Source organism: Equus caballus, chromosome 1 (genome assembly GCF_041296265.1).
Source record: "Equus caballus isolate H_3958 breed thoroughbred chromosome 1, TB-T2T, whole genome shotgun sequence".
In the NCBI taxonomy this organism is placed as follows: Eukaryota; Metazoa; Chordata; class Mammalia; order Perissodactyla; family Equidae; genus Equus; species Equus caballus.
This window is the reverse complement of record NC_091684.1, coordinates 188,645,890-188,790,068: the sequence shown is the minus strand read 5'-3', so window position 1 is coordinate 188,790,068 and position 144,179 is coordinate 188,645,890. Positions and strand designations below refer to the sequence as shown.

At 39.1% G+C, this 144,179-nt stretch overlaps 3 protein-coding genes and 1 long non-coding RNA gene across 9 annotated transcripts in view; 3 read left to right on the top strand and 1 right to left on the bottom strand.

Moving 5' to 3' along the window:
- TRAPPC6B (trafficking protein particle complex subunit 6B) overlaps positions 1-4,238 on the top strand; it is a 15,296-nt gene extending 11,058 nt beyond the window's left edge. Inside the window, exons 4-6 of the mRNA XM_001492574.5 lie at positions 282-365; positions 2,001-2,094; positions 3,091-4,238. Of these exons, the coding sequence (XP_001492624.1) occupies positions 282-365; positions 2,001-2,094; positions 3,091-3,122 (210 nt within the window). The 3' untranslated portion in view covers positions 3,123-4,238. The remainder of the gene's footprint in view (positions 1-281; positions 366-2,000; positions 2,095-3,090) is intronic.
- An 8,161-nt stretch (positions 4,239-12,399) lies between these two features.
- On the bottom strand, positions 12,400-28,722 carry GEMIN2 (gem nuclear organelle associated protein 2). 3 transcript variants are annotated; one of them, XM_005603448.4, is made up of 11 exons: positions 28,534-28,722; positions 28,048-28,132; positions 26,040-26,129; positions 25,731-25,790; positions 25,187-25,300; positions 23,433-23,477; positions 22,151-22,219; positions 18,202-18,312; positions 17,036-17,136; positions 16,374-16,432; positions 12,400-12,815 (listed from the first exon to the last, which is right to left on the bottom strand). In XM_005603448.4, exons 1-10 carry the CDS (start codon positions 28,701-28,703, stop codon positions 16,399-16,401), a joined length of 879 nt encoding a protein of 292 aa, XP_005603505.1. In that variant the 5' UTR covers positions 28,704-28,722; the 3' UTR covers positions 12,400-12,815; positions 16,374-16,398. The 3 variants fall into 3 exon arrangements, with proteins under 3 accessions (XP_005603505.1, XP_014589675.1, XP_001493023.1); XM_014734189.3 differs by having other exon boundaries at positions 17,041-17,136; XM_001492973.7 differs by lacking the exon at positions 17,036-17,136 and having other exon boundaries at positions 28,534-28,721.
- A 16,147-nt stretch (positions 28,723-44,869) lies between these two features.
- Positions 44,870-98,619, top strand: SEC23A (SEC23 homolog A, COPII coat complex component). 4 transcript variants are annotated; one of them, XM_023624320.2, is made up of 20 exons: positions 44,870-45,460; positions 48,508-48,749; positions 50,199-50,256; positions 50,475-50,561; positions 51,375-51,611; positions 54,363-54,442; positions 55,447-55,591; positions 61,942-62,100; positions 63,417-63,532; positions 66,431-66,554; positions 68,077-68,157; positions 69,475-69,564; positions 70,742-70,848; positions 75,429-75,582; positions 80,860-80,937; positions 83,174-83,335; positions 85,519-85,605; positions 87,457-87,612; positions 89,323-89,388; positions 97,193-98,619. In XM_023624320.2, exons 2-20 carry the CDS (start codon positions 48,529-48,531, stop codon positions 97,280-97,282), a joined length of 2,298 nt encoding a protein of 765 aa, XP_023480088.1. In that variant the 5' UTR covers positions 44,870-45,460; positions 48,508-48,528; the 3' UTR covers positions 97,283-98,619. The 4 variants fall into 4 exon arrangements, with proteins under 4 accessions (XP_023480088.1, XP_023480089.1, XP_001492394.1 ...); XM_023624321.2 differs by having other exon boundaries at positions 45,120-45,435; XM_001492344.6 differs by lacking the exon at positions 44,870-45,460 and adding an exon at positions 45,538-46,053.
- Positions 98,620-133,380: 34,761 nt separating this feature from the next.
- On the top strand, positions 133,381-135,930 carry LOC138925186 (uncharacterized). Its single transcript, XR_011441068.1, has 2 exons — positions 133,381-133,816; positions 135,224-135,930. It is a non-coding gene; the product is annotated as an uncharacterized lncRNA (long non-coding RNA).
- Positions 135,931-144,179: the final 8,249 nt, after the last annotated feature.

Here is a 144,179-nt window from a genome sequence, read left to right as displayed (position 1 = left end):
AGCATGGCCTGACGAGCAGTGCCGTGTCCACGCCCAGGATCTGAACGGACAAAACCCTGGGCCACTGAAGTGGAGTGCGCGAACCCAACCACTCAGCCACAGGGTTGGCCCCCGCTTCAGCTTTAACATTGCAAAATTCTTTCATTTAAAGAAAATTTGACCAATGGAAAGGAGAGTTTTAATAACTTTAAAAAACTCTTAAATCGTTTTGAAGGGAAGAGATCATTTTTAAGGATTACAGACTACACTGACTTTGGATGTTTTTTGTCTTTTTGGAACAGGGCATCTATGTACTTCAGGACAACAAATTTCGTCTGCTCACTCAGATGTCTGCAGGAAAACAGTATTTAGAACATGCTTCTAAGGTATTTAATGGAATAGAAGATTGAGGTTTTCTGTTATGAAAAAGGTAGAACCATATGGAAAAGTACAATGCCACTCACAACAGACTTTTATTTTAAAATAGGTTTTAAAGTATTTTTTTATTTGTTTAAACACTTTTGTATTAAATAGGAAAAAGATGTTCACTATAGTAAAATAACTTATATTAACCTGTAGCTAAATTGGCTTATGATAGTCCAGTAAAGAAACACTGTCACTAAATGGCATGGAAGTGTAGATTAATGGTAGATTCTTGGACATAGCATAGGTACATCAGAAAAGCTACTCAAGCTTATAAAACTAGTATTAGCTGTGCAGATTTTCACCTCAGAGTTTATGTTTACAATCTCCTTTAGCAAATTAAAAAAGTTTTTTAATATAGTTAACATTTATTTCTCAGAATACATGTTTTATGTTAAGTATATCTTTGTTTCTGGGTTTTATATAGTTTTTGTTTTTTGGTCTCAGGTAGGAATCAGTAGGTAAATCAGATGTATTAAAGAAAGCTGACAAGTTTTAATATAAGGGTTCCTTTGAAGTGATTAATATCTGGGGCAGTATATCTGTATATCTGGGCTATTTGTCTGTAAAAATTTGTCCATACCTAAATTATGTAATACAAAGGCAGTATAGGTATAGTGGAAAGAGCATGGACTTGGGACCAAATAAATCTAGATTTTAAGCTAACTCCACAACTATAGGTTGGTAACATAGGGTAAGTTATATAACCTCTCTGGATCTTAGTTTCCTCTTTAATAAAATTGGTTATAATAATACCTATATTATAAACAATCTCTTCTAGCTCAGACTTTCATGACTCCAGATATAATTACATGTCACTACCCGTTTATGTATATTAATTATAAAATAATATTCTATATTACTCATAAATGTGTAGTGTTGTTGAATATCATGCAGTACAAAAAAATGTAGATAATCAAGCATTCCTTGGATTATTCATTTTTAGTTCCATTCTTATCCTGGCTTACTCTGCTATAACTCAGTCCCATTCCCTTTCCTTGTTTCGGTATGACAGCGTTTTTCAGTATTGGCGCTACTGGTATTTTGAATTGGATAATTCTTTGTTGTGGCAGGCTATAAGTCTTGAACAAATCAAGACTCTTGGTTGTAGAAAGCAGAAACCAATGCTGATTGAATGGAATAATATTAGTTGGCTTACAGCATTGATGGGAAGGCTCAGAAAATAGGCAGGAACCATGGGAGGTTAGGGCAGCCAGAAAGACAGCCCAGATCACTCCACAGGGACGGTCTGGTTAGAATCCTTCGGGCAGCACTGACGTTAGACGCAGGCCGCCTTTGCTGCTTCTAGAGCCAGTTCTAACCTGCTTCCAGCTTGTTTTGTCACTCACTCTAGATTCAGGAGTCCTGAACTGGAGCACCCAATTGGCCAAGCTTAAATCATGTGGCCATATTTTATTTGTCAAGGAGGTGGGAAATCTAGCAATCTGAATTTTCAGTAATTTGAAAAATTCTTCCACAACCCTTTTTTTAAACAGCAATGACTTATTCATAGTCAGGCTTAACAAATGTCATGTTTATCAATAGCTTTACTATCTTAGTAAATCCTTAATATTTTTTACATTTTTTGTTCCTTTTAGTATTTAGCATTTACATGTGGCTTAATCAGAGGTGGCTTATCAAATTTGGGGATAAAGAGTATTGTGACAGCTGAAGTGTCTTCAATGCCTGCCTGTAAGTTGAATTCACATTTCTTGCAAATGTTTTTAGTGATTTTTTTTTCAGGTCTAGTGTTTTTTTGTTTGTTTTTTGTTTTTGTTAACTTAGAGGAAATTGAAAATGCTAAACCCATTTTACTTTTATCAATTTTAACATTTGGTGTAGTAATATGTAGCATACTTATATTCATATTCAATTATTTTTTAACTCATAATGGACAATGATTTAAGAAATGTGCTAAAGAAATTCAAATTTATGAGAATTTGAAGGATGATTCTTAACTTTTAAAGGAAATTTTTCTGCACTATTGTTTTTTTTCTGGGGAAGATTTGCCCTGAGCTAACATCTGTTGCCACTCTTCCTCTCTCTCTGTTTTTTTTTTTCTCCCCTAAGTCCCAGTACATGGTTGTGTATTCTAGTTGTAGGTCCTTCTGGTTCTTCTGTGTGAGCCACTGCCATAGCATTACTACTGATAGACAGGCGGTGTGGTTCTGCGTCTGGAAACCAAACCCAGGCCACTGAAGCAGAGAGCGCTCAACTTAACCACTAGGGGCTGGCTCTGCAGTATTCTTTTAAGATAGCAGATTTTTCTATCGCATTGAAAATGTTTTAACAGTTTTCTAGGATATATATGTATTATATAAAGCTAGATAAAACCAAGTAGACTTTTACTGCTATACCCTTTTCAAAGATCTTTTCACCAGAGCTACCAACCAAGAATAAATTTGACTTGAACATCATTCTATTTCCTTTCTTTTCACAATGATGTCTAGCAATGAAATACCCCAAAGGCAGGAATCACAAAAAGAAACAAAGGCACCTATTCACAAATCAGATAATCATCTCATAAAAATGGAATTGACTTGATTGAATATTGTGAAGAGTGTGAAAAATTGACATCACAAGTTTCTTGATTGAAGCAACTTCCCAAATAGAGCAGAAAATTGATGTTTAGGCTTGTTATCCTTGTACCTAAAATCAAAGAATGAGTTTTCATGTTTCCTTTTTTAGGTAAATTTCAGGTGATGATACAGAAGCTGTAGAACATACTGAAGTGCAAGGCTTCAACAGTGTAAAGGATACATTATTCATGGATAAAGTATTCCACGTAGCAATGATTTAACTACATGGTTGGACGTTTGTATTGATATAATCTATGTGCTATCTCATATAATGAAAGATGCACTCTTAAGTGGGAATAAGGTTGTATTTTATCATTTTAATACAGACCAAGTTAAAGCAGATAGAGACATTCTATAACATACACTTTACTAAAACTCTTCAGAATGAAACCTGATTTCAAATAACTACACACCAAGATGGAGGACCCTTATTTTCAACATTCTGATTTGCTTAGAGTGATGTGTATTTAACACACATGGAGAAGCAAAACTCAGGGGTTGATAAATTAGCATAAAGAAAAGTATGCACCATTCAGAATCATTTGTGTAATAATGAACAAATTTTGGTTTTGTTTTAGTTATTTAAGAAAGCAAACAGTACACTAAATTAAACTTAATTTTTATTTTATTGCTTATAATTTATTTCTATTAAAAATTTTTATGCCTGTATATAGATTTGTGTGTGTTGTGTATGTTGTGATATATATATCATATCTGACTGCCTAAATTGCTTAAAAACTTAATTTTACTTTAATAGAATTCAGTCCTTGAGAGCTTGATTAATGTAATAAAAGTGAAATATAGATTAGTTTAAATGTGAATTCATTGACTCCAGGGCCAAAGAATATTAGGTATTTTAGGAAGGAATTTTTATACTTAGTCCTGTTACAGTCTTGACTTTCAACTTCTCTCCCCATGTGTGGAAGTGCTGGTGAAGCGTCTAACATCTTTATCTTTATCCCCTTCTTTACTCTTCCCCAGGGGCAGAGGGTTGGTAATTGGATTAGTCCCGCCAACATTCATTGAACCTGTCTTCTCAGTGGGTTGGGGTCAGTGCTCGTCTAGTAGGTCTCTCACCTCCTCTTCCATCTGTTGACATGAAAGGACAAGCATGAAGATGAAAGCCATCACACTGAGAGCAGGATGCACAGAGAGAAAGCACGTGAATTGTGCTCCTGAATTAACCAATCCTGGAACTGCTTTACCTTTGGACTTTTTGTTATGTAAGATAATAAATTCCTTATATTGTTCAATCTACTTTTGGTTGTGTATTTTATTACTTGCACCCAAAAAGAGGTCTCTCTTAGCAGAGACAAGGGGAGAATTAGGTTATATAAGAAATAGTATGAGAGAACTGAATTTCCTTTTATCTGGGGCAGGGGAGGAGGAGACACTTAAAGGTTTACATGTAAAACAGTAGAACCATCAAGTACTAAAGAATATATGAGATTAGTTTTATGATCTTGTAGTAGAGAAGGCCTTTTCAAAATGTGGAAAATCATAAAGGAAAACTAAAAAAATAATTAATATCATATCTTCAACAAATGCTATTGGGAAAACTGGATATCCACATGCAAAAGAATGAAATTGGACCCTTACACCATACACAAAAATCAAAGTGGATTAAAGACTTAGACTTAAGACCTGAAACTATAAAACTCCTAGAAGAAAACAGGAAAAGCTTCGTAAGGGTCTTGGCAATGATTTCTTGGATTTGACACCAAAAGTGCAGTCAACAAAAGCAAAAATAGACAAGTGGGACTATATCAAACTAAAAAGTTTCTGCACAGCAAAGGAAACAATCAACAGAGAGAAAAGATAGCTATGGAATGGGGAAAATACTTGCAAAGCCTATATCTGATTAAGGGATTAATACCCAAAATATATAAGAACTCCTGCAACTAAATGGCAAAAAAAGAACCCAATTTAAAAATGGACAAAGGACCTACATACTTCTCCAAAGAAGATGTACAATATGGCCAATAGGTATATGAAAAGATGCTCAATATCACAAATCAGGGAAATGCAAATCAAAACCGCAATATCACCTTACACATATTAGAATGGCCATTATATAAAAACAAACAAAAAACCAGAAAGCAACAAATGTTTGCAGGAATGTGGAGAAACTGGAACCCTTGTGCACTGTTCGTGGGAATGTTAAATGATATAGCTGCTATGGAAAATAGTATACAGGTTCCATAAAAAATTGGAACTGGGACTGGCCCTGTGGCTGAGTGCTTAAGTTCACACACTGCTTCAGTGGCCCAGGGTTTCACTGGTTCAGATCCGGGGCGTGGACATGGCATCGCTCATCAGGCCATGCTGAGGTGGCATCCCACACAGCACAACCAGAAGGACCTACGACTAAAATCTACAACTATGTAATGGGGAGGCTTTGGGGAGAAGAAGAAAAAAAAATGGAACTACCGTATGATTTAGCAACCCCACTTGTGAGTATTTATTCAAAAGAATTGAAATCAGGATCTTTAAGAGATATTTGTGCTCCCATGTCCGTTGTAGCGTTATTCACAATAGCCAAGAGGTGGAAACCACCTAAATGTTCCTTGACAGATGAATAGATAAAATATGTCTATACATTGGCTGGAATATTATTCAGCCTTAAAAAAGAAGGAAGTCCTGTCATACACGACAGCATGGATGAAACTTGGGGACATTACACTAAGTGAAATAAGCCAGTCACAGAAGGACAAACAGCAGGACCTCACTTGTATGAGGCATCTAAAGGAGTCAAATTCACAGCAGCAGAAAGTTGTCACCAGCGGCAGGGGGAGAAGGAAATGCAGAGTTGTTGGGTCAGTAGAGAGTTTCACTTACGCAAGATGAAAAGTTCTAGAGATCTGCTGTGCAACAATGTGCATATGGTTAACGATACTGTACTGTACACTTAAACATTTAAGAGGGCAGATAGCATATTAAGGGTTTTTTACCACACAAAAAAAACTAAGGACAAAAATTTTTAAAACTGCATGGCAGAAAACACTATAAAAATGTTAAATAGGGAAAAATATTTGTATTGCACACCACAGAGAGAAGTGAATAGCTGAGCTTAAAAGAGCACTATCAATTTAAAAAACAGATCTCCTTTAACTCTGCAATTCCACTGACAAATTTAACCTAGGAAAATAAAGGAGGGGGAAGGTGGTCAAAAGGCACAAACTTCTAGGGGCTGGCCCCGTGGCCGAGTGGTTAAGTTCGCGCGCTCCGCTGCAAGCGGCCCAGTGTTTCGTTGGTTCGAATCCTGGGCGCGGACATGGCACTGCTCATCAAGCCACGCTGAGGCGGCGTCCCACATGCCACAACTAGAGGGACCCACAACGAAGAATATACAACTATGTACTGGGGGGCTTTGGGGAGAAAAAGGAAAAAATAAAAAAAAATCTTTAAAAAAAAAAAAGGCACAAACTTCTAGTTATAAAATGAGTCAGTGTAGGGATGCGATGTACAGCATGGTGACTAGAGGTAACAATAGTGTATTGCGTATTTTAAAGTTGCTAAGAGAGTTGGATCTTAAAATTTCTTACCACACGCACAACACTGTAACTATGTGGGGTGGTGGATGTATTCACTAATCTTATTGTGGTAATTATTTCACAATATATATGTACATCAAATCATCACGTTGTACACAAACTTACACAACATAGCATGTCAATTACATCTCAGGCTGGGAAAAAAATGAGTAGACGAACTTGCATATTTAAGGATTTTCACTATTTGGTTAAGTGTTCATTGATGGCACTTGATTTAATTATGGTGCTGGCATTAAAGGAAATACTGTGCAGCTGGTAAAAGATGAAATAGATCTATACGTATTTACTTACATGGAATGATATTAGTTGGTATTAAGAGGAAAAAGTTTGTTACAGGATACTGCAGATGGAATATAGAAATATACATTATGAATGTAATTATACATGATTTTATCAAGGAGATTGGAAAGTTACAAGTAAATTGTACAGGCAATCTGAGATTTTTTACTTTTAGCTGTATATTATTTGGGTTTTAAAATAATCATCCCCACAATAAAGATATTTCCTTTTGGGGTGAGAGCATATGATAAACCAGTGATTTTTTTAATTATTATTATTTTTGAGCTAACATCTGTGCCAATCTTCCTCTATTTGGGGGGAGGATGCCTCCACAATGTGGCGGGGGCCAATCTTCCTCACACACACACACACATACACGAGACATGTATGCTTTAATACATTAAAAAGGCAATATATTAAAATATAGGTAAGTTAAAGTTAAAATTTGTTCTTTATAAAGACGTCAGAATGACAGCTGTTGTTACTTAGCTTGGCTAAGAACGCTGAACTGTGGGCGGTCTGGTGACTCAGCTCCCTCCACGTATAGATCCCGCACGCGGAGGGAAGGCTGGAAAGGAATGCAGATGGACGCCGGGTCCCCACTGTGAGAACACACAACTGTGACGTTTGGAGTTGGCTTCCGGCCCTGTTACTTGGCCTCCCACATGCCACCAGAAGCTATAGACGGGAAGTCTGCATCTCACATGACCTACAGGTAGGTTTAATTTAATAACTACCATATTTTGAAGTATAGTGTGAATATTTTGAAATATCTGCAACTATAAGTTGATATGAAAACATTTGTGACTTCTGATGCTAGCAAAGCCACAGGTATTGATGAATACTATGGTTTGTTGCCTATATTCATAATTGAAGGAAATGCTAAGTCACAAGAAGATAGTAAAAAGAGAGAGGTAATTTTTTTCCCCAAATTCATGGACTCCAGGTTAAAAACCCCTGTGAAAAGGGATAATCAGGGGCTGGCCTGGTGGCGCAGCACTTAAGTGCACACGTTCCACTTTGGTGCCCTGGGGTTCGCCGGTTTGGATCCGGGTGCGGACATGGCACTGCTTGGCAAGCCATGCTGTGGTAGGCATCCCATATATAAAGTAGAGGAAGATGGGCATGGATGTTAGCTCAGGGCCAGTCTTCCTCAGCAAAAAGAGGAGGATTGGCAGATGTTAGCTCAAGGCTAATCTTCCTCAAAAAAAAAAAAGGATAATCACAGGATCGGTGTAAATATCGAGATAATCTATGTAAACAGCACAGTGTATGTTGCGTGTATACATGAAAATAAAGAACAAAAATATCACACGGAATGTTTTGGTTTATACTTCTTTTGCAGTTAGAAAGCAGCCTAGATTTCAGTATCCTTTTGCATGACTTTATCTTAATCATAGTCATCAAGGGCCCTAAATGAATAGACTGGTTTTAAAGAGCAGATGTATGTTTCAAAAGTAGAAAACTACGCTGTCTGATTGACAGGCTGTGAGGACAGCATACTTGCACTGTTTAGTCAGCAGTTTATGCCAACCATAATGACACGGCTCAGCCCCTCTGTCTAGCAGTCAAACCTCATTAAGGGGATTTAGGACTGGAGATGTCATCAGAACCGTCTTAGTCCATTTGGGCTGCTGTAACAGAATACATTAGACTAGGAGGCTTATACAAAACAAGGTATTTATTTCTCACAGTTCTGGAGGCTGGAAGTCTAAGATCAGGGCACCAGCAGATTTGGTATCTGGTAAGGGCCTGCTTTCTGGTTCACAGATGGACAGATGCTTTTTGACTGTGTCCTCATTTGGTGGAAGGGGACGAGCTAACTCTGGGAGGTGTCTTTTATAAGGCACTAATTCCATTCATGAGGGCTCTGCCCTTATGACCTAATAATCACTTCCAAAGGTCCTGCCTCCTAACACTATCACCTTGAGAATTAGGATTTGAACATATGCATTTTGGGAGAACAGAAAGATTCAGTCCGTAGCAGAACCCAACATACAGTGACTAAAGGGAAGCAGAATCCCAGAGCCAAGGCCACCTAGGGAACTGTTTCCAGGTCCCACCAGAATGCAGCTGTAGGATGGGAGCTCGACTCAGGCCTGGGAAGGCAACAAACTGACTGCAGGAACGGACTGGCACAAATTTTGGAGTCATCACAGTTAAGAAACTGGACAGAACCTATAAGTTTTCTAAAGTGCTCTTTGAAACATGAGTACTGTGATCAAATACAGTTTAGAAATCCAGCCTCTTTTGTAGATTTTTAAGGCACATTAATGGTATGCTACAGGTTCTGAAAAATCAAACAATAATCAACTTTTTTGTTTAACCTAGTATTTGATCACAATACCATTTTTTCAAGGAACACTAGAGCCAGCCCAGTGGGATAAGTGGTTAAGTTCCTGGACTCCACTTCAGCGGCCCAGGGTTCACAGATTCGGATTCTGGGTGCAGACCTACACACTGCTCATCAAGCCATGCTGTGGCTGTGTCCCACATACAAAATAGAGGAGGACTGGCACAGATGTTAGCTCAGGGCCAATCTTCCTCAAGCAAAAACAAAACAAAGCAATGACACTAACAACTCACATAAATCAATACTCTAGGGCACAGTATTTGGGAAACATTCTTTTTTGGAGATTTGGTGGGAATTTGGTAAAATGAATAGCAAAATATAATCTTGGTATGGACACAGGTCAACTCGATCTTTCTCAATAATTTCTAAAACATTTTTCTTTGTCCCAGATGGTAGAACAGATAACCTGAACCACTTTTAATCTAATTCAGCCTCTAATTGTCTTACTTTAAGAGAGACAGATGAAATAATCTTATTTTTAAAAATTAGCAGAAATGAATACAATTTTAGTAACAGCATTATCACAATTCAATAAATGTATAATGTTCTCCTGGCCAAAAGTAGTAATGAAACTTTTATGTGGGAAAAAAAAAGTAGTCTAATTTACTTTGTCACCATTCCCACAGACCTGAATAAACTACCATTTGGTAACTATTAATTTTCAAAATAACTACCCCTAAATTCTATATTTAAAATGTATAATTTCTCAATGAATTTAAGGCTTTTTACTTGTGTTAAGAGTTGGGGAAATTTTTCTCTTCAATTTCTCATTACAATTAGAAGCTATTTTTAATTGTGAAAGGCTTGAAAAGCCCTAAGGCTGCACTGGTAGTCTGCATACTTTCTTACATTAGCGGTTTAAAATGTCTGTTACTTCTATTTGTCTCTACATTCCTGAAATGTATCCTTATGCCAAGTTGTCACTATAAATATGAGTTCTCAGTTAACTATTAGAGATCTTACAGCTTGCTGGAAAGCAGAGGTGCAACTGCATTAAAATGATTTCTTATACCGCTTGTCTTCTGCACATGCAAAATGGCCTTCCTTTTTGTTATCTAGTCCTTAGGAATTTTATTCTTCCGTGTGAGTAGAGTGCATAACTACATATTCAGCCACTAGTCACGGAGGAAACGTAAATTAAACCAGTAACAGACACTTTACCCTTATTAAGTCAGCCCTGCCCCTCCCCGTCCAAGCATCACATCAGCAAAGAGACGGGAGGCTGTGACCCAGTTAGTCGTGGGAGAGGCTGGAAATCTGAACTCTCTATGGTGGACACTGCTGGCTGCCTACCCAATATCCACTCTCCCCTCTTTTCTAACAGAACACTATTTTTGATAGGAGTGGCAATGTGTCCAGCTTCCTTTATAATTACAAAATGTCACAACTCTGGCAAATGACATATAAGTTGAGGGTTTCTTGTAACGCTTCGCTCCCCTATATCAGGGGAGCCTTTAACAAGAAGGGGTGGTGCGTTATAGTCCTTCCTAGAATGGTGATATGAGGCAAGAGATAAAACGACCATATCATGACTAAAAAGGTGAAAGCTACCACACTGGAACTGCCGAGAAAGAAATGTGGCAGAAGCCCAGGACATTTAAGATACTGTAGAGCTGCTGCACCAGCCCTGATCTTCTTACACCAGAATCATTCCATGAGAAACAGAAATAAATCCCTAAGTTTAAAACCTCAGTTAAGCCAAGTTTTCAAATGCAGTATTAACTGACAGACTCGTAGGACTTGCAACCCTTCTCTTGGGAATTCTGGTCAATGAAAGGAAAGTCATGTACACAAAGGTACTCACAGCAGCATTTCCTAGGTTTAACATTAGAAATATTATGGATTAGATATCCAACAGTGAGAGGATGTTTAAATTATAGTAAAACACAGCTTGAACTATTAGGCTACCAGTGGCGTAGTGGTTAAGTTCTTGCACCCTGCTTTGGTGGCCCAGGGTTTGCCAGTTGGGATCCCAGGCTTAGACCTAGCACCACTTATCAAGTCATGCTGTGGCAGGCATCCCACATATAAAATAGAGGAAGATGAGCACAGATGTTAGCTCAGGGCTGATCTTCCTCAGCAAAGGAAAAAAAAAAAAAAGAGGAGGATTGGCGGCAGATGTTAACTCAGGGGCTAATCTTCCTCAAAAAAAAAAAGATTAGCTTCACGATGACATAGCAACCAAAAAGATTCAAATATAAAATTACATCTGCTCCATTTATAACTAGCAGCAAAACTACTGGTTGCCTGATCCCCAGTTACTCCCAATCCTCTTTTCCTTTTCCATCTTCCACTAGAAAGATTAGAAAGACTTACAACTGCATTTCTCCATCTTTCTTAGAGCTGGAGGTGATCATCTTATACACCTGTGGCCAACAGATGAACACAAGTCTACTGGGGATTTCTGGGGAAGGTTTTGCTTTTATGAGAAAGGATCAGAGGTGGAGTGCTCTGCCTTCTTCCCCCCTTTTCCTGTCTTGAATACAGACACGTTGCCTCGAACTGCAATGGCCATCTTGTTACCAGGAGGGAAAGGCCAAAAGACTCTCAGAGATCTTGGTGCCATGAAGTCACTGAACCGATGCCAGTAGCCAGTCTTCCAGACTTCTTGTTATGTGAGAAAAACAAACCCCTATTTGAAAAATCATTGCTACTTAGATCTTCTGTTACTTAAAGCAGAAAACATTCCTACCTGATATAGAAATAAACTATAAGTGATATGAACAAAAGATATGTCAGAAAAATTAAAACAGTTGACCTGTTAGGGTATTATTAAAAATGATTTGTAGGGCCAGCCCAGTGTTGTAGCGGTTAAGTTTGCATGCTCCACTTTGGTGGCCTGGGGTTTGCAGGTTCGGATCCCGGGTGTGGACCTATGTACCACTTAGGCCATGCTGTGGCAGGCGTCCCACATATAAAGCAGAGGAAGATGGGCACGGATGTTAGCTCAGGGCCAGTCTTCGTCAGCAAAACAGAGGAGGACTGGCGGTGGATGTTAGCTCAGGGCTAACCTCCCTCAAAAAAAAAGATTTGTAAAGAAAAAATTTTGCTTGTACAATAAAGCATTTAAAAATAAAACTATTGAGCTTAAACGGAAAACATCTGATTAATTTTGTTGCTGACTATGAACACATTTGCCATTTAATCTAGATTATCTTAATTCTAATACTAAGGACATTTATCCATTGTTTTTTGTTCAAGAGTGAAACAAAATTTTAGTGAGCAAACCATATTTTCAATAAAATTTTTTATGTATATATGTAAATAACAATGACACAGCACCAAGGGCCTCTGTAAAACGTCATCATAGAGTTTCTGTGAAGGATGCTTCACCAATAAATGACACAAAATTTGTTTTAAAAGCATGTGATTACAGAAAACTGTTTAAACTGTTCATCAAAAACTGGGTGGGATTTTCCAAAGATACTTCAGATACTGAAATCAATACCATCTATCTTCTGGATATCAACCGGAGGCGCACAGGTTAAGAGGAGCCCGGGGCGCAGCGCTGAAGCCGAGATGCAATCTGCACTTGAAGAGGCGCTGCGCTCCCTCACACCAGGCTGCCTTCATCACGAGTCCCTTCCAGCCCCGAGGGATCAGCGACATCAAGATGGCTCATCAGCTAAATCACGCTGGTCAAAATACCTGGTAAAAAAAATAGCAATTGCAGCACTACTTGTAATAGCAAAAGACCACAAACAACCCAAACGTCCATCAATATGTGGACTGGCTGGAGAAACCACAGCACATCTACCCAGTGGAGGACTAAGAGGCTTTCCTAAAGAAGGAATGAGGAAAATATCGACACTGCTCCCGTGCGATTTCCTGGATTTATGGAGTGAAAAGAACAAGGTAGAAGACCGCAAGTTTAAGACGCTGCCTTTCGTGAGCACGTGTTGGGATGCAGATATATTTACATATATTTGCTTACACTTTTAAAAAGAAATAATGACTGCAAGGAAAATCAAAAATTAATAATAAAATGGATAACTACAGAAGGGAGGAAAGAGGCTAGAGGATAAAGATGGATTCTAAAATTATAATAACTTTGGAACAATGTAAATATTTTATGTATTTATAAAACGAGAATAAGTAAAAGAGAAAATCACTAATCGAACTCCACCAAATGAATCTTCTCATATATCAGGTTGGTAGCATAACCACACAGAGGAGAATAATTTCAAGTGATCTTAAACACGAATTCTGATATATGTCCCCAGTGAGATATACCAGAGACAAAAAGAACTGCAAAGAATTCTTAAACTGATTTCAATGGCTTTCTATCAGTAACACCGTTAGTATTGCTATTCTGAAACAATTATGTGCACATTGTAGGAGACAGCCAATAATTATGTTAATGTTGTTAGAAACCAGAATGTTCATCACAGGAGAAAAGAAACATATCATTAGAGAAAATCACGTAATCTTAAATTAGAACTGAAATATCAGTTTGAACATACAAATTTATTTTTCTCTTTCTAAAAAATACATACTGCCTAGCTATGTTCCCTGAAAAGGCCTAGGTGCAGTGACCAACCCAATACAAACCGGCTTCCCTAATGCCCACACTGTGGAGTCTAAATACCATTTTCTACTTTAAAAGAGGAACCAGCACTCCTGGGAGAAAAGACTGATTCCAGATCCGGAGCCAGGAAGGTCCCAGATACCTTTGATTCATCCTGGTAGCCCAGCAAGTAGGAAAGCTAGATAAGACCACCAGGGTTATGTAACGGAAAGCACAGGACTTCACCCGCAGGGCTCCAACCGGCCGGAGATGCAACAATTCAACCAGCAGAAAGAACCCTGCGTGCAACCGCCCTTCACCTGACGCGGTGATCAGCTTCGTCACCACTGACAGTGGGACAGCTGGACGCTGTGTGCCTCCTGATGCGACACAACAGCACCCACGGAATCTCGTCAAACAAACAAGAAATGCTATATATAACCAAGCTTTCAGACCTACCTACCAGTTCACAGAAAATACGGGGGACACATAAACATGTTAAATACCACTATGAAGATACAGTTGTCAAAACCACAATGTGGGAAATCTTACAAGTCAAAGGACCCAGTTTCTTCAACAAATAAATGGCAAAGAAAAAACCTCGGGGGTTGATGGAGAGACTTAAGAGACTTCAAACAAACGCAGTGAGCGCATCTTACTCTGATCCCCACTGGAGCAATTCAAATGTAAAAAGAGATTTTTGCGACAATTAGGGAATATGAAACATGGACTGGACATCAGATGATAATGTGGAGTTATTAAATTTGTTAGGTGTGATACAGTATCGCAGTCATGTTTTTTAAAAAAGTCCTTATCACTTAGATATACTGAGACAGGAGAAATGATAAGTCTGAGATTTGTTCAAAATATACTGACAAAAAAGATGGGATAAATGAAATATCCTGGTGAAGAGCTAACAATTGTTGAGCCTGGGGGATGGATTGGTCTAGGGGGTTTATCCTACTACATTTCTATGTGTTTGAAAATCTCCATAAGAAGCAGCTTAAAAAAATTATCAATGGTAAAAATAATGAAGGTGGCTGACATATAACTATTGGATCCAGTGTGAATGGGTTTCCACTCATTTGAGTAGGTATTTCTATCAATTAGCAGTTATGCCTTAAAGCTACCAAAATAAGCAAAACCAACAATAAAAAACACGAGACTTAAAACAACACCTGATACTTACATTGAAGCTGCTGCAAGAGAGAGTCAAGGCCTATGTTATCTTTACTTTAAACTTACTATAATCTTCTGTAAGTTTTCCCAAGCGAAGCCTATAGTCTCAGAAACTTTTCTAGCCTAGAATTTTTACCATTTTTATTTAACTTTCAGGAAAAATAAATGACCAATACATTTGGATATTTCTTCTCTCACAACTGCATAATATTATAAACTATCAGAGGACTACCAGTCAGATGATATGTTTAAGTCTCTGGTTCTATTAAGTACTAGCTTACTGAACCTGTGTCTTCATCTATAAAAGGAAGTAAGAAGCGCCTGCGTTGTTGTAAGGAGTAGAGATCCAGTACAACACAGTGCTCAGGGCCACGCTGCACCCTCTCATTTAATCCTACTACCAGCAGATGAGGCAGGTACTAACTTTGCGACAGTTAAGAGCTTAGCTCTGGAGTACAGCTGTCTGGGTTTGGATCCCAGCTCTGCCATTTACTAGCTTTGTGATGGTAGCAAAGCTCTTTAACCTCTCTCTGCCATGGTTTCCTCGTCTGTAAACTGATTATAGTACCCACCTTCTAAGGATTCGATGAGTTCCTAGTACAAAGCACTAAGAAAATGCTTGGCATGAATGCCCACTAAGTGTTAATTGTCATCAGCAGCATAATTATTGTAGATCAAGAAACTCCGTGTTGAATGTGGATGTATTCTCAAAAAGTATCTTGTTTGGGGGAAGGACAAATGGACACAGGATTATTTGCCTTCCCAATATTTAAATATATCATAAAGCTTTAAAAAGGTATTGGCATTGGAATAACAACACTGACCAATGAACAAAAGTATCAACTCCAGAAAGAGACCTAAAATAAATATATGTCCTAAAATAAACAGGTGTGTGTATATGTATAAGTATGTATATACACACACTCACGCACAAGCATTCAGAATATGAAAAAGTTTTCAACTAACTTCCAGGTGGAATTTCAAGAAATGAAATCGAACACATCCTAAATAAAAATAAGCCCATACTGAAAATGAACAAAAGACACAGGAAATTTAAAAAAAAAATACAATTCAATAAAATGAAACATGTTCTACCCTTGCTGGTAACCAAATAAGTGCAAATAAAAATAATTTGTATCTTTTATTATTAGAATGGAAATATTTATATCAACTGCAAGTGCCCCGTGTTGAACAGGAGATGGGCACTCTTGCTGACACGTTAGAGGGAACACAGAATGGTATGAGCTTTCTGGAAGGCACACTGGCAATAAATATCTGTTTTAAAGCGCATGCATGCCCTTTAACTTGCTTCTAGGAATTGACCCTTAGGAAATAATAGAGCTGTAGGTATAAGGATCTTCAATGCTGCACTATTTATAGAGAAAAACTAGAAACAAAGGGAACTGTGACACATACTACTGTTTCCTCACACCTCAATTTCCTCTGCTGTAAAGTGGAAACAGTACTCTGCACCATCACTAATAACCCTATTATAAAGCCAGGAGCCAAAGCTTACTGACCTGCTCACCAAGCAGATTAATAAATTCAAAGCAGGAACCCTCTCATCATCTTTGCTGTCCTAAAAAAAAGAAAGAAAGAAACTTTAAAATGTAGTCTCTTCTCCCCTAATATTTTTGAAACAAATTTCCTTTTAAGATGCAAAACATGAAAATTTTATCAGATGATAGTAATAATCACAGGGAAACAGATAACCTCAAAGCAAAAAGGGGAAAAGTGTAGAGTTAATGGTCCTTTGAGCAACACCTGAGAGCATCTTTTAAAGCAAGGTCCTGAACAGGGAACAGATGAGTTGAGGGTTCTAAGGAGGACGACTTGGGAGGGAGATACTGCCTGGTTCCAAGCAGAGGAGCGAAAAAAGCCCAGGTCCTAACTGGACAGTAACAAAAAACATTATAGAGAAATATTTTAAAGAACTTATTTGAGACGGACTGAAATCCTGGCTTCCAGCATAGACAGACCAGAAAATATTCCACATTAGGGTTCTGAATTATGACGGAGGCTGTTCCTGAACTAGACATTTTATAAAGTTCACTTTAAATATTTGTTAAAATAACAGCTCTAAGACACATAGAAAGTAGTCTTACAGAGTATGAAATTTATTTTTATGCGTTGTGAGGAATAGAATAATCTATTGAGGAATGTTATAACAGATATGTCATACATTACTTCAAACTCGGGACAGGCTTCCATGATGTTAGTGTATTCAATCCTTCTACATGCCCAGCACGGTAGGGAACAAAGTTGAACAAAACACATCACCGGCTAACAGTAGAGAAGATGAAATATCCATATTAGGTTTAATGAGAGGAAAAATGTGTCAAGTCCCACAGAAAAGATACAAAGTATACTGGGAAAACTGAGGATGGAGAGGTTCTTTTCAGTTTTTAGGACAAGGGAAAGTATCCTTGAAAGTGGCAGAATATGAGTCAGATTGTGAAAAGTAAATGGTATTTAGATGCAGATGGGAAGGGAGTGAAAAGGCACTTCCGGAGAGGGAAGACAGTCGAGGAACAAAGGTTGGGGAATATTTAGTGAGCAGCAAGTACATCTTGCTTGAGGTACAGGCCAGATAAGTTTCGGCCATATCATGGATGTTTAATGAAAATATTCTGGAGTAGTCAATGGAGAGCAAATATACATTTTATGGAGGAGAAAGGAGGGATGAAAGAAAAAAACTCAGAAGTGGCTTAACCTGGCATCAAATTAATTTATATCGTGATGCTGCAGGCATGAGGCAGAGGAAGGGTCTGACTGGATAAGTTCAAAACAATCATTGTGCCGGCATGTTAGCTGCCCACTTGAGCTTCTCATCTCCCCTTACTATTTAGCAAATGAAGCTCAGTCTTAGCTAGGCACACTGCCACCCAGCTAAAAGTAAACATTTCCTATAGCTCCTTATGGCCATGCAACTAACTTCTGGCCAATGAGCCACAAAGATGTGCTTGTGGAACCTCTGGGAAGGCTCCTTAGAGGGGATGACCTTTTTCTCGTCTTCTTTTCAGCTTCCTGTAGTGAGACATAATGGCCAAAGCTCCAGCAGCCATCTTGGATCACGGGGTGAGCTGGAGCACGGAAGCCACGTGTGGCAGAGCTCAAGGCCTGGACACTGCCACCTGAGATCTGATCTGCCTACGTCAGACTTCCTTTATAAGACAAAAACATTTCCATTTTATTTAAACTATTGTTATTTTGGGCTTTTCTATTATGTGGCTAAATCGAATCCCAGCTAATAAAATATTACACGTTGTCCCATTTCATTGGAATCCTTCTTTATCACCACATAAACTGGTGAGTGCTTTTAACTTGAAACAGTAAGCTGTAACTTACCACCAAGAGCCTCACTTCAGAGCACCTTCTTGCAAGCTGCCGAATCAGTGAATGAGCCTCAGGTAATAAAGGTTTTTCAAGACAAGCCAATAAAGCATAAAGCCATCTTCCCTAAATAGAATTTTAAAAAGTAGTAAGTAGGCAAATACTGCACCATAAGTTTAACTTATTTTAAAAAATGTCCAATGTTGTGTCTGGTTATTTGCTATGAACAAACTCATGGAACATTTAACTGTATTGTTTGGACATGGACAGCAAAGGGTCATCTAGCCAGCCAGGTGACAGCTTTTGTATCTTCTAACTATAGACACATAATATTAGACCCTTCAAAATATCCTTACCCCCAAAGAGACTGTTTCAGAGATTCGTACTACAGCTGAAATCCTAATTCATAGGTAGAAAACTACATTAAGCTGGGTAAAAATCCTATCAAAAGTTAAGAAACATTTTCTTCTTTGCCCTTTATAGACAGATAGACAAGTCATTTTATAATTTTATAACTTTGTCCCGAGTCTATATGTAGGAACTATGCTCTAGATGAAATAATGTTTTGATACTTCTATAAATATCATGGCAAGCTAAATTTATCCCCATTCCCTTTCAAAATTGGTTTTTCTTTTTAATTACAAAAGGAATACATATTCAACGCAGAAAAACCGAAGAATACAAAACGTGCAAAGGAAAAAAGAAACCTAAAATCTCACCACCCGGATAAAATTTCTGCTAAGTTTTAAAATGTTTATCTTTTTCCTATGTATAGGTACCCCTTTTAAAAACACAGTTCCATCATTGCAATAATGTTAATAATGTAGTAATACCATTTGGTAGCCACCTTTTTTACTTGCAATACAAAATAAACATTTCCCGTGTTTTTCAATGGGATTAACAAGGAGCTGTTATTAGTCTCAACAAGGCACTTATATAAATACTTTTAAACCAAGCACTTAACACACTTTCCTGTCACTGCTAGTTTATTCTTTCATTCCCCAAACGCTGAGAGTGTAAAGATAGATAATACACCCTTAGAACTCAGTCTAGAGTTGGGACACAATAGCTTAATTAAAATATTTGTGGAATGAATGTTCCATGGATGCACCATAATTTACTTAACCAATTTCCTATTGTTAAGCACTTAGGATGTTTAATTTGCTGCTGTTATATAAAAAATACTGTGATAAATATCTTTGAAAATAAGTTGTAGAGCACTCTGATTTCTTGTGTTAAATTCCTAGAAATGAAATGGTAGTATCAAAAGGTATATATGCTCATAAAAATTTCTGAGATATAATCGCTAATTGTACCCCAGAAAGGTTATATCAAATTATATTTCCACCAGCAGTGTATATGACTGAGTTTATCTGAGCAACATATCACTTTAGGGAATCCTGAAGAATATAAAATCAATATGACTTTTTCTTAAAAAGATTCACATCCAGATTTCTTTTACAACCAGTGAGCAGAATTCTCTTCTACATTAAGAAAGCTATTATAAATCTAAACTTGACTCAAATTTTGAGGGATACATTTCCTATATAAAGCTGGCATTTAGGCATGCAAATAGCCCCTACACTTAGAAGGAGCTGAAACCTTTACTGATTAAAGGTTCCGTTTCACAAACTCAACAAGTACAATGTGACAATACTAAAAATAAAAAGAAAACCCAAACAGCTGAAAACCTTCCTTAACAGTGTCACACTTGGATGACAAAATAAAGCTGTATTTCTCAAAAAAATATTAGATAAGTAATCTCAAGTAAAGAAATAAGAAAAAACAGGGACCCTTTCTCCTTTTGCTGGTTTATGACAAACTTACTTCCTGTGACACAGGTTTTTACTTTAAACACCGATATTCTCAGTACTAAGTTCTGATAGTACAGTTATTTGGTTAGAGGAATTAAATACTGTTGATTTAAGACACAGAATACTCAAAATAAGACTCAAAGGATTAATCAGGTTAAAATGGAGCGCATCAGTTGTCAGTGAAACACTTTAATGGTTCCTCTAGCAAATACAGCTACTTTTTGGTAATATGCTTCCACTAATTAACAGGAAAAGTCAAACTTATCACCTCCTTGAGTAAGTAATCTTTAGAAGTTAAAAAAAAAAATCCAAAAAAATCTTACAAGGAAGAAAAAATGAAGATTAAAAAAAGAGAAGGAAAACAGGTAAGATAAATAATACTGATAAAAGGTCACTATCAGACAGAAAGAACTGATACAGAATTTAAAGTTCAACATCTAGATTCCTATGAACAAGCAGCCTAAGAATATGAATAAAGTTATCTATTGAAGGTGTAGTGAATATGCTAATGCATGGAAAAAATACTGTTTTACTGACACCAAAAGAAATGCAAATTACATTTACTTTGAAGTACTGCTATAAATTCACTAAATTTGAAAAACAAAAACAAAAACAAATTATGAAATATTAGATTGAACCATATGGAACTGCTGATAATCAAATGTTTTTACCCTACAAAAATGGCAATTCCATATGATTCAACTTAAAGTAGGGTTGTAGGAAAGAGAAATTAAGAATCCATTGCTGACAGCATTATAAGCTGGTTAATTTCTTCTGGAAAGCAATCTGGCAGAATGTAACAAAGGCTTATAAAACCTTGATCCAATAATTCTATTCTAGAAATATCCTAGGAAATTAATAAAAAAGAAATTAGCATAAATGTTTATAATTTAGTCGTGACTGTAAAACATAAGGAAGAACCCAAACGGTCAATAATGAGAGAATCAAAGTGAACCATGAGACATTAAGACAATGGCAATTATGTAAATTACATTATCATATAGGAATATATATACGAAATGTGAGCTTAAAAAGTCAGAATATATACATTAATTACAACTATGTAAAAGACAGGTATGACCACTGAATCAGAAACAGTGATTTTAAACATGAATTTTTTCCCCTTAAAAAGTACGTTATACAGTAGAGATTTAAAAGAATGAACATATAACAATCAAAAATGAAAATCTAGTGATGAAGAATATGGTCACTATACTTATGAAGAGACTTAGCTAAGCCACCTGGCTGCAGGGCAGGCTGGGAAACTCATGCACTGTACTGCGAACACTGCAGTATAAGCTTCTAGAGAGCAAAGGTTACCTCAGATGCTTTGACAGGGAGCTTTGGAAGCTCAGATACACTCTTGCAAATATCCTCAACTGTGAAAAATATTTGTTTCTAAAAATTAAATCTAACTTCAAAGGATGATAAAATTTATTCTTAGGGGCCTAAGCAGGTAATTCATTTACATAACGCCCACCAAATTTACCCAGTTTTGAAGGTGAAAATGAGCTGTGAACATAAAGCAATAAAATAGAGGGGCAGTGCAGCACAGCTGTTCAGAGCAGAGCCTGAGGGCCTGGCGTGAGTCTCAGTTCTGCCAGTTAGGACTCCTGTGACCGTCAGCAAGTCACTGAATCCCTATGTGCTCCACTTTCCTTACTTGTAAAGTGGAAGTAAGAGCTCACGGGTTATTGGAGGATTCAAAGAGTTATTGTACACAGAGTCCTTACAATGATGCCTGGCACAGAGTGCTTGCTATTATTTCTGCATTTTTTTGTGGACTCGATTTCAAGGCCACTTTAGAAAATGCATTTCAAATTTCTTTAAGCCAGTGCTACTCAAAAAGGGGTCTGCAGACTGGTTGCCAGTCTGTGACCTGTTTGTTACTGGTCTGCAGTGATAAGCAGCTTCACCCAGGATACAATTGACATTTCTTCCCAAAGCAAGACTTTCTCAATGAAGGAAGTAGTATGCTGATTTACATTCTAGTGGAAATTCCTTATTTCCCTGCAAACAAGCATTGTTTGCATTACGTACATAGTTATACATACACGTATAATACATATATATAAACACAGTAGAGTCATATCTCATAGATAAGTGTATATATAATTTTGTATTATGAAAACAAAAAGATGCAATACTACCAATTCTGGAGTAAAGTCTCTTTCTCCAAACCAATTACTCAGATATTCCAAGACACTAGTTACTGTTGCCTAAAAAAACGGGGAAGGAGATGGAAGAATTGTATTAGTAATAAAAAATTGACAAGTTCAACATAAGTTTCATTAAATTTAGTTAGAAAGCAACTCTGATGTTTAAAATGGCCCCATTCTTTAGATTTCCAGAGAAAATTGTTACCCTATTTAGTAATTTGATTAGATGGCTCTCTCTCAGTGAGAGGAGGCTTTTTAGACAAATATTCTTATATATTGTCAAGTATCAATACCTTGGTGTAAATTCCAGGATTTAGTTTGTAACGACTAACTTAGTTTGTAACTACTTGAAAAATTCCATGTGCTCTTAAAAAAAATCGTTGTGTAAATACCTTCAGATTATTTTCATTAAATCAAAGTACAAATCTAAAAAGAAAGTTAGCTAGAGAAAGATCTGTTTTAAAGATATTACAGATAGAATTTATCAAACTGTTGAAAATATTCTCTGGCTTACTCAAATAGAGTCGGACACTTAGAAAAATCGCTCTCATTGAATTTAGTATGACTAATACAGTATCTTCATGCAAATGATCAAGTAAGTGAAACTGTCAGCCAGTATATGATTTACAAGTAAGTGAAACTGTCAGCCAGTATATGATTTACAACCGAGGATGACCCTTAAAAAAACCTGATCTTCCAAGGGTACCAGACGCCATGTGAAGGCGAAACAAAGTTTCATTTGCTCTTTAAATGGATCACAGAGCTCCTAGTCCTAAAAGACTGAAGAATCAAAGTGCATATTTTCCCCTTTGATCCAAGAAATTATGTATTTCATCCTTAATTGAGTGTGTAGGACATCTGGAACTGGAAATAGCAATCTCATCTCAGTATTTACCTCAAACCCCAGAACCTAAGACTTCTAACTGAAATGCACACAACTGAATAGTTCGCACCATGACTGAGAGCATGAGTTCTGGAATTAGATCAAGCTAGGACCAAATCCCACTGCCGCCATTAAAATGTGCTGAAAAACCACCTGCAAGGCATTTAACCTGCTATTTTGTTTCCTCATGTATTAAAAAAATGGATATTAACAACAACTCCCCACTTAGAGTTGTGCTGAGGATTAAATAAGAACTGTTAGAGAGTTTAAGAAGGGGTCTTACATACTGTTAAGTATTCAGTAAATGTATTCAAATACTTTCACACACGCTGCAAACAAAAGAATGCATATATATATATATATATATCCTTATTATTAGATGGATTTTACCTGATTCATTCTGCTAACAATACTAAGCAAAGGAGGAAAACCAATCTGAAAGAAAAATGAGACTGAAATTTACTAAATGATATTATAAGGGGGTTTCATTTTTTTAAACTGGTAAATTTCTCACCACACGGTTATTTAAAAACAAACCATGGATAAAAGAAAATTCCTTCATTGCCCATTACAATCAAATATTCCATAAACTATTATGTTGGTAATGCCCAAGAAAATAATGTCTTGAAATCTGAACATGCAAATTTAAAAATAAAGAATGATTTTAGTAATTAAAATGTTAAAGTATGACATTTGAAAAAACGATACTACACTATTGATACTATTGACACATTTAAAAAATGATACTATGATACTAACAACTTTTTCAAAATCTTCAGCTAAAGCCAACATTTCAGGAATTAAGGGAACTTGAATTAGAATGATTTTCTTTCAAACCTAATCTGATTCAATTAAAAACAGTACTTTGGAGTTTAATGCTGAGAGCCTTGATTATGAAAACAGCACCGAGATGAGAGAAACTGAAGAGGATATGCATTAAACTCTTGTGTCCTTAAATGATTCTTTCATATGGTGTATTTTACTTGTATATTTACTTTATATATATTTTGTAATAACAAGCTAAATAAATAAATTTTAATTCTTTGTCAAATTAAAACACATTTTGAAATGTAACATATACTAGGGATATTATCCAAAAGAACAACAGGTTGTATAAGAAACTGCTGAATTAGCTCACTTAGAGATCTGAATCTGTTTACACTCCCATCACCATGTGTAAGAGGGCCTGTCAACACAGTATATCAAAGTTTCTTTGCCAACGTTACCTGAATGATCACAGCTCAGTGGAGTTATAAGTTACATTTCCACTACAAGTGGGTTTGGGGATCTTCTCACATAACAATTTGTATTTTCTTTCTGTGAGATGTCTATTTATATCTTTTGCCTGTTTTTCCTTTTGGGTTCTTGGTCTTTTTATTGATTTTTAGAGCTTTTACATTTTTGGGATAAATTTGTTTTAAATGGGAAAAACACACCGTGTACCACACAGCAAGCAATAAATGTCTATTGAACAGAACAGACGATGCAGTACGGGGAGTCAGTGGTAATGTGGACATAGGCAGTGGGCTCACAGGAACACCTGCAATCTTGAGGGCGGGTGAATCCTGAAGGACAAGCAGCAGCTGGCCATGTAATTTACGATGAAAATAAAGCCAAGTGAAACTGAAAGATACCCTCAACATTCCATCTCCAGAATATGCAATTTACTGAGCATTTTTAAGCACCTAATTGTTATCATATGTTTTCCTTTCTTTCCTTGATTACTTATAACTCACTGTTTGACCCATGCCTAATCACTAAAAAAAACAGAATCCTATCTAACTCACAAAATTATTACATAACTAAAACATAAGAGATATGAAGCCAACCTAAAAAACTCACATTACATTGTTTTAGAAACTGGGCTGCCAAGTTTTAAGTTAAAGAGCCAATAAAATAAGTCAGAGGTTGGCAAACATTCTCTGTAAAAAGCTAGACAGTAAATATTTTAGGCTTTACAGTCCACACACTGCCTTGGTCATATATTACTTGTTTGTTTAAAAACATAAAAAGCACTTTTAGCTCATGGGCTAAAACAGGCTGCAGACTGGACTTGGCTGAGGCTGCCGTTTGCTGAGTCTTTATACTAAATGACACACCAAAATTAGAACCCTTTTCGATTTGTTTAACCACATATCACCTACTTGTACATAGTCGATTCCAGGACTCTCACTTGCAGCTGGTCCAACAGCCCCTTCAGCACACAACCTTTCACCCAGACAAAATTTTTTCCAGCCTTCTTCATCTTCAGATTTTGGCTAAAAGAAAAAAAATAAATTTACATATTTCTATGTATTTTTTTTATACTGAAAAGTGAAAAAAGAAGTGAGGATTCCTCCCTATTCCCATCACCTCAAAACAAAGATATGGTGCCTGTTATGGGCTCAATTGTGCCCCCCTGCAAATTCCTATGTCGAAGTCCTAAACTCCAGTACCTTAGAATGTGACTGAATTTGGAAAAAAGGCCTCTACAGAGATGATGAAGTTAAAATGAGGCTGTTAGCGCGGCCCTAACCCAATCTGACTGGTGTCCTTATAAGAGGAAATCTGGACATAGAAAGAGACAATAGGGATGCGTGTGCAGAATGAAAGAGCACATAAGGACACAGCGAGCAGACGGCCACCTGAAAGCCAGAGAGACCTCAGGAGAAATCAAACCGGACAACTTCAACAGAGAAACTTACATACCATGGTCACGTTACTATCCAGCTGTTGCGATTTCCAGTGGCTTCTATGTCTGTTCACACTCTAAAGGAAGAAAAGTTACACAAGTAATCTTCAGAGAAGTGGTAAACGAAAAGACAACAATCAATCCTAAAACTTGGAAAATATGTTTCAAACTATTATGTCTAATGATTATAATAATTTGATCATTGATTAAAAATATGCTAAGCTTTATATTTCAGAATCATCTTACTTTTCCAAGCACAGTCTCAGGAACAGTAATAAATCTGAGGGGGGGGGTCTAATTTAATTAAATGATTACAGTACACTTACCTGTCGAACAGTTGAAAACTGTGCCACCTGCTGCTGCTGCCACTGAAGTGTGGGGGAATAGCCCTCAGGAGCAGGCTGGCATCCTGAAAGCTAGAGACCAGTTCACAAATGTCAGAATCAATGCTAGTGTTAGAACTAGAATCTCACGCCTCTGCAAAGTAAAAGCAGAATCAAGATGAAGAGTGAATAATAAAGGAAACGATTAAGACTAGACAAGAAAGATAGTGTACTTTTTGCAGATGTAAAAAAGTAGGCATCTCACTTCATTATTTATGTCTGAGTTCAAAACATTAGGAGAAGATCTTTTATAGTGACTTCAGAAGAGCAATCTGGAACGGTTTATAGTTGGAGTTCCCAAAAAACCTAAATGAAATGAGCCCTGAGGATATAACCTAGTCCTACCTTTCTATAATAGCAGAACACTTTGATACAAAAAGAGAAATATACCCCAAATACATAATTTTGGGTATGAGCAGAATGTACTCAAATAATTTAAGACACTTGACTTTACAAGGCTACTTCCGCTTCCTAAAACAGCACATAGTTCACAACTGATCACATACTGCCTTGAAGTAAAACTTAGTGTAGCCACTTTTTAAAAGCTAGGTATTGAGGCTGGCCCTGTGGCCCAGGGGTTGGGTTTGCATGCTCTGCTTCGGCAGCCCAGGTTTACAGGTTTGGATCAGGGGCGTGGACCTACACCACTCATCAGCCATGCTGTGGCAGTGGCCCACATACAAAATAGTGGAAGGTTGGAACAGATATTAGCTCAGGGTGAATCTTCCTCAAGCCAAAAAAAAAAAAAAGAGAAAGATTGGCACCAGATGTTAGCTCAGGGGGAATCTTCCTCAGCGCATGCACGTGCGCGCGTGCGCGCGCACACACACACACACACACAAAGTAGGTATGTAAGACATCATCTTCCATCAACTAAAAACTTCTGAAAAGGAATTACACGAAACATTATAGTGTCTAAACTAAAATTTCATGATTATAAACATCAGATTTAGAACATAAAAGGAAAAGGACTTACCACAATTTAAAAACTGTTACTCTCCTTTGACCTTAGGTTACATAGAACCTCCTTAGAGAGACCTGTGACTGTTCTATCTAAAGCAGTTCTCCGTTATTTATTAGTCTTCACAGCAATAGTCCCAATATGTAATTATTTAATTTGTTTACTTGTTTACTCTGTCTTCCTCTGGAGAATGTAAACCCTACAAGGGTAAGGACTTTTTCTGTCTCATCCTCTGTTGTATTCCCAGTGCCTGGCACAATCCAAATGCTTAATAAAAAAAATGTGCTGGATAAATAAATGAGTGAAAATGTTCACAGTGTGCAAGTAGCTAGAAAAGTGTAAGATATTTGAGTTTCTAAAAACAAAACCCAGTCAAATCAGAACATGCAAACCACACATTAAACACTGGTCAAATTATTATAAAGAGCTGGAGAAAGTTTCCTTAAAAATAAAGGATAGCCAGGGGCTGGCCCCGTGGCCGAGTGGTTAAGTTCGCGCGCTCCGCTACAGGCAGTCCAGTGTTTCGTTGGTTCGAATCCTGGGCGCGGACATGGCACTGCTCATTGAGCCACGCTGAGGCAGCATCCCACATGCCACAACCAGAAGGACCCACAACGAAGAATATACAACTATGCACTGGCTTTGGGGAGAAAAAGGAATAAAATAAAAAATCTTTAAAAAAAAAATTAAAAAAAATAAAAAAATAAAGGATAGCCTAAGTAACCTATTTAAAGACTTCTTTAGCATTGGATCATGTCCCTAAAGTATGATGAGCAAATCTCCGCCAAAGCTGGGGTTACTGAAAGCCTCTTTGAGGACATAAATACCAACTTTCCTTTTGGGGGAAAAAGCACAAGCAAACGTTTAACTTCGTCGAGTGCAATCAAATCTTACCTACATCACAGCTGACACTGTCAGACACTATAGGAAGAACCTTGATCTTTTAATTTGTGGGGGTAAAAGAATCCCCTGACGGGTAATAAAACTCACAGAAACATTCACACTTTGCTTCCTTTTCAACTTCTTTGGGTCAATTTGAGCTACCACAACATCTGGACATTGAGCTGCTTCGATCCTACAAATAAAGAATAAACGCAAGAAACGTGATTACTATCGTGCCTTGTTCACGTGTAGTAAAACGAGCGATGCATTTCGACAGTTCATTATGAAATCAGAAAAAAAGTTTAGAATTGCAATTGAGATACTCAACAATCTATTTCTGAAATTATCTGGACTGAAAGCAAAGAAATCTAAGAGCACACATCTTGACATGGGTAATCACAAGTTTAATAGAACTAAGATCATAGAAACGCGTCCACGTAAAGATGTAATCGAGGGATCCCGAGCCGACCCCAACAGGCGTGAGACCAGGGACGGGAACAGAGGCGGCGCTTTATCACACACAGGGGCGCACGGGCGCTGTGCCCAGGGGCAGGGAGGACGACCGGCCCACATGCACGGGGCCACATCACTCACTGGACCCGCCTCAAGTATTCCTGAGGCGTCCTCGGGGGTACGGAGGGATCGAAGCCTTCTGTCAGGTCACAGGGCTCCACCGGCAACAGCCGGGGCATCAGCTCTTCCACTGCAGACTCGGCCGGTACCCACGCCATGGTTTTCAATCCGGCCAGTCCCACCCAGCGCATGCGCCGAGTGTAGGTTACGGCGCAGGCGCACAAGGAGGCACCTTTGGCACCGGGAGTTGAGCAAGAGGCCGTGCTTCGGAGGCGTTATTGCGCATGCGCAAACCTGCTGTTTCTTCCAAGATTAAGGCTCCGGCGGTATCGTGAAGCCTGCGAGTTTAGTTCCTGGCAGGAACGGTTCTGCAGCGTTTGTGCGTGTTACCCTCTGGTCTCTCTTCTAAGGCTCCGGGAAAAGCTGAGCGGTGTTAACCTTTCTGCGTCCGTAGTAGTGAGGGCTCCTTACATGTTTTTTGAATGATCATTTATTGAGCTCTAAATTTTTTAACTCCCTGTAGACATGTTACATACATTTCCTCATTTAATTTTTGCAACCACCTTTTGAAGTAGGTGCCATTGTCCCGGTTTTGGAGGAGAGGAAATCCATCGAAAGAGGGATGAGGTCCTACAACTGTGGCTTTTCCAAAGGGGACCAGCCAATTCCACCTAGACTTATCTGACGCCAAGTGAATGAAAAATTAATTTTACAGAGGAATTTCTTGTGCTTGCTTATTTCAAAGATCACCACTGTATATTTATCTGAAATGAATATTACTCCTAGAGTAGCCATCACTTTTTTCTTTTTTTTTCAGAAAGATCTCTTTGCTGAAATATAAATAGTGCAGAGGATAAAGCTAATGCCAACACCCAGAAGTTACCATTATTAATCTTAGGGCCAATCTGGTGAGGAGGTATTATTATCTGCATTTGACAGGGGAGGAAACAAATGTATTGGGTAACTTGTGCTGGGTCATAAATTGCAAGAAACAATGGAAGTGTTACATCTCCTTTCTAAACAAGCTCTGAGTGAATACAATTGACTTTATTTTCTAAGGTTTAAGTTTATATTTAAGGTCTTTTCTCTTTTTGAAGCACTGCCTTTAGCTTGCAAGCAACTGATTTTGAAACCAAAATGTAACTGTCTCGTTGAAGATAAAGTGAGGACAGTCCTTAGGTTAAGAGCTGAAGAGTTAGAGCTTACAAGAGGAGCTAAGCAATCGGGAGACTTAGAAAGGCACTGCCTGGCTGCAGTCAAACTGGAAAGTTCTTTGGTTATAAATTTTATTGATTTTGGAAGAAACAGACAAAAGAGAGGAAACATGGAGAGAGACTCTCGTCCCCAAACTTTTCAGTCATAATCAAGAATAAATTAGAAAAAGTAAGCAGTTAACTTCAGTTCTGGATTTCCTTACAAATACTTTTTTTTTTTTTTTAACTTACTAGCAATTTCCCCCCCATTTTTCTGGCGAAAAGAACAGGTGATTACCTAGTAGAACAGCCACCCATGGAACAATGTTTAACACTGGACTCCATTCATAAGTATGTGGCAGAACTACACATGGATGAAGGAAGAAAGCAGAAGAATAGCAGAATGGAACAAAGGTTGTCCTGGGAAAGAATAATAAATTATTTTCCAAAAGAAGGAGGTGAGTAATAACGCACATGAATGATACTGAAATGGTTCTAAAATTTTAAATACACAAGAATGAATTCATTCAGGAGTGAGGAAAGTAAATTAAAAATTTATAAAGGATGTTTTCTGCTACTTCAAACTAATCTGACTTAAAAGAACTAATAATAAGTTTTGGAGATTTTTTTTTTTTTTTAGGAAGATTAGCCCTGAGCTAACTGCTGCCAATGCTCCTCCTTTTGCCCAGGAAGACTGACTCTGAGCTGACATCCACGCCCATCTTCTTCTACTTTATACGTGGGGCCCCTACCACAGCATGGCTTGCCAAGCGGTGCCGTGTCCGCACCTGGGATCCGAACCTGCGAACCCCGGGCTGCCAAAGCAGAACGTGCGAACTTAACTGCTGCGCCATCAGGCCGGCCCCTAGAGCATATTTTTAATATGGTTATAAATTGGAAATTGCACTAAGTATTTTTGAGTGTTTCAGTGAGATATGAGACATCTGAGAATAAATTTGATGAAGTTCTGAAAAAAATCCTTAATTTTTGGAAAGCTGAACTTCTAAAACTATAAATACCATTTCATCTAACCTCTTCCCAGAAAGACTATTCCAGAGTTGGTGAACTACCTTTGGTTCCCCATTTTCAAAGATTTCCAGTCATTTCTCAGTTTACAATGGAAAGAGCTTTGTATTTCAGTATTTCTTACATTGGTGGTTGGCTGTTGGAGTTGTATGAGGGTTATGAGAACAGAGCACTCAACAGCTGTCTATTGATGATGGTGGCATGTGTCATCAACCTTACAGAGCTAAATGCAAATGTTTTATATCCCCTTAAGCAGCTCAGTTATTCTCAAATATTAGTGTATGTAAGAATAATCTGGGAGAAATTATTTAAAATACAGACTCCTGCGTCCTATAACTCTCTCCTCCAGAGTTTCTGATTCTGTTGATTGGCTGTGGGGCTCTGCAATGGAGATTTTAAGAAGCATTCCCAGTGAGAAATATAGCTTAGTCCATCTATTTTGTTCTTTCCCTCCTTATTCTTTGTTGGTTTTTTTGCTGAGGAAGATTTGACCTGAGCTAACATCTGTTGCCAATTTTCCTCTTTTTTTCTTTTATGTGAGCTGTGGCCACAGCATGGCTGCTATCAGACACAAGTGGTGTAGGTCCATGCCCGGGATCTGAATGTGGCCCACTGAAGCAGAGCGCACCCAACTTAACCACTAAGCCACTGGGGCTGGCCCTCCATCCCTGTTCTTTAAGACCTACTACACTAGAATTTCTTCTGCCTTTCTTTTTTTTGAGGAAGATTAGCCCTGAGCTAACATCTGCTGCCAATCCTCCTCCTTTTGCTGAGAAGACTGGCCCTGAGCTATCATCTGTGCCCATCTTCCTCTACTTTATGTCGGACGCCTGTCACAGCATGGAGTGCCAACAGGGGCATAGGTTCCACACCTGGGATCCGAACTGGCAAACCCCGGGCCGCCGAAGTAGAGCTTGCGAACTTAACTGCTGCACCACTGGGCCGGCCCCTAGAATTTCGTCTGTCTTTTCCTGCTTTCTCAGTTCTTTTTTTCCTTGGCCACAATCTAAAATTTCACTTGCCTCTTTATGCCATTAAACCTTAGTGAATTCAGTCATCCAATTGTTACTTATTGGTTTTCTACTGTATGCCAGGCACTGTGGTAGGCGTTGGGGGTGAAAGTGGTGAGCTGCTCCTCTCATGGTGCTTACAGTCTAGGGGACAGAGAGATAACCAGACAGGGACACAAATGTATTTTGAATGTTAACTGTAATAAGTACTATTACGGAAAGTTTCAAGGGAGGGGAAGAGCCTTGCAGTGTGGAAATAAATGAAAACCAACCAAATGAGAACAAGCAAAGGCTGTTTATTCAGAGTTTGCTATAGGAAGAGAGTCAGCCTCCACTACTTGAGTGTTTTTGGCAAAGACTCAAAGGCAGGCAGAGGAGTAGGAAAGCTTATGCTGGAAAAAGAGAAGGCTTCAGGTGTGCCCTGGTTGGAGGCTGTCAGCATGAGAAGGCTGTGGGTGAGTTACTGTAGAGGAGGTGAGATTTCTCCTCTACTCTCTTAGGGTCTCTGTCTGGGCCTAAGAGTTACACTGACCTAAGATAGATTAACAGGAGAAAAGCATACAAGTTTTATTTAGTATTTTTTACATGTACATGGGAGCCTTCACAAGAAAAATCAAGACCCAAAGAAGTTAGGGCCCAAAGCGTATATACTAGGTTGGACAAAAAACAGTGAGTTGTGAAAATAGTAAATTGTGACAAGACAAAGGGGTTTGGGCTAGGGCAGTTCATTGTGGAAAAGTAAACAGGAAGATAAAGGTTAGTTTAACAAGGTTTGTTTGCACAGGTTTATCTTGGTCTGGACTCCCCATCTCTGATGATAAGAATGTCTGTCTTCCTCTTGGTATAGGGAGAGCACATGTCACATGGGAGCTTTAGCTCCTGTTTTCAAGAAGAAAAAAAGATCAGAGCACCTTTCTTGCATCTTGAGTTAAAGGGTCTTTAACTCAAAATAATTGGTAGGACAAAGTAGCATATTTTGGGGTAGCATGCTCTGAAACCCTATTCCACCTAGAAGTGGCACATCCTGTGAAATTGGTTAGGGGTGCATGTTTGGCTTTCTCTGTTTGGTTGTAAATCGGAAGCAGGGAACAAAACTGAGGAAAGCTGTCAATTATTAGTCAAGTTCTGACTATTTTGGTACAATCATTATCGGGGTTCTTGTTTGGCTTCTTGGATTGTTGCCAGGTTGGTTACCGTAGAATGAGAGGTTGGTTTCCCGGGATGATTGCTGCGGACTGTGGGTCAGAGTCCTATTTTCATATGTATGGTCTGACCATTATACGTTTGTATATTCAGTCTCAGCAGGTAAAGGAAAGAACTTGTTCAAGGCCTTATTGTTGGAGGAAGTAGGTCATGTTGGAAAGATCAGAAGGAGGTCAGGATGGCTGATGCAAATAAAGTAGGGAGTGAATGGTGCTGGACAGGGTTGTGAGAAATGTAGCGATATATATTTAATATTTGTGGAGCATCTTACTGTGTGCCAGGGGGCTATCAATGCCCTCCAAGCAAAGACCAGCAGAATATTCCTGTAGTCACATGATTACTGTGTGCTGGGGGATGTCTCAGTAAGATGGTGTTAGAACTAACTTATTTATTATAGGATTTGGATTTTTTTTTTCTTGAGGAAGATTAGCAACCACCACTCCCTCTCTTTTTGCTGAGGAAGACTGGCCCTGAGCTAACATCCGTGCCCATCTTCCTCTACTTTATATGTGGGACGCCTACCACAGCATGGCTTGACAAGTGGTGCCATGTCCGCACTGGGACCCGAACCGGCGAACCCTGGGCCGCTGGAGCAGAGCATGTGAACTTAACCTCTGCACCACCAGCCAGCCCCAGGATTTGGATTTTGTTAGGTGGTTTTGGGACAGTAGAACTTTGCTGTCAGGAAATGGGGATAATTCTGAAGAGTCTCGCCCCTCGTTGAAAATCTGTGTGATTTTTCAGGCCTGACCATAAGCAATTACAGACTTTACCCAGCAGGCATCACAGGGGAAAACTGCCCTCCTCACACCAGACTTGGTGTCCCCAGCCAATGCACTGCAGTCTCTGAAGGGACTTGCAGTCAAGGACCCAGGCCCCCGGCCAGCCCTGCGCTTATGCAGACCTGCATTCCTAGCCCAGGTGTCTCCATTTGGAGGTCTCCTGATTGGGAAACCTTCCCACTCTACTCAGTACCCAGGACTTTTCCACTCCTGGTGCTACCCTCCTCCCCCACCGCCCACACCCCTGGTTTCATAAATCTGCAGGAGCCTTTGGTTTGGGGCTCCCTCCACAGTGAGACGACCCCCAAGTTTGTGCTGATTCACCTGACCCTCAACCAGGGTGCTGTTCCATGGGGGTAATGGAATGGGGGAGTCAGTGATCCCCAGGTTCAGTAAGTGACCACAGGCTTCACTGGACAATCTTGATTTTTTTTTTTTTTATTGAGGTAACACTGATTTATAACACTGTATAACTTACAGGTGTGCATTGCTCTATTTCGTCTTCTGTATAGACTATGTCTTGTTCCACACTGAAAGTCTAGTTGCCTTGTTGTCTTCCCTCACCGCACATGTGCCCCTTTACCCCTTTCACCCTCCGCCCAGAATTGCCTTGATTTTGTCAAGTTCAGACAGGATTACAGAGTGGTCTTACTTTTGGCTTGATCCTTCAGGGTCACTGAGTGGCCTTGTCTGATGTTGGTGTGCCTTGAAATGGTTTATATTCAAAAGGAGAAGGACGTGGCCTGGCTGTGAGTGCCAGGGCAGCTCCTCACAACAGCTAGGCCCCCTTGATGGAGCCATGCCAATTTCTGGCTCTCAGAAGCTTTCTCTTTCTTAGGGCTAAATGTTTTAGATTATCTCATTTAATCACTAGAATCATTACAATATATTGTTATCCTAAGTGGGAGGCACTGTTATTTTCATTTTCAGATGAAACTATGGCTCAGGAAAGGTTATGTAACATGCCTAGTTCACACATCTGGGAAGTGGATAGAGTTGAGATTCTGTCCTGGGTTGTCAGATTTATGAGTCATTGCTCTGAATCACTATGATCCGCAAGATACAGCTCAGTAAAGATAAGCAGCTAAACCAGAGCCTTTGTGACCTGCTAATCATGGATTAGAGAGAGGCAGTGAAGATAGCAAGGTGATCCTGGTCTTGGTACATGCCCTCTGGGCATGAGCTGTCTCGTTATCTAAGAATGCTGTCTTCAAGCTCTGCCTTCCGGATCCACAAAGAGGACGAGAAAGCTTACTTGATGTCAGAAAGTCAAGGCAAGGTCTAGTTTAATTATAGAACACCAAACCAAACCAAAACTTTCTACCTCTTTAAAAGTAAAAATACAAATCTAGCTCCTTCCTTTTAAAGTAGGAGTTCTCTTCTTCACTACATGGGTTTTAATAATGCTTATGTTCTTCACAAATCGAATAAACATTAGATAAAAAGAAAAAAAACCTGTCAGTAGATAACACTGTTTTGTTTCTTTGGGCCACTGTAAGTGGTTTAAGAGCAGATCAAAGGATTTCATTTGTTTAGATGGAGTACAGGAACTCTTAGTAGTAATTCTGGAGTTGGGCAGAGTAAGAGAATGAAGTGGTATTGGAGTATACTACTGGGCGGGCCACTCTGTGGACTAGAAATACTTACTGTTTGAACAAGAGCTGGAAATGTTAGTCCCAAGTCTTGTCAGCATTTAAAGGGGAAAAGACAGCGTGAAACGAAAACTCCGTGTGTCAGCACCCTGATCTTGCATATGCTACTTAATGTTTCTTATCCTCACATTCATGTGTTGTGTACAGGGACTGGACTAAATGATCACTAAGGTCTACTTGAGTTTAGAATTGTATAACTCTCACGTGTGATTTATTAATTAGCCTTATTTATTATTATTGTATCTAATATGATCATAATCATTGTGTGTGCATGCTAGAACACCAGACAGATATTTTTCTCTATATATGGACTTGACACACTACTGATGCCGAAAATTCAAAGTTAGAAGAATCTGAGTATTGCTTTTTCTAGTGAGTACTCCAAAAATAGTTGGCCAGTCCCTTATAATGTCACTATCCAAACAAGTGGAAGAGAATCCAGGTTAGAAAAAACTGCATGTGCTTCATTTATACTAAAGAACAAATTAAACTAAAAAGAAAAAGTAGAGGTGAAAGCTCCATCTGGTGGTGACCATATAAAATTCCAAGAAATTTGCATTATACTTCACCTGATTGTATAGCACTGGAATCTCCAGTTTAGAAACATCTGTGGTCAGAAGTAGGAAGGAAAATACTGGCCGTTACACATTAACTAGTATTCAAGGTAATTAATGACTGAAGACAAAGTCATCGGGTGTTTAGGATACTTGCCCACAGATAGTCCCTGGAAACAAAATTCCAGGTCAAATATCTTTGGGGGAATGTACTTAAATCCTACTCTTAATGATTCACAATGAATATTAGCATGGTAAAACTCCTGATAAGTCAAGAGACCTATTTTAAATAATTTAACTGGTGTTTTATGGGGATTTTATTTGACCATAGAACCTCTCCCTCTCTGTCTTTTTAATATTCTCTGGCATTTTGAAAAATGTCAGTTTTAGGAAGTAATGATTTTAGGAGTGTTTGCTTTTAAAAAAGACTTTTTTTAGGGGGCTGGTCTTGTGGTATCGTGGTTAAGTTTGGCACGCTCCACTTTGGTGGCCCAGGTTTGTGGGTTTGGATCCCGGTCACGAACCTACACCACTCATCAGCCATGCTGGGGTGGTGACCCACATATAAAGTGGAAGAAGTGGAAGAAGACTGGCACAGATGTTAGCTTAGGGCTAATCTTCCTCAAGCAAAAAAAAGAGGAAGATTGGTAGCAAATGTCAGCTTAGGGATACTCTTCCTCAGCAAAAAAGAAGAGAAAAGAAAAGAAAAGAAAAGACTTTTTTGGGGGGGCTTATATGAGATTTTATATTTTTACAGTTTAAAACTGATGATGATGATGATATTTTATAACTGTTTAGGTTTTCATCCTCATTCATGAGTATTTAGGGAACAATCATTTGTGCCAGGACCTGCATAAGGTGGTGTAAGTGAAAGCAAACAATTATAATCAGTTGCATGTTGGTAAATGTTTAACAAATATCCTTCAGAGTCACAGATTGATCTCAAATGCCATGGTCCAGGCATGTCTGTTGATTAAGTTAGAAAGTCAGAAAAGGTTTTTGGAGATTCTCCCCTTTCTCCAATTCCTAGTTTGACTCTCCTTTCTCAGGAGCTCAGGAAATTTTCCATTCTCTCTCTACTCTTCCTCAGATCAAAACCTCTTAACTTTCAGTATACCAGAAAAATAATCTTCACCATTTGCCATCTGGGTCCAGTGGACTCTTTTTAATTTATATATCTTTAAGTCATTTCATGAATAATTTAAACAAATTAGAGTAAAGGGGATATTTAATAAAGCTGTTATAAAAAAAGTAAAGGGATAATGGAAAACAACTTTATCAGAAGTTTAAATAAGTATTTAAATGTAGCAAACCCCAATTTTTATTCCATATTTTCCTGGTTTTGAAGATATGTCCAAAATGGGCAATGTCGTCTGAATGAATCTACCTGCTCATTACCTGTCATGCATGAGTCCAGAACATATCCACCTTGTACATAGTGATTGCAGATTTTAAATACATCACTACTACATCCTAGCTCATTGTTACTTCTGGTTCTTCTTTCACGTGCATTGTCAAAGCATGAGACTTGAAGAATTTTTTGAAATGTATAAAGGCTCATAATTTTGTTGAAGAGAGGATAGCCATCGTCTTTGCTCTCTAATTGCAAAACATTTGTATTTTTAGTTTTTTTAAAAAATGTATTTTATTTTAATTTTTTGGTGAGGAAGATTGGTGCTGAGCTAACATCTGTGCCAATCTTCCTCTTGTATTTTTAGTTTTATAAGTGATCAACCCAAAGAAATTTTAATTTCTAGATTATCTGTTTCCTTCCTATCATCTTGGTATACACAACTGCCATTAGCATTTGTCTACTTAAGAACCAAATCACACAAACACAATACTAAAGAAAGCCTCCAAACCACAAGGGAAGAGAGCAAGAGAAGAAGAAAGAAACAGAGAAGTATTACTAAAACAGCCAGAAAAAAAGTAACAAAATGGCAATAAGTACATACTCATTAATAGCTACTTTAAATGTCAGTGGACTAAATGCTCCAATCAAAAGACATAACATGGCTGATTGGATAAAAAAAACAAAACCCATATATATGCTGCATACAAGACATACGCTTCAGACCTAAAGACACTCACAAACTGAAAGTGAAGGGATGGAAAAAGATACTCCATGCAAATGGCAATTAAAAGAAAGCTGAGGTTGCAATACTTATATCAGGCAAAATAGACTTTAAAACAAAAACTGTAACCAGAGACAAAGAAGGGCACTACATAACGATAAAGGGAACAATCCAACAAGAGGCTATACTACTTTTAAGTATCTATGCACCCAACATAGGAGCACCTAAATATATAAAGCAATTATTAACAGACATAAAAGGAGAAATAGACAATCACAGAATAATAATATGAGACTTTAACACTCCACTTACACCAATGGATAGATCATCCAAGTGGAAGATCAATAAGGAAACATTGGCCTTAAATGACGCATTAGACCAGATGGGTTTAGTAGATATGTACAGTACATTCCATCCAAAAACCACAGAATGCACATTCTTTTTGAATGCCCTCGGAACATTCTTCAGGGTAGATCACATATTAGGCCACGAAACAAGTCTCAATAAATTTAAGAAGATTGAAATAATACTGAACATCTTTTCTGACCACAGTAGTATGAAACTAGAAATCAACTACAGGACGAAAATCAGAAAAGCCACAAATATGTGGAGATTAAACAAAATGCTACTGAACAACAATAGGGTCAATGAAGAAATCAAAGGAGATATTAAAAAAACACCTGGAGACAAATGAAAATAAAAATAGAACATGCCAAAATTTAAGGGATACAGCAAAAGTGGTTCTAAGAGGGAAGCTTATAGCAATACAGGCTTACCTCAACAAACAAGAAAAATCTCAATCTAACAGTGCACCTAAAGCAACTGGAAAAAGAAGAACAAACAAAGCCCAAAATCAGCAGAAGGAAGGAAATAATAAAAATCAGGGCAGAAATAAATGAAATAGAGACTAAAAAAGTAATGAAACCAAGAGCTGGTTCTTTGAAAAGACAAACAAAATTGACAAACCTTTTTCTAGACTTACCAAGAGAAAAAGAGAGAAAGCTTAAATAAATAAAATCAGAAATGAAATAGGAGAAATTACAAAAGATACCTCAGAAATACGAAAGATTAAAGAGAGTACTACAAAAAGCTATACACCAACAAATTGGATAATCTAGAAGAAATGGATAAATTCTTAGAATCATACAAGGTTCCAATACTGAATCAAGAAGAAATAGAGAATTTGAGTAGACCAGTCACCAGTAAGGACATGAAAACAGTCATCAAAAACTTCCCAAAAAATAAAAGTCCAGGACCAGATGGCTTCCCTGGTGAATTCTACCAAACATTCAAAGACTTAATACCATCCTTCTCAAACTCTCAAAAAATTGAAGAGGAAGGGAAGCTTCCTAACTCATTCTGTGAAGTCAACATTACCCTGATACCAAAACCAGACAAGGACAACACACACACACAAAATTGCAGGCCAATATCACTGATGAATGTTGATGCAAAAATCCTCAACAACATAGTGGCAAGTCAAATACAACAATACATTAAAAAGATCACACCAAGTCAGATTTATTCCACGTATGCAGAGATGGTTCTACACCCGCAAATCAACTAACATGATACACCACATTAACAAAATGAAGAATAAAAATCACATGATCATCTTAATAGATGCAGAGAAAGCATTTTACAAGATACAGAATCCATTTATGATAAAAATTCTAAATAAAATGGGTATAGAAGGAAAGTACCTCAACATAATATAGGCCATATATATTACAAATCCATAGCTAATATCACACACAGCAGAGAAAAACTGAAATCTATCCCTCTAAGAACAGGAAACAGACAAATATGCCCACTTTTGCCACTCTTATTTAACATAGTATTGGAAGTCCTAGCCAGAGCAATCAGGCAAGAAAAAGAGATAAAAAGGACCCAAACTGGAATGGAAGAAGTGAAACGGTCACTATTTGCAGATGACTTGACTTTATATATAGAAAACCCTAAAGAATACTGAGAAAACTTTTAGAAGTAATAAATGAATACAGTAAAGTTGCAGGATACCAAATCAACGTATAAATATCAGTTGCATTTCTATACGCTAGCAATGAAGTATCAGAAAGAGAAATTAAGAATACAATCCCATTTATAATCGCAACAAAAAGAGTAAACTACCTAGGAATAAATTTAACCAAAGAGGTGGAAAACCTATACAGTGAAAACTATAAAACATTGTTGAAAGAAATCAAAGAAGACACAAAGAAATGTAAAGATATCCGTGCTTTTGGATTGGAAGAATTAACACAGTTAAAATGTCCATACTTCCTAAAGTGATCTACAGATTCAGTGCAATTCCTATCAAAGTTCCAACGACAGTTTTCACAGAAATAGAACAAAGAATCCTAAAATTTATATGGAACAACAAAAGACCCAAAATAGCCAAAGCAATCCTGAGAAAAAAGAACAAAGCTGGAACTATCATACTCCTTGATTTGAAAAGATACTACAAAGCTATAGTAATGAAAACAGCATGTTACTGGTACCAAACAGAGACACTGATCAATGGAACATAATCAAGGGCCCAGAAATAAACCCACCCATATATGGGCAGCTAATTTTCAACAAGGGAGCCAAGAACATACAATAGAGAAAGGACAGGCTCTTCAATAAATGGCGTTGCGAAAACTGGACAGCCACATGCAAAAGTATGAAAGTAGACCATTATCTTACACCATACACAAAAATTATCTCAAAATGGATTAAAGACTTTAATGTAAGACATGAAGCCATTACACTTCTAGAAGAAAACATAGGCAGTATGCTCTTTGACATCCATCTTAGCAGCATATTTTCAAGTACCATGTCTGACCAGGCAAGGGAAACAATGGAAAAAATAAACAAATGGGACTACATCAAACTAAAAAGCTTCTGCACAGCAAAGGAAACCATCAACAAAATGAAAAGACAATCTAACAATTTGGAGAAGATATTTGCAAACCATATATCTGATAAGGAGTTAATATCCAAAACATATAAAGAACTCATACATCTCAACAACAAAAACCAAACAACCCAATTAAAAAATGTGCAAAAGATCTGAACAGACACTTTTCCTGAGAAGGTATACAGATGGCCAACAGGCACATGAAAAGATGTTCATCATCACTAATTATTAGGGAAATGCAAATCAAAACTACAATAATATATCACTTCATGCCTTTCAGAATAGCTATAATTAACAAGACAGGAAACAAGTGTTGGAGAGGATGTGGAGAAAAAGGAACTCTCATACACTGGTGGTGGGAATGCAAACTGCTGCAGCCACTTTGGAAATCAGCATGGAGACTCCTCAAAAAATTAAGAACAGAACTACCCTACTATCCAGCTAGTCCACTGCTGGGTATTTATCCAAAGAACATGAAAACATGAATCTGTAAAGATACATGCACCCCTCTGTTTATTGCAGCATTATTCACAAAAGCCAGGACTTTGAAACAACCTAGGTGCCCATCAAGGGATGAATAGATAAAGAAGATGTGCTATATATACACAATGGAATACTACTCAGTCATAAAAAATTATGAAATCTTGCCATTTGTGACAAAATGGATGGCATTTGGGGGTACTATGCTAAGCGAAATAAGTCAGAGAGAAAGTCGAATACTCTCTGATCTCACTCATAAACAGAAGATAAAAACAAAAGCAACAACAAATACAGCAACAAACAAATACATAGATACAGAGATTAGTTTGGTGGTTACTAGAGGGGAAGTGGGGAGGGAGGAGGGTGAAAGGGGTGATTAGGTACATGTGTATGGTGATGGATAGTAGTTAGTCTTTGGGTGGTGAACATGATGTAATCCACACACAAATCAAAATATAATGATGTACCCTGAAATTTATATAATGTTATAAACCAGTGTTACCTCAAAGAAAAAAACCCAACAAAATATAATAATGTAGTGAGGTTGTCACGGCAATAATATCCAATAGGAATACTGTATATGAAAAATAAAAAAATAAAAAACCCTAACTTTCATTATAATTTTCTTTAAAAAATCATATCAAGTAAATTTACCCATATAGATATCATAAAAGATGAAAGAATACTGTAATATGTGCTCTTAGCAAGATGAGATCCTCCAGATTCTTGTTGCAAAATATTGTGTGATGAAGTTATTCCTTTTGAATGAATACCTGGGTGAGAATAACATATTTCCTTTTTGTCCTTAGAAATATATTGTTAACTCATTGTTTCTTGAGTTTGAGAAATTTATCTAGGATGATGGTCATCTAAAGATTCATAGTCTTAAGATTTCACCAGCATTCTTTTTTCTTTTTTTGCTGATGGAGATTTGCCCTGAGCTAACATCTGCTGCCAATCTTCCCTTTTTGTATGTGAGCTGCCACCACAGCACGGCCACTGACAGAGGAGTGGTGTAGGTCCGCGACTGGGAACCAAACCCAGGCTGTAGAAGCAGAGGACTCCGAACTTATGCACTAAGCTACTGGGGCTGGCCCTTGCCAGCATTCTTAGAGTCTGGCATGCTGTTTTCTGTCTGGCTGTATTCGTCTTTTGATTTCTGAATTCTCAGTCATATCCAAGGAAAGCTAAAAGCATAGTACAGAGATCTGGAAAGATGCTGCAGTACGTTGGGCATGCAAAAAGAAAACTGAAGAATGATGCAAAAGTGATGACTTATTGCACTATTTTGTTATCTTAGGTAATTCCATCATTCTTCAACTTTTTTATTATTTTAGTCTTTTTTTTGAGGAAGATTAGCCCTGAGCAAACTACTGCCAATCCTCCTATTTTTGCTGAGGAAGACTGGCCCTGAGTTAATATCCGTGCCCATCCTCTTCTACTTTATATGTGGGACACCTGCCACAGCATGGCTTGCCAAGCTGTGCCATGTCTGCACCCAGGATCCGAACTGGAGAACCCTGGGCCACTGAGAAGAGGTGCACTTAACCGCTGCGCCACTGGGCCGGCCCCTATTTTAGTTTTTTTTTAAAGCATAGTTTGAAATAATCATGAAATAATTCCACAGATGATGCAGCAGAATGTGTTAAGATACAGGAAAATAAGATCACTAGGATCCCATGATGTATCCTAGATTTACAAGAGTCCAATGGGCCCATATGGCAATTGCAAATAGAAAAATTTTTATTCTTTTTTTACCAATAGATTTTCTCTTTGTTCTTTGGAAGACATCTAAGAAAGAATAAAAAAAGTCATGAGATACCAATCCTTACAAATAGAACTCCAAAGAAAGGAAACCACAGAAAATTAAATTTGGGTCCAGTAGATCCTGATGATATATCTGAGGGTTAAACTCAAACTTATTTGCCTTGATGTACATAAAGACAGATATAAATGAATTACCATCCTAACATTTATTTCATTGTAATAGGAAACAGAAGCCTTTGTTCTGCTGGAAACAAAGGAATTATGACTTCTTAGACTTCACTGAGCTGAATGGCAAAATGCCTTTCTTGGGACCAGAAAATGAATGAAATTACCAAAGGTGGTATACTTTGGTTTATTCCTCACTGAATTCCACAATATCTGTGAATCCTCTCATCTGTGTTTATTTACCCTACTCATTCTTGAATCTTGTTTTTTCTTTGTGAATGTTCTTATTCCACCTTTAACAACCATTGTCCACAGCTGTTTACTTGCTGTGGGTCCAGTTAGGAATCCCCATTAAGGGAGCACGCTGAGCCCACTTTATTTGCAGGCCTGCACTGAATTTTGGCTTTTGATTCCCCTTTCCTCTTCAGGATTCTATTAAAATTTGACAAGCAAACTCATCCTCTTCTACCTTACAAAACAACCTTAGCATACACATGATAGAAAGAAAAACACGTGTTTGGTGCCTATCTTATATCTCATGAATATAAGCTTTGAAGAAACATGGCTTTGATATTTTTGCCTATTCCATAAAATGCTTACAGGTCTAAGCTTTGCAGGATTTTAGTTGTGGTCATAACTGGAATTAATTCCGTGAGCAATCCCTCACTGAAGGATGGGGTTGCTTGAGACCGCTGACCTGGAATATCTTTCCCACCTGTTTCTATCTATCCCATTTTGCTCAGCTCTTTTCTTGGAAAGAGAAGCAGAAAACACATCAAGATTAATCAGCCAGGGGCTGGCCAGTGGCACAGTGGTTAAGTGCGCATGTTCTGCTTTGGGGGCCCAGGGTTCCCCAATTCGGATCCCGGGTGTGGACAGGGCACCGCTTGGCAAGCCATGCTGTGGCAGGCGTCCCACATATAAAGTGGAGGAAGATGGGCACGGATTTTAGCTCAGGGCCAGTCTTCCTCAGCAAAAAGAGGAGGATCGGCAGCAGTTAGCTCAGGGTAATCTTCCTCAAAAAAAAAAAAAAAAGATTAATCAGCCAAGGGGCCGGCCTGTGCCTGAGTGGTTTAACTCATGCGCTCTGCTTTGTAGGCCAAGGGTTCACCAGTTTGAATCCTGGGCGTGGACATGGCGCGCTCATCAGGCCATGTGAGGCGGCATCACCACATACCACAACTAGAAGGACCCACAACTAAAAAATATACAACTATGTAGTGGGCGGATTTGGGGAGAAAACGCAAAAAAAAGAGATTAATCAGCCAAGATTGGAGTGGGAGTGGGGGTGGGGGTGGGGAAGGGCTGGCAGAGGCAGTGCGGGTGGAAAGAAGTAGACTGACCAGGAATACATAAGGCATGCGTACATCATTCCAGGCCAGGGGTTTTCGCCTGTTTTGTTTACCTCATAGCTACCATACCAGCATCGCTACTGCGCCTGGCCCATAGTAGGTGTTCAGTAAATGGCTGTTGCACCAAATAAAAGAACCGACTTCTCACTTTGTTTTTTTTAGGGGAGATATAGTTTGTTGTTCTAGGACCGGATAGGCTGTCCTCGAAGACATCTCCATTTCTCCGAGGGGAGCTGAGGGGTCTCAGCGGCCACAGAAGCTGCACCCACGCTCCCTACCACCCGCAGGGAGGGACCCAGGGCGGCAGGAGATGGGGAGACGCCCCCCCTGGAGCCCCACCCTCGCGCTCCGGGCCGCCGGCCCCGGCCCTCCGCCGGGTCTGTCTCGGTCCCCCAGCCCCCGCCCCCGCCTCTGGTCCCTCCTTCCCCACCTCTCCCTCCTCGCCCCCTGCCCCGGGGCCCGCTCCACCGGGGTCCCCCCGCCCGCCTCAGGTCCCGCTCCCGCCTCTGGCCCCTCCTTCCCCACCTCTCTCTCCTTCCCCCTGCCCCAGGGCCCGCTCCACCGGGGCCCCCCCATCCCGCCTCAGGTCCCGTCCTCGGCTCCGGCCCCTCCCCTCCTTGACGTGGCGGGGCGGCACAGCCATGTTGGCGGGGCGGAGCGCGGCGCGGCGGCCGGGGCGGGGCTGCGCGGCGCGGGCTCACTGCGGTGCCACGGCTGCTCCCGCTCGCCGGGGAGGCCTGATTGTGCTGGGCGGAGGCAGCCTCGGTGCGGATCTCGTCCGGGCACTGTGGTGAGGACGACCTCGGGCCCCCTGCCCTCGGCTCCCGGGGGCTGCAGGCGCTCAGTGGGAAGCGGGGGAGGGGCGGCGGGCCGGGTTCTCGGGCGGTGCCAGCTCAGCCCTCCCGGTGCCCGGGCCGGCGGGGAGCGCCGGGGGCGGCGACTGGGCCCGGGGGCGCGGCCGCGAGCACTGAGCCTGTCACCCCCGCACCCACCGCCTCGTTCTCGCGGGGCCTGGCGCCCGGCCCCTCACCCACCTCCCCTGGGTCGGGTGCGGGGGTCGGTGAAGGACGGCGGTTGGCACGTCGCCGCACCCCCGCCCCGCCTCTGGGGCGACCTGCCTGCCCCGCCGGCCCCTCGTCGCCCTGTGCGTTTGGTTGGTTCCTTGCCTGATCTGAAGTGCCCTAGACTTTGAACCGCGGCGACGTCGTCACCCGTAGTTCGGCCTTGGGAGCTGAGGGGACAGGAGAAGAGTGCCCGCTAAAGGGAGCGCCTTGGGCCTTGACACCAGTAGGGTTCAGTTCTCGGAGCCGGCCGGTCTTACCTGCTGCCGTGTGGGTGGGAACGGAGGAGTCTTCGTAAATCTACCTGTAATCGATTGCTGGAGTGAGTGTTGACTTCACGTTTTCACGTGAACTTCAGCCTCCACCCCTCAAAGCCTTGGGTAACTAGCCAAATTAACGAGTTAAAAAATGTTTTAGATTTAAATATAAATGCATGTTAAGTATTCCTTCTCTCCCTTCTCTGGTAGTCTAACATCATTTTGGAAGTTCAACCATTTTTAATTGACTCGTAGAATTTTAGTTAGAAGGAGCCTTGTAGTTTTCTAGCCCCCACCCCTCATTTCACTGATGAGAAATTGAGGATCAGAGAGGTTAAGCTGTGTGTCCAAGATCATAACCTGGTGGTGGGGAGTAGTTGAAGACACTGCATTGAGGATGGTAGGCTTGAAGATTAGGAGAGGCACGTTTAATTGTCCGTTAACAAATACATCTGAGTGGAAGGAACTCAGATTTCCCTTGCAGTTTAGGATGTTTTTTGTTTAGGTATTTATAAAAGGGCTAAAATTGGAATATTAGAAAACTGTATCATAGATAAAGCCTTTTAAAATACTCTGGACACATTTTCGATATGCTGGGTTAAAGTGACTGAAGTACTTTGCTTCTTATGACGTAAGAAATTATTTAACTAAAGTTAACTCCCGCTGAATATAAGTTGTGCTGAAAAGTGAGACGTTTCTTTAGAATAGTCTTTCTTGTTTTGTACTATTTTCTTTAAATGTAATGACTGGTATGTTAAGTCTGCATCCTAATGTAGTGTCTGAATCATTTTTATTTGGCTTTGTGCTTTTATGCAAACATGCTTAGGGGAGAGAGTGCTTATCAAATAATGCCATTTTATAAAAAGCTAGCTTATAAGAGGACTTTATTTCAGATATGCCATTGTTGGATATGAGACCAAGCCTGGCAAATTTTGTACTAGAAGGTGTGATTTTAAGATTGAGCAACTCCTACTTTGGAAAGGTGGGGGAAGTCAGGCAGGTGTTGTGCATGGCCATGTAATCGGGCCAGTTAGGAAGAAACAGGTGGGACGCTTTTGAAATAAAATAGATGTGCGTTAGTGAGCAAATAAGATCTTAGAGCAGAGAGATTGAGAGGAAAAGGAGTGAGGAAGAGGAGGGGAATTGTGTGCAGGTATCACTTACATGATATTTAGTCGTCTTAATAAAAAGTCGGGGTGTGGAGTTACAGGTGTCCTTTTACCTGTTGTGGAAGCTTAAACCTGGCCATTGCCTGTGTGGAAATGTCTTCATGCTTAATGTCAGAGCCTTTCTCTACTAGGTTCCCTGATTGAATTAAGCTCTTAGCTGCTTAAGATCCTTAGATTCGTTAAGCTTCACTTTACGTAATTTGTATTATCAAAGTCTATTTGAAAATTTTTCCAAAATTAAAATTATTATTATATCTAATATGCTTTTTTTCAAATAATACCTTACTTTCCCTCTTTTACATTTTAGAATCATTTCCTCATTCCCTCATCATTCTTAGCAACTTCAGCATCCATGTTGGATCTTTTGGTACCCTACCTTCGTAATTCTTTAGTTCTTGATGTCCTTCATCTCTGCCACAAATCTTCTGGCCTGCCACATAGCACTTGAAACTCTTTATCCTCTCAGACCTTTGAATTTTGCATTTTTCTTCCCACTAACCACTGTTGCAGTTTGAGAGCAGGAAATAGAACTGTTGCTAGGTAGGAAAGCTGGCATCCTCTATAGGCAGAGAGTAACAAGATGGAGATGTCTCTTGAATGGAGCCCTAACCAGAGCAGCATCCTCCTCCCCCTGGTGGTAAATTTAAATGATGATATTGAAATTGTATATTTCAAATTAGAGTTTAAAATAATCTCATAAATTGGAATGTTAAAAATATTCTGAATTAAGTTTCTGCAAAAGAGGTTAAATGATGCATAAGTCATTAGGAACTCCACTTATCAAGCATTTTATTTATTGTGTCGCAAATGTCCTCTATTTGCACAATAAAAAAATTACCTGTCTAAAACAGAAGTACCCAGTTTTAGAAAAATCTTTTTGTTATGCACTGTTAAACATTCTCTTCTAGCAAGTTTAGTGGAAACTTGTCATTTTCTAGATTGAAAACCATATGAATTTTAGAATTTAATGTTTTTGATGATCTTTTTATTAGAATAATGTAACTTGCAAGGCTGATATGGAAAACATAGGATCTAGATTTCCATCCATTTTTGCCTTCCTTTCCTATATACTGTTAAATAAATAGGACACTTACTTTGTTTTTTGCTGAAGTTTTTTGAAGAGTGAATAAAAAAGGATAAAATACCTCATACTGGGCCTAATGGGCATTGGGGTCTGTAGAGTCATTATTTTGTTATAGGTGAGGTTATTTTGCTTGCTAATTTTTTTTCTGAGACAAATATTTTGGTCACAATTTCTAGTGAATTAATATTGCTGAAAGTGGGTTTAAAAACAAGCTTATTTTGAATTTTCTTGAGAGAATTTGAAAATATCTTTTAAATTTGTTGCAGAAATAAGTGTCAAGCTCTACAATGACAACCTATTTGGAATTCATTCAACAAAATGAAGAACGAGATGGAGTCCGATTTAGTTGGAATGTTTGGCCGTCAAGTCGACTAGAAGCTACGAGAATGGTCGTTCCGGTAGCAGCCCTGTTTACCCCGCTGAAGGAGAGGCCTGATTTACCACCTATTCAGTATGAACCGGTTCTGTGTAGTAGGACCACTTGCCGGGCAGTTTTGAATCCTTTATGGTAATTAAAATATATGGGAAAAACTAAGATGGCAATATGATTAAAAATGTAGTTTTTCTTGCTCATTTATATTAAAATGTTTTTGTTTTTGTTTATGGTTATTTTTCCAAATTAGGATAGTCAAACCAAAGAGCTGTAAGATTTTAAGATCAGTCTAGATGTAGTGAGTCGATAAGAGACCAAATGTAAAATTGTCCCTTATAAACCGTTAGATCCTATTGGTGTTCTCTAGATACTGGTGCTGGCTGCATATCAACCCATCTTGTGTCATTAGAAAAGTCATAACTGAGTGGCATGGTGTTTGAAAATGTTGTGATTTTTTGTTGCATAAGCCAGACTCTCAAGAATCATCTTTTATTCCTCTTTCCATTCCCTCTCTCCCTATCCAGTCCATTAGCGTATCTGGTTGCTTCTACCTGCAGAGCATTACTGCTGTCTCTTCCACTCAGTCTTCGCTGGTATACTCCACTTTGGGATGTCCTGTCTTTGTCCTGGACAGTTTCACTATCCTCCTAACTGGTCTCCCTCTTTCCATTCTTGTCTTTCATCAGACCGTTCTCCACCCGAAAGCTAGATTTATAAATGGATATCAGATTATTGAAATTCTCCAGTAGCTTGTTCTAATACTTGGCATGAAGAATGTAAACCCCTCATCAAGACCTATGAAGCCCTGTATGAGTCAGCCTCTAATATTTCTGCCTTCATCTTGTATCTTCCATTTTCCTTATTCTCGCTACATTATACCTTACTCTCTTTCTGATCTGTGAATATACCAACTTATTCCTACCTTGCAACTTGTACAATAGCTGTATATTCTGCCTGGATTGCTCTGTCCCCAGATTTTCTTGTAACTGGTTCCTTTTCATTTAGGTTATATTTCAGTTGTTTATTTAAGAAGGCCTTCTTTTAAAGTAGCTCTTCCAAACACATTCTCACATTCTGCTTTGTTTTCTTTAATCTTTATTATCACTATGTAAAAGTATCTCCTGTGCTTATGCGTCTGCTTGTCTATTGTCTGTCTTTCTCTTCTAGAATATAAACTCCATGAGAGCAGGGACCTTTGCTGTCTTCTTTACTGATATGTCACCAGCATCTAGAATGATATCTGGTACATATTAAGCATTCAATGAATATATTTTTGAATTGAATAAATGTTTTCTAGATCTGAGTATAGAAGTTACTGTCATTTGAAGAAAAAAATAGGATAATCTTAATTTTGTGGATATTTTCTATATATTAAAAGTTACAATATATTCATTTAGGTGAACTTGTGTATGTTAAAAGTATGGATTAGATATTGGCAACGTCTCAAAATGCATGGCTTTTAAAGATCACTTTGACTATCAATTTGAATCTGTTCATGTTTTAGAAAGAAATTAGTTTTAATGAAATTAGGATCATTGCAAAAGTGAACTGAAACATGAGCTATTGTATCTTTTCTTAAAACAGTCAAGTGGATTATCGAGCAAAACTCTGGGCTTGCAACTTTTGTTATCAAAGGAATCAGGTAAGAAAACCCCTGTTGCAGATGTTAATGCTATAATACTGGTCTAAATATGCAGAAAAATGCATATTTAAAAAGAAAGATGAAATAGTTTTTTATGTGATGAAAATATCTATTTTTTAATAGTTAAATTATCAGGAAATAATTATTTTCAGTTTAAAATTTCATTACTCTTTCTGGCAAATAATTTGTTAAAAACTTTTGTTTTTTTCTATCTGTAGTTTCCGCCTACTTATGCTGGTATATCTGAAATGAATCAACCTGCTGAACTTTTACCTCAGTTTTCTAGCATTGAATATGTAGTTCTGGTAAGAACATAAGAGTAAATCTTTAAGAAAGTCTTAAATATCCAGTACTTTACTTTACATCAAGATAATAGTTGAATTGAAATGATTTAAAAGGCATTCTTGATTCTCACATTGAATTGATGGGGCATTTCAAAGGTGAGAACTGTCAAGGTCAATTGGAGCAAGGTGATTTCTCTGTTGTAGTTATTTAATGGGTGGCAGACTGTGGGGTGGGGTGGTGGGTTTTCCATATGGAGTAGATCAGTAAACAGTGAAGTATCATTCTTGCTTTGTAGCTGAAAGGTCAGTTCACAGATACTTAGTCAATTCGATGCTGGAGCCTGATGATATATCCCCGAGTCTAATTAATGAAATTATTCCTGCACTGGTCCCTGTTAGGAAAATCATTTTTCTTCCCTTTCTGAACAGCTTTACATAGTTATTTCTTTATTTAAGTGTGAAAGTAATAATATCCTTTATGAATGTTGTAGAGAAAGCAGAACCATAGTTGAGCCAGTCAGTTTGTTTTAAAAGAAATGAATACTTATTATAAGAAATGAAACCTCATGCAGTTAAATGAAATTGAAAGTGAATGTCTCCTCTATGTAACTATAAATAATGTTTTTAAACTTAATTTTTTACTTGATGGCATGTCTTGCATTTCTCTCTATGCATATATAACCTGTTTCATTTCTGAAATGGCTTTGTTAGGATTCCATTGTATGAATGTACTATAAATTGTTTAATTAGTCCTCTACTGATTATCCTTGTATGTTGTGCTGGTGTTAATACTTTTAAACAGTATTTTTTTCTTCTTGCAACATTTTTTAAAAGCGTGGTCCTCAGATGCCCTTGATATTCCTCTATGTGGTTGATACTTGCATGGAAGATGAAGATTTACAGGCCCTGAAAGAATCTATGCAGATGTCATTAAGTCTTTTACCACCTACAGCTTTGGTTGGACTTATTACTTTTGGGAGAATGGTGCAGGTTCATGAGCTTGGATGTGAGGGCATTTCCAAGAGCTATGTCTTCAGAGGAACAAAAGATCTGTCTGCCAAACAACTGCAGGTAAACGAGGATGGTGGTTCCAGTGCTGCTCCGTGAGCCTCACTCTAGATATGCCTGTAAATGCCTTCTGGACCTAAGTTTCTGGAAAACGTTTTTATTATGAATGACTGATATAATTGTGTTGTAACACAGGTTTTAAATTTAGTGTTGGTATCAGTTTTCTTTAATGTGCCTTAAATTGTTATCATACAGATTGAAGACCCGTCACTTTTAATGGTATCTTTAAAATTTAGAGTGAAACTGAAGGTATTTTACTAGAGGTTTGGAGGGCTTCTAGAAGAGTCAAGCTGAAGACTGAGAGACAACCACCAGAGAATGTTAGCGTCTGTTTCTGGACATCTCACTTAGGGGCTAAACACTTACATCATATTTGGCAGAGAGAGAGTTTAAGGCTTCAGAGTTCTTAATATACGAACTATGAATATATATTTTTGTCATACACTAGGACAACATTTTTATCTTTGGGGCAAGTTGAAGCTTTATCTTCCAAGGCAGGGGAGTTATGTGTAGCACACTGGGATCGTCTGGGGATGTTTTCCAAAATCTTTTTTCTGCCCAGAGATTTTGATAGGCCATGAGAGGGGACGTGAGTGTGTGCTTGTTTGGGGAGGTGGTTGGGACGGTAGCATTGTGCGGGTAAGTGTTTTGAAAAATTTTGTAAGTCACTCTGATATAACCCCCAGATGAGAACATCTCCCCAGAAGATGGTAGATAAGCCTGTCTTGAGGTCGACACACATGGAGTCAGACTTTGGAGGTGTCCAGATAGCCCAAAATGAAAAAGGAAAGGAGATCTTGAGGGTGCAATTTTACACTTATCTAATTTGAAGCTTGGTGGACGGGGACGGTCGTGCTACACTTCACCGATGTGGAAAATACTGGAGGAATTTGCAGTTTTGGATGGGGAGGATAATGAACAGTGAATAAGATTTGACAAAGTGGGGAAAATCAGAGTCTATGTTCTTTTGAAAGGTTTATTGTTGAAAGTAAGGAAGGCAACAGTGTGGGAGTTAGAGAGAGAGAGAGAACTGAGGTAAAGAGATTTTCCTTAGGAGGGACACTTGAATGTGTTACACAGAGAAGCGAGAGAGACCACAGTGAGTGAGTGAAAGCAGGCGTGAGCTGAGCACAGTCAGGTTCCAGAAGACGTGGGAAGGATTCCTTCAGGAGCACAGGGAGCAGGATACCGTGGAGAGGAGGATCCTCTGCCTCCATGAGATGGGAGAGGAAGTGGGCAACTTCTAACCTCTCTGTGCCTTAGCTTTTTCATCTGTAAAAGGGAGATAATAATAGTATTTACCTTACAGGGAGGTCAGGAGAATTAAATGGATTATGCCTTTAAGTATTTACATTATTAATGTTGTTTTTAAATTACAAGTTAAAGTGGTTTAATGTTCTGATTGTAGAAATACATGTTACCTAAATTATATAATACATATGTAACACATAAAACATTGGCCTTTTTGAAACAGGCAATGAATGCCTGCAGACTAAAGTTTTTTTCTCTATTAAAATGTTTTTATCTTCTTTCTCTACCCATCTGGTTGAAAAGAGCCTGGTCTTTGCTCTCCAAATACTCCTGTATTCAAATCTAAAACTCTCCTAGTTGTGTGATCTTGGGTTGATGTCTTTGCTTGTTTTCTCATCCTCTATGGAAAGGGATAAACAATACCTATTTTGCAAGGCTGTTAGTAGTACCAAATGAAATAACATAAGTGAGAACACTCAGTATAGTGTGAACTCTTACAGGACTTTGTTAGCAAAACCTGGATCAATATCTTGCTTTGCCACTTACTAGTTGCGTAAGGCAAGTCACCCAGCCTTTCAGAGGGTCAGTTTTTGTTTGTAAAGCAGGGATTAAGAAATCTACTTCATTTTTGTTTTGTGAGGAAATGGTTTAGCACAGAATCTGGCACATAGTAAGTCCTCAGTAATAAGGTGCTGTTCCTGCTAGCAGTATGGGACTACAGCAGGAGTAATTCAGTAGTGTTTTCTTTGCAAATCTTTAGGCTTTCTGATTTTCTGTTATATCCTTTTACTCTCTTACTTCATGACTAAGTATTTCTAGATGCAAGAAAACTTTAGTGAAATAAGATTATTTTATGTATCTAGAGAGGAATTGTGCACACATCCAAAATTCAAAACAAAACTGGCCGTTTGGTTAGGTGTTATGTCAGAAAACTAATAAGTATAGATACACAAGTATGTGTACCTTATCATCCCTCTTACACGTTTCCATGTACTCTCCTGCATAACGCTTGTTAAAAATTGCAGTTTTACACTTATTTATCTAATGATTTGATTCACTCCTGTCTGTTTCACCAGATTTTAATTTCCGGAAGGTCACGAACTGTATATTTTTTCACTGCTAGATGCCTGGCACACAGTGGGTACTTGAGATATAGTTGCTTAAAGGGTTGAAGGAATACAAATTAAGACCTATAGATGTTTAAGGGCCACAGTCAACTTAATTTGACTGTTAATTGGAAGTAAAATATTTCTGAGCTAGTAGCCTTCCTCTTTGCTCACAGAGCACGTTGTGCTTTGCTTTCTTATGGGGATTCTTTCATTGTGTTGTTATTGTTTACCTGACAGTCTCCCCAACTGGACCCTTTGCTTTCTGGGGAAAGAGCCTTTGTGTTATTTGTTTTTGTGTTTCTGATACCTAGTACAGTGCCTGGCACGTGTTAAATAGTTGATGCATCTTTGTTGGAGTAAATAAATGGATATCACATAAAGTCTCTCTTTACAGGAAATGCTGGGGCTCTCTAAAGTACCCGTTACTCAAGCAACACGTGGTCCTCAGGTACAGCAGCCACCTCCTTCCAATAGGTAATGATTAAATATGGCAAAGAGAATTTTACAATCCATGCAGCTATTTTAAGCATCCCGTACCCTTAAATATTTTTAGGACTGTAAATAGATTGCATTAGTATACTTTTTAAAGAGTTGAGGCAGAATCACGTCATTGGAATGGCTAGTTTCTTATCACTACAATGTAAGGAGTTACTTTAGTTTTGATATATTGCTAATTTTCTATTTATTTTTAAGTTCAGAAAAACTTAATTTTTGTGGTTGAGGGCGGCCAACAAAAATAGAGCCTCAAAAGCTTTTCATTTTGCCTTCTTAGCCTTAGAGGTAGCTTTTTCCCCTAAGCTTTCTTTTTTTTTTTTTTTAAAGATTTAATTTTTTTCCTTTTTCTCCCCAAAGCTCCCAGGTACATAGTTGCATATTCTTAGCTGTGGGTCCTTCTAGCTGTGGCATGTGGGACGCTGCCCCAGCGTGGTTTGACAAGCAGTGCCATGTCCGCGCCCAGGATTCAAACTGACAAAACACTGGGCCGCCTGCAGCGGAGCGCGCGAACTCAACCACTCAGCCACGGGGCCAGCCCTTCCCCTAAGCTTTCTAATCAGAGGTGGTATTACTAAAATTGAGTTGTTGTGTCTTCTCATCATTATTTAAGTAACCTTAGAACTTTCTAGGTTGGCCAATGAAAGATGCAGTCCTGAAGTGCTGGTTGGTTTGAGTATTTCATTAGTAGCCGTTGTACTCAGTGTGGTTCCTGGACCTGTAGAGACAGCTACACCTGGGAACTTGCTTTGAAATGCGGATTCTTGGGCCCCACCCAGACCTACTGAAACAAAACTCTGGAGCTAGCGACCTGTGTGAAAATAAGCTCTCCCACTGATTCTGGTGTACACAAAAATTTGAGAACCGTTGGTCTACCGTGTTTTCAAATTATTTTTCTCTCTTTTTAAGAAAGTGGACAGTTTGTTCCTTAAACCCTCACCCACAGAACATTTATAAATGGCTCTTTATTTTATTCTGTTTTGCAGATTCTTGCAGCCAGTACAGAAAATAGACATGAATCTCACAGATCTTCTGGGAGAACTGCAGCGAGACCCTTGGCCTGTCCCGCAGGGAAAAAGACCTTTGCGTTCCTCTGGGGTGGCACTTTCCATAGCTGTAGGGCTACTTGAGGTAGTGACTTACAGCTCTGTTTTGGAATGTAGATGTGTGTGTGTGTATGGAATGATATGTACAAGATAATGTTGAGTGAAAAAATCAGGTCCTAGGAAGAAGTATATGATTTTATTTATTTAAAGTTTGATCTGCAGTATATCCTTTTGTGTACAGAGAAGATTCTGGAAGGATGTTCACCCAAATATTAACGGTGGTAGGCTGAGGGCAATTTTACTTTTAAGTAGAATTTGAAAATTTTACACTACACATTATCTTAGCTTTATAATTAGAGAGTTTTTAAAAAATTTGAAATGCTACCAGATTTACAGAAGTTGCAAAGAACTTTTTTTTTTCCCTGAGCTATTTGAGATTAAGTTGCTGACATGATGCTCCTGACCCCTTCAGTACTTCAGTTGTATTTCCTGTAAACCAGGATATTCTCCTATATAACCACAGCACGACTGTTAAAATCAGGATATTAACACTGATACATTATTACCATGTAATTGTCAGATCTCATTCAAGTTTTGCTGATTATCCTGCTAATTACTTTTACTAGAAGGATTTAGTTCAGAGGCGTGCATTTAGTCTGTGTCTGTTTAGTCTCCTCCCGTCTGGAGCACTTCCTCAGCTTTTCCTTTCCTTTGATGACCTCAGCACTTTGGAAGATTCAGGCCAGTTGTTTTAGAGAATGTCTCTCAATTCAGGTTTGTCTTAATGTAGCCTCACAGTTAGATTCAGGTCTTGCATCATTGGCAGGAATGTCACAGAAGTAATGCTGTGTTCTTACATCCTGTCAAGTGGCACATGATTTTCATTTGCCCCGTTATTGATAATAATCACTTTGCTCACTCATTAAGGTTGTGTCTGCTAGGCTTTTCTCGGTCAATTATTCTTACTTCTCTTTCCTTTGTAATTAATAAACATCAGGAGGTGAGGATCTTTGGAACCATGCAAATATCCCATTCCTCATGAAACTTTGAATTTATTCAGTTATTAATATCACTGTGGACTCATGGTTTCCAATTTTATACAGTGAGTTATCTGTTACTATCATGATTCTTTTTAACTTTCTACTTTGACATAATTCCAAATATGTGGAAAAATTACAAGAATGGTTCGAAGAATTCCCTTATACTTTTCATTCTGAGTCCTCAAATGTTAACATTTTATTACGTTTGCTTTATCCTCTCTCTATATATGTATATTTATATACTGTACACATAGAAATTTTAAAAATCCATTTGAAAGTCAGTTACAAATATGATGTCCCTTTACTTCTAAATACTTCAGTCTGCAATTCTTTTCTTTTCTTTTCTTTCTTTTTTTTTTTGGTGAGGAAGATTCATCCTGAGCTAACATCTGTGCCAATCTTCCTCTATTTTGTTTGTGGGTTGCTGCCATAGCATGGCTGCTGACCAGTGGTGTAGATCCATGCCCGGGAACCAAACCTGGGCTGCCAAAGTGGAGTGTGCTGAACTTAACCACTAGGCCATGGGGCAGGCCCCAGTGTGCATTTCTAATTACAGAAGTATTCTTTTATATGACTGCAGTTCAATTAAAATCAGGAAATTAAAATTGATATAATAGCATTTTCTAATCTGTAAACTCTGTTCAGATTTCACCAGTTACCCCAATAATACCCTTTATAGCAAAAGAAAATCCTGGAGCGTGCACTGCATTCTGTTGTCCTGTCTCTTTAGTGACCTTTAGTTTGGAATAGTTCTTCAATTTTTCTTTGTGTTTCATGACATTGATATTTTCTAAGAGTATAGGCTCGTTATTTTGTAGGATTACTTTAAATTTGAGTTTATCTGATCTTTCCTCATGAGTGATTCAGGTTACGCACTTCTGGCAGGAATATGACAGAACTGGTTTGTGTTCTGCTTAGTGTAGCATATCAGGAAGCCTGTGATACTGATTTGTTTTATGACTGCTGATGTTAGTTAGCTTTGATCGCTTGGTTAAGGTGGTTTCTGCCAGATTTCTTCACTGTAAAGTTACATTTTTCCTATCGTAATTCTAAGTATCTTTTGAGGAGATATCCTGTGTACTTGTCAAACTTTGATCCTCTAGTTGTAGCATCTGTTCATGATTCTTGCCTGATGAGTTATTACGATGGGTGCCAGATAGTGACTTTGTAATTCCATCATTCCTTCTGCATTTATTAGTTGGCTTTCTACTTAAGGAAGAGCTTTCCCTTCTCCCCCATTTATATATTTATATCAGTGTGGATTTTTTTTCTTTTTAAGATTGGCCCTGAGCTTACATCTGTTGCCAGTCTTTCTTTTTTTCCTCCCCAAAGCCCCAGTACATATTTGTACGTAGTTGTAAGTCATTCTAGTTCCTCTATGTGGGATGCCACCACAGCATGGCCTGATGAGCGGTGTGTAGGTCTGTGCCCAGGATCTGAACCAGCGAGCTCCGGGCTGCCGAACTGGAGTGTGCGAACTTAACCACTCGGCAACGGGGCTGGCCCCTCAGTGTGGGTTCTTTGATTCTTATTTTATGCAATGAGTTATACAGTAATGGTCGCTTAATGATGGGGATACATTCTGAGAAATGTGTTGTTAGGTGATCTTGTTGTGCAGACATAATAGAGTGTACTTACGTGAGCCTGGATGGTATAGCCTACTACACACCTAGGCTATATGCTACTAATCTTATGGGACCACCGTCGTATATGTGGTCTGTTGTTGACCGAAACGTTATGCAGCACATGACTGTATTCCTTTAGTATCATTATTTTGATACTCAGATTGTCCCATATTTTGCCAGTAGGAGCCCCTTCAAGCTGGCTTCTGGTTCCTTACTATATGTTGCTATCATTGTTTGACTGTTTCCTTGCTTTCTAGTACAATAAGATGTTCAAGGCTCATCTTATACATTCCCTGCTCTGGACCTGAAATCAGCCATTTAGAAGCCTTTGTTCCACCAAGCAGATCTAGATGCTTTGTGTGCTCATTGTTACTAGAATGTCATTGCTTCTGGGTCCTAGTGGATCGAGCTAAGAGATAGATGTATGTGTATATGTATGTGTGTATCAATGTATATTTACACACACCCATATATGTGTGTGCATCCATACGTATTTATCTACACACTCGTATATACATCTGTCTATGTCTCTACTAAATCCACAGAAGATTATATATATTAAAAATCAAGAGTTCTTTCAGATACGTCCAGTGCCAACTCAATAACACAGAGTTTATTCTATCCTTCCCACTTCCCTTATTTGTAACTCCCTCTCTGACCATGAGAAACTGGCTTCCATTATTCAACATATATTTACTTCATTTGCTTAGTCCTAGAAGACATAAAGAATAGTTTTTGAATTTCTAGTTCATACCTCTGTGATAAAGAAACCTGGGAGTTAGAGCTCAGTATTTGTTTAATGTTCTGAAGATATATAGGACAAAATAGACTGTATTCAAAAGTGAACTGGGTTAGTTATCCACACCCTCCTCCCCCTTAATGTATTTATGTTATTCATTTGCTGTACATTCTGTTCATTTCTTTTTAAAAAATCCCCTTCTTGTTTTGCGTGTACATGTGTATGTGCAGTGAAACATTAACATGATTCCAAATGTAAGTTGTACAGAAAGATACACTCAGAGCAGTGTCATTCCCACCTCGTCCCTTGGTTGTATAAAATTCGTCTTCTAGTAAATTTCTTAAGACTCAAGAGTACAGAATTACCTAAGCTGTTGAATATTAAACTGTTTTTCTATGGCCTTGATACTTGAAGGACAGCTTGGTTGGATATAAATAGCCTTGGTTCTTACTTTGTTTCCTGGAGTTTTTTGAAAGTGCTGTTCTGTTGTTTTTTCTTTGGTGTTTTTGAGAAGGCTGATGCCAGTCTAATCGTCTTGCTCCTGTGAATTATTTGATCATTTTGCTTAGAGGTCTTGAGGAATTTATCTTTATAATCTAATAGTATTAATAGGAAATGTCTTGTGGGTTCATTTTCTCTGGTGCCTAGTGATCCCTTCCTATATGTCTATTCAGGTTTTTATTTTCGTAAAGTTTTTTGGATTATAGTTTTAAGTATTAGTTTTGTTTCGTTGTTTTGCCTTAAGAACTCCAGTTTATGTATAAATTGGGTCTTTGTTTGTTTTCCATTTCCACCATTTTATTGCTGACCCTTTTTACTTTTTAATTCCGTTTTCATTCTCTCGGTTGCTTCCTGGCTTTTCCTCAGTGCCCCTTATTAAGTTTTCGTTTGGATCTGGCAGTTGGTCTACGCCGACTGCTGGCTTCCCTCTTCTTTCCTCCATGTGCTTCTCTCCAGACTGCCCTTGCTCTGTGTGAAGGCTCGCGTGGGGGATAGCTCACTGGGATTTATGTTTGTTGTTTTACTTGCAAATAATTTGAAGTTTGGATGTTCTTTGTGTTCTAGTTACGAAGGCGTGTGTTTGGTATACTTGTATTTGTTTTTGTTTTTCATTGATGTTTCAGCTTTACTTGACTGCTATTATCTTGGATACCCAGAATGAAGAGAGGATTTTTGTTTGTTTATTAAACTAGTTTAAGAAAGTTATAGAAGTAATAAGAACACCTCATAAGGGCATTCAAACAATATGCGGGGGTGTATAAAAAAGAGTAAAAGGCAGCCTTCCTTGTTCTCCCAGATTTGTTCATCATATGATTTCTAAAATTATCAAAGTTTATATCATTAACATTCTTTCCTGAAGGTATAATGTAGCTTGAAAAGTGCACTCTGCATTTTTGCCCAGTAACTGCTTATAGAAATTGCGAATAAAAGCATTTCTATTATGATTATATAAATCTTGTTAATTGTGGAACAAAGTAGAGTGGTTGTATACTCTATAAGAGCTGTGATCATTTGTCATTGCAGCTTTGCTGCTTGATGGAGGATCTTTCATGTAGCAAAGTCTTAGGATACATTAAAATTTTTTTTTAGATTCCCTTATTTTCTTTGGATTGTACTCAGTAGCTCTTTTGTTTCTTATACATTTTCTGAGTTCTTGCATATCTGAAAAGGTTTTTTCATTTTGTCCTCTGACTTCATTTGTACTTTGAGTGTCTGTAGCATTGTAGGTTCAAAAGAATCTTCCATAGGATCTTGAGCCATTCCTGTCTAGTATTCTAACACAGTATTTTGATGATAATTTGATGCAGTCTCAATCTTGTTCCTGCTTGGGAAACTCGTTTTTCCCACTAAACATTTTTAGAATGTTCTCTTTAATTTTAGAGTTCTGAAATTCCGTTAGACTGTGTGTGTGTCCGATTCTTTTTTCATTAATTATGTTTGGTTCTTAGTGGCCCTTCATTCTGAAGACTGTCATCAGCTTACTTTATTTTTTTTCTTTTTTATTCTGAACTCATGAGATTGATGCTAGACCTCTGTATTTCTTTATATCTCTGTTTTTTTCCTCATATTTTCCTTCTTTCGTCCCGTTTCTGGGAGATCTCCTCAACTTTATTTTCCATATCTCTAACTTAGTCTTCAGACATGCTTTTCAGCCCATCCCTTGAGATATTTTTATTTTTGCAGTGATTTTAATTTCAGAATCTCTTAAGAGTTGTCTTGTTTGTTGTGATCATATCTCTTGTGTCATATATTCTGTTGTGCATCTCCATTTCTATGCTGAGAACCTCCTCCGGGCAGATTGCTTGCTTTCCTGCTTTTCTCACGAGCTGCTGGCGGCACAGTGTCGTCATTAGCTGCTGTTTGTGGACCTGACTGTACTTCTTTGGTCCATTGCTGTTTTTTGTGTTTTTCAACTCTAAATGTAGAGCTTCTAAGGTATTCCCTTGGGAAGATCTGGTTTACCCTTGGAATCTGGGGTATATTTTTTTTGATTCTTTGGTCAATCCAATCTAATCTGTTGTTTGGATTTCTTAAAATTTCTGGTCAACTGATAGCGTTCTTTCTTATTTTTTATTTCTTTATTAAACAGTACCTTTTCTCTCATTTCACTGGCATCTTGGAAGGAAGGGGAGGTAGCTTGGAGTGCTCAATCTATCAACTTGAATTAGAAATATACATCTTGCGTATGTTTTAAACATAGAAAATAAAAATAAAACAACAAAACAGAAGAACATGCCCTCTTTTCTTCCTCTTTCTGTACTGCTCCCTGTCTAGGGCTGGTTAAGCAGGAAGAACATCCTTGCTTATAGATTATTTTAAAATTAAGAAGGCACTGTTATTTAGAATAGAATTTCAAAAGAAAGGTATTCAAACACATGTTTTAAAATTTCTCTTTAAACAGTTGATTATTTTATTCCCTGGAAAATGTGTGCTTTCCTGTTTTCTAGAAATTGTATATCAGAATTCATTATCAGAAGTGTCTGTCCATATGTTTTCCTTTAACCTCTTGATGGGTTCCTTTCTCCATTAGTGTACTTTTCCCAACACTGGTGCTCGCATCATGATGTTCATTGGTGGTCCAGCCACTCAGGGGCCTGGAATGGTGGTCGGAGATGAATTGAAGACGCCTATCAGATCATGGCACGACATTGAAAAGGACAACGCCAAATATGTTAAAAAGGGAACTAAGGTAATTTTGGTTTTGTCTTTTTGCCTTATTAGAAAAATTCATTTATGGAAGAGGAGGAATATAAATATTTTATGATAAGAAATCTGATATTTTGAAGTCTGTTACTGTTACTGCTATTTAGAATTGGAGAAATATTCTCTTTTTTTTCCTTAATGATTTGTTAACAATTTCTCTGGTTTTAAATATTTAAAAACTTAGTAGTAATATTTAAAAACTTAAACACCAGTACGTACCTCTTTAAAGATCACTCCTGAAAGAAACTTTGTGTGCTTTTTATAATATTCATGTTAAGAATGTCTTTCCCATCAGAAAAAATTTCTTGTATTTTCCAATGTTTCATTTCCAAGAGGCTGTCCTTTAGATGTGTGTATTGTTCGTAGCTTCGGTAGTCCATCACTTTCTTGAGCGTTGTTTTCTGTTCGTGTAATTTCACTTACTTGGGTTTGTGCTAGTACATTTTCACTAATATTGATTCTTGACCCTTTCTGTTGGTTCTGCTTGTTAATGTCCCTATTCGTTTTTTTCTTTTGCAGTTCTCTAGAGTTCCCAATTTTAGTTTACTTGTGCACTATTATCTCATTTCTTTTTGGTAGTCATTATTTATTATATTTTTAAAAGTAATTAATAACAGTTTTTTTTTCACTATTAGTGAGTGTTTTTTTCTTGCCACCTAATTTTCCTTTTGAGCTTAAAATTTTTCTTAGAGCTTTGAAAAATGTTTTGGATTTATCTTACTGCTTTTGGTATTGTCTCTGTATTTTTTTTTTCCCTGAGGAAGATTAGCTGTGAGCTAACTTCTATGCCAATCTTCCTCCACTTTATATGTGGGTTGCCACACAGCATAGCTGATGAGTGGTGTAGGTCCGCATCCAGGATCCAGATCTGCGAACCTGGGCCACTGAAGTGGATTGTGCTAAACTTAACCACTGTGCCACGGGGCTGGCCCCTTGTCTCTGTGTTGAAGTTTTTGTTACATGGGTGTGGATTTTGCCAGGAAAAGAGTTCTGTGTTGTTCTTCTACCATGTTTTTGTACACAGAGCAAGATGTTGGTATACCTCTCTTCAAGTTTAGCTTAATTTAGGAGTTCATCTAGAAAGAATGGCTTTTAAAGAAAATGTGAAAGTGTTAGACTTATACAAGTTAATGTATCATTTTATGAGACATAGAAAATTCAATTAGAACAAATCACATTTAAATTATGATTGTTCTTTTTAGTGTTTCTTAGATCATTTTGATTTATTAATGGGGAAAAAAGATTTATAGGGTGGTTAAGTTTGTACATTAATTTGATTTGATTTAAAAAAATCTTCCATAGCATTTTGAAGCATTGGCTAATCGAGCTGCCACAACTGGTCATGTTATTGATATCTATGCATGTGCATTAGATCAGACTGGTCTCCTGGAGATGAAATGCTGTCCCAACCTTACTGGGTATGTATGTAAATTTTTGCACTTTTTGCAATTATAAGCTGATTATGATAGTTTACAAATATAAACCAGTAATGACAGTTCAGGAAAATAAACCAGTCGTCACCTACTGCTTCAGGGTAATAGCTGTTAACAGTTTTTGATACTCCTTTCAGTAAAGCTCACTTTAGGTTTTTTCTAAAATGTGGTTATAAAGGCACACATTCTGTTTGAAAATCTCATCTTGATATCCTGCAGTCGTTGATTTATTTTAGCAGCTTTTTTGAGATATAATTCACATACCATAAAATTTACCTGTTTAAAGTGTACAATTTAATGGTTTTTGGGGTATATTCACAGGTTAAGTAACTATCACCATAGTTTTAATTGTAGGACATTTACATCACCCCAGAAAGAAACTCCACGTACCCATTAGCAGTCACTCCCCCCTTCTCCTTCCTTCCCTTTCGCAGCCTAGACAACCACTAATCTACTTTCTGTCCTGTAGGTTTGCCTATTCTTGATCTTAACGGGAAACCATTTCGTCTCTCACCATTAAGTATGATATTAGCTGTGGGTTTTTGTAGATGCCTTTATCAGGTTGAAGAAGTTCTTACCTATTCCTAGTTTGTTGAGTTCTTTTGTTCACGAAAAGGTGTTGGATTTTCTTAGATACTTTTTCTGCATCTATTGAGATGATCAAATGATTTTTGTCCTTTATTCTATTAATATAGGATGTATTACATTGATTTTTGTATGTTAAACCAACCTTGCATTCCTGGGATGAATGTTACTTGTGAACAATCCTTTTTATATATTGCTGGATTTGATTTGCTAGTGTTTTGTTGACGATTTTTGCATGTGTCTTCATAAGGAACCTTGATCTGTAGTTTTTTATCTCTTTAATGTCTTTGGTGTTGGTGTCAGGGTTATACTGACCTCATAGAATGAGTTGGGAAGTGTTTCTTCCTCTTCCATTGGCAGTCATTATTTTTGGGATAATTTAATTAGGCTTAAAAAACTCAGTGTCAACTCATTTCTCAGGTTTGTTTATTTATTTAGTTCACTCATCTAATATTGATGAGTGCCTACTGTGTGTTGAACTGTCCAAGGTACTGGAGATATAGCAGTGGACCAAAACATACAAATCTGCCCTTGTGGAGCTAATCTTCTAGTGCAGGACTGTTGAGTGTAATTTTCTATTGGACATATTCTCTCTGTTGTCCCATTGAAATGTGGCAAGTGTGACTGAGGAACTGAAATTTTAATGTTATATAATTTATTTTAATTGATTTATATGTAAATTTAAATAGCCACATGTTGGATACACAGTTCTGGTGAGAGGAGATGAGATAAGTAAAGTAGGTAGTATATCAGATGGTGATAAATGTTAGTGAGAAAATTAAGTCAGGAAAGAGGATAGGGGTTTGTAGTTCTAAATAGGATGAGATGGGGAGGCCTCATCGAAGGTGACATTTTAGCAAAGACTTAAGGAAGTAAGAGAGTGAGCTATGTGCATATATGAAGGAAGAGTGTTCCAAGAAGAGGGAACAGCCAGTGCAAAGTTGAGAACATACGTGGGGTGTTTGATAAATGGTAAGGAGGTCAAAGTAGCTGCGGTGGAGGAAGTGAGGGGGACTTTGTGAGGGTCTTTTGACTCTTGGAAGGGCTTTGGATTTTACTTTGAGCTGCAAAGTCATCGGAGAGTGTTCAGCGGAAAAGTGATGTGATCTGATTTAATGTTTTTAATTTTAATGTCTGTAGCAGTATATTACTCCATTATGTGGATGTACCATATTTTATTCAACTAGTCTCTAATATATGGTCATTTGGATTGTTTCCAATCTTCTATTATTGCAAATAATGCTTCAGTGAATAGCCTGGTTGCGTATATTTTGCTTTTTGCTTTTGTTTTGCCAGAATATCTTCGGGTTACATTCGTAACAGTGAGGTGGCTGGCTTAAGAGAAAATACGTGTGTCATTTTGATAGATGTTGTCAAGTCCTCCTGCATTGGAGTTGCACCATTTTGCATTCCCATCAGGAATGAATGAGAGTACCTGTTTTTCCACAGCCTCACCAACAGAATATGTTGTCAATCTGTGATTTTTGCTGATCTGTTAGAGAAGAAATGATATCTCAGAATATTTTTTATTTGACAGATGTTTTTCGAAACTTTAAAAAAATTAAAATAGGTATATGCTTACTGCAAAAAAGCAAACAGTACATAAGTGCATAAAGTGAAAATGCTCCCTCAGTATCCCTGTACTCTCCTTTACTGGGTGGAACACTGGTGAGTTTGATGTGACACCCAGAGACAATACAGTCACTCACTGCATAATGACATTTTAGTCTCAATGGACTACATATATGACGGTGGTGCTCTAAGATTAGTACCAAATAGCTTATGTGTGTAGGAGGCTATACCGTCTAGGTTTGTGTAAATACACTTTATGATGCTCGCACAGTGACAAAATCTGTCTAATGACACGTTTCTCGGAACATATGCCTGTCATTAAGCAACACATGACTGTATATGCATATATACACATACCACATATATGTATTTGCTTTTAAGAATGAGAATATATCTTCACCAGTGTGGAGAACTGGGTGGCTGGGGCAGGAGAGACATGTTTGTTACCGTGTACCTTTTGTACCATTTGAATTTTTGATGTGGGATGTAAATTACGGAGGACAAGTGCAAGTGTTAGGGGCACTCAGCTACCCTCAGGATTGAGATTATTTGTGGGTGAGGATATTCTCATGTATTTGAGTTTTTAAAATTAGTGGTTATACAGCACATTTTAGGAAATACCTTTAAAATGTGTTGGTAGTATTGAGAGGTAATTTACTTTTTTGGTTTTAACACATGGGCCCAGTAGTTGTGTCACAGACGTTGTGTTTTGTTCTTTGCATGCAGAGGATATATGGTAATGGGCGACTCTTTCAACACTTCCTTATTCAAGCAAACTTTTCAGAGAGTCTTCACCAAAGATATGCATGGACAGTTTAAGATGGGCTTTGGTGGTACGTTGGAAATAAAGGTAAGGACCAAGATGTGTGGTGTGTTATCAAGAGAGAAATTTGTAGGCTTAGACATAGCATTAAAATATCATTAATCAAATTCAATATATGCTTTAAAAATAGTGGTTATTTTGTATTGAAACCCAGAGTTAGCGATTTTCTTCACCAGGAAAATGTTATTGTAAATGTACAGTGAAATTTTACTTGAGCATTCCTGGATAATTGTTAGAAGATATTAGATAGCTAAAATTTCCTTTAACTCTTCATTTTTTCTTTATGTAGTGTTTAACTTTTTAAGTCTGTTTTCTCTTCTTTAGTGCTAAATTTGCTTATATTAGTGCTATGATTTTATAATCGCAGGAAATGGTATCTAACCTAATAGAAACCTGTTGTAGTCCATTTAGATAATCATTAGTTGTTATATGGTTGCTAGGTTGTTGATATTATTTAATTCTATCATTCATTTCAAATTTGGATTTAAAAAACTCAAAGGTTTAGTGTTAGTTACAGATATATTACAAGCACATTGATTTTGAATTTTCACTAAATATTCCTTGTTAATCTATTGAATGCTTCCTATATAGCATGACGCTGGGAATTGTAGAGATCTCAAGGGATATCTAGGGCACAAGTCTCCTTAAAAGGAAATTTAGTCTCCAAAGAAAGACAGGATTAACACATGATAGAATGAAATAACAGTAGAAAAAGTACTGTAAGGTTTAGAGAAGAAAAATGAATGTATGCAGGACACAATTTATCTTAGAAGATAAATGGTTTTGTAGTGATTTATGTTGGTTTTGGAAAGATGGCAGAATTTAGGTTGGTTGAGGAGAGTGCGCTTTAGTCAGGGGCCCAGTGTGAGGAGAGACCCAGAGGTGCTGCCAGCAAGGTATGTTTGGGAAAACTGCCCAGCGAGAGTGGATGATTTGTATGGGAATCTAAGGGAAATAGTTGTAATTATGTGGGTTGGTTATAGTTTGGAGATGCATGTGTAGGCAGGAGAAACCATTGTAGGTTAATGAAGAACAGCGTTTTGGGGAAAATTTGTCTGACAGTAGTATTCAGGATTTGTCAGGAAAAAGAAGCTCAGGTAAGAAACTGAGTTAGGCTTTCTGATTTTTTTTAGATAGAAGGTAACGATAGCTTAAATTTTGGTGTCAGTGGAAATTGGAAAGAAACCAATCTTGGTAACAGATTTTCTATGGGAGGAAAAATAAAAGATGGTGTCTAAGGTTTCAGATTAGGACATGTGAATTTTGAGTATGATCTAATTTTGAATTGAGGGTGAGGTTCTCAAATGGAGACTTCCTATGGGTGGGTGGTAATAGAGGATTAGGATTAAAGTTAGGTAAGGGCTAGATTTTAAATTTGGGAATTATCAATATGGAAGTGCCCACTGATTGATTATTTTTAACATTAGTATATTTTCATTGACTTTCAAATTTTAAATATGGAAGAATATTTTTATTCTTCTGTACTTATAGTTGAGTGTTTGAGCTTGTCTTTGAACACACAAATGTATATTGTGTTCTTATTTTGCAGACGTCAAGGGAAATAAAGATTTCAGGAGCTATTGGACCCTGTGTCTCTCTCAATTCTAAAGGACCCTGTGTGTCTGAAAATGTAAGTCACCTTTATTCTAAAAAGAAAATACAGTTAATTCTCAGGGCAGAACCAACAGAGGCCTGAGGTGGCAGCCCATGGCATTCCTCTCAACGTTGTTGTGCGGGCTGTTTTTCAGTGGAGTGTGGTTCAGCTTCCATCTGTATAGCTCTGTCTGTGCTTGCTCTTTCCTCATACCCCTTTTCCCATCCACCCCTAAGTGAAAACTTTTGTATTGTCACCAGTCTACTATTTTTTAAGCCTAAGTTATTCCTTGACCCAGTGTGCTTAAAAAAAGCAGCTATGATTTGGAAATTTGGAGACTTCTGAAAGTCAGAATTAATTCTGAAATTTATTTTTTGTTAGTGGAATTTCCAACGAAGTATCCACATTAGCCAGAGTTAAGTTTCACTTCCTTCCTTTTTCATTATCCCATCTAGTGGACGTATAATACGGTTTAAAATGGTAGAATCATGTAGCTGTAGAGAGGATGGGACAAATAACACAAAGTGGGTGATTATCTTCAAAATGACAGAGTTTAAAGGTTAATTTTAAGCAGTTTGCATGGTAAAGATTTGTATCTAAGAAATTTTCTTGGTAATCAGAGTGCTTAAATTATGCACTTCTGATCCAGAGGACCTGTCTTCATATGTGTGTTTACTGTGTGTTAAATCAGTGTCTCTTTACACAGGTCAAATAGTTGGACAGGAGGGTAGTGTTGGTTTTAATTACTTCATTATATGGCGTATACTTTTTTTTGTCCTGCTCTTTCTCCCCAAATCCCCCCAGTACATAGTTGCATATTTTAGTTGTGGGTCCTGGTAGTTGTGGCATGTGGGATGCCACCTCAGCGTGACCTGATGAGCGGTGCCATGTCTACACCCAGGATTCGAACTGGTGAAACTCTGGGCTGCTGAAGCAGAGCGCGTGAACCCAACCACTCGGCCACAGGGCCGGCCCCTGGCGTATACTTTTAAACTCTACAATATGAAGAACTTGTATCAATTGTTTTGTAATTTACTTAGCAAGAATTCAAATTATTTTATAATTTTATTGTATAAAATTGCTTAATTTTATTTTAATAATAATTATATGTTAATATAATAATATAATTAATATAATAAAAATAATAATATAATTAATATAATAAATAATAATTTTGTGATTTATTTATATGATCTTAAAAAATCTTAAGCTTTTAACATTCATTGGATTAGTTAGAAACCTGAAATGGATTTTTCCTCACTGGAGTTTTTTTCCACTTTTCCCCCTTAATATATATTATAGTAATAAATTGTATTCTCTAGCTTTCACACATGCTATGTTTTATTTTTACAGGAGATAGGAACAGGTGGCACTTGTCAATGGAAGATATGTGGACTCAGTCCCACTACAACTTTGGCCATATATTTTGAGGTTGTCAATCAGGTATGACTTTTTATATTTGAATATTGAAATATATATTTGAAGAAGTACTTAATTTATGTTATGAATATTTAGTATTTTTTTCCAATAGTAAATACGACCCAAAGCTTATTCTCTTTTGGAGTGTTTGTTAGTCATTTTCTGTTTCTCAAGGCTAAATTCCTTGGTGAGAGGATATATTGTAAAAGAGATGTCAGGGAAACCTGCAAATGCCGAACCTTGGGCAACCCAATTTTACTCTCAGTTTTCTCTTTTTTTAAAATATAAAATTGAAGCGTAAATAAAATCTTAAATTCTGCTTTGGCTCTGCATTTTTGTTATTAGGTGTTTTGCTCCTCCTAGTTGTCACAAGATATATAATGATACATGAGTCTACCTACAAGGAAGTATAATATGTCAAAATCCATAGAAAAAGATAGGAAGGTAAAGATTCCAATGTTTGGAAAGATGTTAGTTTCTGCTACAGGAGGAAGATATGTTAAAGAATGATATATAAATTACTGACTTACATGGCAATGTATATTAGGCAAAAAATAAATGACAGTTTTAATAGCCTTCATAAGACAGATGCAGGGATTTTTTTTTTTAACCATTAATTTTGTGATAAAGATGGTGGCTCTTATTGACCAAAAAAAACAGAGCAAAAATGTCTGTTGTCAAAGGGCATGAAGAAAGTTTCTCTGTGACCGCTTGCTATTTCTTTCTAAGGATCCTCATTTCATACTACTATTGATCTCTTCTCATGAATAGTCTTCTTTTGATTTTCTATTCATCATGTGATTATCCTCCTAAAAGTTTTATTTTTGTCTTACATACCTGGGGAGGAGGATTTAGCTCAAATTCTCTTTATCCAATTATGGTTAGGCAAAATTATCTCACTTAGGCCTTTCCTTATCTGTTAATTTCTTAACACTTTTTTCATTTTGTTCTTTCATGCCCCGCTAAATTATATATTACTTGAAATTGATTTCCTAGCTGGACTCACTCCTCTTATTTTTACTGCTCTCCCAAATCCACTTCTCTTTTATGTGGCAAATCACAACTGTTTTGTATGCCCTAGAATCAAGCATCTTCTAATCAATTTTAGAATGAATTTTATTATTGCTAACATGTCCAGTCAGTGACTACATGAAAACAATGTGATAGGTTTTGCTTAGTTTTTACTCTTATTGTTACACAGCATAATGCTCCAATTCCTCAAGGAGGGCGTGGCGCAATCCAGTTTGTGACTCAGTATCAGCATTCAAGTGGGCAGAGACGTATCCGCGTGACCACCATCGCTAGGAAGTAAGTCGTATTTATTAGAGATTTAATTTGCGTGTCAAAACTCTTCTGGGTCGTGCTCCCAGACTGGGTTCCTATTTTGAGTGACATTCATGACTAGAAAATGAATGTGTGACTAGTAGCGTTTTATTTCTAACACAGCTTAATTGCTAAAATAGTCATTATTAAAAATGCTAAAGCAATTAAACACAACTGTTTCTAAAACACATTCTTTAAATTATTCTTTTATTTACCTTATTCCCCTGAGAAGAGGAGAAAAACTAATAAACATTATCTTGGAGTAGGCAATAATAATGTTTATGTGATCCATTATATATACATATATAATAATAATACAGCACAATAATTAATAGCATTACTTTTCAATTGATAAAATTCTTAGCTACTTTTATCATTATATGTTTTTTCGAGTGTTATTAGTCATTTAATTCATTTATCAAACCTTTATTCAGGGTCTGCTTTGTGGACTAGGTACTTTAGGGGGAGGATGTAGACTGCAAAAGACTTGAGTATACTTGGTCTGCTGTATGGTGATGTGGGATAGACCAGTCCTCAGACTGTCTGCTGAAGGCCACTTGTCTCCCCCGTCCCCCAATCCTTTGGAGACAAATATTTTTACTAAATATAATAAAAATGAATTTCCAGGAAAATGAAATTTTAAAAAACCATTCAAAATACAAGTTCCTATTTTTATTATTAGATTCAACAGACATAAAATTATTTTGTTAAATTGCTCAGAAGTTTCTGAACATTTATTCTCAGTTTCTGTTCTTACCTTGTGGCGAACCGGCACTGGGTTCGCTTACCACACTTTGGCTAGCACTAGCCGAGACCACAAAAGGTAAAGCAACAGAGACTTAATTACAGGGTATTATTTTATGTAACAGTCAAGTACTATATTTGTTGATGTAGTTACAGTTCTCAAAAGGGAATAATTAGGCACAACACACGCGTTGTTCCTGTCATATGTCAATATGGTGGATTCTCTCAATAAGGCAGGTATGTGCTCATGTGTTTTTTGCACAGCATTTGTGGAGGGGACAAGTTGAACTGAACTCAGCACCTCTATTTTAGTAAGAATAAATTATGTCAGTTACATTGATACTCTTCTGTAAGTATTTGTGATGCATAAAACAAGGGGAAGGTAATTTTGGGTTGAAGTTAGGATGGATTCTTAGATGAGGTGAGTCTAGAAGTGAATCTTGGTCCATTTCTGTTTGTCTTAGACTTGATTGTCTGGATAGGGAAAGTGTTGATCAGTATAAATTCACCTGATTTAGGCATGGCCTAGAAAATGGACACTGCGGGCATCTGTAGCTCCCGTTTTATTGAACTGTATTTGAGCTCGAGCTTCACTCCTGAAAGCCCTGAGACTATTTTGGTGAGTGATAGACAGGAGCCTAACGTTTGAACTGAGTGTTCGTGTTGGATGGTCTGTTACTTAGCAGAGGTTTGTTTGTGGAGAGATTTGTTGTCCTGCTCTGTTACCCTGCTTTGACTTTAATTTTAATTTGATTTTAATCCTGGACTAACGTCAAGGGAATACATTATTCATTTGAAGAAAAAATGCCAACTGAGCATTCACTTAGATTTGTTCAGATGTCAGATTAGGAACTTGGAAGTATTGACTCTTGGCAAACGTCAATTTATTTATGGCCCCTCAGCACACACACGTGCACACACGCTACTTAAATTGGGCATTCAGAACATTTGCTTAAGGAAACAACTGGACGTTCCAAATTGAGGGATATTTTACAAAGCCATTGGCTTAGACTCTTCAAAAATGTCTTGGAAGGCAAAGAAAGTGTTAGTAATCAGTCCAGATTAAAGGAGACTAAAGAGACATTACAACTAAAGCCAATAAGGGATCCTGGATAAGATGCTATGTCAGGAAACATTTTGCTATAGAGGACCTTGTTGAGACAATTGGGGGAATTTGAATATGGCCTATATATAGGATAATGTTTTGTCAGTGTTTAATTTCATGAATCTGGTAATTAATTGGGGCTATTAAGAGAATTTTCTTGATCTTAGGAGATACACTAAAGTATTTAGGTGAGAGGGTCATAATATCTCTAACTTACTCTTGAAAAGTTTGGCAAAAGGAAAAGTGTGTGTGTATGAAGGAAAAGAGAATGATAAAGCAGGTATGTTAAAATGCCAATAATTGGTAAATCTAGGTGATGGGTATATAGGAATTTATTCTCATAGCTTTTATGTTTTAAATATTCTTAAAATGGAAAGTTTAAAAAAGTTAGATTAGTCTTGGGGCTGGCCCCAAGGCCGAGTGGTTAAGTTTGTGCACTCCGCTTCCGTGGCCCAGGGTTTTGCCAATTCGGATCCTGGGCGCGGACATGGCACCACTCGTGAGGCCATGCTGAGGTGGCGTCCCACATGCTACAACTGGAAAGACCCACAACTGAAATATACAACTATGTACTGGGGGGATCTGGGGAGAAAAGAAGCAGGAGAAAAAAAAAGATTGGCAACAGTTAGCTCAGGTGCCAATCTTTAAGAAAAAGGTTGGTGTTTCAAGAGAAAGGGAGCTTTCTTGTGAGTTTTATGGATTTATATATTTTCAGTCTGCACAGAATTTGTGAGGCTATTTGTAGAGGTATATTATGTGTGTTATGGTGCCATTTATATCACTGTGTCTCACCAAAGTGCCCATCTTTTCAGTTAACTTATCCTGACCGTTTTCAGTAGTCAGGACTTGGTTTTTTTCTTTATTTATTGGGAATATGATGTTAGGGGCCTAGGCCAGTGTATTTGTTAAGTGAATAAGACTTGTGAAAATAAAGGACTCAGGGTCCTGAGATACAGTCCAGAGTTACCCTATTTTTCTTATAGAAAATAACTTTGATCTGGAAAGTTTGATTTGAAACTACATGTAAGAATCAGAGTGAGGGGGTTTTGGAAATGCAGAAGGCAGGTTTTACAATGTGAGCAAGCCCTTTAAACTTGACTTTAAGAGCATAATTTTTAGTTTATGGCTAAGTAAGTTTTAATTAGTAAATTTGCATGTGCTTACTTGCTAATGTATTTTCACTATTGAACCATTATATTTTCAGAAGAACAATGTCACCTTTATGTTTCAGTTTGAAGCAGGTGGATATCATGATCATCCAAGTTGGGAAAATACTGATGTAAACGTTTGTTTTTAGTTCTGTGATTTTTTTTAATTAAAAAATTAGAAAATAAACTAAACTATTAGTATAATCACTGTTTAAATTGCCTTAAAAATAACTTTCCAAATTACTGATTCTTATTCTTTTACCCATTCTCATTCTTTACTGCCTCTTGCTATTTCACTAGCCTGAGATGATTCACAGTTGTCAGTCATCTGAAGTATTACAAAACTCTGTCTATGAAATATTAAACAAACAAGTAAAAACTATTGCTGAGTCTCCCCAGGATCAGTTTGAGTGGATTGGATTTATAGAACATGTGAATTTGATAGGTTACTGCTATTTTATACATAATATCAAATTGTAATCCTTAGACTAAAATTTTCACTTAGTAAGTTGCTTTTAGTCAGTGCATTAACATGGAGAGAAAAAAAATACATAGTAATTTTAATTATCGCTAATAATTGAAATAAAGGCCAATTAGAAAAAAAATTCTGATATTTATTTTCCAGTTTAGTAAATGAGAATTACTTAGGCTGGGAGAAAAATCTTTACTTTGTATTTCCATATTTCTGCTTTTACGAAATTGAAGAAATAAGTTTTTAAAGTCAGATGTAGAAACTTGCGTGTCTGTGTGCAAATGCACAGACACCTATGCTATTCTTTTTACTTGTAACAATCTCTTTTAGGGGCTGGGCCCCTGGCCGAGTGGTTAAGTTCGCATGCTCTGCTTTGGCAGCCCAGGGTTTGGCTGGTTTGGATCTTGGGCGCGGACATGGCACCGCTCATGAGGCCATGCTGAGGCGGCGTCCCACATGCCACAACTAGGACTCACAACTAAAATGTGCAACTATGTACTGGGGGGATTGGGGAGAAAAAGCAGAAAAAAAACACCTTGTTTTAAAATTTTCTTTTAAAGATTGGCACCCGAGCTAACGTCTGTTGGCAATCTTCATTTTCTTTTCTTTTGTTTTCTTCTTCTCAAGGCCCCCTCCCCAGTACCTGGTTGTATATTCTAGTTGTGAATGCCTCTAGCTGTGGCATGTGGGATGCCACCTCAGCATGGCCTCATGAGCGGTGCCATGTCCACGCCCAGGATCCGAACCGGCAAAACCCTGGGCCGCCAAAGTGGAGCGTGCGAAGTTAATCACTTGGCCGTGTGCCAGCCCTAGTTGTAAAAATCTTAATGTTTTGAGGAATGCATTTGGAGATCTGCCTTTACAGTTACTTTAGAGTATTTATTAGGTTTGGATCTATTTTTCTGAGAAACAATGAATGCTATACTGAAACCGCTGTTAATGATTTTTTTTAAATGCTCTTTTTTCTAGGTACTATTGGAATTTTGAAATATTGAAGTAATTTTCTGTATCTTATTAACTTAAATCTGTGTGATAGCCAACTATGATATTGTGAATGTTATAATTCAGCAGCATTTCTGTGCTTTCTTGTCTTAAGCTGGGCAGATGCTCAAACTCAAATCCAAAACATTGCTGCGTCTTTTGACCAGGAGGCAGCTGCCATTCTTATGGCCCGGCTGGCAATATATAGAGCCGAGACAGAGGAAGGGCCGGATGTGCTTAGATGGCTAGACAGACAGCTCATTCGACTGGTAAGACGTAAACATCATGCTTTTCTAAATCCCTATGCTTTTATTTGTAGTAAGTATTTGTTGCTGATAATCTCTTTCACAGAACCTTACAATGTAACTGAAAGACTGTGTGAGGGACTCCTATTCAAATTGCAGAGAAAGGCATAGTAATGAACAGTAGAATTCGTTTATCTCTTCCAGTAAGCTAAAATGCCTTTTTCCCGTAAAATAGAAGAGTAACAATTATTGTAACCTATTATTTTTCTGTTTTGGGGGCTCATATCAAATTAGTTCCAAATTTAATCCAGTTTTGTAACTTTTTACTGCTTTTTTGCATATTTTTCTTCATTGCGATGGTTTTAGTTTTCTATTTTCATTTAAATGGAAATTTTTAAGACAAATTAATTGGGATATAAAAATTATGCATATTAGCGTACAAAAATAGAGACAAGTCTTGATTATCTGGATCTGGATTACCAAAGTGTGTGTTAGTAAAGTTGTTGATAATGATGATTTACTTGGGTTTTTAACATGTTAGGAACCCATTACTTACATTCTGGCCTGGAGTGCTTAATTAAGTTCTGTTCTTCATGCTCCACTTTTACTCAGTAAACTAGTCTATTATTTCTTTGGAAGTACTTCTTCAGTTCACCCTTCAGCTCAATACCTTCTTGAGAGCTCTCTCTGCTAAGCTATCAGATTTCTATTTGTAACAGGTTTCTGTGCTCTTTGTCTAGATTTTTGTGTAGTTTTTAAAATATTCTTGAGTGAGCTAGTCTTTGTTTAATAAAGTTAGCCATTTTTGTAGCAGCATCTGGAACTTTTTTTTCATTTCATCTCCAAGAGTATTTTGTCACTAGCACCTCTCTCTGAAGAAAGCAGTGTTATGACAACGTCAGCACGTCTGCTTTTAACAAGAGACATAAAACTTCTCAGAGTCAGCCATTGGTTTGACCCCCTCAGTACAAATGCCAACACGGTTCCTCCAAGATGGAGCTTTTATTTCCAGATAGGAAGTTAAAACACTAAATGTATTTTGACCTTTTCCTGTTTAGGGCAGCAGAACAGTTTTCTTGAATTTCACTATCCTTTAGCAGTTTGACATGACATTGGTGAAATTTGTTGATTCATCAACTTGAATAAGAAGCTGTTACTTTTGACTAATTACGCAAACCTCTTCAGTATCATGCGATATGTCATCAGTGTGGTCACTTACTATATTGTTTTTAAGTGGAAGCTTTTTAATTACTCAGACTGCATCATCATGTCCTAGCATTTCGCTTATTGTAACTTTACATGTTGGCATTATTAGGTTCTCTCCAACTCTGTAATTTTCCTTTTCTGGGTAATAAGTTGTGCTTTGAGCTAGCTTGCTTCCTGAGCCATTCACTGAATGTGACTTTGTTTTAACAAATGCTTTATTGTTTTGAGATTCTAAAAGCTGTTTGACATAATCAGCACCTTTATTTGTCAGCTGGCTGTGATTTGTAGTAAAGTGCTTTTTCCATATTTCTGGAGCTGTTACTGCATTTGGAGGTTATCACATATGACACAAAATTGAACACTATAACTTGGGTTATCAGCCCATGTAAAATCCACTGATAAGTAGCTTTCATTGTAAAGATGGACTTTTTCTGTCTGTTGTTGCATGAGTGTAGTGAAATGACTCAGAAGATTGTAATTCTTCAGAATTCTCTGTAGGTTTATGTCTGGAATCTTTCTCTCTTATCTCAGACCTCACCTTCAAAAATTGCCACATCATTTGACATGCTTGTAAAACACAAACACTAATAAAATATGAAACAGAATGGCCTTGTAAATAACTAAATGAGACAGTTGCAAAAAAGTCCAAAATTATAAAACCTCACAATATAATTCACTTCTAATCTATACATTTCGCAGTTTGTGACATTTACAGCAGCAGCACAACTGTTGAGGCTAGAGGACAGGTGGGTCGTGGGATGATGGGCATTTTACTCTGACCTTCTCTCACACCAGTATAGCTTGTGTGTTCCCATAAGTCAGTTGGCAACTGTGTAAGAGGAAGTTGGCGGGCGGATGTAGTTTGGGAAGGAGAGGCTGATGTCATCAGACTACTGGCCTGCTTTCTGTGCAAAACAGTTTTCACCAGTTATCTGTGGTCTCCCTTATCGTGTGTCAAAAACTGAGAATGCAGTTATCCAAATGAACGTAGTCCTACTGCATACTGCCGCATGGGACTGACGAAGCTGCAAACTGTGCATCACTGAGGCTGGCGTCCTATGGTGTGCAGAGTTCAAAAGACAGTTTTTAAAAAGTCAGTCTCTTATAGAACCCCTAGTGACTGAGGACCCCTCCTATATAGTAAAAGTGGTGAGACTGTGATCTTTTACATTCTATTCTTTAATTGATTGGATCAAATTAGTGTATAATTGAAGGGAAGCTTTAGGTGATGACAAATGAACTTCAGTGACAGAAGCTATTCTGAGTAGCTAATAGAGTGTAGCCTCATTTTTTTTTTTTTTGAGGAAGATTAGCCCTGAGCTAACTGCTGCCAATCCTCCTCTTTTTGCTGAGGAAGACTGGCCCTGAGCTAACATCCATGCCCACCTTCCTCCACTTTATATGTGGGACGCCTACCACAGCATGGCTTGCCAAGCGGTGCCATGTCTGCACCTGGGATCCGAACTGGTGAACCCTGGGCTGCCGAGAAGCAGAATGTGTGCACTTAACCACTGTGCCACCGGGCTGGCCCCATGTAGCCTCATTTTTTGTACTGATTCTGCCCTGCTGAATCTTCATCTCTAAGGATGATAGCAACACAAATAGAGAATGGGTTAATACCTTTAAGGTACTACACTTTTCTTAATTTTTTCCTAATGAAAAACCTATAAAATTATACTAACAAACTACTTTGCCTCAGTTTGGCGTAGTGACTATAATTCTTTTCTTTTTTCTTGATGACTCAGAGTAGTTTTAATTAAAAATAAACAACTTTTTAAAACCTCTTTTGCAGATGATGGGCATTGTATGGCTAAACCGGTGCTGGTACCACATTTAATATAAGCCCTTGCTCCCCTTGGTCAGAATCACTTAAGATACTGGGATCAACACATGGTTTGCCTCCTCTGTTCTCAGTCTCTTGTTTGGGTCCTTCTTGTGTCCAGCTTCATGACCTTTGATTTACTCACTAAGCACTAATTGTATCCTCCCTTTAGCTGTGCTGCCAGCCATGGTGGATAGACACTTCATCTGACGAGATGCAGCCCAAGAATCTCTCTTGTTTAAGACTCTTGGGCCCTTCCTTGCAAATTTTACCCCAGCCATGTTTTTTCTCGCTGACCCAAATGGGACCAAGCACCTTAGTTATGCTGTTTTTAAAGGTGACCCCTTTTGTCATTACGTTTTCTTACAGAGGTTAGGCTTTGACCCTTGGAGCCCTTTTCTGTGCCTGCCTTGATGCATCAATAGTGACTGAATTAAAGACAGGGCTAGCCTTCTTGTTTTCCTCAAGAAAAATGCATTACTATTACTTTATCTGCCCAATCCTGTTACTTCTGAGTAACTCAGACAGTGGATCTTTGCTGTATTTCCTTTATGCTTCAGTCTTTTTCTCATCTCTATTAGTATTTTGCTTGAGTTGTAAATAAAGACTACTCCTCATGATTAATTATTTAATGCTAGGGAATTTGTTAAGGGTTCAGAAGTTTTTAAAGAAGTAACCCGAAGATTAGAAATTTGTATAGGTATGTATTATTCAAATTTTATATTGTTGTCTGTGGTAAAGTAGAGACTATGTAAAAAAATAAGTTAATATATATTTAACCTTTGGATGCAGAAGGATTTTTTAACATGAAACCAAAAGCAGCAGCCATTAAAGAAAAACCCCGGGCCGCCAAAGTGGAGCATGGGAACATAACTGCTTGGCCACAGGGCTGGCCCCTATTTTAACAGAATTCTAGACACAATTTAAAATGTGTATATTTAATATAATGTGATCGATAGTTATGGAAAATTTGTGACACACTGGCTTTTTCACAAAACCTTTTCAATGTATTTGATATTCTAGATCAGCACTGTCCAGAACTTTCTGCAGTGGTGGAAGTGCCTATTATGTGTCCATTATGGAACTGCTACCCACAGGTGGCTGTTGAGCACTTGAAATATGGCTAGTGCAACTGAGGAACTGGATTTTTATTTACTTTTAATTAATTTAAATTGCCACATATAGTTAGTGCTGTCATACAGGACAGAGAAGATGATTATCTTAATCTGTAAATTTCGTCAGTGAAGTATAATTAGGGGGCGTTAAAGATGGCCAAACTCTTATTGCCAGATACCCAGGTCTGTTTTCTGAGGATTAGCTCTACAACTATAGCTTTTCTGTTCTTTGGATAACTGGGGTTCTGAAATTGTTTCTGTTGAAAGCAACAGATATGATCAAACCAATTATGCTTTTTTATGTTCTCTATAAGGCAGAGATAAATGCACAAATAATATAGTTGGACATTGCAGGCAGCAGAAGTCCTGCGCTGCTTGTAGCAGTGAACCCTTTGTTAGTTTTTGCTTGTTATTTTTGCTCTTGATCATTTGCAACTACTGTGATGAACATTGCCAGTAAATAGACCGGTTGCACAAGTACTGTAACAACTTTTCAGGGCAGAGACTTTGCTCGAGAAGGAGGGATGAGCTGCCATTTCCTGAGTGCTTGGTGTCGGTTATTGTGCTGAGCACTCTCTTGTGGGGATTAGCTCAGTTTCTGGATGCCTTGGGTCTCCTTGTCGTGGAGGGCTGACTGCTTCTTGCCTTTCCTTTTTCCCTTCTCAGTTCTGCCTCTGTGTTTCTTTCTTCACTGGTCTGCCTGTTGGTCTCTGATTTTCTTTTCCTCAGCTCTTCCTTTTTGGTGTTGTTTCTGGGATGCCAAAGTTTATCCCAGCAACTTTGCTTTTGTAGCCACTGTGATATTTTGATAGTGCGTCTTTCTGTCAGTTGGCTGTTGTCTTTTTTTTAGGTAGAGTCTTAGAAGACAGGTGTTGAGCTCTTTTGTCATTATTGAAGGCCTATCAGAGACACTTAGTTTAAGAAGTTGTTATTGTATTGCAGCAACATTTTATTTGCATCTGAAACTTGCTTCAGATGTGTTTGTTTGTTTGATTGTAATCAGTCTCTTGGTAAGTCTGTAAGTAATATTCCAATTTTATCCTGTATCAAGTATCTGTCTCCTAAAGGGTAATAACTTTTTAAAAATAGAATATGTCTAGGCAACACATTTAGCTCCATGACAGGAAATATGTTACTAACACATTTTATTTTATTTAGTGTCAGAAATTTGGAGAGTATCACAAAGATGATCCAAGTTCCTTCAGATTTTCAGAAACTTTCTCCCTTTATCCACAGGTGAGTAGATAAAAGGTCTCTGTTCCTTTCTTAGTGTTGATAGTACCATTGGGTGTCACTTTTCCCATTGTCTTTTATCACTCATGTTAGAGAGCCTATTGTACTGGGTTATTCTTGTGGTTAGATAAGTTTTGGAATAGCTAAGAAATTAATAGTGTACTGTGAGTAGTCAGCGAAAAGTATATCGTATTTTTATGTTGGCCTTGCAAATAGTCATTTATTTGTGGGGAAGAGAAATTTACACTGGAGCCCTACCGTGGTGGAGTAGATGTAGGTGGAGGGTGGGCTAGCTTTCCATTTGATGTAAGGGATCTAATGACAGTGGTACTGGAAGAGCTTCATCTGAAGTAATGTCACCGATCAGCTAGTCTTTGCGTGGTATCATCTCCTGAGAACAGTTTTATGGGGACATACCAGATGAATAGAAAAGAAGCTCATTTGATTTATCTTTCAGAATCTTTTTCACTTGGGCAGTGAAATCTATCCCTCTGTGTTATTTTGATGTTTTAATAAGGCTAGGATGTTTATATAATGAATAATAGAGATATCATTATTCAACTAAGTACTGTGTGCAGGGAACTTTAGGAGAATAAGGGTGACTGACGTGGATCCCACTGTCAAGGAGCTTTCAGTTTGAAAGGTGAGATGTGAAATAGACATGAACAAGAGAGAACAGAATGTGAAAATGCTGTGAGAGACTGACAAACTTCAAAGAAAACTTGAAGGAATCCTTCCAAATGGATGGTTTGATATATCTTTATAGAAGAGATGGCATTTTTGCTCAGACTGGAAAGATGATTAATATTGAGATGTGGAAATTCTAATTTTTGCCCATGAAAACTTTAAAGCTTCAACTTTCTTTTCAGAGCTACTTTTATTTTTTTGGGAAATCTTTTATTAGTCTGTCACGTAGAAACTCCACGTTTATGGAAGGAGACTTCCCTACCTCTGCTGAGGTTTTGGAGAACTGGGAAAAGGTGGAGTCTGCTTGTCTGAAGGCAGGCAAAACCCTTTCTGTTTTGGGAATTCTCAGGCCCCATCTTCATAGCAGAAACTAATTGGAAAGGGAATGAGGGCCTTAGCCTAAGTATTTGACCAAATTCTCCACACTTTCCTCTCTTTCTCTCCTCTCCCCACTCCACCCCTTCTTTAGGCTTTTAGATTCTGAGAGATCTGGACATCCCATCTTATCCCTTTTCTGGAAATAGAGAACAGGGGAACGAGAAAAGCTTTTTTCTTTGGATTATTAAAGCCAGGTAATCTTCTAAAAGATGACATAGACTAGATTTAAGGGAGGTCTTCATCTCCAAAATATTTACCCCAGGTTTACCAATTACGCATTCCTGTGAATAAACAGGACTGGCTGAAGTGGTGCGGGATGAGAGCGCCTCTCAGTGTATTGTGAATCCCCGAAAAGAGTAAAGGAATGAGAGTTTCAGAGAGTGGCATGTTTTGGGAAGAGCTATGGAGTGATCCCAGGCCGGAGCAACATGTTGGCACTTGGACCTGATGGCTGAGGGAAGTGGAGAGAAGTGACTGAAAGACAGAGGGAGTCCTAGGAGCTGATCCTATTGATTGTATCAAAGGACCGTGTAGCTGTCCTTCGTTCAGGCCTAACTCTCCCCCTTTTTTATCTCTTTTATGTGAGGAGTGGGTGGAAGGGGAGAAAATGGAGGAGAAAGAGTAATGAAACAAAGTCTAGAGGCTGTTTCTTAGAGATAAGGGAGACCTTAAATATTAAGAAACAAGTGGGTGTATGTAAGTTCTGTTTTCTAAAACCAGTGCAGACCCTTCCCAGTGCAATTTCTGGGAGCTATACAAAAAGTAGACAATCTCTTAACCTATTTTTATTTTTTCTAAGGAGTCTTTTGGTGGTGGTAATGAGTGATAAATAAAAAAGCCCAGAAGTGTGGCTGAGGAGATGAGGAATAACAACGAGGAACGCTGATAGTGCGCCACCTGGCGTCAGCCTCTCAGTAGCTTAGATCTGAACTCTTCTTGCTTTCCTTTTGAGTCACCTCTTTTCCTTTAATTTTTTTGTTGTTGTTGAATTACATTTTCAAGTAACTGATAAATATCATGAATAAGGTTCTTTCTGAGGAACACAGTTTAGTATGTTATTATAACTTGTTTTATCGTTTTAATAGTTGTCAAATACTTTTATAGTAGTAAACTTTTGTGATATCGTTGCAATACTAAAATCAGTAAAAGCTGTCTCACGCATTTTATCTTGTAGTTTATGTTTCATTTAAGAAGATCTCCTTTCTTGCAAGTTTTTAACAACAGTCCTGATGAGAGTTCGTATTATCGTCACCATTTTATGCGTCAAGATCTGACGCAGTCTCTCATCATGATCCAGCCTATCCTGTATGCATACTCTTTCAGTGGGCCGCCAGAGGTAAGCGGGGCAGGAAAACGCTAGTTTGTTACTGTGATGTGTACCATCAAAAAAGTGAAAACAGCTAAGCGTTTCTTGAAATGTAGTTACTAAATAGAGGAATTTAATTCAAGAATAGTTAAGGTAATCATATATTCACTTAAAAATATTTATGAGTGCTTACTGTATGCTAGATACCATGCAAGCCATGCTAGGAAATTATTTAAAAAAATAGTAAAACAATGAAGGGGAAGAAACTTTTAAGATAATTTTGTCCAGTCATTTGGTTGATTAAATCTTCCAGGGCTTATGATTCTTATGTCTTTAACAGTGTCCAGAGGTGGTGGTGATTCTAGAACCTGTAACTTATTCCAGAGTTTAGTGTTTGAGCAGAGCCTCTTGCTTTAATATAATCTCATTCTCCTCTAGTCTTTTTTGAATATAAAATACAGGGGATTATAAAGTTGTGTACTAAAAAAGGGATAAAGTCATCCGTTTAGACTTCTGGCAAACTGTCCTGCTGACTTTAACCTATTATCAAATAAACAATTTTTCCATTCTGTACTTAAAATGATCTGTTTTACCACTTAAAAGTGTGTCATGACTATATTTGAAAATAGTACTTTGGGAAAGGTCAGTATAAAGAGAATCTTTTTTATAATATCTATTGGTTAATGATCCCTCATGATGCCTTTATTCACTGTTGTGTAAAAAATAGTGGGTAAAATGTTTTGTTTTGTTAACTGCATTTTTTTTAGTAATTTGTCTCAGAGTTTCTGCTTTTCTGGTGAACGTATTTTTTAGTGTGTTGGTTAGCTATATATTTAGTCTTGTAGTTCTTTGAATCAGGAAAGAAAGTTTTAGAAATAACTTTTATTCTTATTTCAGAGTAGTAATATCTGTAAATTGTAGACATCTGGAAAATGTAAAATAGTGTTTAGAAGAAAATTGGAGACTTACCACTGCTCATGCCTGCTCCTGTCAAGTTCGAACCTTTCCGTTTAATCCGTGAATCCCATTAGCTTCATTTTCTTTTTTTTTTTTTTTAATTTTTTTTTCCTTTTTCTCACCAAAGCCCCCGGTACATAGTTGTATATTTTTTGTTGTGGCTCCCTCTAGTTATGGCATGTGGGACGCCACCTCAGCATGGCTTGATGAGCTGCGCCATGTCCACGCCCAGGATCCGAACCAGTGAAACCCTGGGCCCCCTGCAGCGGAGCGTGAGAACTTAACCACTCGGCCATGGGGCCAGCCCCCTAGCTTCATTTTCTTAAGGCTTTGCTTTTGGAGAATCTTGTTTGTTTCCTGCATCATCACTTTCTCTCCAGCAGGATCATTCTCCGTAACATAGAAACTTTAACAGCACTCATGTTAAAACAAACAAAAAACCCCTGGACCTCACATTTTTCTCTAATTGCCACTCTATTTTTTTTGGTCCTGGTCATAGCTAAACTCAGAAAAGTTATTTGTTGTCTATACTTTCTCATCTCACATTCTCATCTTAACTTATATCCGTCAGACTCTTGTCCCCAACATTTAGTGGAAACAACTCTTATCAAGGCCACCAGCGTCCTATGTCTTGCCAGAACTCTCAGTGGTGTTTACCTAGTGAGGACTCCCCTTGAACACCTGTGCCAGGGGCTTCTCTGACCCCTCAGTGCCTGCTGCTTGTCCTCCTCCTCCCTGCGTGTTCTTCTCAGTCTGCTGTTGCTGCCTCTGCCTTTCAGAGCCCCGAGTGCTCGCATGTGTCAGGGCGCAAGCTCTGGCTGCTTCCCTGTCTTCCCGCTCTCTGAGGGATGTGTGTGATCCCATAGCTTTCATTTCCTTCTTCATGCATGAGATACCCCAATTTATGTGAGTAGCCAGGCCACTCCCTTTCATTTCATAGTCCCTACTTTTCTATCTGCTCCAGATTTGCTCTCCCAAGCTTTTCCCCTCATTCAGTGGTGCCACCATCAGGCTTGGGAGTCATCCTTGATTTCCCCTTGACTTGGGTTTTCAATTGCTACCTCAGTTTAGAGATTTCTCAGAAAATTAAATTGAAATATACCGTGAGAATTCATAATAGCAAGAGGTTTTAAATAATGTGATATAAATTTAAAACTTAAAAAATTCAAATTAACAGATTCTGGAAAGACCTATTTTGTGTCTTCTAGTAACCATTTTGCCTTCTTCCTCCTTTCTTGCTTTCTTGTTCGCGTTAGCCGGTTCTTCTTGATAGCAGCAGCATTCTTGCAGATCGCATTCTCCTCATGGACACCTTCTTCCAGATTTTGATCTATCATGGCGAGGTGAGATTCCACAGCATTTGAAGCTGTGCACGTTGGTGCAGTAAATCTTTTTATTCATGGAAGCATTTTTCTCTTTTGCTACATGGCTAGTGTTTCCTCTATGATAAACTTTTATTTCTTTTTTTTTTTTGAGGAAGATTAACCCTGAGCTAACTGCTGCCAATCCTCCTCTTTTTGCTGAGGAAGACTGGCCCTGAGCTAACATCCATGCCCATCTTCCTCTACTTTATATGTGGGACGCCTACCACAGCATGGCTTGCCAAGCAGTGCCATGTCTGCACCCGGGATCTGAACCTGTGAATCCTGGGCCGCTGAAGCGGAACGTGTGAACTTAACCACTGCACCACCGGGCCTGCCCCTCTATTTTTATAAAATATGTAAAAAATGTGATTCTTCCTACTACAGGTTTTTGGACTTCATTTGTAATTGACTCATCTGTGGTTATCTAGTCCGTGTGTCCCCATGCGATCGGACACATGGATTTTACACAAAGCGTAGTGTTGTGAAAGTAACAGGATTGATGTACACATTGGCATGTTGTACTTTTGGGTTTTACCTGAAGATGTTGAGAAGAGTCAGCCTTTGTCAGTGGGTTGGCTTTCATTTTCATTATTTCATGTAATCATTTTAAAGGTATTTCGCATGAAGTACTTAAAAAAAAAATTCCACATGATCTTGAAAATTCATTTAAAGCCTAAGTGAATTAAAATTTATAACTTGAATTAATTGGAATGGTAAATGATTGAAGAGAGCAGAATATTTGAGTAGCCATTAAGCTTTAATCCAGCTGCTTAGCAGAACTCTGTTCCTGCATTTATTCATTCAGCCGGATGTTAACACTTTTTCCTCCGCGTGAGAAAGCCCTGGACTCTGGCTGCTTCCAAAGGTGTGGAGGTCCTTCCTTCTCAGCCCCACACTCAAGCTTGTAGTCTAGCATTCTGGAACTTTGCATATTTATTTTTCCAATCATTTTATTTGGAAATGATTTTAGATTTACACTGTTAATTGTAAAGGTGTTCCTCAAAATATCCTTTAAGTATTTTATCCAGGACTTTAAAAAGACTTATTGATTATTATTTTTAATTGATACCAGTTACTAATGCCCTTTGCTTTTTAAGAATAATGCCTGTAATATGACAGAGCTAGTTTTTTTTTTTTTTGCTAATGTTCGTTTCTTCAAATAGCTTATTAATGTGTTTAAAGGAGAAATTCGAAGTGCAGATGGCTGTTCCTCTATTAAATACAGAGATATAAAGTGATATAGAGTATACATTGACTGAGTCAGGTAACTTAGAAACCAAGCCAGGTTCAAATTTTTGGATAATTTAATTACATGGTTTTCAGAGCCATTTACCTTAGTAAAAGAATTGATTCAGATGCTCTTTTACAGGTATATTATCTTTATAATATTATTGATATTGTTATTAAAGTTTTTATGTTTATATATCTTTCCAGAATGGAATTCCGTTGGTAAAGACTTCATAATAGTAGGTCATTAATTTTGAAGTCTCTGGGAAATCTTCTGTAACAAAAATTCCCTTCATTTATTATAAGCTTGGGTAGATAGCTTTTAACTAACATTAATTGATAAGCATAGTGTTTTGAAAATTTCCTTGCTTAATTATTTTTTCTTTTTCTTTTTAAAGGAGAAGAAATATCCTAATTTTGCATCTTTTTACTCAAGAATTCTGAAATTAGTATTCTTAACTTAAAAAGTTGAGATAAATGGAATAATGTTCTATAATTTTCTTATTTTCTGAAGATTACTTACTTTGAAAAACATCTTCTGCTAAAATTTTTGGATAGGCAAGAAATTAAAAATAATAATTCCTTTAATTGTTTTAAAATTAGACCATAGCGCAGTGGCGCAAGTCAGGATACCAGGACATGCCAGAATATGAAAATTTCCGCCACCTTCTGCAAGCCCCTGTGGATGACGCACAGGAGATTCTTCACTCCAGGTTTCCAATGCCGAGATACATCGACACTGAACATGGGGGCAGCCAGGTGAGGACTCTGCGCGTGTGTGTGTGTGCGCGTGTGCACACACATGCGCGTGTGTTTGTTGCTAGTTTTGCTCGAGTTATTCCTGCTGGCCTTCTGAGTTTAATTTGAATAGTCTGCTTCACCAGGCAAGTGAAGGAGGAAGGAGATGGGCGGGAGAAGGTATCTAGGGAAGGTGTGCTTTTTGCCTTAGCTTTAAGATCAGAGCAATAAGGTTATTGACTAGTTTCTAAAGCTGGCAGCTTCTCCCATTTCCTTCTCCAGCCCAGCTCTCGTAACAGAGCCAAGACGGCATTAAGGTGGTAAGCCAGCTTCGGTTAAGGAAGAAGACATGAACAGCTTGGGAAATAACTTAGTGTGCTTTTCTCTTAAAGTCATTTGTTTACTGATAAAGTCTTAGTAATATGAAGTTTGTGGTAACATAATTTTTTCTGTTTTCCTCATTCTATTTTTCCAGCTTTCTAGAAAGTGTCATGTAATAGGAAAGCATTATGGTATTGTAAAAAGGCTTTGTGGTTTTTAGAATTATGAAGGTTAAATAAGAAACATGTATATATACACAAGGCCCTTTTGGGCCTTTCAGAAGTCTAGGTTAGGACCCCTTAAGATACACTCTTGAAACAGTTTTTACTTCACTCTTGTAATTCATATCCAAGTTATAATAAATTAATTATAGGTTGTTGTAAGTTTGTTTCACTTGCTCCTTGAAGGCCTGGACCGTGCTGTGTTTACTGCTGTATCCCTCGTGCCTGGCACACTCTTACAAAGTAGGTCGTACACACCGGTTGCTGTTAGTCAGAAATGATAGCAGTTGTTATTAGGGTTTTGCTCTATTTATAATAGGAGCTACCATGTGTTGAGAATTTGCAAAGCTGATTGTTAGCACTTTACACACCTATCTCATTTGATCCTCACAACAGTCCAAGTGTTATCTCCATTTTACGGATAATAAAACTGAGTCTTAGGTTACTTGTGGCCAAGGAAATACAGTCAACGGAGGAGCTGATTGGAATCCAGGTCTTCTGACTCTACAGCCAGCGTTCTTGTGTTCAACTGTTTACTTACAGAGTAGAAAAGATTTTGTATGGTACTAAATTTCAGAAGCTAGGGCTCCCTGTGTTCTTCCAATATGAAATAACTGATGACTGGTTCTCATTAATTTCTCCCCGTGTGTAGTGCTATTTTCCTCCTTTAGTCTGGTTATTTTCGTGATGATAAGGTGTAGTGGATAGATAGGTAGAATGTTGGGTAAGTTGTCTCATAGAGTGGGCTATAGTTTAAAAAACTTTGAGAGTCATTGTTTAAACTAACAGAATATATAGATTTTCGTGGCTTTTATTTTTATCATTTTTTGGAACTTCGAACCTCTGATGATGTTTCAGACCAACTGTTTTAAATTTCACGCTAACCTTGTCATAATTGTTGCACACATAATTTTTACATGCTGAGTTTTGGGCTCAACAATTTATTATTTGTTATTAATGTTATGAATGTATGGATTGGGGAGAAGAGGATGAATTTGTTATTTATAACATAGAGTGGCCTACATATTTCAAAATTTAGTTTATTTTTTTAAAAGTTACATTTTAATAAAATTAATTTTACCAAAACGTATTAAATAAAATTGATTTTAGGTGGCATAGTGTATTTGTTCAGCTTATGTTGACTAAATCTATTTTTGATGGATAATGTTATTTCTTCTTTGCTTTTAAGGCCCGTTTCCTGCTTTCAAAAGTGAACCCTTCACAGACTCATAATAATATGTATGCCTGGGGACAGGTAAGTGTAAATAGCAGGTCTTGCAAATTATTTCTTTGTGTATTTATAGTTTGTCATTTTAGTGAGAGCTACATTTTTTCCTACATATTTGGTAACAATTTCTGTTGGAAAAGTAATGAAAAAATAAGAGTAGAAAATAGAATTAGTGTTTGGTGGCACCATAGGAAATAAAAAAGTGATCATATCAAATAGAATGCTTTCATATTTCATGTTTAGCCCCACACGCTTGAGGAAAAAAATCAGTAAAGTGTATAATAAGATAGGAAGTGATGATTTAAGCTTAATGCTGGACCAGGAAGCACAGAAGGTCACAGTAAGCCAGGAGACGTCAGGGATTGCAGTTGCATGGGAGAGGCTGGAGGCTTGGAAATGATTATTAGTATATTTCAATTTGTTAGAAGTCCTACCTCTTGGTACAGTGTAACCATGTTTACTGAGCGTACAACGTACAGCACTCTGTATTGGTACTTTAGGGTACACAGCGATTGTCCATGCCTGTGAAGAACCTGTCTTCTAGGATTAGAGATAAGATGCTTACCTAAGTAATTAAAATACAAGGCAGAATGAGACATGTGTTATAGAAAGATGTGAAGTATTAGAGAGGTTAGAAGAGGGAGAGGGGAGGAGGTCACCTGGGGCAGCAGGAGAGGGTTATGGTCAGAAAAGAGCTCAGAAAAGGGCCATTTCCTCGTGGAATGGCTTTTATTTCAATAAGTGGAAATTACATGAGGAGGGGAATTCTGGGTAGAGGTTTGTATGGGCTAAGGTACAGAGTACATGTAGGGACAACTAATAGGACTGACAGCTGGAGCTGCATTGTACCATGTCAGGGACTGCCACTTCGGGGACTGAGGAGCTGAGTCTGAGTAGTGGAATGTTATTGAAGGTTTCAGACACAGGGCGAATTGGAGTCTTAGATAATATAGTTGAATCTTAAGATGAATTGGGAGCAGTCTGTAGTTGAAACTGTATCTATTGAAGTAATCCAGGTGAGAGGGAGTGGAGGCAGGATGGTGAAAAGGGATAGATTTGGGTGATATTTCAAAAGTAGACTGTGTGACTTGGTTAGAAGTTGCAGGAAAGTAAAAGTTACTCCAGGGCAAGAGAGCTATATGCAAAATCTGAGTTCTGATTGGATCCTGGATTAAAGGGAGAGAATAGCCATAAATTAATTGGATGGTTTGTGAAATGTGAATATGGCGACATGTCAGATAGTACCATATTATCAGATTTCTTGAGTGTGATAACGGTGTTGTGGTTATGTAGGAGATTGTGTTTGATCTTAGGAGATCTGTCCTGAAGTGTTTGGGGGTAAAATGTCATGATGTCTTCAACTTGCAGAAATGATTCAACAAGGAGAAGAAAAAGAAAAGGAAAAATATGTAGAAACATAAAATAAATGTGACAGTGTTACTCAGTAATTTAGGTCTAGAGTATGTGGCTGTTCATTGTACTTCTCTCTCAACTTTTCTTAGGCTTTAATTTTTAAACAATAAATAGTTAAGGGAGAACATGGTAATTTGGGGTTTTGAGCTGGGTAAGCAGGAGACCATGTGCCGGGAAGTGGGAGGGCGGACAGGAAATGTGTGGCTTTGGCAATCGGCAGGGCAGTGACGGTGGGCTGTGGAGAGGGGACACTTACAGTCGTCATGGTGGGTGCTCGTCCAGGAGAGCAGTGACGGTGGACTGTGGAGAGGGGGTACTTACAGTCGTCACGGTGGGTGCTCGTCCAGGAGAGCAGTGACGGTGGACTGTGGAGAGGGGGTACTTACAGTCGTCACAGTGGGTGCTCGTCCAGGAGAGCAGTGACGGTGGACTGTGGAGAGGGGGTACTTACAGTCGTCACAGTGGGTGCTCGTCCAGGAGAGCAGTGATGGTGGACTGTGGAGAAGGGGTACTTACAGTCGTCACGGTGGGTGCTCGTCCAGGAGAGCAGAGGGGCCAAAGAGGGGTGAGATGGAGGCTTGAGGAAGTCCAAGTGTAGGAGTATCTTATAAATAAGCAGAGAAGTGGAAGAAAGTGAAAAGAACACCATGTCGTAATAGGTGAGGGAGGACTTTTTGGAAGGAAGAGGACAGGGTAACACACACTGAGATGCTGCAGACGCTTGGAAGAGGATGAAGACTGAAAAAAGGTAGATGGACTTGACGACTAGGAGGTCATTGATGGCCTTTGGTTAGCAGTCTTAATATAGTGCTTGAGCAGAAGAGAGAGTGTAAAGAATTAGTGGGTGGTAAAGAAATGGAGGTTGTAAGTATAAACGATTTTTTTGCAAAAGTTCCCTGTGTTTGAAGAGTAGGGTAGAAGGACGATTGTTATAAGGGTAAGGACACTGAACTTATTTGTAGACCAAGTGTAAGGAGCTAATATGGGAGAGACACCGAAGAGCAGCTTGTAGGTGTTTAAGATCCTGGAGAGGAGGCAGTGTGGTCACGAGCCCTATGGTGTATAGTGTGTGGGAGTCAAGTACTGGTAAGGAGGCAGGACATTTCTTTCTGCACAAGCTGCATAAGTGAAGGGTGAGAAGAAGGGCAAAGACAGAAGGATTTTGAGCTGGAGTGAAAGCTCACATTAGATCATTGCTGTTTCTTTTCAGTAATAGAAGATTGTTTGCTGAGAGTGAGAAATGCTGGAGTTAAAGACTAGAAAATAGAAAAGATTACAGACAGCTATAAGGAATATGAGAACTCAACAGAGGATGAATAAAAGGCTTTTACAGCAGTGGTGAGGGCCCATTTTATTTACTGACAGTTTCCAGAGTGTGCTTCCATAATATTCTTTCACCATGCTTTGTAGTTCAAGCATTGCATCAAAGATGAAAGACTTGGGGTGATTTAGGTGTGGAGATAAGAGATGGACACATTCAAGGGCGTAGAATAATTTAGAGCAATGCTGAACAGCTGACTCGGGTCCAGGCGAGTAGAGGATAAATGAAGCCATAATTGGAATTAAGGTCCCGTCCCTTTGATTGCAGAGGTGCCTCGAAATTTTGCCCTGATATCTCTACATTCACTGTTTCTCTGGGTGATGGCATCCACTCCTCTGCCTCAGCTTTCATCTGAGGCTAACTTGCACATCTCCGTCTTTGTTCTGGCGCCACGTTGAGCCAGTCTTGGATTTCTCTAACTGCCTGCTGCGCATCACTTGTTTGCTGTAGACGTTTCAGAGGCAGCGTGCCCCAACTTGAACGTGTCTCTTTTGCACTATCTTGTTCTTCCTGACTTTCCTCTTCTTACAGAGGCCATCGCTGAGCTCTCAGTTCTCAAGCCTTGGAATTTTAGTCGTTTACATTGCATCCCATCTGCCCCTATTTATTCACCAGTGGCTTGATCTATTTCCCCGTCCACTCCCTCCTTCCCTGTCACTCACCAAGGTCGAACCCTGTTTCTCATTCACATGGAAGGTTGGAATTACCTGCTGACTGGCCTCGGGGCTTCAGCCCTTTCCTCCATGTTGGCACTGGCCAGACTGGTCTCCCTAAAGCAGTTCTAAGTCAGAGCCCTGCCTAGAAGTCTTGAAAAGCCCCTGTTGAATTACATAAAAACCCTTTATATTGCTGTTGAGGGTCCCCTATAGTATGATCCAAATAACGTGATCTACTTTTAGCTAGTATTTAGTCTTTTTAGCCAAACTGAACTTTTCACTCCACTTTGAATACACTGAGCATGTTCCCATGTCTGACTTCATCCCTGTCACCACTTGGCCACGTCGTAGTCATCCCTCAAGGCAGAGTTCAAAGTTCACTGACTCCATGAAACCTTTCTTATGATTGCATAACTGGATATGTGTAACATTCCTCTTCCTTCATCCCCTTTTTGCAGCCATTTCTGATGGCACTTATTTCTCCTGTTAGATTATAAATTACTTGAGGGCAAGAACTGTGTCATTTTCATTTTTGACTTTCCACAATACCTTAAACGTAGCATATATTGAATATAATAGATATGGACAAGAGAACAGCTTAGACTATGTGGGAGGTCTGTGGAGGTGGTTAGCAGTTAAAGAGGTTTTGTGATACAGATAAGTAAGTTGAACCCAAAGTCTTAAAGTCCTGAAAGGTGAGGAGGTTTTTATAGCAAGGAGAGGAGCTTAATCTTGGAAGGTGTGGAAAGGGTCTGTAGCATCTGTGAGAGAAAGAATGCGTGCCCGTGTACTGCGTCCACATTTACATCCTCAGCATCACCCCACCCTCTGCCACTTGCTGGGGGGACAAAAAGCCAGCTATAATCTTGTGATGTGGAGGCTAAGAGTACAGAATGTACCATGAATCAGCCTTTCCATTATGCTTAACTCTAGTCAGCTGAGTAGTGGTTTCAGTTCTGGATCCCACGACTTAAGAGAGACTTAGACTTAGTTAAGAAGAAAATTGCAAGAAGGTAGAAAAGGAGCACCAGTAAATAAAGTTCATGGAAATGTCAGTCTATCACTATGGAGAAGGGGAGGTTAAGGGAGACTTTGTGATAGTGATTGTCAGGTCACATATCCGATACTCCTAGGGGCCAGGTGAGTAACAGATGAGTGGAGCTGGCTGTGTCAGACAGCCTGACATCCTCAATGTTAGGAAGCAGTGCCTGGGGGCAGGACTCTGGTGGACTAGGCTTTGTGGGCGGAAGACACAAATCCTTTTCTAAAGGGGGTAGCTCTTCTTCCCCTCCAGCTGACTGTTGTCCTTGACATAATTCCATTGACAAAATTCTGGGAGCCTACATTAGGCAGACGAAATAAAAGTTACCTCTTTCTGGCTGAATTTCTGCGTTAACGAAGTGTGGTTTAGTTCATGGAAATAATGACTTGTTCCTTGTTTTTCTGGGTTTAAATTACAACTTGCAGATGTAGTTGGTAGGCTTATACAGTGAAGACCTTGTCGAGTTGTAAAATATGGAGAGGCTTCATTCGGGGCTGGTAGTTGGAAATGTAGACCCTGCAAGTTACTTAACTTCTCTTGGCCTTTGCTTCCTTATCTGTTACAGAGTTTAATAATACCTGCTTGATGTGCACAGTAATACTCAGTAAATGTTAGCTATTAGTTTCCCTTGTTATCAATGGAAAAAAAGTCTCTCCCTACAGATGTTTCAAATAGGAAAAAAAATGCTATTTTAAACTTGGAAGTTTAATTATTACCGCCTGGAAGTAAGGGCATCAAAGGCAGAAACAAGAGCCCCAGAGTCTTTCTTGATCTATGATTTTGCTAGGAGAAATTATGTTAATATTTTCATAGATAATAATCATAATAACTAATAAACTGAATCTGTACTATGTTTTGGTCACTATGCTAATCTTTTTATGCATCCCTATTTAATTATTAAAACACTTCTATGAGGTGGGTGCTATTAACCCTGTTTTCAGAAGAGGAAGTAACTTACATGCTAAACTGTGGCAGGGTCCAGATTTGAACCTAGGCCAGTCTGACTCTAGAATCTGAATTTTTACTCATTAAGCTAAATTGATGATTGCAATTTAGGGAGTTAACTTGGTAGCCAAGCATTTTACTAAAAATTGTGGAATCTGATACCTTAGTTTTCTTTCTGTCAGCAGTCAGGTTCCCAGTAAGTGTTGTCCACGGATGGCCTGCAGAGGGCAGCACTGCAGCACTGCGCTGTGCCCGGCTCAGGCCTCTCGCGGGGCAGCTTCGGGCACTGAACGAGAGAGAGCCTGGCCCCTTCTGCCTCATCCTACCCATCCTTTAAAGAGGAAAAGGCTGCAGTTGAAAAACGGAGATCCATCACCTGCAAATTTTCGATAAGATCAAGTTGAGCATTAGTATTTATAATTTTGAATAAGATCTCTGCAGTATATAAATTAGAAAATCCATATATATTTCGCCTTGACTAGGAGAAATAGATCTGGGATTAGGTTAATTGAGGTGAAAAACCTGTAAATGAAAAAAAATTAGGTATAGTTACAGGAAGAAAAAAGCAAGAGCTACCAGTTACTATTAGTTTGTTACAGTTATTATTAGTTATTACAGTTTATTATTTGTTACAGTTTTGAAAACTTTGCTTCTCTGTGTTAACTATGAATGTATAAGGAAAATATTTCATTATTATAGAATAATAGATTTTTCAAGAGGAATAATAAGAGCTAAAACATGTGTGCCTACAGTGTGTGCCAGGTCTTGTTCTGTTTGCGTTACAGTTTAACTCATTGAATCATTATAATAACCATGTGAAGTAGGTCTCGTTGTTACCCTTACTATACAGACTGGGAAGCTAAGACTCGGAGAGGCTGGCTCACTTCCTCGGTCCCGCAGGCGGTGAGGGGCAGAGCCAGCATTTGAGCCCGGGCAGTCTGGCTCCACGCTTGCAGCTTCCAATCCCCGTGCTGTCGTCTCCCTTCACTCAAGTTTTTCCAGTTCCTATGAGTTAACATATGAAATCACGTGGTAAAACTGACTTCCCTTCATTCAGGAGAGCTAGGGGCCAGAACAGAACCTCAAGAGCTGTAAATTCTCCTCTTGCATTGGCCTCTAACTTGTTGATCTCCTCTGAAAATTACTTAATTTCCATGTTTTAGGCTTTTTATATTTACTGATAAACAAGAACTTGAGTATCAGGTGAAAACTTTTAAAATTCAGCTGTAAAATCTTCTAGAAATCTTTTTCTTGCTGCATTAAAATATTATTAGTGGATGGGATTAGCAGGGTCATTCTGTCAACACAGGTTTTATTAAAAGAGAAATTAGGAATTTTTCCTAACTCTTGTTAATTATTGGAACCTATAGAAATCAACTAAAATGGCTTGCATGAAAACTTATTAGCATAGTTTATTTAAAAAATGATGTTATAAATTTGCTTCCTTCCAGCTGGTGTTTTTGGTAAAATACGTGCAATTAGAATTTTATTTTGGTAATAAACAGGCAGCAGTAATCTCCCCAAGGGAGACTTATTCCCTAGGAGTGATGAAAGCACTAAGTCATTGCAGACAAATGAACACTTTACTACTTTAGAGGTTAGGTTGGGTGTGGAGCTATTCCAGTGGTTGGTAAACTGCAGTATGCATTTGACGCTGACCGCTTGGGGTTAGTGCAGACCCCACAGGCTAAAGGACGTGATGGTCCACAGGATTGCCCACGCTTCAGATGCCAGCTGCAAGTGGAATCCCAGGCTACCCGCACTTCTGACCAGCTAGCTACCAATCTGTGTGTGAGTGTGTGAGTGTGAGTGTGTGGTTCCCCTGACCCCCTCAGGTTTGATAATTCATTAGAACAACTCATAGAACTCAGGAGAGCATTCTATTTATGCTTACAGTTTTATTATAAAAGTTGCAAATTAGGACCAGCTAAATGAAGAGACAGAGTGAGGTCTGGGAGGGTCCCCATGGAATCCCGGTGCACCACCCTCCTAGCACATTGATGTCTTTGTCAAACAGGAAGCTCCCCTGAGCTTTGGTATCTTTTCCTTTTGGTGTCTTTACGTCGTCGGTGTGGTTGACTGAATCTCCAGCGCCCTGTACCCCTCCCCGGAGTCAGGCTGTCTTAAAGCTCCAGCCCGCTGATCACATGCGTGCTCTTCCTGGTGACTGGCCCCGTCCTGAGTCAGGTCATCTCATAGCATAAACTCAGGTGTGATCTGAGGGGCTCGTGAATCACAAAGACACCGCTATTAGGGAATTCCAAAGACACAGAGTTTGTCTCTCAAGAATCAGGGACAAAGGCCAGTCAGATTCTTTGTTATACAACAGGAGCATGGGCATTATTGTGCCTAAAGTGATTTCCTTGTCTGTCTTAAACAGTTGCTTATTATGTTGCTTACACATTTTAAGGTATCACCCTATGTTTTAATCATAACAAATATCTTTTCCTCTAGGAGTCTGGAGCACCTATTCTCACAGATGATGTTAGTTTACAAGTGTTCATGGATCACTTGAAGAAACTTGCTGTGTCAAGTGCTGCTTGAAATGCTCAACATATTAAGGACACTTCAGACGAAATAATATTTCAATTTCATTTTTTTCATTTTTCAGTTCATCTGTGGAAACCAACAGAGAGATCTCTCTAGACTCTTTTTGTATTAGTATGGTTTGAGGCAACATATGGGAAAATGTTCACATTTGTAGGCTAAGCTGGAATATAAGAGCAATAAGAACAAATTTGTTTTGCTTTTCACAGTATTATAACTGGTTTTAGAAATTTGAAGTCTTTATAACTTAATTATATTAAAGAGTAAAAATAGATTCTGCCTGTACTATAGAGACATAACGCATTTGTATATTGCAGACAGATCCAAAGTGGCACTGAATGTCCTTGCTGACTTTTTGAAACATGTTTCTTAATTTTAACCAGAAATAAACAAAATCATCAACAGTAGTGATAAAATCAGGTGAACATTTTTGCCTATTCATTGAATATTTTTCTGTGATCTTCAGCACTTAGATATACACCTTTTCTGTACTTATTCTGTTAGGGCAGATTTATTTTTATGATGATTTGTTTAGGAATCATTTGACTTTATGTATGGTAATTTTCATGAAGATAATTTAATCTTTTTGGTCACTTGGAAAAATAGTTTAGAGATGGAAAGTTTTTTTGGGTAACAATCCCACAAGTGATAATAAATGTGAAATTCCCACAAAGTACCCAACTTATGTGATTAAGCTTGATAATTTTTTCAAAAAAGGAGATAGAAAATAAACCATTTTGTGAGAGTGCGTTTTAGAAAGGCTTTACAGTAAAGGGGCTGTTGTAACTACTAAACCCAAATTGGTTTTTAGTGCGTGGTTTTGTTGTTGCCCCTTGTTTTTCTGAGCTAAATTTTACATTATAGCTTTCAGTATTTTAACACTATTTTGGGAGTTTACACATCAGTTTTTGTTTCTGCTTCCACTTTGTGAAATTTATTAAGCTGTGGTTCTTATTGAAACAGTGTTATATGATATTTTGTTGAATTACATCATGTGGCGATGCTCAGTTCTGTGTTGATTTATTCGTTAGTATCATTCACTTTTACCTTTAAAGTTTACTTGTAGCAGATGTTTACATTGCTAAAGCCAGGTGTGTTTGGCAGTGAAATTTACATCAAGTACTGCAGATAAAGGTGGTGCCCTGACAGCTGCTCCAGAGGGCGGGCTGACGATTGTACTTGCATGAACACAATCATAGGAGGTGAGACACGGGAACCTAAAAAATTGTTTATATGTTAGATTCAGTTAGATTAAATAAGTTGCTCTGTTCCATTTTATTTAAATTGAACTGTGCTAAGCCTAAATACCAATAAAATATACTTTTTCTTCTGTTTTCCTGCTTATTTTGAAATCTAGAAAAGCCTGAGAAGCCTAATATAAAATTAGAGCGTTTATAAAATATGCTGTTAGTGGATTAAAAAGTTATTAATTTTTTTAAAATAATGGTTTTATTGAGAGATAATTCACATACCCATATAAATGTACAGCTCACTGGTTTTTAGAATATTTGCAGAGTTGTATAACTATCACCGTAGTTTTAGAACATTTTCATCACCAAAAATAGTTTTGTTTTTGCTATAAGGAAATTGTGTTTTGGGGTTCACATGTTTTGAATTGAGGACAGACCCTGTGGTGATGATACGTGTTTAATTGCCCGACCCTTAACTTATGTCCTTCAAGAATGCACTGTTACTTCTTCTCTTGAGTGGTAAGTTGGTGCTTAGCCCTCGACTGGCCTCTGCTGCTAATCAGCGGCAGCTGAAGGTGGTGAGGAACCTCTGTATTTAGAGGGTCAGGATGAACAAATACATCACCATCCCCTTTTAGCTTACCATTTGAAAGAAATCCCCCTGGATCATTTTTGTGTACAATTTAGCTATTACTAAATTGCTAACTATTTAAACAGACTGTTGAAGGAAGAAATGTTTAAGCCTTTTGATGAACTTAGAGTGAATAAAGAACATCCTCTAAATCACCAGCAGCACTGAGAAGCTTTGTTCTGTGCAGAACTTCGGAATAGCTTCTTGAACCTACTACCCTAGTGGTCTTATCTCTAAAAACGACTTTAGACCTCATCTGTGTACATGAACATTTTGGTGTAACAGGCTAAATTTATTCTTTTATTGGCAATCTGATTCCAAAGGTGAGCTGACATTTTCTCTGTCCAGTTCCCCGCTCGATAAACTTCCCTCTCATGGACCCTTCCCAGCCCAGGACCCGCATCTAATGAATGTGCTTGTCCAGTCCAGACCAGAAACCAGGGGAGCATTGTCAGTGCTTACTCTCCTCAGCCTCTTTGGTGGCAAATTCTACCAATCCTGCGTCTCTAATGTCTCCCTAGTCTGTTTCCTGTGCCCCATCTTAGTGCTCTTCTCCCTTCATCGTCTCTCACCTGGATTGGTGAGGCAGCCTTCTAACCAGTCTGTCTTCCCCGTCTCCTCCATCCCTTTCTCCAGTTCACTGAAATACAGATCTGATTTTGTCATTCCCTTTGGCCTCATGATAAAATCCAAACACTTCCACCTGGTAACATTGTACGCTATACTTCGAATTGGGCCCTGGGCCTCTCCTAGAAAAATAGCCAAAGGAGACAGTTGGACAGGTGGAGGTGGAGAGGGGTCTCTAGTTCGCTGAGACACTCATCTTAGTGTGGTGTTTAGGGTCTATATTGTGACAAAAGCAAATGCATTCTTTATCAGCTGTTACAAGTTAATTGCTGTGGCTTATTGCACTTGGTTTTATTTTAAATGAACATTTTTTGTTATTTTTCAAACAACCCTGACAAATTAAGATTATTTGCTTTCTAATGCTTATCTTTACATTTTTATTTTCATTTTCCTGTTTCCGGTATACATGCATACATACTTTTTGTACTGTTATGTCTTGATTTGTATTCATCTTGAGCATTTTATCAAGTAATTCTACAGATGTTTCTGTTTCTCTTGTTTGCTTTTTAATAGTTTACCTTATGAAATTAAAACATTCTTGTTTATTATGTTTATTCTTCCTTCGTTTAATATATTGAAACAAAAGCTGATCCAGGTTTAATGGATTATTATCCAGTGAATATAATAATAAGTATGCAATACCAGGTGTGGAATAGTGAAGTTATATTACTAAATAAATCCAGAGTTTTTTCTTCTCCATCTGTGGATTATACTGACGTAACACCCAGTTATTTGGGTTGAGGATGTGATAATGGGAAATTGGGGATTTTTTTTTCCCCTAAGGAAACATAGAAAAAAATAAGTGGCAATATTTCTAAAGCATTTGGAGGATGGATAGAAACATTAACTTTAGGCTTTGTTAGATCAATATAAAATTAGCTGTATGTTTTTAAAAGTTAAGGATAACAAAGACCAAACCAGCATACATAACTTTCATACCAGAGTATGTAGCTTCCAAGCCAGTAGAGGAAAAGAGGCAATCATAATAATTTGATTAAAGAGAAGGCAAGAAAAATTTAAAAGGCAGCAAAGGGAAAGTATGGTAAATAAGACATGGAAAGGAAAAAAATGGATTAATACTTTTTATTGTATTTTATGAAAATGGAAAAATACCTATTGGTCTTTCACTGTAACAAACAACAGCATTACATGTACTATTTTTGAACCTTCTGCAAATTTGTCTTAAGACTTCATAAAAATTCCTCTTTTCACATATCCGTGCTCTGCAGAGTATAGCCAGATTTGTCAGTCTTTGTTCATAGTTGATAAACACTTTTTATTAATTTCGAAAGTTCTTTTTTCATTTGAAGCAACAGATACACAAATAGGGAAACTCTTAGAGTTTGATAGAGACTTGTAAAAATTCCGTTTGACAGTAAATTCCTGAATTCCTAAAACTGTTTCTTGAGGACTGATTTCTAGCAGCTTTAAAAAAGCTTCTTGGTCAAAAAATTTCTACTAAAATATATAAACTAGAAAATTCAAGATAAATTTCGGTTACATTTGGTAAAACCCTCCAAAGTTTTTCTCCTTTTGCAGAAGTGAGAGCAAATGGCTGAATGATGGTGAACGTTGACGTTATTTGATCCATTGCCTTAGAAGGAGTGTCCAGTTGTGGTGAAAATGATCAAGGCATTTGAACATTGCTCTTTTAGTCTGGCCGTGTAAGGCCAACATCTTTTGTTGCTTTCCTGACATTCTTTTAAATTTGACTCTTTCTTTCATGTAAATGTGTATTTTCTTCGATTTTGTTATTGCATAATTAGTAGCCGCCTCTGAAATGTCAAGGAACAACTTTAAAGCTTGCTGTTTGCTGTACGTTGTTCAGGCCTGACTGAGACCGCAGCCTGCTGAGCTCCGATTGACCTCATCTACAACTTCACACCAGGGAAGATTTCTAAACTGTGCCGCGGATGTAATGGCTTATTTTCTTGGTTGTCCTTTAAAGCAGACAACCATTAAAAAAGACAAATTTTAATGGTAAAGATGTTAAAATTCAGTAAAAGTTTCCATATATACAATAAAATTTGCACTTATAGAAGCAATTACACCTCAAAGTTTGCTGTTTAAAAATTTAATCACAAGTGAAAACTCCAAGTGGTCACATAGGTTGAGAGAATTATTTCTTCATCTGTGTAATTGTTGTGCTAGTGTTTTTTATTTGAACCTACTGTTTAAACATCAGGATATTTAATACTGTGGATATTGAAGACACAAACTCTGCCCAAGGGAGCTGAAATGATTTAAAAGATCTTACTAACTTAACCTTCCAAATTCTCCTATGTGTGTGTATGTTGGGCCTGGACTGTACAACAGAATTCTCTGAAAATAGTTCCGTGTAGAACACAATGTTTATTAAAGGCTAAGTAATAAAAATGGACTAATCAAGGGGCCAGCCCAGTGGCACAGCAGTTAAGTTCATGCATTCTGCTTCTGTGGCTGGGGGTTCACCAGTTTGGATCCTAGGCGCGGACCTAGCACGGTTTATCAAGCCATGCTGTGGCAGGCGTCCCACATATGAAGTTGAGGAAGATGGGCACAGATGTTAGCTGAGGGCCAGTCTTCCTAAAAAAAAAAATGTACTAATCAGAAGGTTACACACGTATTATTAAAACTCAACAGTTGCCATAGCAATTGGGTTGTTTTCAAACCAACAAAAGTTTTTTCAGATTGGACTGTTTCATCACTGATATTATTTGAAATTGCTGGCATAAGATGATAAAATTCAAACCTACTGCTCTGTCCTTGTTATGTTGCCGAACCAGGTTCATTTGGCCTCGTGCACAAAATGCAAATCACTGAGACCACGAGTTTGCAGCAGAGACAGGGTTTATTCATGAGGCAGCCGAGTGAGGGGACAGAACAAATCTCAAATCCGCCTCCTAGAAAATGGGGACTAGGGATATTTATGGAGTATGGGGTCACGTAGCCTGAAATGTGGGGATGGGTGATTGGAGGTGAGGCGAAGTGAGGTAAGAGATGGTCTGCACAAGCACAGTCAAGCTTTGTGGCTCTTCATAGCGCGCATGCTCACAAAATAGTGGTGGTAACATGACCCGAGGGTGGGGCTTTTGGTTCCCTGACATTGGGAGTTTACCTGTCAGACACCTGCACAGGCCCAGTGGGTGAACTGGTGGTCTCAACCAGTCCAAACTGGATAGAGGTCGACTCTCAGTGCTTGAGAAACAACCCAAGCATTTGTTACATGGTGACCCAAGCGTCAGGGATGTTCTCTCTGAGAAACCTAGTTGGAGTCGGATAATATATTTCCGAAGCAGCACAGCTAACGATGGGCGGGCCAACACCTAAAAGCTATAATTAGTAACTGCCTGAAAAGCTTTAGTTACTAGCTGCCCAATCATTAATGGCTAACTCTCCACCAGTTTCAGTTACACCACTGTGTCTGGAAAAGATTTACTCATGAATTAAATAAGAAATTTAAAGGAAAATTACAAAATATTTACAACTGAACAATAAAAGTACTATGTATCAAAACTTGTGGTTTGGGAAAAAGGGTTACTAAAGGGATATGTGTTGTTTTAGATGCAACTGGAGAAAAAGGATTGAAAATAAATGAACTTGGCATTCAACTCAAGAAAATAACATTAAAGAGAATAAAGAGAGAAAGGGTAAGGAAATAATGATAAAGTCAGAATTTTAATGAGAAAACAAAAAAGTGGTGGTGTTTCATAAAACTAAAAGGACAATAGCTTGAAAGTCTTATTAAACCCGTTTCTACAGCTAAGAAGGAAATGGAGTATCAGCTCATCTTCCGAATAGTAAAATAAATTTTTTTTAATGGAAATCTTAAAAGAATAGTTATTCAGAATTTTTTGTCCAGGCCAATTAAGCATAATTGTTTAGTTGTTTACTGACCAAGCCATCTAAGATTTTTCCTCTAATGAACATCAGGGAAGACTTGATGTTAACAATCCTACATTTACCGCTGGTGAATGTAGAAATAGTTACAAAGTTGAGAAGTTGTGGGATTTTGGAGTTAAAAGGATCCATTGAGGTCATTAAGTCCTATTTTCTTACCCAGTTCAAGAATTCCCTCACAGCATCCCTGATGATTGGTCGTCTGACCTTTCTAGAACACTTTCAGTAACGAGTAAAACATATCAGCTGTAAATTGCTGAATGTGACAAGTGACTTACACTTTTAGAGAAAAGATACTGTTAGTGAATTCGGAAGGATTAATATGTGACATACCAAAAAAAGCCTTGACCAGAATTTGACGGAGAACATTTAAATCTGTTTTACGTGACACGTTCTGAGGGACTACAACCATTGACCTACAGAGCCATCTGGCACTCTCTGATACTGTCATTAAAAGAGTGGGACAGCCTGAAATGCAGGAGGTGTTTGTCAACTTAGAAACGTGCTTCTGAGTGGGACATCAGGCCCCCACTTTCCCACAGAGAGCTGTGCGTTTCCCAGTTGCAATAATTGGACACTTTAGACAGAGAAACGGGCATTGCAGAGGCTGTGGTTTGAATCTGTTTCCCGTGGAAAACGTGGCCTGCTCTGCAGGGAAGATGCTGTTTTCTTGTCTGTGTCACCTTCTTGCTCAACTGCCTTAGCAGGGTGAAGCAGCCACAGAATGACCTTATGCCACCATTTAACTTGTTCTGGGGACTGTACTGTTTGTTTTGGCAAAAAAGGAAAATTGATAATATCAACAATTTTTGTAGGGATTAGAAATTGTTCTAAGAATAACAAATCTGGAGATTACTTTTGAGTTGTAGTACAGATGTCATTTTGAAGTGGCGATATACTGATGAAAGAACCTCCGATAGGGAAGATCACATTTGGCTTTCTTTAGTGGTTTAGAGCAGATACTTCTTGTCTCCAAGGCAGTTTAAAAATAACTTAATCTGCAGAGGTTTACAAGTTAATCTTCATAAAGTCCTTGTGAGAAGCTGATAGGTCAAGTATTTTACATGTTTGAAAACATTTGTGAAGAAGTAAAATTCGGCAGAGATGAGAGAATCGTAGAGCGGTGATTCTCAAACATGAGCATGCGTAGGAATCAGCTGGAGATGAGGACAAAGTGCAGATTCTGAAGTAGGTTTGAAACTGACTCTGAGATTTTGCTTTTCTAACCAGCTCCCAGGTGATACCAGGTTGTTTTCTGGACCACAATTTAAACAGCAAGTTCTGCTAAAGCAAAATTTTCACCTTGTTTGGGGATTTCAGTAGAAGTCCAGCAGTCGGTTGGAAATATGCGTTCTGGAATCAGGAGACTCAGGTTTGGGAACCATAAGCATAAAATCAATAGCTGAAGCTATGGGATTATTATTAATTATTTACTCAGTGCTAACGAGGTAGGTGGGGAGAACAGAGTCAGACACAGCTTTCGTCCGTTGAGCACAGATTATGCCATCATGTATGGTCTCTTACAATATTTAATTCTAAAATTCCATTTTTATTGAGAACATTAAGCCAACTGATTTATCAAATATATCTTTTTCAGCAAGGAAGTATTTCTATTAAAAAGGCTATCAAGTTACCAAAATATTAATGGTAGTACAACATCACGCAACCGAAGAGAATGTTTTCATTGAATCCGGGGTATTTTGATAATACACCAAATACGGTTCTGTATTTTAATAGGGATGTTGAGAAAATAAGATCCTGAGTAATACTCTGTGAAATGGCTTAACAAGTGTCCTTAATTATTTTAAGGAAGAGGCGTCCTGTTTTTTAGGACCATGAAATAGATTGCCAAGGCATGTTATAGGCCGTTCTTAATTAGGTATGTTTATTAATTGGTTAGATAACCATTGTGGGTTAGGTAGACATGGATCTTCCCGGAATTAGAAAATAAATTTGACAGACCGAGCAGACTTGAGACCAACAGACTGCTGTTTTGTGTGTGTTGTGTCTTCTCTTCCTCTTATGTATTCATGGTGGGCCTTTCCAATCATGTTTACTTGTTGAGTGTTCTTCTTGCTTTTGACATGGCTTGTTGGAGGTGACTCTAAGATTAGTTTCCACTGGGAGTCTGAAGTCCAGCATGGTTTCCGAGGCTAATGTTTTATTACTGCAGCTTCTCTGGCGGGAACGTTCCGCAGCGCCTGCTGTGCTTGCTCAGCCTGTGCGGGTGACAGCTCATCTGCTTCTCCATCTGCACTTCTCAGTTCCAAGTTGGTGTCATTAGCTGCCTGTGACGCTTAAGAATCTGACTGCATCTAATGAAGAAAACTAACTGGGTTGAAAAAAGTCTCTGCCTTTCTGCAAGACCTTCCACAAAATAATAGTTCTGTGGAATGGTGTGGAGATTTCTTTTTTTCATTGCTTGTTTTTGATGAGGAAGATTGGCTCTGAGCTAACATCTGTTGCCAGTCTTCCTCATTTATTTTCTTTCTCCCCAAAGCCCCAGTACTTATTTGTATATCCTAGTTGTAGGCCATTCTAGCTCTCCCATGTGGGACACTGTCACAGCATGGCTGATGAGTGGTGTGTAGGTCCACGCCCAGTATCTGAATGGGTGAACCCTGGACCACCGAAGTGGAGTGCGTGAACTTAACCACTCAGCCATTGGGCCAGCTCCTGATGTGGCGATTTCTTATGATTAAATGGATTATGAAGCTGTGATTGTTAAATGGAGATATGTTTAAACATGTCCAGAGCTTACTTTGGAATATAATCACAAAATGTGCTTAATCATGATGTAGCAATGTTCTATGTTGTATATGGCTCTGTTCCTGTCATAGATAAAACCCACTCATAAATGAAATCTACAGTTACCGCTACAGAGTAAGAAATCCAAATCCTTAACATAGTGTATAGTCAATCATTGTGCCTGCTACCCTCGGTATGTCCCCCCACGTGTAACCCTCTGCTGCGTTAGGCAGCTAGCCTGTCTCTTCCTTAAGCAAAGGGATGGGATCTGGTACCCTAAAGGCACGTTATCCACAGACTGGTTGCTGAACTATGAAATGACTTGGCATGAAAAACTTTCCCCAGTAATGGGTCATGGTAATTAACCAAACTAATTACTGTATACTCTCCTCCTCTAAAAGTTGAGACGGAAAATTCAGAGAGCAGCAACCACTCTGCAATGAGAGGGAAAGTGACAGACAAGAAACAAGGAGTGGAAGAGGCACATTGATGGTGGAACAATAATTAGGGCCAAGGTTCATGAACTCCAGCTGGAGGATGATTCCTAGACGGCCTTGAATCTTGAAGCATGGCTATTTCCCCAACCCTTTCACCCTTACTCCCAAAAGTGCCCTTACAACAAATCCCCTTTATTGGAGAAGAATTAAACTTAGTGGTGAAACAAAGATCACAGTGACCATGATGATTCACCCTTTGACTGACTATTGCAAAGACCAGGGATTCAATATTCAGTAGATGAATCAGAGGAAGTGAGCTGTGTGGCACGTTTGGACAGAGTCCCAGAAGATGTACTGTTTTACCGTATTTGTCCGCTCAGAACAGATAAGGCTTACCTGGTCCAGGTGTCTTTCCAACGCTATCCAGCAGGATTACTGACTCACAGCTTTCCGAAGACAACAAAAAGCCTTAATATCAATGAGTAATGGAAGTTACGTATGATTCACTCCACGTCTTTGTAACTAGAGCAATGAATGAGTAGGGATCAGGAGCCATAATTATGAGAGCTGCAGTATTTTTGTCTCTGACTGTCCCTTTTATCTTGTTCAATGTGTGTGGTCTCCCAGCCCTCAATCACTTGATGAAGACTAGCAGGATGATAACCTTGGGGTCGCTCTTACCTAATAGACTTAAAGATCACTCTAAGTCAGAGACATAGGCTCCCTTAACAATGGCCAGGTCCTGTGCTAGGTGGGACACGCGTCATCTCATTTACATTTCTGCGTGGTGGTCTTATAGTTCACTTTGAAATCTGCTATGTTATCTTGACATCTTAGTTCAAGCCACTTGGCACACATTTATCCACAAGAAGCGTGTAAATGATGTGCACATACAAAATCCCATTGTCGGTCTCTGGCTCTTCTCTCAGGGATACTTCTCAATCAGCATGTCTTGGGAATCGTTCTGTTCCCCATATATTGCTTGCCCAGGACCTGGATCCCGCCCACTCAGCTCTTCCTCCACAGTGCTTGCTCCATGATACACAGTTCTTACTTCAGAACCTTAATTCCTAATCACAGGATTTGCCTATAAACTGCTCGAAGTAAACCCTAAGAGCTGAATTTTCAACTAATTCTGATGAAAGGCTATGCTTGCCTCTAAAATGCTGCACAGGGCCGTTTGGCTGCTTTTCTTGCTAATGAAAATGGTGACACGATGTGGCAGCGTTCTGCAGAATGCTGTGTGGTCATGTTCTTCTCTGCCTGCTGGGTCTGCTCTGCGGGGTGGGGATTCTTTGCGGGCCAAAGCCACGGGAAGGGTGTGTTGGTGATGAGAGTCCCTCCCTGCTTGGAGTCTGGGTAAAAATGGACACTCCTTTGCACAACTCTGTGACACCTTGTGCAACATCACTACGTGTTTCTTTGCAGTTGTAGCTAAAAAACAGCTCTGAGATGTTATCATTCAATCACTTTATATGCAACAGTATGTAGGTTACATAAGTGCTGATAGACGAGAGATAAAAATGATTTATAGAGCAGTGCCTTGTGCTAAAAATATCTGTTGCTGATGATTTTAGAAATGCAGAAATAGAACTCACCTACCAGTCAGATTTCTGCAGGGAGGGAGACATAAGGTATTCAATCATTTATTTCCTTCGTGGAAGGAAAATTACAATTTCACTTCAAGTAATCAGTGAAAGGTTGTCTATGTGGTGGATGACCCATGCATTAGAGTCTGCTTGTCCTTTATTTCTGAATCCCGCGATTTAACAAAATTAATATTACAATTTTATTTCTAGCCACGGTTGTCTTTACTATTGGATTTTAGAAAGGTTGTGAAGTAAAACTTGGCAAGAGGCAAAAATTATTCTGTGCCCTTATTTCTGTTGAGAGAGGTGTCATTACATTTCTCTGTATTATTTTCAGTTTCTCCTTATTTGTAGAATTGCTGAGCTGGCCCTTGAATTGAGTGAATGTTTTAATCACTCTGGTTTTTTATATTATCAAGCGTTCATTGAACAAAAGAGAGAATGACTAAAGGAAGAAAATAAAGAATGATATGATAAAAGTAACAAGGAAAGCACTTCAGAGAAATGTGTTAGAAAATGCTGAGGATAAATTAAATTTCAATCAAGAGGTGAACACAGCTTGAAGACGCTAACAGTTTTTCACCGCAGGGGGGCAGTAGCTGCCACAGAACTGGAAACAACTCACATTTCAATAGCTTTCTCCTCCACTTTAAATTCTGAACTTTTCTAATTCTTTATGTGATTTTTTTTCTATTAACACCCTTGCTTTAGTGTGTGAGTTTTGAAAGCGAATCTCTACTCCTGTCTGAAATAATTGGACCCCAAAAGTAAAAAATAGTTTGTTGAAAGGATATAAAATTGGAAAGTATGACTTTAGCTCCACATTCATGCATGAAAAGCTTTCAAAATCAGAGTTCCTGGAGGAAAATTATAAATACATGAAATTTTTTATTTGCCTTGTAAATTGAGACTTTGAAAAGCAGCAGTTGTGGGCTCCACAGCACCATACGAGAGGCTGGGATGGGATTTGAGGTCCCATGTTATCTCAGCATCTCCACATTTTTGACCTATAATTTCTTATAGGATCTTTAATATTTTGGCCACATTTTCATTTTTATCACAATCTAAATATAGATTTAAAGTGTGGTGATACTCTTTATTCAGCAAAAGCACAATAACCATAACAAGGGGAGTTTGTGTGGGAAAGTTATGTTTAGGGGAAGATGCTAAAATGTTAAAAATTCTCTCACTCTTGTTCAGTTTCCATGCTTGAGTGAATTACTGATCATTTGAGTGGAGTTATTCTTCTCGGGGGATAAACAACTTTGGTAACTGTTAGAAATAGTGGGTATTTCAGCTATTTTTAAGCATCAGGGTTTGAGTATTTGCTATTTCCATTAGGTGTAATCCAACCGTCTAGATTCAGAGATGTTTTCTTTGCTGTTTTTTTTTTTTTTTTAGTAAAATCAAATGTATTTTCATCTAGCAAGGAGGGGAATACAGATACAAAGTCCAAATCTTTTAAGGAAAAAACCCACCGATATTGACTTCAGGCTCAAATGTAGACAGACAGCGGAGGATGGCAGAGCAGCAACTCTGGGACTCTGCAAGAGGCTAGTCCCAGCTTTGCCTCTCCCCAGCTGAATCACGTGGGGCGCATTTCCTAACCTCTCTGGGCCTGCGTCCTCAGCCGTAAGATGGTGACAATCATAGCACCTACCTCCTAGGGTGTGTGAGGATTAAATGACCGAGGGCCTCTAACAGCTTAGTGTACTGCCTGTACTGTTACATGCCCTGTCAGTCTGGGCTGTCGTCATTGCCATGGGAAGCCTTCCTCCTCTCTGATTCTTCATCGTCTGGGAGACACCCCATACTATTTTACAGATGAAGAATCTAAGGCTTCAAGACCTTGTAAAGGCTTACACAGCTGGCGAGTAGTAAGGTCCACAGATTATTCTGTACAGATCACACATAAATGCGTCACGAAGTGGAAACGAATAATCTATTTCATAGTAGTGGATGACATGCGTTGAGCACCCACTGTGTGTAGGGACTGTTCTGGGTGCTGAGGATATCTCTGAGATGGCACTGCTATTATTCCCATTTTGCCGATGAGGAAACTAAGGCACAGAGTGGTTAAGATGCTTACTCAAGGTCACATAGCTACTTTGTGGTAGACCTGAGATGTCAGCTCAGGTGGTTTGCTCCAGAATCCATGCCCTTTTCCCTGAGGGGGATCAAAATTCCTGCAGAGCTTGTATGTGGTCCTGAGACCAGGGAAGGGCGTTGGAGGAGGTCATTGAGAGGATGTGACCATTGGTTGCCCCTCTAGCTGGACCGGAGCAATTGGAGACTCCTCACCCCCTCCCTTGTCTTTGGAATGTGTGTTCTGCCCAGTGTTCCCAACCTAGGAGCCGTTTCAAAGACGCAGCCTTGAGAGAGCCCTGTGTTGTGGAGACCATCTGGAAGGTATACATGACTGACCCCAGTTAAGGCCTCCGTATAAACTTTTAAGATCTGGTGGGCAGGTGCAGAGATCTGTTTGTCTTGCGGCAGTCCAAGACAAGCCTTGGAAGTAAGTTCCCTGCTTATTATAACTGCCACCTACCAATCTGGAGTGGTCTGCCTCTTTCTTTGGTCTCTTCTTGCCCTCTGTGTACAGGGACCAGTTTATGAACCAACATAGCCGTGAACAAAGTCATTTGTTTATCACTGGCTTCTGGCTGGAAGGCAACTCTGTTTGGCCTTCAGCCATCAGTCTTTCCCTCCCTGTCTGTGGCTCCTGTAACTTGTGGGCTGTTTCTCTTGGTGATGATGGTCCAGGAAAGCCCAGCCATGGTCCCCGCTGACCAGGCTCCCACACCCGCTCACACTGGTCCTGCTGATCTTCCCAAACTCATCTGGTCCGCACCCTGGCCACGGGCCGTGGGCTGTCCATCGCCGCCCCAAGCTGAGGTGACCTATTGCTCAGTGTCCTGATTTTCAGATGCCTCTGCACCCTCCTTCACTGAGGGTTTTGGAACCCCTTGTGGCTCTTTCTGGTGCCCCACCCACACCCAGGTACACTTGAGTAGGGGTTAGCCGCTGTTCTCTTAGGCCTGCTCCACACCACTGTCTACTTTACAATAGGTGCCTGTTAGGCTAGAACTCCAGGCAGGAACAGAGACTCAAGCTGCTTTTGACTGGGGACTTACGCGGACCCCTAAGTCTCTGCTGCTTAGCTCCTCCACCAGGACCTCAATGTGGGGCTGAGGCATGAAGCCTCTCACTCATGTCTTAAATTTCCCTCCTTTATGATTGCCGTCTCCTATTTTCCTCTCCCTCCCCTCCAAGGCTCCTGATCTCTTTATTTTAGTGGAGATAGTCTGTTTCCAGCACTCTCGTTACATCAGCATCGTTACCATCCCTGAGAGTATGGAGCACCTTCCCAGGCCTTGGTACTATATTAGCAGGTGTAGCAAAGAGAATGTTGGTACCTGCAAGAAAATCTAACTTGTGATTCATTGGCAAGAGTTGAGGGGCCATTTCAATTGAGTGATTAATGCTTCTCCCAATTAACACACTGGGAAAATACAGTAGATGAAACTGGTGAGACAAACATCGGTTGGATCTTGAAGGGCCAGGTAAGCCAGGTGAAGAAGTTCAGACTTTCTGAAGGCAGTGAGGATCCTCTGGGTGGTGAGGTGGGATGCAATCAGCAAGGAGGGCGGGTGGGAAGAGCCTGGGTCACTTAGACAGGAGGGGTGATGCTGGGAGGAGGGTAGTGGAGGGACAGGACCAGGAAACAGGTTGTGGGAGGCAGAGGAGACAGGTTGCCTCCACTTGGGGTTCCCTCTCTTTAGCTTCAAAATTCGTACTTATTCTTTGCTTTTTAAACAACTTTATTGAGATATCTTTGACATATAAAAATTGTGTATATTTAAGACGTACCACTTGATGTCTTGATATATGTATACATTGTGAAAAGATCACCACAATTAAGCTAAATAACTTATCCATCACCTCTACATAGTTACCATTTTGTGTTTGTGTATGTGTGTGTGGTGACAAGATTTAAATTGAGATCTTTCCTTTTAGTAAATTTCAAGTATACCATACAGTATTGTTGCAAATGTAGTGCATAAATATTATATACATACATTATATATTCTATACAGTATAATACACACGCAATGCAATATTATTCAGCCTTAAAAAAGAAGGAATTCCTGCCATTTGCAACGTGGATGAACCTGGAGGGCAGTATGCTAAGAGAAATAAGCCAGACACAGAAAGACGAATACTGCATACTTATTCTTAAAAACACCTTCCCAGGGAAGTCTTCTCTGACTTCCGGGTCCTGCACCTGTAGCTCCCTGGACACGGTTGACATGATAATTGTTTTTACCGTGTTTGTCTTTCCCACTAGAATGTGCTGTCCTTATTGAGGGCAGTTATTCTTGCCCAAAGTTTTTGTATTCCCAGGGCTTATTACATTGCTTGGCACATAAAAGGCTGTCAAATATATGTTGATGAATGAATAAACAAATGAATAGACCTATCAGAGTAGTAGGTCTTACTCTGTGAAAGATTACGGCCAAGAGTTGGCCCAGAAATCCCTTGAGTAGACATAAATGGAAAACACCTGAATCCTGCAGGTCAGACAAGAGTCTTCTCCCAGAGCTGGCACAACAAGAGCGTCAAGGCGTGGAACCTGAATATCACAGACAACCTGGCTTCTAAAGTAGCAAAAGTTGTTTCTGAATTTTAATATGTCTGGAGGTAAAAAAATTCAGGGATCCCTCCATTCTGTGTTCTTTGTGTGGTGGACTAAAATTCCACTGTGCTGCCAGGAAAAGCCAGGGAAGTGATGAGGAGCTACAGCAAGCCACCTGCATCTTAGAAAGAGACCCTTCGCACTGTCTCCAGTAGTCCCCCCTTATCCACGGTTTCACTCCCTGCGGTTTCAGTCACCTGAGGTCAACTGAGGTCTGAAAATATTAAATGGAAACATTCCAGAAATAAACAGTTCATAACTTTTAAATTGCTTGTGGTTCTCAGTAGCATGATGGAATCTCCACTGTCCTGCCCTGGACGTGTGTCCTTCCTTTGTCCAGCGGATCCACGCTGTATTATACCCCACCTGCGGTTAGTCACTTAGCAGCCTTCTGGACTTGATACGGAACCTGAAGTGAGTTCACTCACCCGTTGCACAGCAAGCCAATCTCTGACACCAGGTGTGGTGGAAGAAAGTAGGAATTTTATTTTTGCAGAGCGCTGAGCAAGGAGAGAGGGCAGCTAATGCTGAAATCCCAAACTCCCTGAAAAGCTAAAAGGAAGGGTTTTTATTTGGGGTTTTAGGTAGGGGAGGGGGAGCATATGGCTTTGCTGGTCGGAGCTTTCCCACCAGCCTGTCTTTGGCCTTGAGACTACTTGCAGAGAGGAGGAAGCCTGTGATCTTGCTGGTCAGCAGCTTTCCCACCAGTCTGTATCTCTTTACAGGGAGGAGATAATCCAGGTGGTTGTCCTTGGCAGTGTCTGTCTCCATGGAGGATAGTGGATTCTGGAGCCAGGAAGCCAGGGAGTAGGCAGGGAATGAGTGTTTTGGTTTTAACCCCATATATGCTGGGTTTAATGTAGGGAAACTGATATCAGGGTCGATATCAGACTGTCCTGGTATCACAGCACTTGTATTCAAGTCACTCTTATCTTCCTTAATAATGGCCCTGAAGTGCAAGAGTAGTGATGCTGACAATTAGGATACCCCAAAGGGAAGCTGTAAAGTGCTTCCTTTAACTGAAAAGGTGAAAGTTCTTGACTTAAGGAAAGAAAAAGAAATTGAATGCTGAGGTCGCGAGGTATACAGTAACTTTTATTACAGTATCTTGTTATAATTGTTCTACTTTATTATTAGTCATTGTTGTTAATCTCTTACTGTGCCTAATTTATAAATTAAACTTTATCATAGGTGTGTATGTATAGGAAACAGCATAGTATACACAGAGTGTGGTTTCAGGCATCCACTGGGGGTCCTGGAACATATGCCCTGTGGATAAAGGGGGACGAGTGTGTTTGCTGGGTTGGGAGAAGACCAAAATAAAAGCAAGCTGGACTCCTTGAAATCTCCAGTCTTGCCTAACCTCAACGCTGAAGCAGCTCTTTGTAGTCTAGCCTGGTGCACCCATCACACATGTACAGTGTTAGATTTTTACGATTTTTGCTAAATTAACTAGTGTGAAACTGTATTTCACTGCTGGATCCAGATTTTCAAAACTTTTTAATTTTTTTAAAAATTTTTATTTTTTTTGAGGAAGATTAGCCCTGAGCTAACATCTGCTACCAATCCTCCTCTTTTTGCTGAGGAAGACTGGCCCTGAGCTCACATCCATGCCCATCTTCCTCTACTTTATATGTGGGATGCCTACCGCAGCCTGGCTTGCCAAGTGGTGCCATGTCTGCACCCGGGATCCGAACCTGAGAACCCTGGGATGCTGGAGTGGACTGTGCACACTTAACTGCTGCACCACTGGGCTGGCTCCCAGATTTTCAACACTTTTAATCTTTCATTTCAAAAAAGTTCTCATATCTGGATTCCTGATCCTCTCTGAATGCTTTCTGTCTTTCTTCCTGATTAGAGTCAACAGAAATTTGTCCATTTTATTGGTTCCGTCAAAGAGCCATCTTTGGGGGTTATTTATCAGTTCTTTTTTCTCTTTTCTTATTGGTTGCTTTCTTATTTTATTAATTCCTTCTTTGTGCTTACCCTTGACTTTCTTTATTGCTTTCTCAGAAGTGCTCAGTTAATTTATTTTGATGCTTTCTTACTTAATATTTAAAGTGCATGTGAATGTTTTCCTTTGAGTGCCTCATTCGTGACCCCAGATCCTTTCATATGTAGCATTCCCATTGAGTTTTTTCTCAATTGATCCTAGTGATTGCTTCAATTTTTGTCTTTTGCTTAGGGGGTTTTAGGAGGTAGTGTTTGGCTTGTGAGATACATAATTTGATAAACATATCCATTTAATTCATCATATTATGTATTTCTTGAAATACTGTGTTTCTTTATGTTTTTGCCTACTTGATTTGTCAAGATGGAGACTGTGTCAAAATCCTCTACTATTGTTGAGCTGCTGAAAACGTACCCTTGTATTTCTAAGGACATGGTTCCTGTAAGCATTTCAGTACCATCCCAGTCAGCATATAAAGATGTGACTGTTATGCTGGGACTAAGGGCCACGTGATTCCATATGAAATGACCCTGTTTGCCTTGTGTATGCTTTTGGTCATAAATTCCTCTTCATTTGATATTAGCATTTTCCTCATTGCTATTTTTTCGTTTGCCTCTGTCTTTCATACATTTTCCTTTCCTTTTACTGTTATCGCACTAATGTCGCTTTATGTTACATGGGGCTGTTAGACATGGCAGTTTTGGATTCAATCTGAAACGCTTTGATTTTAATACGTTTGGTTTTACTTGTCATCTTGTTTCATGTTTTGTTTTCCTGTTTCTTTGCGTTTCCGTTGTTTTGAAAGATGGATCTCATTTTCTTTGCTTTTGTTTTCCTTTGGAGGTAGTTACGCGCTTATTTAAATTCTGCTAGTGGCTCCTAGTTTGCAAAGTTTTTCAAAAGCATTCTTTGACTTACATTTCTCAAACCACTGAAGGGTGAAACTGTGTCTTTGATTCCCGTGGAAGAACAGTTTAACCGACCCTCTGCCTTCTCCTTGCTCGTTGTCCCTCACCTGCCCAGTTTTGGTTAATAAAATCCGGGTTTTATAATTTAGATTATTGTAAACATTAAAAAAAATTGTTACTGTCAAGAATGTTTTGACATTGCTTTAGTTTCGTTTTTCTTTTAAAACTGTTCCTCCAATATTTAAATCTATCTTTGTTTCAGTCGTTTTCGGAGTTCTGGAACAATCCTTCTGTGTTATTACTCCCTCATTTTTACCTAAGCCTTCTGGCTTCTTCTCTTGGCCAGTTGAAATTTGTCTTCAAATATATATGTCTAAAGATTTATACATGAGTGTGTTTATTTTCTGAAATGTCTGTTTGTTTTATTGCTTTCTCAAGTGTGAGGCAACTTGGCTGTGTATAAAATTCTTAGCTTAAAATGAGTTTCTCCTTCAATTGGTTTAAAGGTTTTCTTCACTATCCTTTGGCTTTGAATGTCGCAGTACATTATATTTTAATCCAGAGCAGGAGAAGATAGGAGGTAGTTGGTAGAGTGCTTCAGAGGACTGACTAGTACCTCACAGACAAGGGTTCAAGGCTTCTATCTACCGCTTTCCTGTTACGCTTACCAGTCACAAGACCTTGGGAAAGTTAGGGCTTGGTTTACTGTAATGAAGGAAACTGATGATGAAAATTAACCGCCTAGCGTGACTGCAAGGATTCAGTGAGTTAATTCATATAAAATACTTAGCCTAGTATCTGTTATGTTACTTAATTATTGTGTATTTGATTTCCCTTTCTGTTTCAGTTTGGACTTTTTTCTGGGGATATTAGGTGTCTAAATTTCAATCTCTCCTTTCTTTTTCCTCCTTGGTCATCATGTTTTTGTTGCTGTTATCTTTTGTTTTTATCCTTAGTTCTCTTATTGTTTTATCTTTAGTCTCTGCCTCTGTATTTTATGAGTATACAAATTTATTCTCACATGTTAAAGTTGTGCTATACAATGCAGATACAGAAAAGTGTCTAAATCCTAAATGTACAGCTTGAGAAGTTATAAGAGAATAAACTGTGTGTACCAGCTCTAGTTAAGAATGAGAACACTGATGCCCTCAGAGGTTCCCCACGAGCCACCATATGGGGAACCTTCAGGAGCCACCATAATGCACAGACTCTTTGCTCCTCTCAAAGGTGACACTCTTCTGACTTTGATGGGAATCACTGCCTTACTTTCTCTAACACTTTGATAACCTGAGTATACATCGCTAAATATTGTAGTTTAGCTTTTAAACTTTATGTACATGAAATCAACATGAAGTCTTTGTCTGGCTTCTTCCTCAAGTAACTATGTTTGTGACACTCCCCTGTGTTGTGGTGAGTTGCTGTAGTTGCTCATTTTCATTTCTGTACAGTATTCCACTGTCTGTTATACCACCATACTGTCCTGTCTACAGCTGGACAGTGGCTTGTCTACAATTTCTGGCTATTGCAAACAATGCTGCTATAAACATTCTTAACAAATGTTTTTTTTTTTTTTTTAAAGATTTTATTCCTTTTTCTCCCAAAGCCCCCCGGTACATAGTTGTGTATTTTTTAGTTGTGGGTCCTTCTAGTTGTGGCATGTGGGATGCCGCCTCAGCATGGCTTGATGAGTGGTGCCATGTCGGTGCCCAGGATCTGAACCGGCGAAACCCTGGGCCGCTGAAGCAGAGCGCGCGAACTCAACCACTTGGCCACAGGGCCGGCCCCATCTTAACATATGTTTTAAATAAAAATTCTATATATTTAAGGTATACGAATGATCATTTGATATACATATACATAGTGAAATGATTACTACAGTCAAGCTAATTGACACATCTTCTCATATAGTTCCTTTTTTTTTTTAAATTTTGTGATTACAGCAACTGAAGTCTACTTCTTAGCAAATTTCCAATATTCAATACAGTATTATTAATTTGAAATTTGTATCCTGGTACCCCTGTGATGTTTCCTAGGGTGAGTATTATACCTACAAGAAAGTTTATTGGGTAACAGAGCATTCGTATAATTAACTTTAGGAGATATTGTCAAACTGCTCACCGAAACAGTGCTGTGTGCCACAGGGCTTTTAAATCCTTTAAAATCACTCGTCGTTTTACTGTCTCGTTTCAGCCTGTGCCTTCCTTGTCCAGCTGCTTCTTGTTAGATCCTGTGCCTTTTTATACTGTTCTTAGAAGCTTAATCAGAGGTTAGAAATTTTCTTCTGGAATTTAAAAGTTACTCTTTTTCCCTGGTCTCTTACATATAGTTCTCTTTTTCTGTGTCCTGTATTTTTCTGCATAGAGTTGTGTTGGTTTTTCTTCTCTCTTTTCCTTGAACGAGTTGAGATGAATCCAGACTCTGTATTTGTCATCAGACAGGCTGAGTGGACTTTTTCGTATTCCCCTCTCACCCAGATCTTCTACAAACATGTACTGACGTGGTCCAAGGATGTTTTGATATGGTCTCTTTTTCAGAGAAGATGCGAAGGGCAGGTTGATATGCTGGGCCTTAACCCAGTGTCCCATCTCTAAGTAGGCATTTGTTCATGACATGCCATCTATCTTAATGCTTGATTCTGTGACATGTAAGCCACCATAATGCCCACAAATTACCATCCCCAGCATTCATCGTTCCCCTGACAGAAGCCACCAGATGTCCAGTCCCTCCCTGCGTCTTCTCCCCGCTCTGTACACGTGCTTACTGCCCCGCTGCTTTCTGGCTCTTGCTGTCTGTCTGGATATGGAGATTTGTAGCAGTCGGGAGGGAAGGGGCGCCTCGTGTGGTCTTGGTTTGACACATAGGAAAGCACGCACAGGGGGCGGCTTCCTTGGTCCTTGGTTGCTACATTCTTTTGGACTCTGAGTCCAGGGACTGAAGGTAGGAAATACAAATACCTTTTCTGAATTTTAAATGAAGCTGCAAACCCTGGGTAGGGAGTAGCGGTTGGGAGAGAGCCTCAGGGCACCCTCTGGGCAGTGTTAATAACCTGTCTGTTGAGCTGGTGCTGGTTACACAGGTGAGTTTGGTTTGTGAAAATTCAATGAGCTATATACTTAGGATACGTGAGCTTTTCTACATCTATATTACACTTCAATAAAAAGTTGTGTTTTAAGAAAAAGTTAAAAAAAATCTTTTTTGATTGTGTATTATAGTTTTTTTCCCCAAGTGGCTTCTTTTTCATCATGTAAACCAGAGTATGTGGTGTGATGAGCAAGAAATAGGTTTTTCTTAGTGCATTGTCAAATGCTTTGGGCTTTGTGTTGATTCCACGAAGATTCTGGCATGGGGTTATTCATCACTTAGTTATATGTGTTGTATTTTCACAGATACTTTAGTGCAAACATAGCAACAGTTCTATGGGAGGATGTTGACCAGATTCCTTTGACCTGGAAGTCATAGCACATTACATTTAATTGCAAAGTAGAGAAATATGAAGGCAAGGTGTGTATTCTTAAATTTCCTGTACTCTATCAGCTGGAAACATTATAGTAAAGATGCCTTAGTGTCTGTTCAAAGAACCAAACCTGAATCTACCTTGTCATTTTATGGGGTAATTATATCAGTTTTAGGATGACTACTGAGGTTTTCAAAACTCACCTTTTGAGATATTAAACTGGTTTTATGTAAGTCTGCATTAAGGAAAATGGCTGATGACATCTAGTGAACTGAAGATGTCAAGAGAGACAATTCACATAATGAAAAATGTATTATCTTTCACATACCGTTACTACGACATGTGCTCTGAGGAGCAAAAACTAACAGTTTGTCCTGAACCAGTAATATTTTTAAATGGACCAGAACAATGGTTTTCAAACCTGACTGTGCATCAAAATCAACTGGGGAGCTTGTAAAAAAATGCATATTTATTCACTGTCACACCCAGAATTACTGAGCCAGCATATCCACGGGTGTGCCAGGATATGAGTGTGCATTTTAATGCACTGCTCAGGCACACGTCTCTTCTCCTCTTGCTTTTCTAAGCTTCTGGGACACTGCTCTTCCAGGCACATCTGGCCCAGAGGCATCAGTGGGTCTGCTCGCAGGTCTGATCTCCTGGTCCCAAGGGGCTCTGCACCCAGACTGTCCTGGAGGGATAAGGTACTGTCTTTCAAGGAGGAGTTGCTGGAATTTTATAGCCATTCCAGGAGCTGGGATGGAATTTAGGGAAGAGGGAGCAGTGTCAGCCTAGTAGGATCATGCTTAGGGAGCTGAGACTTGAGAGGATGGGTCATAGAAGCTCCAAGCCCATGGAAAACCACTGGCGAAGCTGAGGCTAATGGTTATACCCCACTGGCTAAAAGGGTCTATACAGGCAGTATGATGGAGTGGAAACAACACGGGTATTGTGAGCACAAAGATTTGTATTTGAATCCAAATTTTTTTTTTTTTAAAGATTTTATTTTTCCTTTTTCTCCCCAAAGCCCCCCAGTACATAGTTGTATATTCTTCGTTGTGGGTCCTTCTAGTTGTGGCATGTGGGACGCTGCCTCTGCGTGGTTTGATGAGCAGTACCATGTCCGCGCCCAGGATTCGAACCAACGAAACACTGGGCCGCCTGCAGCGCAGCGCGCGAACTTAACCACTCGGCCACGGGGCCAGCCCCTGAATCCAAATTTTTACACTTTATAACTGTTTGACTTTGACCAAGTTAATTTACTTATCAATGCTTTAGTTTTCTCATCAATAAAAAAATGCAGAAAATAATGCTACTTCATTGAGTTGTTGTTGAGAAAATGAAATGTGAATGTGAAGATGCCATGGGATAGTGCCCAGGACATAGAAAGTTCTCAATAAATGTTATTCTCTCTTTTTTCATGCATTTTCCTTTTTCCCAATCCTCTTTTTATGAGTTTTTAATGTCACATTTGTTGCTATGTAGTTTTGTAGCAAAAGCAATTAAAAAATCAAGAATTCCATTCATTCATTCATTTATTCAGTCAACAAATATTTTCCAAGTATCTTTTTTTTTCTTTTAAAGATTTTATTTTTTCCTTTTTCTCCCCAAAGCCCCCCAGTACATAGTTGTGTATTCTTCGTTGTGGGTTCTTCTAGTTGCGGCATGTGGGACGCTGCCTCAGCGTGGTCTGATGAGCAGTGCCATGTCCGCGCCCAGGATTCGAACTGACGAAACACTGGGCCGCCTGCAGCGGAGCGCGTGAACTTAACCACTCGGCCACGGGGCCAGCCCCTTCCAAGTATCTTTTTCATTTATCCATTATTGTATAATAAATCCTAAAACTTAGTAGCTTAAAACAATAAAACTTTATTTTCTTACGATTCTTCAACATGGGCTCAGCTGGAGAGTTCTGCTGCTGATCTTACTGATGGTCACTTCTGTGGCTCATTCAACTTGTGGGTCAGCTGGGGGCTGGACTAAATTGGGACACTGGGATGATGGGGCCTCTCTTCTTCCAGAAGAGTAGCCCAACTTCTTCTATAGCTGGCTCAGAATTCCCACGGGCTCAAAAGCATAAGTTCCTGGTCTTCTCAAGGCTTAGTCTGGGAACCGGTGTCACTTCCACTGCCTTCTATGATTAAAGCTGGTCACACAGTGCACCCTAATTAAATGGGGAGGGAAACACACAGATGTGTGAATATTGGGAGTATTGGTTCATTGGGGGCCTCTGATGGAACAGACTATCACAATGACTAATGCTATGGCAGATATTGACTAAGGGGTGGGGATACAAGGAACTGAAACTGATGTCAAAAGGTTACATTCTAGTTGGGATGTGAATATACAGGTACTGTTAAATAACATGGAATTAGGGCTATGGCAAATCTGTGCTAAGAGAAGAGTTCTGTATGGGGATGGAGCGCTGAAGCGAAGTCACGATGCCTGGTGAATGGGGCAGATTCTGGAGAGAGGGTAGGAGTTTCCCAAGGAGGAAGGTGGTGGGCTGTGTGCCTCAATGGGCATTAAGCTCTGTAGTGGTTCAGACTCCACAGCTTTCTAGGCCACCACCATTCCTCAGATGCCTTCTGATTTATTGGGCAGAGGTTAGCTCAGGAGGAAAAGAAATGTGGACACCTGTGTGGTCAGAGCAAAGAGGATAAAGCTTGGCAGCGAAGGAGTAGGGATAAGACTGTCTGTTATTTTAGGGCTGCTCTGCCCTTAGGGGGACGTGAATTTGTTTCTTCTGCAGGAACGATGCCTGCATTTCCATTGTTGGAGTTTTTCAATGGCACAGCGACTAAGGTGATCTTCAGTTCTTGAAATCCTATTTGTCTCACAAGATAAGATTTTCAATTTAAAATTCTGTTCTCGCAAAGAGACCAACAGTCTCACTGTTCTATCAGTGTCTTTATGTGTGGCTTTTAAATTTTCGGTTGTAGCATAGTTGATACTCATAAAGGGCCTGACTTTACACACAAGATCTCTATCTTTGAGCAAGTATCCTGGGAAGAAAAGAACCAAAGGGTCTAGGTTCAAGTTCAGATTCCTCGAGTCCCTTAACTTCTGTGGCTTTCTGTTTCCTTGGGGGGAAGTGGGTTTCCATAATAATACCAACTTTCCCAACTACTCACCAAGTTGGGAGGAGAATTAAATGACATAATGACATGTAAATGACACAGTCATTCTCAAAACAATTTGAAAATCTTAGAACATAATATAAATGTTATTTAGCTACCTCAGGTCCTTGGTGGAATAAGTAAAATATTCATTGCTCTTGTCATCCAATGTCTGGAGCATAGTAAGCACTCAAACATTGACTGAATCAATATATGAATTTAGAAAACCCGCCTGGATTAAGTGGATGTTTGATCAATTGGGGGCTGAATGAATGGTAATGTAAGTGTTCGTTAAATTAACCATATGTGCATTAATAGCCTGATATTCAGTATGCTAGAGACATGGCTTTTAAATCTGCAGAAGATGTTTTGCTGGTGTCAAGCCTCTATGGTTTCATTTCTAGAAAACCCCAGTGAACGTGGCTGAATGTTTTTTGTAGCCCATCCAACTGAACACATCTGGAACTAGTACACTTAAGGACCATCACATTGAAACCTCAGCTGGTATGACCTCTCAAAAAGTTAAGCTTCAAGTGAAGGTGTTAAACTTGCCAAATTTGCTTTTATCTTATTCCAGTAAAGTCATAAGGCAGTCCTTCTACAAAAAACCCAGATATACTCTAGGACAGGGATTGGCAAACAAGACCCATGAGCCAATTCTGGCCCCCTGCCTGCTTTTGTATGGCCTGCAAGCTAAGGATGTATTTCTCAGTTTTAAATTGTTGTAAGAAAATCAAAAGATGGTAATATTTTATGTCACACAAAAATTATGTGAAATTCAAATTTCAGTGCCCATAAATAAAGTTTTGTTGGAACTCAGCCACGTCATTTATGTGTTGTCTACCGCTGCTTTCGTGCTACGGCATAGCATAGCTGCCATGGAGGCCGTATGGCCAGCAAACCTAGAATGTGTGCTATTGGGCCCATTGCAGGGGAAGTTCACTGATTCCTGCTCCAGGCTCTTCAAAAAGGAGGAAGAGCATCTGGAATTTTCCTTTCAGCATAAGGAGTGGCTGACATTTGGGATTTTCAGATAGGGAATCAGGAGCAGCCGGGGCCTGTCACCCTTGAAAATGCTGTCTCGGCCCCAGTGATGGGAATTCCCTCCTCTGTCTGTGGGTGACCAGCCCTACAGAGACTCTAAGGTTTACGGTGGGCTTCTCATTTCTTGGCAAAAGGAATTTTCTTATTTAGTGAACTTACATAGAATATTCACAGATGATGTGTTTCATATTGGGCCAGGTGCTGAAGGGGAGTGAAAGTCTCTATCTCCAGGAACTTCCTGTCAAGGCAGCCGAAATAAGATGTACACACATAAATCTGGGGTGGTAATGGTGCTAAGTTAGGAGGACTACTTTTTTTTCTTTTGTCTGCGTAGCACTGTTTCTTCTGGTGTCAGAATCCCTCCTTTCTTTTTGTGACCCTCCCTTCCGCCTTCTCAGTGCGTGGACTTGGGGTGGAGCTGCTCTCAAAACCTGTTCCAGGGGTGAGTGCAACTCAGGGATGGCCTCTTGTAAGCAGCTCTGGGACTCCTGCTGCAACTTTGGGAAAGAGGCTCTTCTTTTCCTGGGGTCTCCAGCTGCCGGGAGTTTACAGACCACCTCGTAGGGAGAGCTTGTCTGAGAAAGAACCTGCACAGAGGGAAGCAGAGCCAAAGAGATGGAGAAGGAGGCAGAGGTTCTGATGCCTCCGATGGAACTGCTGGACACAGCTGGGCCTGAATTCCATTTACTTCCTCTTGTGGGAACCAGTGCAGTCCGTTTAGTGGATTTCTTGTCAATGAAAGATAAGACCACATGGGCTTGAGTGCCAGGGTGAGTGGCATAGACAGAAAGATGCAGGAAATCAGAGACCAAGATCAGAGGGAGCTGAGGCAGCTGGGGAAGGTGCTGTTGAAGAGATGGACTTAGCCAGGCTCCAAGGATGAAGGTATAGGCTGGGGGGAGGGGGGGTGAAGGGAAGAAGGGCAGAGAGAAGGTGTTTGAAAACAACAATCTCTTCCATGATTGAAACGCGAACAATAAATGAGAAAGAGAAGAGTGGATTAAAGCGAGCTCAGAGCCAGGTCAAGTCCTGCAGAAGCGGAAGTTAACCAGACCTCCTCTTATCTCCATCTTCACCCCTTCAAACAGTTCTTTTTCTTAGTAAAGGCAGACGAAATCTCTCTTAGAATAGTATTTGGAAAGAAAAATGAAACGGAAAGGCAGCAAGACAGTTGTTTTTAACTAATTCCTCCAAACAGTAGTTTAGTGATAACAAAAAGAAGGTAAATGCTTTGGATGATAACAAAAAGGAAAGAAAAAAGTTTTACCCATGTGGGTTGAACAGGGCCCTCTCTCTGGTTTCAGTCCAGCCAGCTGTCACAGCCACAATAATATCAGATCTGGCCCTGGGCATTTGAAAGGAGAATTTGACCTTTAAGTTTTAAAGGAATTGAGAAGTAAAGGGATTACATAATTAAAAATCTGTTTCTGTCTCGTAAAAGCAATTCAATTTAGGTCAGGAGCCAACAGGCTCCCTGTCCCTCTAATTGTTTTACTTTGGCTCCGGGTACCCCGTTCTTGCTTCCCCTGCGAACAGCTCATTAGTGTCGGGCAGCTGTTCCCGTTGGGTGTACCATGTTAATGGCGGAAACAATAGAGGCAGCACTGTGATCCAAGAGAATTTAATATCAGATCCAAAACGAATGATGAATGAGCACATGTGCCTCCTATGCACCTGTTAGCAGCAAACCCTCAACTGTGGCATATTTTCTATTTGACCTTCTTTGTAAACCTACCAGTAAGACACATGGGGGTGGGCGAGCCTGGTGGCGTAGTCGTTGGCTTTACACTCTGCTTCACTGGCCTGGGGTTCACCAGTTTGGATCCTAGGTGCAGACTTATGCACCGCTTATCAAGCCATGCTGTGGCAGGCATCCCATGTATAAAGCGGAGGAAGATGGGCACAGATGTTAGCTCAGGGCCAATATTCCTCTGCAAAAAGAGGAAGATTAGGGGTGGATACCAGCTCAGGGCTAATCTTCCTCCAAAAAAAAAAAAAAAAAGAATCATGGGATGTGGGGCAAGAACTGTGACCAAGGGGTTAAGTTCAGCATACTCACTTTGGCAGCCTGGGTTTGGTTCCTGGGTGCAGACCTACACCACTCATCAGCAGCCATGCTGTGGTGGTGACCCACATACAAAATAGAGGAAGATTAATACAGATGTTAGCTCAGGGCAAATCTTCCTCAGCCAAAAAAAAAAAAAGAAAGAAAGAAACATGGGGTGAAAATATTCAGTCCTATTCAGCTACAGGGGTGCTGAGACTGTCCCCTTCTACTCAGGTCATCTTCCTTTAACATTTGAAAAGAGACCAAGTAGAAATGTAAAAAAAAAAAAATCATACAGATGGATATTTGAATATAATTAATATTAATTGAGACTAAACCACTAAACCAATCACTTAGGTACAACTCTGGGGAAACATGATAAAAAAGATAAGTCACTGAGAAGTACAAAAGGCTAATAAAAATTTTGTTTTGGATGCAGTAATATATTTACAAGTTTCAAACATCAAAAAACAGAGAGGTTTATCTCTGTCCCACATCAGCTCAGTTCCTATTCCCCACAGGGAGCCACTGTTATAAGTTTCTTATTTACTCTTCCGGATAATTTTGGTGCACATATCAGCCAATCAGATATACCTTCTTCATTTTCCTTTCTTTCGTGGACAATTGGTTACATACTCTACATGTTTTCCGCATCTTCATTTTGCTTTTTCCTTAATAATACATCTTGGAGATACAAAGACTGAAGAGTTTAGAGAAGTGCTAGCTGTGGGCGCTGGAGATTTGTGTACAAATCCTTTCACTATATTTCTGGCATCATATTGCCTGCTTTTGAAAAGAGGCATAGTAAAAAAAGTAAACACTGGGTAACCATTTCAATGATAATCTTCAGCCACAGCTACTCATTTTTTTTTTTAATGGCAGCCTTCTTTACTTTTTTACACATGTAAGTCGTATTTCTTGTTGAAAAATGGGAAAATAGAAATAAGCAAAAAGAAAGAAATCATCCATGATTTTTGCTTCTCAAAAATATCCATTTATATCTTGGTGTTGAATGAGAATCTTTCCTTCCCTGTCTCTTTCCCCCTCTTTCTCTGTGTACAAACACACACATATTCACACACACTTACAAACATATGTATTTTAATAATGAGATCACGTTATACGTCTAGTTCTGGAAACCTGCTTTTCTCACCTAACAACTTTGCATGTCGATGAAAATAGGTCTATACAATAACTTAAAATCACAGCAAATTATTCCATTGTACGGATGGTCCATAAATTATTTAACCAATCCCCTGTGGTTGAACACGTCAGCCACTTCAAGTATTTACATCATAAACAACTCATGCTCTGCAACGTTCGGAAGCGCTTAGGGCCTTATTGACGGGAGGTCTTCAGATACTTTGCCAAAAGACATTTATTTCCCCTTATGCTGTCTTTTCTTTCTTTCCTTCCCTCTCCTCCCTCAGTCTCCTTTGTGACTTTCTTTCCTTTCTCGGGAACACTTCCATCAGTAGTGTATTTCATTCTGTCCTGGTAAGATACTGGCCTGAATCAGGGTGGGCATCTGGCAAGGAGGCTGAGAGGGGCTTTAACAGCTGGTGGTGAAGAAGCAGAGAGGTTCCTGCCTCTGTAAACTCCCCGTGGTCATTAGGGCAGCATCCAGCCCTGCCTTGCACACGCCTCCCAAGCTGACTATTTAATCCCTCTCTGATGATGCCTCTTTTCTCTTTCAGAGTTTGTCTTGATATAGTATTTTATTTTTTTTTTGGTGAGGAAGATTGTCCCTGAGCTAACATCTGTGCCAGTCTTCCTCTATTTTGTATGTGAGACACTGCCATAGCATGGCTTGATGAGTGGTGTGTAGGTCCATGTCTGGGATCCAAACTGTGAACCCTGGGCTGCCAAAGTGGAGCACGGGAACTTAACCACTATACCGCCGGGCCACCCCCATGATACGGTATTTTAATGAGCCTTCATTGGTAATAAAAATGCAGCCACATGGACTAAATACTTAGCCTCCTAAAGTGATTATTTAGAAAGACAAGACTTATTTGGATGCAGAAGTTCTGATACATTTGTTTGAAACAAGAGGCCTCACCGTCTTAATGGTGACATTAGGCATTTCCCCGGGATGCTGGAAAGTAACAGACTAAGGGCCACTTACCTGAGCCTGCTGGAGAAGACGAATACGTCTGAAGAGTGGGAGAGCAGCCATAATGACATTATGTCTTAATTTGCATCTCATCTTCCAGGCGGGTCATGCAGGATAGCAAAACAATTAGCATTTCATAAGGCAGTAATCCTGCATTCTAGAGAAACAACCCATATGCGAAGGCCGGTTTAATTCACAGACGGATGGCGCTGAAGCCACAGTCAGCATCTCCAGTTCCATCCGTGCGTGTTTAGCATGTTCTGAAGCAGGGGAAGCGGACGAAATTTTGGAGCTCAGGGCTTCCCTCCCTGAGGAAGGTCCAGCTGTGGCGGTTTCCCTCTACTCTTTCGGGGAGGGGGGTGGTGAATGTGCGTGCTCACATCTGAGCTCTTGGGCTCCATTCTCCAGTCTTTCTCAATTAATTCACAGTTTCTGTGAGCATAGCCACAGAGGCATGAGACTGTGTCACTGACGATGAGCGACCAGGCCGGGTTTGGTCCCGTGGTGATGAGGGACTCACCTTCGTCTCCCAGATCACCTGGCCTCCAGGTTTGAAACTTGGGACGTTATTTTCAAGCTGCAGGTTGTTAAAGTAAAGTATCTTTCTCATTTCCAATGCGATTAATAGGTGTCCTTCTTGTTAAGTAGTTCAAATTCCCCCATACTTTTTTTTTAAATGAAAAAGTTTCTAGGTTACATGAGTAGGAGACACTGAAGCTCAAGATTCCGTCTTTCTGACCATTTTAACGTGGCATAACATTTCCTAAGCTGCATGTGAGCACAAGACCTTTGCTGGAGTCTCATTTTGAAGGTTTCCAGGGCCTTCTGGCTGGATAGCTTGTGTCGGCTCCTCCCAACCCACTTTCCGCTCCTCTCCATCCTGCTTCTCCTCCCAGGAGGGTGACCTCTGGAAACACTTCAGTGGGCTCCCCGCCTCCAGCTTCTCGTGGGCTTCAGCCCCAGCAGGAGGTTGGACGGAGGGAAGTTGGGGTCTCTACCTCCCCAGCTCTCTCCCTGCAACCCACCGTGAACGGGGATGGGAAATCGCTGTTGCCAGTCTCGGGGGGCGGCACAGTCCCTCGTGCTTCCTCTGCCCACATCTTTGTAAATAACCCCCATTGTGGGCTGAATGTTGTCTCCCAAAAAGCTGTGGCGGTCTTAACTCAAGACTCGGAACTCGACCTTTGCAAATTTGGAAGGTCCTTGGAAATAGGTCTTCACAGATGATCACGTTGAGATGAAGTTACTAGGCTTGGGCCTTATTCCAATATGACTGGTGTCCTTATAAAAGGGGAACTTTGGACCCAGACTCACACACACACACACACACACAGAATGTCTTGTGAAGATGAAGGCAGAGATTCCAGCTATTCATCTAAAAGCCGAGGAATGTCACAGATGGCCAGCAAACCACCAGAAGTGTGGAGAGAGGCAGGGAGCAGAGTCTTTCTCCTAGTTCTTAGAAGGAACTCAGCCCTCTAGCCTCCAGAACTGGGAGACGAGAAATTTCTGTTCTTGAAGCCACCCAGCTTGTGGAACTTTGTTATGGGAGCCCCAGGAAACTAATAGAGTCCTCTGTTAAACTCTCCTCAAATTACCCAGTTTGAATGTACCGTCCCTTTCCTGTGGGACTCTAATCAACCCTCCTCCTTATGGGATTCTGAAGTTTTAGGGCGGGGCCCTGGGATCTGTATGCTAACAAGCCCCTCAAGTGACGCTGAAGGTCAGAAGGTCTGGGGAGTCTGCGGGACTAGCTGGGAGTGTAGGCTGTGAGGCCCTGGGTTTGGGACTGACTCTCAGTTTCCAGCTGGGTGAGGCTGGGTATGTTGCTTACCTTCTCTGAGCTTCAATTTCCTCCTCTCTCAAATGCCTATGACTTCAACTCATTTTGTGCCCTGTCTCCTTTGCTTCTTCTGAACTGGCCAGCTGGCCTCATATCCTGGTCCTCACAGGTGGCCAGCCCTTTTTTGCACATGCCACGCTCTCTGTCTGCAAAACTCTCTCTCCTGGATTCCTCCAACTCATTCTTTAGGCTTTAGCTGAAATACCTCTTATTCGAAGGCCTTCCTTGATTTTTATAATCTAAATTACATCTCCCACCTCATCTGAATTATTCTCTCACATAATTTCTTTTCCTTCATTGCCTTCTCTTTTTCTTTCTTTTCTTCTTTTTTTAAATGATCTCTTTTCTAGACTGAACTGTAAGCTCCACGAATGCAGAGCGCATGTCTCTTTTGTTCAGCACAGATGTCAGGGGCGAGGGGTGACTTGAAGAGGCGGCCCTTTCATCTGTTAGATCACTTAGCCCTACCTCCCTGTCACTTCAAAAAAACTTTCAGGGGGTGGCCCCATGGCCTGGTGGTTGAGGTTGGCATGCTCTGCTTTGGTGGCCTGGGTTCAGTTCCTGGGTGTAGACCTACACCACTTGTTGGTGGCCATGTTGTGGTGGCGACCCACATACAAAATAGAGGAAGATTGGCACAGATGTTAGCTCAGGGAGAATCTTCCTCAGCAAAAATGAAAAAAAGAAAAGTTTCAGCCTAAATAAAAACAGTGCTCTTCTTGTGTAAATGTACCTTTAAGACAAATCCCCTGAGCTCCGATTATTTTCTTTACTAGCTTCTTGCTAGCATTCTGGATTCTCTATTGTTGCTCCTAGAAACTCTGCACCGAGCACAGTGCCTGGCCCAGAGCAGACAGTCAGACATGTCTGAAAGCAGATGACCCCTGCATATGCAGTTCTAGATCCTCCCTCACACTTCAGCTCCAGCTCTGAATTTCCCATTGTTCCCTAATTAATTCATTGATATCTGGAAATACCTATTTCTCTAACTATTCTAGTAGGCTTTCATATTGGTCTCATTTAAAAGACCCCCCCAAAACAACAATTGTACTACCTGCCATTTTGAATTTAATGAAGTGGATTCACTCTTTTTAAAAATGAAGAGATTATAATTTCTACAGACTAATAATGAACTAGCAGAAAGAGAAGTCAAGAATACAATCCCATTTACAATTGCAATAAAAAGAATAAAATTTCTAGGAATAAATGTAACCAAGGAAGTGAAAGACCTATACACTGAAAACTATAAGACATTCTTGAAAGAAATTGAAGGAGATATAAATAAATGGAAAGATATCCCATGCTCATGGGTTGAAAGAATAAACATAATTAGAATGTCCATAGTACCTAAAGCAATCTACAGATTCAATGCAATCCCAATCAGAATCCCAATGACATTCTTCATGGAAATAGAACAAAGAATCCTAACATTTCTATGGAACAACAAAAGACCCAGAAGAGCTAAAGCAATCCTGAGAAAAAAGAACAAAGCTGGAGGCATCACAATCCCTGACTTCAAAATTTGCTGCAAAGCTATAGTAATCAAACAGCATGGTACTGGTACAAAAACAGGCACATAGATCTATGGAACAGAATCGAAAGCCCAGAAGTAAAACCACACGTCTATGAACAGCTAATCTTTAACAAAGGTGTCAAGAACATACAATGGAGACAGGAAAGTCTCTTCAATAAATGGTGTTGGGAAAACTGGAAAGTCACGTGCCAAAGAATGAAAGTAGACCACTATCTTACACCATACACAAAAATTCACTCAAAATGGATTGAAGACTTGAATGTAGGACCTGAAACCATAAAACTCCTGGAAGAAAATATAGGCAATACACTCTTTGACATCAGTCTTAGCAGTGTCTTTTCAAATACCATGTCTACTCAGGCAAGGGAAACAAAAAAAAAAATAAACAAATGGGACTTCATCAGACTAAAAAGCTTCTTCAAGGCAAAGGAAACCAGGAGAAAAATGAAAAGACAACCCACCAACTGGGAGAAAATATTTGCAAATCATGCATCTGACAAGGAGTTAATTTCCGAAATATATAAAAATCTCAACAACAATAAAACCAGACAACCTGATCTAAAAACAGCAGAGGATGGAGCTGGCCTTCTGGTGTAGTGGTTAAGTTCACATAGTCAGCTTCGGCAGCCCTGGGTTTGTAGGTTTGGATCCTTGGTGCAGACCTGCACACTGCTCATCAAGCTATGCTGTGGTGGCATCCCATAAACAAAACAGAGGAAGATGGGCATCAATGTTACCTCAGGGCTAATCTTCCTCAGCAAAAAGAGGAAGATTGGCAACCAATGTTAGCTCAGGGCCAATCTTCTTCACCAAGAAAAAAAAAAACCCAGAGGATATGAACGGACGTTTTTCCAAAGAAGATACACAGATGGCCAAGAGGCATATGATGTGATATTCAACATCATTAATTACTAGGGAAATGAAAATCAAAATTACAATGTGATAGCACCTTATACCCATCAGAATGGCTATAATTAACAAGACAAGAATTAGCAAATGTTGGAGAGGATGTGGAGAAAAGGCAACCCTCATACACTGCTGGTGCGAATGCAAACTGGTGCAGCCACTATAGAAAATAGTATGGAGATTCCTCAGAAAATTAAGCATAGAAATACCATATGACCCAGCTATCCCACTACTGGGTATTCATCCAAAGAACATGAAATCAACAATTCAAAGAGACTTATGCACCCGTATATTCATTGCAGTGTTACTCACAATAGCCAAGATGTGGAAGCAACCCAAGTGCCCATCACCTGATGAATGGATAAAGAAGATGTGGTATATATATACACAATGAAGTACTACTCAGCCATAAAAAAGACAAAATCCTCCCATTTGCAACAACATGGATGGACTTCAAGGGTATTATGTTAAGTGAGATCAGTCAGACAGAGAAAGACAAACACCATATGACTTCACTTATATGAGATAAACAAACACATGGATGAGGAGAACAGATTAGTGGTTACCAGAAAGGAAGGGGTCCGGGTGAGGGGGCGACAAAAAAGATAAAGGGGCACATATGCATGGTGACAGATAAAAACTAGACTGTTGGTGGTGAGCACAATGCAGTCTATACAGAAACTGATATATAATAATGTACGCCTGAAATTACACAATGTTATAAACCAATATGACCTCAATAAAATAATTTTTAAAAAAGGAGGTAGATTATAAATTCCAAATAAATAAGAAACTGTTGATTGAGTGTTTTCATTTACAGCTTCAGTGTCACCTCAAACTCAACATGTTTAAAAACATCCTTCAACCTTCAAATCAACTCCCTTCCTGATTTCCTCGAGATTCCCTTTTGCTAGGGGTATTACTATTCTTTCAATCAAGGGAGGAGGAACTTGGAGTTATCTTTGAATCTCTCTCCCTCCCCGTATTCCTTCCCATCATTAATTATTGTGACTCCAATACCATTGTACTCTTGGCCCTCATCCCTTTCCACTTTCTTTAATTACATCATGACAGTTTTCTTAAATTTTGACTCTCTTCCCTCCCAAACTCCCTGCAGCTTCCTTCTGGTGTAAGGAAGAGAAATGCATCTGGAATTCCTTTAGTGCCTTTTCGTTTTCGGTGGAGTTCCAGCTCTCCGACCTGGTCTTCCGGGACTTCCCAGGCTGCCCCAGTCCACAATCCTAATCTCATCTCTCCCGCTTTCTCGCATGCATGTTTTTCTCAGTCAGATGTATCTATTCACTGTTTCAGGAGGTCATGTTTACTTTTAGTCAAAATAACTCACTGAATCCTTTGCTATCTTCTCTTCACTCAAGGGCACCTGGAACGGCTCCCTTTGTGGACAGCCCTGTCCCAGGCCTAATGAAGATTTACAGAATAGAGGAGACACATTCCCTGACCTTGAGGACCTGTTGGGAAAGTGAAGAGAAGTGGACAGTTCTCTCTGCTTTGGCTGTCTTCGTGATCAATATCTGTCTCCACTGAATCAATTTTTTGGAGCCTGGAGCTGGTGGTTAAAAGACCAGATTGAACGCTGCAACCACGTTCTGTGTGTCTGTTCACGTTTCCCATGTTGGCCGGGCCGAGGGCCATACATTCACCGGGGTTAAATATATATAGAAGCCATCCTTGAAATGCATTATTATTCTTCATAATTTTTTTTTCAACATGAAGTAACACTATGGCTTCTTTATGACTTAAGAACAAAGGACTTGGGAACTATAGTCCAGAGACAATGGTTATGAGACCTGGGTAAGTGTTCTTAGACTTTCATAATGTCGTTTATTTTTGTCAGTCTCCATAGTAACTAACAACAAAAACATGAAAATAAACAACAAAAAGGCTCTGCATATTCATCTTTGAGACCCGGTGAGTGGGTCCTAGTCTAAAGTTGGCACTTGGTAGTTTCATCGCGATCTGTAACTCTGGATTTTCTTAGTTCTCATCTCTCACTTATGTAAATTCCACAGGGACAGGGCGCATATCTGTTTTGTTCCCCACTGCACCCCCAGAGCCCACCACACTGCCTCCATAGGGGGGTCCTCTGGAAGGGCTCTCTTCCCTTCTCCTTCTCAGTTGTTTTTAGAAAACTGTAGCAGAAGAGTTAAACTCTGCACACATTTTTGTTTCCATCTGAAATGAGATAGCATTCTTTATTTTTCCATCAGGACGCTCATAATCTTGCTTGATATCACCTTCATCTGGTTGTTATATTTTTCTTTTTTATTTACCCTTAAGGGAATGTGGTTGAGGTGGTTTCGCATTTAATTTCTATATTTCAGTTTTAATATTAAATGTTGTACTCATAATGCCATTTTGTGATGTAATATAAAGACTCATTTTTAAAAAAGGGAATAAATTAATTTGCTTTGTTTAAAGCTTCAGACATTACATTTTTGTATTAATAATACCTTATGTATACATGCATGTATTAGTGTCTTGAGGGAGACTCCCAGGGAATTATTTCTGAAATAAACCCTCAGGGACACATTATGTATTAAAAGTATAATTATAGTGCTGAACTACAGCAAATGTGTTTTTTTCCAATCTAACCAAGTATGACTCTCAGCTTGTATTTTTCATTTTGTTTCGAGATGTATTCGTTCAATGGAGAACACGGGGAATTATGATACATAAAAACAGACATTTGTTTTGTTACTAAAGCATCATAAGGCCAAAAATTACATGTATCTTAGTGCTGCCAATTTATGTGCTTAGGCATTTTAGTCAGAGGGTATTAGAGTTTCTGAAGAGAAACTTCAAAATGACAGAAAGTATAATTCAACTTAAAAACCATCTTGATACTACTGTTCTTACCTGTCATTCACACTTTACTTGCCTGTCGTTTACACTAGTAACCCCACTGAGGTGTGTGTGCAAAAATGTATTTTTTCTTTTTATTGAGGTATAATTGACATCTAACGCTATATGACAAGGAAGCATTTTCCATGTGATAATCTGGCACTATCGTACTGACCGCGACTTACCTAGTTGCTACCATAATATGTGGTTGCTATATTTTTTTCTTGAAAATTAGCTTGATGTGTTAATTTTCAAGAATTAGCAACAACTTGGGCTGAATTACAAGCTACCACTAAAATAAGTCCCTATACAATGGAATCTATTTTTCTTGATACAAATTCTCTCTTTAATGCGTAGGGATTCACAGAAGTAAAACCACCCAAGACACCAGATGGCTCAGTGTTGTTCAGTGGTCAGAGGCAACTGAGCAGCCAAGGATGCTCTTGGTCCACAGAGAAAGACTACGCACATGCCTTCCTCCGCTTGGAATGCCTGTCTCCTCAGTTGAGTTCAGTTCTGCTTTTCTGTGTTGCCTGACACCCAGAAGGTACCCAAACATTTGTTCATCTAATGAGTGCCTTCAATAATTAGTGAGAAAGGAGGTTTCTAAGTTAGCCTTAGGACAGCAACAACAAAACATAAGTTAGTATAAATGTGTCGATTAATACTACACACCAATTATATTCAGATAGGGTAAAGTTGTCTGGAGGCTTAATGGAACTGGCATTATTTATTTTCTCCAAGTTAATGGGGATAGACTCCAGTAACTGCCAGGGACATGGCGAGAAAAAAATTTAGCAAAGGGCCAAAGAGACGTTGTGAAGGTGTTCAAAGGATGTCTCTGTCACCCCCGTTCCTGCTCCTCATTGGTGCTGACGGCTGGTATTGCTAAGGGCCTTGCACAGGATTCTCATGACAGTGTCTGAGAAACACTCTCTCACAGCTACTGGGAGTTTGTTGTTATCGATTTAGTAAATTTGCTCAATCAGATATCGTTTATTCTGTAGCATATTTGCATAGGCAGTTGTTGAGAAATAATAAATAATTTATCTTGTGTTTGCAAATGATGAGGATCCAGTGTCTTATTTATCTGTGAATTCTGATTACACATTTTGGAGGCCACCAGGCTTGTCACTACAACTCAAAGCGGTAATCTGGGACTGGAGAAAATATTCCAAGTGAAAATGTTAATATTAAACCCAAAAATCTTAACAAAAAATTCTCCATATAAATGATCCCTAGGCTGTTAGCAGAGGCCCTGGAGGCCCATAGCATTAGGCAGAACGTGGCTTCTGCTCTTTGGCTCTGCGATTTTGTTATCTCCAAGTGCTAAATTTTAAATTATATTTGGGCGATATAATTACAGTCTCAAAAATAATATGGTGAATATTAGTATATTTTAAAAGAACATTAACATTTCAGTTTTTTATTGAAGGGAAGGAAATAAAAACAAGCCCCATTATTTACGTTTATTCTCCCTCAAAGCTAGGTTACTCTGATTACATCGGACACTTTGGGGCTATTTGTTAAGTTGTTCTTTGGCTTCTTATTGACTGGCGGGAGGACAGAGGGATATGGTGCAGCGTTTTTAAAGAAACCTCTTGACCTGAGGCTGTGAACAATGGTTGACTCTCTCTTCCCTTGGCCACTGATGTCACGAGAAGCACGTACCATCTTTTGAGTAAAAAGATAGTTATACTTATCTTGATGTGTATTTATTTGTCCAGAAGACATTAACTTTTGTTATAACCTGAATATTAAAAGGAGAGGATAAACCTGTGGAAATAGAAGCAGTATTTAAAATAAAATTTCTTATATTCACTGATCTCAGCTTGTCATCCTTATCTGAGATGATAAAAAGCTCCCTTAGGGAAGAATGCAGATTCTGACTGATGATGAAATCCAGAGGCAGCCTGGGCCAAGGGGGTTTGAAACTCATTTTATTATTGTCAATAGCGTCACAGAGACAGACAGGAACACCTAATAGATACCTCCTTCAATAAATTTATGAGCTAATCTGAATTAATCTTTGTAAAACCCTGTGAGCCATCTATACCTGAATACTACACTGAGCAATCCATGAGAGGCCACGTGGCTTTATCATAATTAGAAAAGAGAGCTGGAGCCTGGTGTATTCTATGCAATCATAAAAAAGCTTCAATTCACTCTGCTGTGATTAAAACTCCAAGATATACAGAGAAAGAACAAAAAGCTCTATATTAAAATCCCCTGGCATGTTTAAGAATGAGTGGAGTGGCTCAGACCTAAAGCTATCATACACAACATTGATCAGTCAAAACACAAATGTGAACAGGTCCCAGGCTGTTGTGAAAAGAATATGATAGCACCACCATTGTGCCGAGGAGAGTGGGCACCTTGACTAAATCATGAGGCAGGCAAAGTGTGAGACTGTTTGTCCGTCTCCAAAGTAAGGCTTTTGGATTTAGATGATCTGATAAGTAACTTTTAGGTTTAAAATGCCATGAAGCTACAATTCTAAAATTTAGGGGTTCTCCATTTCCTTGGGCTCTAAGCTGTTCTTGGAGCACCTCCTTCATTGGCTGGATGTCAGCCTCTGCTCCCCATCTCACACCTCAGTAAGGGGCTTCACCCACATTTCTCTCTCACTCGGCTCTAGGTGTTTCCTCTTCTCTTATGGATCCTTCTCCTTCAGGATCTCCCAGACCAGCAAGCTGATTTCTTCAAATGATGATTTTAATATGTTACCTCTTTTTAAAATTAATTAATTAATTTTTTAATTGCAGTAACATTGAATTATAACGTTATATAGCTTTCAGATGTACATCATAATATATTTCGAATTCTGTGTAGATTACATCATGTTCACCACCCAAAAACTGATTATAGTCCATCCGCTCACATGTGAGCCTAATCACCCCTTTTGCCCTCCCCCCCTTCCACCATGGTAACCACCAATCCATTCTCCGTTGCTATGTGTTTGTTTGTCGTTGTTTTCATCCTCTACTTATGAGTGAGATCATACGGTATTTGACTTTCTCCCTCTGACTTATTTCACTCAGCATAATACCCTCAAGGTCCATCCATTAATGTGTTACCTCTTCCACAATATATTTGTATTTACAGAGGGATACTTTGAAATATTTATCTATCCATTTTTTCCCTTTCTTATTCTTTTAATCCTTTCAGCATTAAAGTTAGACAGGGGGGTTGAATCTTATAGCCCCAGGGAAGGAAGGATACACAGAAGCACAGAGAGAAGATTTCATTGAGTTTCTATCTAGATTAAAGCAACAACAACACCAGAGGCAATAGATACAAAATTCCTGGATTTTAATGGAAAGTGCTAGTTCCTGCTTCTGATAATGGCTTAGCAGCTTCTATCAGAAGCAGCTGTCCTCAAATAACTATAAACTCTGCAGAAGATAGAAAACACAATCTTCTAAAGGCATTAGGGGGTAAACCAAAGTAGACACTTAAGAATGTATTTGATTGAAACATTTGAAGGGAGGGAGCAGCATTGAGTGGGTTTCCAACTTCTTATAGATTTTATCCTGAAGGTAAATTCTATTCGCCACACTAGGAAACCAAAACATGGATAGAAAACCCACAGCCTTACTGAGGATAGAGTTTGAGGCAACCACGGCAGCTGAAAGTAAGGGAGGAATCCTAGAAAAGAGAGAGCCATGGAGACGGTGCCTAAATTCGTTGTATCAACTGTCCAAATATCTGGGTGAACCCTGAATGACACATGTGCAGGAAGACTCTAGGCTTCCAGCCAAGGCTCAAAAAGGTGAACTGAGCTCTCAGAGCTTTGAATTTGAGTTCAGCCTAGTTAACTTTTTGCCAAACAAACAAAAATAAAACTCTCTAGAGAAACATAATGGAATCCAGAGTCTGTATAATGTATCATTCATAATGTCCAGGATACAATCCAAAATTACAGGCATGGAGAAACAAGAAAACGTGACCCATACTGAAGAGAAATGACTGACCAGATAACTAGATGTTGGATTTAGCAAACAAGAATTTTAAAGCAATGATTATAACTATGTTAAAGGATATAAAGGAAAATATTTCTATAATGAATAAATAGCTAAGATATCTCAGCAAATAAATTGAAACAATAAAAAAGAACCAAACATAAACTTCAGAACTGACAAAAATACCTGAAATAAAAATTTACCAAAAGGACTTTAAAGTAGATTGAAGATGGTAGAAGTAAGAGTCAATGAATTTTAAGATAGATCAATAGAAATTACCCAATCTGAAAGATAGAGAGAAAAAAGATTGGAAAAAAAAAAAAATGAACAGAGAACCTCAGAGGCCTGTGGGCAACATAAAAATGCTTTGAAAATAAATGAATGGAAAAAGACATAGCATATAAACCATAAACATAAGAAAGCTGAGTAAACTGTATAAATATGAGATAAAATAGGCTTCAAGAAAAAGGGCACTATAAGAAATAGAGTAGATTTCACAGTGTTAAAAAGATCAAAACAAAAGGACGATGTAACAATCATATGTAAGTATGTGCCTAATAGGAGAGCTTCAAAGTACGTGAAGCTAAACTGGACAGAATTAAAGGGAATGGCAGAACCAGGCACTTGAGAATTTTCTATATCTCCAAAGCTTTTTAAATATTAAAAATCATAACCTGATGGACTAAGGACGTTGATTATAAAATGAACCTGGAAATAAAGGGGATGCAGGATGTGGATAATTGTAGAGGAATGGATTTGAAGGGGATGAAACCAGGGAAACATGCTAGATTTAGGAGATGCCCAGAGCATGAAGATTTGTACCTTGCTTCTCACAGCATGGTGCAGGAGGATGGAAAGTGCCGGATGAGGAAGTGGATAAACCTGGGGCAGCCTCAGTTAGTCCCCATGCTCAGCAGGTGGAAAGAGAGAGCAGCTGAAATTTCCTGAGCTTGCAGGGCCATGCAAAAGTGCCGAGAGGGGTCGTAGGCTGAAAGAGGGCCCAGGTCTGAATGAGGGGGGTTCAGATTGCACTGCCTTCGAGACTGGCATGGAGTTGAGGCAGGAACTGAGCATGAATGTGTCCAACACCAGCGCATGGTGTGCTGTGACCAGGTGGGGTGACTTACACCTTTACAGATGTTAGTGAGTGCTGGTAGGTGCATGTGGATCAGATACATTTCTCCAGCTGCCAAGATTTCTTGGAACCCCCTTGGGAAATTTTATTATCTTCAGAGGAGAAGGAAGATGGAGAAGAGTGGGAGAATCTTGAGTTGACATAACATTAACTTAATGAGGCAATTTCAATGGGCTAACTTCAAGTGGCAAGACTAAGGGATTAAAAACATCTGTTTCATGTTGAAATTGAAGAGTACATAAAAGTGCATAAAGCATATATGTACAGTTTAACAAACCATCCAGGTTAAGAAACAGGACATTGCTGGTACTTGAGAATCTCTCAGTGTGTTAATTCGTGATCACCACCCCGTTCCTTCCTCCCAATGGTAACCACTATCTTGATAATTGGTTATTATTATATTCTAAATAATTTTACCACCTACCATGAGAGCACTCATGCCGTAATTATTCTTGTACAGGGGCCACGGTCACATGCACACGTATTCCTATAGGATAAAGACCTAGAAATGGCATTGCTGGGTGGTACGATTTGCACATCTTTGCCTTTACTGAATAACGTCACACTATTTTCCAAGTGGTCCTACCGATTTTCACGCCCACCAGCAGTGTATGAAAGTTCCTGCTGTTTCACATCTTTGACAGCTCCTTGTTTGGTATCAGACTTTAATTTTTTTGCAATAATTATTACAGTATTTTGCAGTCCTCATTCTCAGGTGATGTCTTGCCTTCTCATTTCTCTGAGAAAATAGGACAATCAGAATAGACTTGCCACAATTCCCATCACTGCTTCTACCTGCCTACCTGCATCAGTGCCCTGTACTCTGCCTCTTCTCCTATTATTATGGAAGGACAGTCTGTGCTCTTGGCTGTGGCAATCATCCCACTTGTGCCCTAGATCTCATCCTTTATTATCTCCTCAAGGACATTGCTCCATTAATTCCGTCCTCTTTCTTCTGTATCATCATTTCCCCTCTCTCTACTGGATAGTTTCCATTAGCATACAGACTTGCAACTGTTTCTCTCAACTTCAAACAAACAAACAAAATAGTAAATAACACAACTGCCAAGCAACTGCTCCATTTTTCTGCTTTCCTTTACAGAAAAGCTTTTAAAGAGTTGTCTTCAATTCCTCACTTCTCAGTCTCTCTTAAGCTCAATCCAATCAGGCTTTCTTCCTTACTATTCCACCAGAACTGCTCTTGTCAAAGTCACCAATGACCACCATATTGCTAACTCCAGTGGTCACTTCTCAGTTCCTATCTTACTCGATCTATTTGTTGTCACTTCTTTAATTTTCCAGAATGCCTCCCGAGTTTTCTCCTACTTCACTGGTTATGCCTGCTCGGTCTACTTTGCTGCTCCTCCTCAGCACTCTGATCTCTTAAAATTGGATACGACAGACCTCAGTCCTTGGATCACTCCTTAATTTTTTCCCTCTCCATTGATGAACTTATCCAGTCTCATGGTTTTGAATAGTATAATTAAGCTCGCAACTCCCAAATTATACTTCCGTTCTGGACTTGTTCAGGGAAATTCAGATGTATTTATTCAACTGCTTTCTTGACAAATTCACTTGGATGTCTGATAAATCACTGAACACGCCTGAAACCAAACTCCTGATTTTTCTGAGAGTTGCCATAACATTTATTTTACGCCAATTAGAAGAAGCCTTATCTTCCTCCAGACAGATGCTGCCTATGAGGGTGCACAGCTTTGGCTTCCCTTTTCTTGTAGCCTCCTTATCTTCCTCTTCAAACTGCTCCACCATCCTCTACTTCTGTTAATAGCAGCTCCATCCTTCCTGTTGTTCCAGTCAAATTTTTGGGGGTCATCCTTCCTTGATTTTCTTCTTCTTTCCAACCACATCCAATTAACCAATGGCCTTGATGGACATATTAGGTTGGAAAAGAGGGATGAGAATCCTGGCTAAAGGAATAGCACAAAAACAGGGAGGCCAAGGAGCATGTAACACATTTGAGGAGGCAGAGTAGCTCCTCAGCTTTGCTAACGTTTTGCATGCTATGCTTTTTGTGAGGAGATGTCTTTCTTTTCCACCTTTAATAGCCCAGCTCATCTTTTACAGCTCAGCTCAAATAGGATCTACTTAATTTCTTTAACACTGTTTTAGCACCAAACTCTTCTTTCTACTACTTATCACTCTTTGTGTCACTTTGGTTTTGCCTTAGTTTTCTTTTCTGCACAATGGGGATATCAATATCACTCAACTCATGGATTTCTATGATATTAAATTGAGTTAATACTTGTAAAGTGCTTAGAACAGTGCTTGGCACATGGTAAATACTAATAAAATTTAGCCCTTTTGATAATGCTGATGATGTTACTGTCTTCCCAGTAGATCCTATGCCCCTGAGGGGTCAATGAGGTTGTCTGATTCATCTTTGAATACCGAGAATTTAACATAGTGCTAAGTACATAGTAGGTGATCAACAAATGTTTATTGAAGAAGTGGATTTATAGGATCAGGCATGCAGTTGTGGGTGGATAGACATAGATACATAGAGGCAGTAGTGGTGCATTGGAAAAAGTGCTGAAATTAAAAGATTTAGTGGCAAAGCTCTGGCTAAGACTTTACCAGTTGCATGACCTTGGGCAAGCCACTTAACCATTCTGAACCTTCTTTTCTTTAGCTGAAATTAGAGATAATAATATCTTAGGGTAATGTTTTTAAGGATCACTTGAGATAAGGTATATGAAAGTAAGCAGTAATCTATGGCTCATGATGCAAATGAAGGTTGTTTGGTGTTAAGGTTTGATGTTCAAGGTATATCTACTGTATTTACAAAACAATGAGACACTGTAAGTTGTATAAGAAAATCCTGTCTTTTCACACTTATCTTTGTTGTATATGTATCTGGATCTCTTTACTTTTTGTGTGGGAAGGTGACGTATAGTTTATGATTACTTTTTGCACGTATAATGGAGGCTGCGAGAACGTGCCACACTCTGCTCCCAAAAGTTTATTTCTTGGCTTGCTTGAGTCATCACAACTGAAGTCTGTTGCTCTTTGCAACACAGCTTCTTATTCTGCTTCTGTCTTAGAAAATCAGTTTGTGAAAGACAATGTAGGTTAAGCACAATCAAGCACTATTTTGAAAGTAATTTGTAGAATTAGAATTTTAGAAACCCAATTATTAGTCGGTGAGTAGTTTTTTTTTCCAAAATGAATTGCTAGGTGATTAAATCCTCACTAAATGCCCTGACAATTGAATATCTTTCTCTCAGGTGCATTTTTATCAAGGAGTTTGCATGCAGGGAAGGGTGGTCAGCTTGAAGGCTTAGTCAGAGAGAAGCCACAGCTTCCACATTCCTCACTATGGGGGCTGGTCTGCCTGCGCTCCTGTTTTTCGGCAAATCTCAGCTCTTAGGTCTTGTGAGGTCCTAGAGCTGAAAGAAGCTACTCAATCAAAATTTGTTCTTGCTTGTGAAGCTGCGTTTTACCTCTTTTGTTAAGGGTTTCTTCTGTGTCCCCTCATAGGAGTACATAAAGAACTGCTTTTGTATTCTGCTGTTATTCACTTCAACCCAGCTGCACCGAAACATAATACACCTTGTTTCTATGTTGTGGTATTGATCACATTTCAGTCCTGGATATTGGTGATCTGTCTCATCACTTAGTGTTTACAACAGTGATGAAACTGGTCAAGGAGCCACGTGTGTCATCAGTGGCAGCTGCACATCATCTCGCAATCATACTGAAGCTTGTATATAACCAGTTTGGCCTGAGGATGTGACCCAAACCTGACTACCTTGTAACAATCTAAGATATTTTATTGCTTTTAAACTTATTTTGATACTGACTGTAGCTATAGCAGCCTCAAGAACATCTGTTATCAGAATGACTCCCAATTCATTCATTCATTTCTTTGTTTTACCCAGACAGAGTTACAGAGAAGGGTCTCTGCTCATTCTATATAAGTAAGAAAATGATATCTAATATGAATATGATGTAGTTTTATATTTTTAAAATTGAGCCCAAGTTCTCATGTACTCAGAATAATTCAAATTTGTCATTGGGGAAAGCAACATGATATCCAATTTCTATTTATAAAGTCAAATGACTCCTTAGTTCCCATTGTGTGTGTGAGTGTGTGTGTGTGTGTGAATGTGTGTGTGTGTGTGTTCCTTTTCCAGTGAAGACCACTGACTTGGAAGAGGAAAGTCAAGAGAGTCAGCAAGGAGAACCTTTATTTATC

Coding starts and splice junctions, on each gene's coding strand:
- GEMIN2 (XM_014734189.3), bottom strand. CDS start 28,703: ATGCGCTGGGTGGGACTGGCCGGATTGAAAACCATGGCGTGGGTACCG. Junction 26,130..28,047: donor AGCAAAGTGTGAATGTTTCT/GTGAGTTTTATT, acceptor ACTGGTCTCTAG/CTTTCAGGATGCCAGCCTGC. Junction 17,137..18,201: donor CTGAAGTGAGGCTCTTGGTG/GTAAGTTACAGC, acceptor CTCTACTGTTAG/CCGGTGATGTGTTTTGTTCA.
- SEC23A (XM_023624320.2), top strand. CDS start 48,529: ATGACAACCTATTTGGAATTCATTCAACAAAATGAAGAACGAGATGGA. Junction 50,257..50,474: donor TTTGTTATCAAAGGAATCAG/GTAAGAAAACCC, acceptor TTCTATCTGTAG/TTTCCGCCTACTTATGCTGG. Junction 51,612..54,362: donor TGTCTGCCAAACAACTGCAG/GTAAACGAGGAT, acceptor CTCTCTTTACAG/GAAATGCTGGGGCTCTCTAA.